Genomic DNA, 144,179 nt, shown 5'->3' with positions numbered 1-144,179 from the left:
TTAATAGAATAAACAAAGTTATGCACAAAAAATACCTTTGAGTAGAATCTCACTGAGTTTACAGGTCCGTTATCACAGCAAGTAGAATTTAAGAAAAAATGAGAGAGCAGGGATTACTCTCAAAGTTTGCAGAGCAGAAGTGAGCAGGAAGCGTGTTCACAGAGCTGAGGGAGAGAAGCCACACTCGGCTGCAGCTGATGATGTCAGAAGTGTCTCAGTAGAAGGCCTGTCAGATTTCACAGCACATCAGAGCAATAGAAGACTGAGGAATTCAAAATAACAAGCAATGACAGGAAGACACAGGTCAGTATTTATAGGGTGTCAGAATGAGCAGCCATAAGGGGTGGTAATATGACATACCCCCCCCCCCTCAAGGAACAACCTCCGGGTGAGAAGAAGAAGGTCGATCCGGGTGACGGCGGTGAAAAAGTGACACCAACCGAGGAGCATGCAAGTTCGTGGCAGGCTCCCAAGAGTCATCAGCAGGGGTAAACCCCTTCCATCTTATGAGATACTGCAGAACCCCACCAACTCTTCTAGAGTCCAAAACAGTTTGAATCTCATACTCAACCTCAGGTTGTACAATGGTCGAAGTCGATGCAGGAGAAGATGTGTCCAGACGTAATGTGGCAGGTTTCACCAATGACACGTGAAAGGTGGGATGAATTTTAAAATGTGCAGGCAAGTCCAAAGTAACTGTATTCGGGTTCTTTAATGCTGTAATAGCGTATGGACCTATAAACAGTGGACTTAGTTTTCTCGAAGGAGCGGATAAGCGTAAGTTTTGGTGGACAACCAGACCTTTTGTCCAACCTTATACACAGGTGAAGGCCTTTTTCTTAAATCATAAAAACGTTTATGAGAATTTTGAGCTACTTCAATATTATCCTTGATAATAGCAAACTTCTCCAAAATAGAATTGAGAGTATCATTCACCGCTGGACAGGTGCTAGTCATATCAGAGAATACATGAAATGAAGGATGAATGCCATAGTTAATAAAGAATGGTGTTTGTTGGGTGGAGGTATTCATAGTGTTATTGTATGAAAATTCCGCAAGAGGTAAATAAGTTGACCAATCTTGCTGTTGGGAAGAACAGAAACATCAGAGGTACTATTCGAGCCACTGGTTAGTGTGCTCCGTCTGTCCATTTGTTTGTGGGTGGTAAGAAGTACTGAGCCTCTGTTGAATATGAAGAGTAGAACATAATTCCCTCCAAAATCTGGAAGTAAATTGTGATTCCCTATCTGAAACAATAGATGTTGGTAAACCATGCAACTTGATCACTTCTTTTATCAAAAGATCACTAGTTTGTTTTGCTGTGGGTAAAGAGATGCAAGGAATGAAATGAGCCATCTTGGAAAATTGATCCACTACTACTAACATGGTAGTGTAATTGGAAGATTTGGGTAAATCCACAATATAGTCCATTGAAATGTTTGGCCATGGTTTACTGGGTACAGGGAGAGATAACAGCAATCCATAAGGTTTGCCTCTTGAGTATTTTGATGTTGCGCAGGTGGTACAAGTAGAGACGTAAGTTTTAACATCCTTATTACAAGTAGGCCACCAAAAAGATCTCTTTAGTAGAGATAATGTCTTAGTCACTCCTAAATGACCTGCTAAAGTGGAATCATGTACCATCTGGAGAACAGTGGGTCTACAAGATTTTGGAATATATATCTGGTTGTTATATAGAAGAATACCATTAGAATCTTGATGCAACAGATGCATTGGTTTCTCTGTGTCACTACGTTGTAACTGTTTTAAAGAAGTAGGTGTAAGTTGTAGAATACCTAAGAAACAATCTTCTGGAATGATATGTTGATGTGGTTGTGCGTAGCTGTGTTTATTAGGCAACCTGGATAGGGCATCTGCTTTACCATTATTTCTTCCCGGTCTATAGCAAATAACAAAGTTAAACCGTGAGAAGAAAATACTCCACCTCACCTGACGGGCAGACAGTGTTTTACAAGTTTGCAAATATTGCAAATTTCTATGATCAGAATAGATTAAAACTGGTTCAGTAATACCCTCTAGTAAATGCCTCCATTGTTCAAAGGAGGCTTTTATAGATAGGAGTTCTTTTTCGCCTACTGAATAATTAATCTCCGCAGCTGAAAGAACTATAGAAAAAAATGCCACAGGATGAAGTACTTGGGTAGTGGAATTTTTTTGTGACAATACAGCTCCTAATGCATATTCTGATGCATCTACCTCCAAAGTAAATTGCAACAATGGGTCTGGGTATTACAAAATAGGGGCAGAAGTGAAGCTAGATTTTAGGAATTCAAAAGTGCTTTGAGCTTCTGAATGCCATTTGAAAGTGTTTTGTACTTTAGTGAGATTAGTCAAAGGTTTTGCAATGTCAGCAAATTTATTAATAAACTTGCGGTAGTAATTAGCAAAACCTAGGAAACATTGTAATTGTTTCCTAGTCCGAGGTTGTGGCCAATCTTGAATAATTTTCACCTTATTCTGATCCATCTTAATACCAGATGGTGAAATTTGATAGCCTAGGAAGGTAATCTCTGATGAGTTAAAAATACATTTTTCTAATTTGGCAAACAAATGATGAGCTCTTAAACGGGATAAAACTGAACGAACATGTTTTATGTGTTCATCCAAGTTCTTAGAAAAGATCAGAATATCATCCAAATATATGATGATGTAAGTGTCTAATATATCTCTAAAAATATCATTTATGAAATTTTGAAATGTGGCTGGGGCGTTACATAGCCCGAATGGCATGACTTGATATTCAAAGAGACCGTAACGGGTCCTAAAAGCTGTCAGCCATTCATCTCCCTCTTTCATTCTGATCAGGTTATATGCACCATGTAAATCAAGCTTTGTATATATGGTGGCGCCTTGCAATCGTTCTATAATCTCTGGAATGAGAGGTAATGGGTAACGATTCTTTTTGGTACATTTATTCAGTTGACGATAATCAATTATTGGACGTAATGAATTATCCTTATTACGTACAAAAAACATTCCAGCACCTGCTGGTGAGGTAGATGGCCTAATAAAACCTTTTTTTAAGTTATCATCGATATACTCTTTAAGATGGTTTAATTCAGATTTAGATAAAGGATAAATTCTCCCTATAGGTACTGTGCTACCAGGTAATAACTCAATTGGACAGTCATACTGTCTATGCGGAGGTAATACCTGACTTTCTTTTACATCAAAAACATCACTAAAATCCGAATAGTGAGATGGTAATGAGAGTGAGGATGTATGTAGTATGTGATGATTTTGTAAACAGGTATTTTTACAATAACCAGAATCAAGTTTTATAGATAATGTTTGCCAATCAAAGATAGGGTTATGTTTTACTAACCAGTTCATACCTATGACAACTGGGAACAGAGGTGAGGGTATTATGTCAAAAGACATGTATTCAATATGTGTCTGATTGCAAGTCACCAGTAGAGGTATAGTCTCATGTGTAACTGGACCAGTACTAATTGTTTTACCATCTATGACACGTATAGAAACAGGTTTTTCTTTTGCTATATGTGGTATTTTATTTTTTTCAATTAAACTTATGTCTATATAACAACCAGTTGCCCCAGTATCCACGATGGCCTCAATATTCAGTCGTCTTTGATCCCACTGCAAAGATAGAGGTAGTTTTATAAACATCTGATCTGAAAGAGAAGTACAGACAGTAGAGTTAGTAGTGATGGTTTTACCTGACTTCTGTTTTAGAAGAATAGGGCAGTCTCTCAGAATATGTTCTTTAGAACCACAATACATGCAGAGATGATTTAATCTCCTTCTATTCTTCTCCTCTTGAGTCAGGGGTCCACGTAATACTCCTAAATCCATAGGTGTTTCAGTAGATGTGGCTGGAGCAGGGTTAGGAATACTGTTGTATCTTTTGCTAGATGACTCATAAGAAAGTTTCTCAACCCTTCTTTCCCTATATCTCCTATCTAATTTTATTGCTAAATCATATAGGGCATCTAAGGATACAGGTAAGTCTAATCTAGCAAGTTCATCTTTTAGGGATTCATTTAAGCCCAAACGAAATTGATTTCTTAAAGAAACTTCGTTCCATTCGGAATCCCTGGCATACCGTTTGAACTCAGTAATAAAGTCCTCCACAGGTCTTTTAGCTTGTTTTAAATTTCTTAGGGCTTTTTCAGCTGTTGCCTGTCTATAAGGATCCTCATACAATGCTGACAATGCATCAAAAAAGACCTGAAAATTATTTAGTATTGGATCTTGTGATTCAAAATAACTATCAGCCCACGCACGGGGATCTCCCCTTAAATAAGTTATGATAGTTAAAACCTTCTGTTTGTCAGTACTATATGTTTTTGGTTTTAGGGAAAAAAGGAGTAGACAGGCGTTTTTAAAATTCCTATACTTTGATCTATCACCATTGAAAATTTCAGGGTGTAACACCTGTGCTTCAGGTGTAGTAGCTGACATTTTAACTGCAATTTCCTGAGAAATAAAGGCTCTTAGATTTTGTATATCTAATTGAGTCTCTCTGAGACCTTGGCTTATATTTTCAACTCTTTGGGATAATGTATAAACTGCTTGAGAAAGTTCAGCTGGGTCCACTTGCATTTTTTTAGGCTTGTTATTATGTAATAATCCAAGTAGATTATTTTCTGAAAAAAGGAGATGCAGACAACTCAGCTGCTGAACAAACTCAGGCTGAAGTAAAAAAGGTGTGTAACAGCAGCTTTTAACCATTAACCACAACTTAGGTTATAGTATTTAAGCACTGTGTTTATTTTAATAAAGGATTTGCTAAACAAATGAGTAAAAGTCTTAATTCTCAATGCAATTGTTTAAACCCTTTATATAACATAACAAAACTGAGTACCCTGATATAGTAAAAATAAATATGCATAATAGAAAAAGTAAGAGCTCTAATGTGATGCAAAATAATCCTTAATAGAATAAACAAAGTTATGCACAAAAAATACCTTTGAGTAGAATCTCACTGAGTTTACAGGTCCGTTATCACAGCAAGTAGAACTTAAGAAAAAATGAGAGAGCAGGGATTACTCTCAAAATTTGCAGAGCAGAAGTGAGCAGGAAGCGTGTTCACAGAGCTGAGGGAGAGAAGCCACACTCGGCTGCAGCTGATGATGTCAGAAGTGTCTCAGTAGAAGGCCTGTCAGATTTCACAGCACATCAGAGCAATAGAAGACTGAGGAATTCAAAATAACAAGCAATGACAGGAAGACACAGGTCAGTATTTATAGGGTGTCAGAATGAGCAGCCATAAGGGGTGGTAATATGACAGGCGCAGAGTGGAGAGGCGAAGACATCCAGCGCAGGGCGTCCTCTTCATATGGTCCCCGCCATACACTAAAGCTTCAACGCAAGGTAGCCATTTCAAAATGGCGTACCTTGCATTCCTATTAGTTGATTTGATTCTTCAAATTCAAATCAGCCAATAGGATGAGAGTTTCTAAAATCCTATTGGCTGTTCAAAACAGCCAATAGGATGAGAGCTACTGGCGGAATAGGGGTTAATAATTTTTATTAGTGTTGGCGATGTTGGGAGCAGCAGATTAGGGGTTAATAAATGTATTTAATAGTCACAATGTGGGTGAGCGGCAGATTTTAGGGGTTAATAGGTAGTTTATGGGTGTTAGTGTACTTTGTAACACTTTAGTTATGAGTTTTGTGAAACATTTTTGTGGCTCATAACTACTGGTCTCAGATGGTGGTATGGATCGTGTTGGTATAGGCTGTAACACAAGCTTTTTAGTCTCACTGCACAACCTGTAATACCGGCGCTATGAAAATCCCACTCAAATTGATTTGAGTGCGTAATGGGCGGTGCATTAGAGGCTAAACTGCTTGAGATATAGCTATACCGACACGACTTGCAGTAGCTGCGTTACTGCCACTACGAGGAAATTGCCATTTTTTCAGGGTTAAAAGCAATAACACAAAACTTGTAATCTACCTGTAACTTAGTTAAAAATACATAATATAGTATTTGACAGTATAATATACAGTATCTCACAAAAGTGTGTACACCCCTCACAGTTTTGTAAATATTTCATTATATTTTTTCATGTGACAACACTGAAGAAATTACACTTTTCTACAATGTAAAGTAGTGAGTGTACAGCCTGTATAAAAGTGTAAATTTGCTGTCTACTCAAAATAACTCAACACACAGCCATTAATGTCTAAACAATTGGCAACAAAAGTGAGTACACCCCTAAGTGGAAATGTCCAAATTGGGCCCAAAGTGTCAATATTTTGTGCGGCCACCATTATTTACCAGCACTGCCTTAATCCTCTTGGGCATAGAGTTCACCAGAGCTTCATCGATAGTGATGTCGCGAATAGTTCGCCTGAGAATAGTTCCCGGCGAACATAGCATGTTCGCGTTCGCCGCGGACGGCGAACATATGCGATGTTCGGTCCGCCCCCTATTCCTCATCATTGAGTAAACTTTGACCCTGTACCTCACAGTCAGAAGACACATTACAGCCAATCAGCAGCAGACCCTCCCTCCCAGACCTTCCCACCTCCTGGACAGCATCCATTTTAGATTCATTTGGAAGCTGCATTCTTACTGAGAGGAGGGACAGTGAAGCTGCTGCTGATTTAATAGGGAAATCGATAGCTAGGCTAGTGTATTCAGTGTCCACTACAGTCCTGAAGGACTCATCTGATCTCTGCTGTAAGGACAGCACCCCAAAAAGCCCTTTTTAGGGCTAGAACATCAGTCTGCTTTTTTTTTTTTCCTGTGTAATCTAATTGCAGTTGCCTGCCTGCCAGCGTGTGTGTCAGGCTTGCAGCATATACTGTGCCCACTTGCCCAGTGCCACCACTCATATCTGGTGTAACAGTAGTGTACATTTAAAAAAAAACAACACTTTTTTGACTGTGAAATAATAGCAGACAGCTGCTAGTACCCAAGATGGCCGCCAATAAGGCAGATCGGGAGGGTTAGAGAGCTGTTTTGGGGGGGATCAGGGAGGTTGGGGGCTAATGGGGGATGCTACACCACAGCATATGTAAATATGCTTAAAAAAATAAAAAAAAATAAAAAACCTTTTATTTTAGTACTGGCAGACTTTCTGCCAGTACTTAAGATGGTGGGGACAATTGTGGGGTGGGGGAGGGAAGGGAGCTGTTTGGGAGGGATCAGGGGGTCTGATGTGTCAGGTGGGAGGCTGATCTCTACACTAAAGCTAAAATTAACCCTGCAAGCTCCCTACAAACTACCTAATTAACCCCTTTACTGCTAGCCATAATACACGTGTGATGCGCAGCAGCATTTAGCGGCCTTCTAATTACCAGAAAGCAACGCCAAAGTCATATATGTCTGCTATTTCTGAACAAAGGGGATCCCAGAGAAGCATTTACAACCATTTGTGCCATAATTGCACAAGCTGTTTGTAAATAATTTCAGTGAGAAACCTAAAATTGGGTTCGCGAACGGCTAACGCGAACTTCCACAAAAGTTTGCGAACGGGCGAACCGGGCAAACCACCATAGACTTCAATAGGAAGGCGAATTTTAAAACCCACAGGGACTCTTTCTGGCCACAATAGTGATGGAAAAGTTGTTTCAAGGGCACTAACACCTAGACTGTGGCATGCCGGATGGGGATCCATGGCAAAACTCCCATGGAATATTACATAGTTGATGCAGAGTCTGGTTTTAATCCATAAAGGGCATAAATCACCTAACATTCCTAAATTGTTTGGAATAACGTGCTTTAAAACATTAGGTATGATGTTGTATCGATCAGGTAGTGTAAGGGTTATGCCCGCTTCACAGTGCGCAGTGTAGGTGATATACCTGCCCTGACCATGCTTTGCAGACCAGGTATCAGTGGTCAGATGGACCCTTGCCCCAACACTGTGTGCCAGACATGCCATTATAGCAGACTTATATGGCTTTGGCGTTGCTTTTTGGTAATTAGAAGGCTGCTAAATGCCACTGCGCACCACACGTGTTTTATACCCAGCAGTGAAGGGGTTTATTAGGGAGCATGTAGGTAGCTTGTAGAGTTAATTTTTGCTTAAGTGTAGTGTAGTAGACAACCCAAAGTATTGATCTAGGCCTATTTTGGTATATTTCATGCCACCATTTCACCGCCAAATGCGATCAAATAAAAACATTTTTTTCACTTTTTCATAAACTTTAGGTTTCTCACAGAAATAATTTACAAACAACTTATGCAATTATGGCATAAATGGTTGTAAATGCTTCTCTGGGATCCCCTTTGTTCAGAAATAGCAGATTTATATGGCTTTGGCGTTGCTTTTTGGTAATTAGAAGGCTACTAAATGCCACTGCGCACCACACGTGTTTTATGCCCAGCAGTGAAGGGGTTAATTAGGGAGCATGTAGGCAGTCTGTAGAGTTAATTTTTGCTTAAGTGTAGTGTAGTAGATAACCCAAAGTATTGATCCAGGCCCATTTTGGTATATTGCATGCCACCATTTCACCGCCAAATGCAATCAAATAAAAAAAAATTGTTCACTTTTTCACAAACTTTAGGTTTCTCACAGAAATTATTTACAAACAACTTATGCAATTATGGCATACATGGTTGTAAATGCTTCTCTGGGATCCCCTTTGTTCAGAAATAGCAGACTTATATGGCTTTGGCGTTGCTTTTTGGTAATTAGAAGGCTGCTAAATGCCACTGCGCACCACACGTGTTTTATGCCCAGCAGTGAAGGGGTTAATTAGGCAGCATGTAAGGAGCTTGTAGAGTTAATTTTAGCTTAAGTGTAGTGTAGTTGACAACCCAAAGTATTGATCTAGGCCCATTTTGGTATATTTAATGCCACCATTTCACCTCCAAATGCGATCAAATTTAAAAAAAAACTTAAATTTTTTCGCAATTTTAGGTTTCTCACTGAAATTATTTACAAACAGCTTGTGCAATTATGGCACAAATGGTTGAAAATGCTTCTCTGGGATCCCCTTTGTTCAGAAATAGCAGACATATATGACTTTGGCGTTGCTTTCTAGTAATTAGAAGGCCGCTAAATGCTGCTGCCCATCACACATGTATTATGGCTAGCAGTGAAGGGGTTAATTAGGTAGTTTGTAGGGAGCTTGCAGGGTTAATTTTAGCTTTAGTGTAGAGATCAGCCTCCCACCTGACACATCAGACCCCCTGATCCCTCCCAAACAGCTCCCTTCCCTCCCCCACAATTGTCCCCGCCATCTTAAGTACTGGCAGAAAGTCTGCCAGTACTAAAATAAAAGGTTTTAAAATTATTATTTTTTAGCATATTTACATATGCTGTGGTGTAGCATCCCCCCTTAGCCCCCAACCTCCCTGATCCCCCATAAAAGCTCTCTAACCCTCCCCATCTGCCTTATTGGCGGCCATCTTGGGTACTGGCAGCTGTCTGCTATTATTTCACAGTCAAAAAAGTTTTTGTTTTTTTTTAAATGTACACTACTGTTACACCAGATATGAGTGGTGGCACTGGGCAAGTGGGCACAGTATTCGCTGTGAGCCTGACACACACGCTGGCAGGCAGGCAGGCAACTGCAATTAGATTACACAGGAAAAAAAAAAAGGCAGACTGATGTTCTAGCCAAAAAAAGGGCTTTTTGGGGTGCTGTCCTTACAGCAGAGATCAGATGAGTCCTTCAGGACTGTAGTGGACACTGAATACACTAGCCTAGCTATCGATTTCCATATTAAATCAGCAACAGCTACACTGTCCCTCCTCTCACTAAGAATGCAGCTTCCGAATGAATCTAAAATGGATGCTGTCCAGGAGGTGGGAGGGTCTGGGAGGGAGGGTCTGCCACTGATTGGCTGTAATGTGTCTTCTGACTGTGAGGTACAGGGTCAAAGTTTACTCAATGATGAGGAATAGGGGGCGATCCGAACATCGCATATGTTCGCCGTCCGCAGCGAACATGCTATGTTCACCGGGAACTATTCGCCGGCAAACTATTCGCGACATCACTATTCATTACTTATCAATATATTACTGTGATTGGGAGTGCACCCCGGACGCTGTCTACATAGTGAGTGCTGGTTCCTAACTGTTTGTACTTATATATATATTGCAGTTATTTTATGAAACAATAAATATGCTACTAACTTTCACCAAGATTACAAGTTTTGTGCTATACAGGGTGCATAAATAAGGCAAAAAAACTAGCAATATCGCACTTTCAATAGCGCTTCCATTACAAGTTGCTGAAAAACCTTCTCTTACTGTGCGGTATGGTGCGATAAGCTCCATACCACACAAAACCCAAGGCCTGACTTTAATTGCTCGCGCACGCTTTCTCCCATAGACATAAATGGGGAGAAAGTGTCAGAAAAAAACTAACACCTGCGATCGCCGTAACGCAAACCCATTGATGTCTATGGGGAAAAGAAACACCCTAACATAACCCCCTAGTCTAGACACCCTTAATCCGCCGCCCCCAACATTGCAGACACTAGTTAAAATTATTAACCCCTAATCCGCCTCCCCCCACATGGCTACTAATAAAATAAATATATTAACCCCTAAACTGCCACCATCCCGCATCATAAATACTATATTAAACTTATTAACCCCTAATCTGCCGCCCAACCACATAGCCAACACTATATAAAGCTGTAAACCCCTATAAACTGCCGCCCCCCCCACATCGCTACTACTATAATAAATCTATTAACCCCAAAACCGAAGGTCCCCACATTTCTAATACTAAACCTATTAACCCCTAAAACGACGGGCCTAACATCGCAAATCACTAAACTATTAACCCCTAAACTTAACACCCCCCTAACTTTAAAGTAAATTTACAATATAACTATCTTGAAATAAATAAAAACTTACCTGTAAAATAAAAAAAACACTAAGATTAAACTATAAATAAACATAGCATAACTGTTTTAATAAAATAAAATAAACTACAAATAAAAAAAACCTAGATTACAAGATTAAATAACCTAACACTACGAAAAAATAAAAAATAAAAAATTACAAATTTAAAAAAACCTAACACTACAAAAAAATCAAAAAAATCTAACATTACCAAAAAAATGAAAAAACACTGATTACAAAAAATAATAAACCAAATTATCTAAAATAATAAAATTACACCTAATCTAATATCCCTATATAAACAAAAAAAAACACCCCAAAATAAAAACACCCTCTAACCTAACAATAAACTACCAATAACCCTTAAAAGGGCCTTTTGCAGGGCATTGTCCTAAGTTAAACAGCTCTTTTACCTTTGCATTCTGTTCTTTTTAATATCAGAGTCATATGGTTGATATCTGACTTTTATTTGCCGTTAAATTGTGGTCTATTTTAACATTATTATGAGAGTCTGAGCTTGTTTATATCCACTGAGGACTTCACGGATACCGGCACTGATGCTGAGACAGTGAGCTGGGACACTGCAATTTCCCAGTACGCTTGACTTAGCACATTTGGGTGCTGCTCCACTTGTGAGTATCCATTCAGCTTTTATTCATCTCTCCATCCATATCCACAGTATCACACTAGGAGGCGCCTTTGTTTATTGTGATTGTATTCACAGAGAAAGCTTTTACATTTAAAAATTACTAAGTCCCCCCCTAAAAGTAAACCCCCCCACCCAACCAATCCCCCAAAATTAGCTTTTGATTGGAGCTCTATTTATTGCTATTTATTTAGATTTCGATTGGAGCTCTATTTATTGCTCCCGTTCGTGAATTAACTCCTCTAGAAGTCAGCTTTTTTTTGCGCATATTACAAGTTGAAAGTAAAAAGTTTTCGCACGAGCGATAACCCGACGCTCGCAAAAAACTGAACTTAGAATATGGCAACCGCTTTAACGTATTCCCCCATAGACTTTAATATAGCATGAAAAATTGAAAAACTCTAACACTCAACAAGTTGTGCTAACCTGATCACGTTTTACCAGTTGCACTAACCCAACTTTACATTCCTCTTCTTCACATAGCTGAATATGTTCTATTTATTCTTAAATACATATTTTTAAATATATATATAATGTTTTTTGGTAAAATATATATCTATACTAACACCTGATATTAATACCATATTTTTGAGCCCTTATAACATTTTTATGCAATTTATTTTCAATAATGTTTATTAGATAGTGTTATTATGATTGTAACTGTACTTTGAAATATAAATTTTATAATAGGAGTAAATTAGAAAATTGCTTAAAATTGCATGCTCCATCTGAATCATGAAAGAAAAAATTGGGTTTCATATCCTTTTAAGTAGGTGTCAGCTAACATTCAATACAAATATAAAAAAGCTCACAATAATAAATTTGTTCTGTTAAAGTATAAAAATATATTATTTTCTCAATGATTCAGTTATACATAGTATCATACACCTAGATTTAGAGTTCAGCGTTAGCCGTCAAAACCAGCGTTAGGGGCTCCTAATGCTGGTTTCGGCCGCCCGCTGGTATTTAGAGTCAGTCAGGAAAGGGTCTAACGCTCACTTTCCAGCCGCGACTTTTCCATACCGCAGATCCCCCTACGCCATTTGCGTATCCTATCTTTTCAATGGGATCTTCCTAACGCCGGTATTTAGAGTCTTGGCTGAAGTGAGCGTTAGAAATCTAACGACAAGACTCCAGCCGCAGCAAAAAGATGGAGTTAAGAGCTTTCTGGGCTAACGCCAGTTCATAAAGCTCTTAACTACTGTGCTCTAAAGTACACTAACACCTATAAACTACCTATGTACCCCTAAACCGAGGCCCCCCACATCGCCGCCACTCTAATAAAATTTTTTAACCCCTAATCTGCCGACCGCACACCGCCGCAACCTACGTTATCCCTATGTACCCCTAATCTGCTGCCCCTAACATCGCCGACACCTATATTATATTTATTAACCTCTAATCTGCCGCCCCCAACGTCGCCGCCACCTACCTACAATTATTAACCCCTAATCTGCCGACCGGACCTCACCGCTACTATAATAAATGTATTAACCCCTAATCCGCCTCACTCCCGCCTCAATAACCCTATAATAAATAGTATTAACACCTAATCTGGCCTCCCTAACATCACCGACACCTAACTTCAAGTATTAACCCCTAATCTGCTGACCGGACCTCACCGCTACTCTAATAAATGTATTAACCCCTAAAGCTAAATCTAACCCTAACACTAACACCCCCCTAAGTTAAATATAATTTAAATCTAACTAAATAAATTAACTCTTATTAAATAAATTATTCCTATTTAAAGCTAAATACTTACCTGTAAAATAAACCCTAATATAGCTACAATATAAATTATAATTATATTGTAGCTATATTAGGATTTATATTTATTTTATAGGCAACTTTGTACTTATTTTAACCAGGTACAATAGCTATTAAATAGTTAATAACTATTTAATAGCTACCTAGTTAAAATAATTACGAAATTACCTGTAAAATAAATCCTAAACAATTTAACCTAACACTACACTATCAATAAATTAATTAAATAAAATACCTACAATTATCTACAATTAAACCTAACACTACACTATCAATTAAATTAATTAAATACAAATAAATACACTAACTGAAGTACAAAAAATAAAAAAAGAACTAAGTTACAAAAAATAAAAAAAGAACTAAGTTACAAAAAATAAAAAAATAATTTACAAACATTAGAAAAATATTACAACAATTTTAAGCTAATTACACCTACTCTAAGCCCCTTAATAAAATAACAAAGCCCCCCGAAATAAAAAATGCCCTACCCTATTCTAAAATACAAATAGAAAAGCTCTTTTACCTTACCAGCCCTTAAATGGCCTTTTGCGGGGCATGCCCCAAAGAATTCTGCTCTTTTGCCTGTAAAAAAAAACATACAATACCCCCCCCAACATTACAATCCACCACCCACATACCCCTAATCTAACCGAAACCCCCCTTAAATAAACCTAACACTAAGCCCCTGAAGATCTCCCTACCTTATCTTCACCACGCCGGGTATCACCGATCGGTCCAGAGGAGGCTCCGAAGTCTTCATCCAAGCCCAAGTGGGGGCTGAAGAGATCCATCATCGGGCTGAAGAGGTCCATCATCGGGCTGAAGAGGTTAATCATCGGGCTGAAGTCTTGAACCAAGCGGCGGCTGAAGAGGTCCATCATCGGGCTGAAGTCTTGATCCAAGCGGCGGCTGAAGAGGTACATCATCGGGCTGAAGTCTTCTATCAAGCGGCATCTCCATATATATTATGTTATATGGGTAATTTGAATCTCACATATTAAGCATATTGAGGGTAACCTTACATCTTGTATCAAATGTTTATAATGTAGCACACAGTGTCCCATAGCAACATTCCACAAGTTTCTTTTGTATAAGTTGTAACATATGATTCTAATATAAGATCCTCTCTACAAATGGTTATATGGGCATATTCTGTTATGTGCTATAACAACATTCTTATTTCCTGTGGGCCCCTTATGCAGATGTGAAGTTAACTACGTTTTTTATATATTTCCTGTGACCTCATGTATGACGTATAATTCCCTATAAAGTCTTTGTGTGTTTTTCAATAAATGGGAATCTTGTGAAAACACTCAGTTGCATGTGTGTGTGATTTCAGTGGTCACCCCAGGGCCCTGAAGAAAACGTGTGCTGCACCCTTATCAGCAAGAGCAGAGCTAAGAAACAAAAGAAGTAACCCTACACCGCCGACACGGGACATCCATCTTGGCCGACGACTTCCCGACGAATGACGGTTCCTTTAAATGACATCTTCCAAGATGGCGTCCCTTGAATTCCGATTGGCTGATAGGATTCTATCAGCCAATCGGAATTAAGGTAGGAAAATTCTGATTGGCTGATGGAATCAGCCAATCAGATTGAGCTCGCATTCTATTGGCTGTTCCGATCAGCCAATAGAATGCGAGCTCAATCTGATTGGCTGATTGGATCAGCCAATCGGATTGAACTTGAATCTGATTGGCTGATTCCATCAGCCAATCAGAATTTTCCTACCTTAATTCCGATTGGCTGATACAATCCTATCAGCCAATCAGAATTTGAGGGACGCCATCTTGGATGACGTCTTTTAAAGGAACCTTCATTCGTCGGGAAGTCGTCGGCCAAGATGGATGTTCCGCATCGGCGGGATGAAGATGGATCCGGAAGAAAGAAGATTGAAGATGCCGCTTGATAGAAGACTTCAGCTCGATGATGGACCTCTTCAGCCGCCGCTTGGATCAAGACTTCAGCCCGATGATGGACCTCTTCAGCCCGATGATGGATCTCTTCAGCCCCCGCTTGGGCTTGGATGAAGACTTCGGAGCCTCCTCTGGACCGATCAGTGATACCAGGCGTAGTGAAGATAAGGTAAGGAGATCTTCAGGGGCTTAGTGTTAGGTTTATTTAAGGGGGGTTTGGGTTAGATTAGGGGTATGTGGGTGGTGGGTTGAAATGTTGGGGGGTATTGTATGTTTTTTTTTTTACAGGCAAAAGAGCAGAATTCTTTGGGGCATGCCCCGCAAAAGGCCCTTTTAAGGGCTGGTAAGGTAAAAGAGCTTTTATATTTGTATTTTAGAATAGGGTAGGGCATTTTTTTTATTTTGGGGGGCTTTGTTATTTTATTAGGGGGCTTAGAGTAGGTGTAATTAGCTTAACATTGTTGTAATATTTTTCAAATGTTTGTAAATAATTTTTTTATTTTTTGTAACTTAGTTCTTTTTTTATTTTTTGTAACTTAGTTCTTTTTTATTTTTTGTACTTTAGTTAGTGTATTTATTTGTATTTAATTAATTTATTAATAGTGTAGTGTTAGGTTTAATTGTAGATAATTGTAGGTATTTTATTTAATTAATTTATTGATAGTGTAGTGTTAGGTTTAATTGTAACTTAGGTTAGGATTTATTTTACAGGTAATTTCGTAATTATTTTAACTAGGTAGCTATTAAATAGTTATTAACTATTTAATAGCTATTGTACCTGGTTAAAATAAATACAAGTTGCCTGTAAAATAAATATAACTCCTAAATTAGCTACAATATCATTATAATTTATATTGTAGCTATATTAGGGTTTATTTTACAGGTAAGTATTTAGCTTTAAATAGGAATAATTTATTTAATAAGAGTTAATTTATTTAGTTAGATTTAAATTATATTTAACTTAGGGGGGTGTTAGTGTTAGGGTTAGATTTAGCTTTAGGGGTTAATACATTTATTAGAGTAGCGGTGAGGTCCGGTCGGCAGATTAGGGGTTAATACTTGAAGTTAGGTGTCGGTGATGTTAGGGAGGGCAGATTAGGGGTTAATACTATTTATTATAGGGTTTTTGAGGCGGGAGTGAGGCGGTTTAGGGGTTAATACATTTATTATAGTAGTGGTGAGGTCCGGTCAGTAAATTAGGGGTTAATAATTTTAGGTATGTAGCGGCGACATTGGGGGCGGCAGATTAGGGGTTAATAAATATAATATAGGGGTCGCCGGTATTAGGGGCAGCAGATTAGGGGTACATAGGGATAATGTAGGTTACGGCGTTGTACGGAGCGGCAGATTAGGGGTTAATAATAATATGCAGGGGTCAGCGATAGCGGGGGCGGTAGATTAGGGGTTAATAAGTGTAAGGTTAGCGGTGTTTAGACTCAGGGTACATGTTAGGGTGTTAGGTGCAGACTTAGGAACTGTTTCCCCATAGGAAACAATGGGGCTGCGTTAGGAGCTGAACGCTGCTTTTTTGCAGGTGTTTTTTTTTTCAGCTCAAACTGCCCCATTGTTTCCTATGGGGATATCGTGCACAAGCACATTTTTTAAGCTGGCCGCGTCCGTAAGCACCGCTGGTATTAAGAGTTGCAGTGGCGGTAAATTATGCTATACGCTCCCTTTTTGGAGCCGAACGCAGCCCTTCTGTGAACTCAAAATACCAGCGGTATTTAAAAGGTGCGGGGGAAAAAAACACGCATAGCTAACGCACCCCTTTGGCCACAGAACTCTAAATCTAGCGGATAGTAACTTATTGGATGAGGTTGAAAGAAGAACAAGTCTATCAAGTTTAACCTATACAGATTCTACTTGATTTATAATTAAAAAAATCAAATTGAGCTTAAAATAATTATATTCAAAAGCTGACCCATTTAACACAAGCAATCCTATCCCAGAATTCTATTTTTATCGAGAAATGTATCTATGTCCATTTTTAAATGTATCTAAGGTATTGACCTTCACTACCCCTATAGGCAAATAGGCAATGAGTTCCACAATTTGATTGCTCTTATAGTAAAAAAAAACCTGGAGATTAAATCTCCTTTCCTCCAGCCTCAAATTGTAATCTCTAGTCACAAACAATTTTATTTGAATAAACAGAGCTTCTTCCATCTCTGTATATGGACCTTAAATATGTTTATATAAATATCGCCTCTCAAGCGCCTTTTTTCTAGAAAAAACAGACCCAGTTTAGCTAACCTCTCCTTATAGTTTAAATTCTCCCTTCCTCTTATTAGTTTTGTCGCCCTTCTCTTAAAGGGAAAGTCTACACCAGAATTTTTATTGTTTAAAAATATAGATAATCCCTTTATTACCCATTCCCCAGTTTTGCATGACCAACACAGTTATATTATATTAATGTACTTTTTACCTCTGTGATTACCTTGTATCTAAACCTCTGCAGACTGCCCCCTTATCTCAGTGTTTTTGACAGACATGCAGTTTAGCCAACCAGTGTAGACTCCTAAATAACTTCACGGGAGTGAGCACAATGTTATCTATATGACACACATGAACTAGTACTGTCTAACTGTGAAAAACGTTAAAAATGCTGTGAGCTAGGAGGTGGTTTTCAACGGTTTAGAAATCAGTTTGAGCCTACCTAGGTTTAGCTTTTCAAAAATACCACCAAGGGAACAAAGCAAATTTGATGATAAAAGTAAATTGAAAAGTTGTTTAAAATTGCATGCCCTATCTGAATCATAAAAGTTTAATTTTGACTAGACTGTCCCTTTAACTTTTCTAAATCTGCAATGTCTTTTTTTTAAATTGGTGCCCAAAACTGCACTCCATATTTAAGGTTAGGTCTTACTAGGGATTTATATAGTGACAGAAGTATGCTTTCCTCCCTTGCATCAATGCCTTTTTTAATACATGCTAGTATCTTATTAGCCTTAGAAGCTGCTGCCCTGCATTTTGCAACCATTTTTAGCTTATCTATAAGTGTGCCCAAATCCATGTTCACCTATTTTTGCTAATTCTGGTCCCATTAAAATAAAAGGTTGCCTGCTTATTTTTTCTTCCATTAAATCACATTTTCCTTTACCAGACCATTCTTCAAATTTTGGTAAATACCTTGCAAAGCAATTTTATCCTGACTAAATGACTTTTACCCAACTTTGTATCATCAGCAAACATACGCCTAGATTTAGAGTTTGGCGTTAGCCGTCAAAAGCAGCGTTAAGGGGTCCTAACGCTGCTTTTTACCGCCTGCTGGTATTTAGAGTCAGGAAGAAAAGGGTCTACCGCTCACTTTCTTTCCGCGACTCGAGGCTACCGCAGATCCCCTTACGTCAATTGCGTATCCTATCTTTTCTATTGGATTTGCCTAACGCTGGTATTACGAGTCTTGGAAGAAGTGAGCGGTAGAGCCTCTACCGACAAGACTCCTACCGTCAAAAAAAGTCAGTAGTTAAGAGCTTTATGGGCTAACGCGGAAACATAAAGCTCTTAACTACTGTGCTATAAAGTATACTAATACCCATAAACTACCTATGAACCCCTAAACCGAGGCCCCCCCATATCGCAAACCCTATAATACATTTTTTTTTTTTTTAAAACAAGCTTTATTAGTGAACATTCATCAATCTTTTACATAAGTGCAATATAATAACTTCGCAGGGTAACAATTCACGTAGTGGCATACATGTTTTACATTTAGATCCTGATGACAAAGGACCAGCTAAAGCTAACATTGTAATGTTTAACCACATAATATTTGCTAAGTTCTATGTGAATTGTACCGCATTTATAAAGACGCCTACACAATAATTTAAGAACATTCGTGAACATTCATCAATCTTTTACATAAGTGCAATATAATAACTTAGCAGAGTAACAATTCACGAAATGGCATACACGTTTTACATTTAGATCCTGATGGCAAAGGACCAGCTAAAGCAAACATTGTAGTGTTTAACCATATAATATTTGCTAAGTTCTATGTGGATTATACCGCATTTAGAAAAACGCCTACGCAATAATTTTAAGAATTAATTTCACAAGCAGATAACTGGTATGTTCACATGCGTTGCTCTTTAGTGCATCACGTAAGGAAAAAATGGAAAAGAGAAGAAAGAAAAGCTAGAGGATATACCATAAGAGGTTATAGAGAAAGGAGGGGGGGAGAGGGAGGGGGAAGGAGAAAAAAACCCCCAAAAAAACAAAACAGATAAGTGCACCTATCAACTCACCTCCAGACAAAATCATCAGTTAGAATCAGTAATTTATATCTCTTTGCCCTCCCATAATAGTACCATATATTCATGTGTTTTGGTTTTACCTGACATTACATAGTAGTATCTTTCCAATTTCAGCAGATCCCCGACCCCAGCCCTCCACTCACCCAAAGTCGGCACCTGTTGGGATTTCCAATGCCTTGGAACAAGACTCTTTGCGCAATTTAGGAACAAAAGGAACAAATTTTTCTTATGTTCTTCAATTATTCTGGGAATTTCATGAAAGATAAGGTATTTGGGGTCCGGGGGCACAATCATTTTCAAGATCCTGCTGGCCTCCCCGAACACTGCTTCCCAAAAGGGTCTTATAAGTGGGCACCCCCACCACAGGTGCAACATTGTGCCTTCCTCCCCACAGCCTCTCCAGCACTCCCCATTCAGGTGATGATATATCCTCTGCAGCCGTTGCGGAGTCATATACCACCTACTTATGAATTTAAAATGCATTTCCTGCATTCGTATAGACACAGACGCTTTTCTTGTTTTGTTGAAAATAGATCGCCAGGACTGCGCGTCAATCTCCATTCCCAACTCTCTATGCCACGCCTCTACGTAAGTGGGTTTAATTTCCCCATCTCCCTCCATCAACAGTGTGTATAACGAAGAGATCAGGTGACGCGGGATAGTGGATGAGGTACAAAGTTCCTCAAATGGAGTTTTCTGCCTGGTCAGTTAATCTCTATTACGCGCTTTAGTGAAGAAATGTGTTAATTGTGATGTTCTAAACCATGAGGAGAACAGTGCTGGATTCCAAGCGGCTAGGTCTTCCTGTGGCTTAAGTTTATCATGCTCAATTACATTGGAAATAGCAACCTCTGAGAGAGAGTAGGAGACCCCCGAAGAGTATCTTTTATTTGCTATTCCATTATCTGGGTTTTCCAGTACAGGGGTAACCGGTGCTGCGGCTGATGAGATAAAATTTGTGATTTTAATGAGTTTGTCCCAGACTTGAAATACGTCTTGCAAGAGAGGATAGTGCGATATGCATTGTGGGCGGTGTTTAGCACTTATCCAAGCCAGCGAACCAACGTTAACCCTTTGGAGGATCTCCCTGTCCAACTCAATCCAAGCCTTGTCCAAGGAACTGTGACACCATTCAACAATTCGTTGTAGAATCATTGCTCTATGGTATTCAATGAGCAGTGGCACTCCCGCCCCCCCTCTGTCTCTAGGAAGATACATTGTCTTCTTGTTAATCCTTGGCTTTAGGTCATTCCATATATAAGATTCCATTAGTACTTGTACTTGATGAATCAGATGTTCAGCCGCTGCCAATGGGATCGTCTGCATTATATAAAGCATTCTAGGTAGCACATTCATTTTGGCTACATTTATCCTCCCCATCCATGAGATGGTTTTATTTTTCCAAGATCTCAAATCTCCTGCAATTGAATCTCTGATGCTTCTATAGTTGACGTTTACTATCTCCCCCACTGAGGGAGCAAGCAGAATGCCAAGATATTTCAGATGCTTAGTAGCAATTTTAAGGGGGCATTCCAGATTCTGAGCCACATATTCTTCGCAAGGCATAGAAACGTTCAATATTTCCGATTTGGAAAGATTGAGCAGGAAGTCCGAGACCTGACCATATTCCTTAATCTCTGCCAGTGCCGCCCGCAGGGAAGCACCATTGTCCGCAAGAGTCAGTAGGACGTCATCCGCATACATTATCAATTTATGCTCTATTTCGCTGACTCGAAATCCGCGAATAGCGGCATTAGCTCTTATTTTACAGGCCAAGGCCTCCATAACCAGGGCAAACAGCAGGGGAGAGAGCGGGCAACCCTGCCGTGTTCCATTTGAAATCGAAAAGGACGCAGAGAGCATACCATTCACCCTAACACGTGCACTTGGGCCGGAATACAAGGAGAACACCCCATTGATAAAACGTGGACCCAGACCCACCTTCACCAGAGTGTGGTGCATAAACGACCAGTTAACCCGGTCAAAGGCCTTCTCCGCGTCCGTTGATACCAGGACCAACGGCGCGGAGTTGGCCTGGGCTGCAGAAATCAGCTGGAGGACCCGAAGAGTGTTATCTCGTGCCTCTCTTGCTGGGATAAAGCCTGTCTGATCCGTGGAAATTAATTTAGGTAGGTACTTCTTAAGTCGATTCGCTATAACTTTCGCTAGTATCTTAACGTCTACATTAAGAAGGGAGATTGGTCTGTAACTACCTGTTTGTGTCACTGGTTTGTCTGGCTTAGGAATAACTGCGATGAAGGATTCTAGCATCGGTCTAGGCAATACTGGGTCGCCAGCCAACCGATTAAACAATTGGAGTAATCTGGGTATTAAAATGTTTGCAAAGGTTTTATAATATCGAGCCCCAATTCCATCAGGGCCCGGACTTTTACCAATCTGAAGACTCTTAATAGCCTCCGTGATTTCCTCCGCAACAAACGGGGCTTCTAGTTGTTCCGTTTCATCTTCCGAAAGTCGCGGAAGGTCAATATCTTCTAAGTAATCTGCGACCTCCTGTTCAGGAATCTGGTCAACATTTAGTTCTCCCCTTGCTAAGTCGCTCGGGTGAATATTATAGAGAGATTCATAGAATTTCCCAAAGGTGTTAGCAATCGCTTGTCCATCTTTGTGTATTGTCCCTTGGTCATCCAAGATTTCGAAAACATAGGAGTTTAGTCGTTTCCGTGCTAAAGCACGAGCCAAGAGCCTCCCTGCTTTATTTCCCTGTTCAAAAAACTTCTGCCTCAAAATGAGTGCTTTCTTGTGTTGCTCCTCTTGCAGGTGCTTCAACAGTGCTAACCTAGCCACAATCAGTTCCTCCTGCAGTACCTGATCAGTGGGGCTAAGTTTATGTGCTGCTTCTTTCTGAGTCACCTGTTTTAACAGGGCTGAGTATATTTCTCTTTTAGTTCGGCGCAACTTTGCACCATGTCTCATTAAAATGTCCCGAAGCACACATTTGTGAGCTTCCCAGACAGTAAAACTGTCTATTTGGTCATTTGTATTCAAACGGAAGTATTCCTCCAAGCGAGTGTGTAACTCCTGGATCAGTAATTTGTCATTTAAGAGAAACTCATCCAATCTCCAAATATAAGGAGTTATTGGTGAGTCGGGCCAGTCCACAGTGCATCTAACTGGAGCGTGATCCGACCACGTGATCGCGTCGATATTACTGCCGGTTGTGACTGCTAAACCCGCTGAATCTGCAAATAGATAATCTATCCTCGTGTATTTCCTGTGAGGATGTGAGTAAAATGTAAAGTTTTTAGTTAAAGGATGAAAAGTACGCCACACATCGTGTACCACTAGGTCTGTGAGAGATTTAGTGAGATGTTTGACTACCCTGTGGGGAGCGCTGGAGAGACCATCAGAAGTATCCAGGGCCGGGTCCAGTGACACATTAAAGTCACCGCCCAAAAAAAGAGTGCCTTTCTGTATCTCCAGGATCTTGAGCATAAGTTTTTTAAAGAATATATCTTGGGCTTTGTTTGGAAGATAGAGATTTGCCAGGGTCAAAGGTCTGCCGAATAGTGAGCCGGTTAAAATTATATATCTACCATCTGGTTCTCTAATTATTTGGTCTACCTGGAAAGGGACTGTAGGATGGAAAATTATTCCCACTCCATTTTTTTTTGATGCACCTGAGGCAAAGTATGCCACTGGGTACTGTCTATCAAACCATTTTGGTTCTCTGAGCCTAGAGAAATGGGTCTCCTGAATGAACACTATGTCACTCCCCATCCGATGTAAGTCCCGGGTGATCATAGATCTTTTCCCTGGGCTATTAAGGCCCTTGACATTTATAGTAACTAAATCAAAAGTGTGTCGCCTGACCTGTGTCTGTGATTTGGCCATCTGGGCGCAAAAAAAAAAAAAAAAAAGGGAGAGGAGAAGGGATAGTAGGTAAAAGATTAATTAGATAGGATAGCCAATGACAGTAGTAGAGCCAATAGTCTCAAACACGAGTGAGTTAGAAATCAGGTAGCTCGTTAGAGTAGGTAAGAGAAGGAAGAAGAGAAGGAGGGGATCAGAAGCCTGGTACAGACCAAGACTACCAAAGAAAAGAATACCTTTCCCAAAGATAGAAGAAAGGCAAGATAATAAGGAGAAAAGTATAGCTTCCAAGCCAGAAGGAAACTATATGACTTACTCAACAGGAGGTAGTAACCTCATTACTCTTACAAATATATTATCAACAGAAAAATAAACTTTGTAGGTAAGAAAGACCCAGAAATACAAAACATTAGAATGTAAACATTAGAACCATATATTTATGCAATAACATCCCTAAACCTCAAAGCAGTCCCCCCGCCCTCCTGAGAGACCACTAACTTATGGGGATTTCCTTTCCCAAATGCGTCTTAAGTTGCATGTGTTGCAAAGTAAATAGGGGATCAGGAGGGCTAATGTATAAATTGTTCCCTGACTTCCTAAAACCCTCCCGTTCCATCAGCTTATTCCCTTATGTGGTATACTGAGCTAGCACCTCTTCTTTACATATATTTACAATTCAAATTATGTCGGTGACTTCCAAGTGACCCCTACCTCTCAACCCCCCCCTCTTACGCACAGTGAAGGGAGAGCAAACACAGGTATCTGCCTACATATAACTAACAACTATGCGTTCACCTTGGTGTCATAATGCATTTAGAAATTAGCTGTTACCATATTTTAAGAACATCCTGTGAAAAAGATAGTTTATGCATTCATTTAACAAGCTTGCAATTGATATAGGAATGGATAGCTATATACACAAGTTAGTCTAAATGATTACCAATCTGCATGAGAGTCTACCTCCACTCTGACGAACTGCAAGACATCCTTTATAAAAACTTTCTTCAAAGGTCTAGACGGTGATACTAATAAGAGGAGGCAAATCAAAAAGGCAGGGGGCAGCTATCTCATAAGGGAAAAACAGTGAATATGAAAAAAAAAAAATTAAGCTTAAGACATTACATTAATAAATATAGCAACAACTGAAAATTTGAATGAACGGATTATGTCTCTCAAGTCCAACAGGGGGATCTCAATAATAACATGTAAACCAGTCTCGTGGATTACTAAACTATGGATCAATCCCTATCCCTCTCCACCTCCGGCCTTTGCTGGTTAGCTGCTGCAGCCATGTTTGGAGGGTTGATCTGGATGCCTAAGGCCTGGCGAAAAGCGGGAAGGTCATCCGGTGTTCTGAAGATGGCAGATGATCCGTTTTTAGAAGCTATTAAGCATGTGGGGAACCCCCATCTGTATGGGATCCGCTGCTCCTTTAACCTTAAAGTTATATAGCGAAGATCTCTCCGTTTTTGAAGAGTAGCCGGGCACAAATCATTAAAGACCTGTATATCCGCACCTTCAAAATGCAGTGGGTGCTTATTTCTTGCGTGTCTCAAGATTTCTTCTTTATCCCTGTATGATAGGAGTTTTATGATAATGTCTCTGAGTGGTGCTCTGGCTGGAGGCCTAGGGCGGAGCGCCCGATGTGCCCTTTCAACCTGAATTTCCTCTGTGTCTGGTGCATTTTTGAGAAATTTAAAGAATTCTTGTATATAATGGTTAATGTCGGGCGGGCTTACTGTTTCAGGCACACCGCGGAGTCGCAGGTTATTCCGCCTGCTCCTGTTCTCCAGGTCTTCGATTCTATCAGTTAGTGATTGGACTGAGGCCTCTTGGGATTGTATGCAGCTAGCCTGCTGCTGCAGATCTGAGCGCATAATTTCCTGTGCTTCTTCTACCTGCGCTACTTTGCGGTCCACCATCATCATGTCTTTCTTAAGCTCACCAAACATCAGCTTAACATCACCCATTGCCTCCTTAATGTCATTCTTAGAAGACAAATGTTTGATATCTTCCTTGGTAACATAGTTAGATTGATCAGAGTCTGCACTCCATGTTTGCACAGCAGTTGATTGTTTACTGCCTGTGGGCCCTTCTCTGTTTGTACTTGAGGCTGTCTCTGAGGAAATCAAGTAATGTTCCATGTTAGAGGATTGGGAGCTTTTGGTGGGCTTTGGGCCTTTCCTAGCAGCCATTCCTAGCTGTGAAAAGCTAAGGGGTCCTTGATCACTTCTATTCCAGCACCCCAGTTATTTATTACAGCAAGCTTGAGATGCTATGTGCAGTGGTGTCTGTCTAAGAAATTAAAACTTTTGCAAATGCTGACATATAGCAGCGCAGTGTCCCAGACTTGTGAGTCCCAGAACAATCAATTTGTTTCAATAGTGCAAAAAGGTATTTCTCCCTTATCACTGATAAAGCTGTGCTATAGGCATCACAAGCACAAAACTACCATCCGGTTACACCAGCACATGTGTCTGCAGGCTTTTCTATACAGGGCAAGCTGTGTATATCCAAGTCCTCTGTCCCCCACACACTCAAACATCAAATGCTTAATGCGGTTCACTCACCAACACTGTGAGCCAGGAAGCCCGGTAAAGCCGTTTCGCACCAATGGGCCAGGTCAGCAGCTGCGTCCCAAATTGCTTAAGGCCCCAAGTCAAGGCCCGTTCCAGTGCCGCTGTTCCGATCAGTGTCCTTCGTGTGCGCACAGCTTCAGACCGGCTAGCACAGTGGCAATAATCCAGCTCGATCTCTCAGGTTAGTCTCCAGCTCTTTTACCTGATGCGGTCTCACTCCCCAGGGTCTAATGTAGCAGGGAGGCACTTCTGACTTCTCCGGTCCCCTCCGGTTCACAGTTGAGGGTTTAAAGGGTCAATTACGATAGTCGCCACCTTCAGTGATATGTGGTATGTGTTTTGAGTGGTTCTTATGTGCTATGGGTCATTCTATTCCTTATGTAAGAGCTTTGAGGCTTCAGAGCTCAACTAGTGTGCAGCCATCAGCAAGCGTGGTCAGGCTCCGCCCCCTATAATACATTTTTTTAATCCCTAATCAGCCGCCACCTACATTATACCTATGAACCCCTAATCTGTTGCCCCTAACATCGCCGACACCTACATTATATTTATAACCCCCTAATCTGCCCCCCCAATGTCACCGCCACCTACCTATACTTATTAACCCCTAATCTGCCGACCGGACCTTGCCGCCACTATAATAAATGTATTAACCCCTAAACCGCCACACTCCCGCCTTGCAAACACTATAATAAATTGTATTAACCTCTAATCTGCCCTCCCTAACATCGCCACCACCTACCTACAATTATTAACCCCTAATCTCCCGCCCGCAATGTCGCCGCTACTATAATAAAGTTATTAACCCCTAAACCTAAGTCTAACCCTAACAACCCCCTAAATTAAATATAATTTAAATTAATCTAAATAAATTTACTATCATTAAATACATTTTTCCTATTTAAAACTAAATACCTATAAAATAAACCCTAATATAGCTACAATATAACTAATAGTTACATTGTAGCTATTTTAGGATTTATATTTATTTTACAGGCAACTTTGTATTTATTTTAACTAGGTACAATAGTTATTAAATAGTTAATAACTATTTAATAACTACCTAGCTAAAATAAATACAAATTTACCTGTAAAATAAATCCTAACCTAAGTTACAATTACACCTAACACTAGTTAAAATAATTACAAAATTACCTGTAAAATAAATCCTAACCTAAGTTACAAATATACCTAACACTACACTATCAATAAATTAATTAAATAAATGACCTACAATTAGCTAAACTGAAATACAATTAAATAAACTAAACTATAATACAAAAAAAATCAAACACTAAATTACAGAAAATAATTTTTTTTTACAAGAAGTTTAAACTAATTACACCAAATCTAAGCCCCCTAATAAAATAAAAAATCCAGCTCATACATACATACTACATACATATTCTAGTTTAATAGATCTTAGTCTTTTATTAATCTACCTTATAATAATAATAATAATAATAATACTAACATATTTGTACTTTTAAAACATACAGAACACAATTTATTATAATTATTATTATTATTATTTTTTTTTTGCAAGTATTTGTTTACTGGAATATATTTTTTGGGGATAGCGGACTTGAATTGTTAGAATATAGTAGCAATCAGTAAACTTGAATTAGATAATTATCTAATTATTGAATGAGATAATTATCAATAACTGCTGCATCATTTTAATAAAATGTCTAAATAAAAAGCTGACAGCAAAAATTTACTAAAAATCTTCCATTTTTAAGCTTCTTTTTCAGGACATGCTTTATTATTTTTGGTCTTTGTATTTTATACAATATTTAGTGAAGTATTGAAAGATACATTATGAAAATAATAATAGAGATAATAATTACCAATGATAATCATTACAGGTAGAAACCCTTTATCCAAACTGCTTGGGACTGGAATAGTTTTGGGTTTTGGAATAGTTTGGATATTGGAATATTTGAATCATTAAAATGTGACAGTTTGGAGAGAGGATAAAAACCAAATGTAAATAATATATCTTAAGTCATGTAGGCACTATATACATTATTATTATTATTATTATTATCAGGTATTTGTAGAGCACCAACAGATTCCGCAGCGCTGCAATCAGACTGATGTTTCACAATCCAAAAAGTTTTTATTTTTTTAAATGTACACTTACACTACTATTAAACAAGATATGAGTGGTGGCACTGGGCAAGTGGGGCCAGTATAAGCTGTGAGCCTGAAACAAAAAAGCAGACTGATGTTTCACAGTCCAAAAAGTTTTTTTTGTTTTTAAATTAACACTTACACTACTATTAAACAAGATATGAGTGGTGGCACTGGGCAAGTGGGCCCAGTATAAGCTGTGAGCCTGAAACAAAAAAGCAGACTGATGTTTCACAGTCCAAAAAGTTTTTTTTTTGTTTTTAAATGTACACTTACACTACTATTAAACAAGATATGAGTGGTGGCACTGGGCATGTGGGCACAGTATACGCTGTGAGCCTGGCACATACGCTGGCAGGCAGGCAACTGCAATTAGATTACACTAGCAGACTGATGTTTCACAGTCAAAAAAGTTTTATTTTTTTAAATTTACACTACTGTTACACCAGATATGAGTGGTGGCACTGGGCAAGTGGGCCTGGCACACACGCTGGCAGGCAACTGCAATTAGATTACACTAGCATACTGATGTTTCACAGTCAAAAAAGTTTTTTTTTTTTAATTTACACTACTGTTACACCAGATATGAGTGGGGGCACTGGGCAAGTGGGCACAGTATACGCTGTGAGCCTGGCACACACACTGGCAGGCAGGCAACTGCAATTAGATTACACTAGCAGACTGATGTTTCACAGTCGAAAAAGTTTTTTTTTTTAAATTTACACTACTGTTACAACAGATATGAGTGGTGGCACTGGGCAAGTGGGCCTGGCACACACGCTGGCAGGCAACTGCAATTAGATTACACTAGCAGACTGATGTTTCACAGTCGAAAAAGTTTTTTTTTTTAAATTTACACTACTGTTACACCAGATATGAGTGGGGGCACTGGGCAAGTGGGCACAGTATACGCTGTGAGCCTGGCACACACACTTGCAGGCAGGCAGGCAACTGCAATTAGATTACACTAGCAGACTGATGTTTCACAGTCGAAAACGTTTTTTTTTTTAAAAAATTACACTACTGTTACACCAGATATGAGTGGTGCCACTGGGCAAGTGGGCCTGACACACACGCTGGCAGGCAGGCAACTGCAATTAGATTACACTAGCAGACTGATGTTTCACAGTCAAAAAAGTGTTGTTTTTTTTAAATTTACACTACTGTTACACCAGATATGAGTGGGGGCACTGGGCAAGTGGGCACAGTATACGCTGTGAGCCTGGCACACATGCTGGCAGGCAGGCAGGCAACTGCAATTAGGTTTCACTAGCAGACTGATGTTTCACAGTCGAAAAAGTTTTTTTTTTTACACTACTGTTACACCAGATATGAGTGGTGTGGCACTGGGCAAGTGGGCCTGGCACACACGCTGGCAGGCAGGCAACTGCAATTAGATTACACTAGCAGACTGATGTTTCACAGTCAAAAAAGTGGGTTTTTTTTAAATTTACACTACTGTTACACCATGTAAGGGTTACTGTTCACATTCCTACTGACTATGTCCCTTTAAGACCTTCCCTATATAAAGCACCTTCCTCCAGCACTCAATGCTGGTTAATTGAGTTATTTTCCTAGCTTCAGACTCTCAGTCAGAGTATTCCTTTTGCTGAAGTCTTTACCTCTAGCCCGCCTGAGAAGATTGCTCATTCCTCCGAGACATCAAGTTTGCTTGCTCCTTGCAAGCTGATACCGCTTACTACTTGCTCTGCAAATCATCTTATCCGCAGAACATTCGCATACAAGTTTGCCTACCTGCCGCTTCCTCAGTAACCAGGCTCTCCTGCATCTCCGCCTGATGAGCGCTCCAATAGCGTCTACGTCTTCAGCTACTGCCGTCAAACAGGTCTCCCACTGTGTCACACGCTGCAGCTCACACCAAACAGAGTGTAAGGTTACCGCTCCAGGATTCACAGGTCAGACTTATAATTACCTTTTTTTACATTGACATTGCAGCCTCATGTGAACTATAATTACCGTTCTAAGCAGAGCATTAACATATATTTCAAATTATAACAAAAGGTATTCTTACTTAATATATCTATACTGCCTAGAAAGACGATTACAGCTTAAGCAGTTTCTAACCTGTCTCTCAATTGGGCAGATATTAAAACATTAGAGAAGCATTTATTAATCATCCATCCTGCTTCTCTAGTGTAACATTCACTATTTTAAAAGGCTTGTTCAAGTTTCCTGCTGATATAAAACTACTAGGATTCAGTACAAATCCTGCCATTACACACCAGATATGAGTGGTGTGGCACTGGGCAAGTGGGTCTGGCACACACGCTGGCAGGCAGGCAACTGCAATTAGATTACACTAGCAGACTGATGTTTCACAGTCAAAAAAGTTTTATTTTTTTAAATTTACACTACTGTTACACCAGATATGAGTGGTGTGGCACTGGGCAAGTGGGCCTGGCACACACGCTGGCAGGCAGGCAACTGCAATTAGATTACACTAGCAGACTGATGTTTCACAGTCAAAAAAGTTTTTTTTTTTTAATTTACACTACTGTTACACCAGATATGAGTGGTGTGGCACTGGGCAAGTGGGCCTGGCACACACGCTGGCAGGCAGGCAACTGCAATTAGATTACACTAGCAGACTGATGTTTCAATGTCAAAAAAGTTGTTTTTTTTAAATTTACACTACTGTTACACCAGATATGAGTGGTGTGGCACTGGGCAAGTGGGTCTGGCACACACGGTGGCAGGCAGGCAACTGCAATTAGATTACACTAGCAGACTGATGTTTCACAGTCAAAAACGTTTTTTTTTTAAATTTACACTACTGTTACACCAGATATGAGTGGTGTGGCACTGGGCAAGTGGGTCTGGCACACACGCTGGCAGGCAGGCAACTGCAATTAGATTACACTAGCAGACTGATGTTTCACAGTCAAAAAAGTTTTATTTTTTTAAATTTACACCAGATATGAGTGGTGTGGCACTGGGCAAGTGGGCCTGGCACACACGCTGGCAGACAGGCAACTGCAATTAGATTACACTAGCAGACTGATGTTTCACAGTCAAAAAAGTTTTTTTTTTAAATTTACACCAGATATTAATGGTGTGGCACTGGGCAAGTGGGCCTGACACACACGCTGGCAGACAGGCAACTGCAATTAGATTACACTAGCAGACTGATGTTTCACAGTCAAAAAAGGTTTTTTTTTTAAATTTACACTACTGTTACAACAGATATGAGTGGTGGCACTGGGCAAGTGGGCCTGGCACACACGCTGGCAGGCAGGCAACTGCAATTAGATTACACTAGCAGACTGATGTTTCACAGTCAAAAGTTTTTTTTTTAATTTACACTACTGTTACACCAGATAAGAGTGGTGTGGCACTGGGCAAGTCAGTCTGGCACACACGCTGGCAGGCAGGCAACTGCAATTAGATTACACTAGCAGACTGATGTTTCACAGTCAAAAATTTTTTTTTTTTTAAATTTACATTACTGTTACACCATATATGAGTGGTGTGGCACTGGGCTAGTGGGCCTGGCACACATTCTGGCAGGCAGGCAACTGCAATTAGAATACACTAGCAGACTGATGTTTCACAGTCAAAAAAGTTTTTTTTTTAAAATTTACACTACTGTTACACCAGATATGAGTGGTGTGGCACTGGGCAAGTGGGTCTGGCACACACGCTGGCAGGCAGGCAACTGCAATTAGATTACACTAGCAGACTGATGTTTCACAGTCAAAAAAGTTTTTTTTTTTTAAATTTACACTACTTTTACACCAGATATGAGTGGTGTGGCACTGGGCAAGTGGGCCTGGCACACACGCTGGCAGGCAGGCAGGCAACTGCAATTAGATTACACTAGCAGACTGATGTTTCACAGTCAAAAAATATATTTTTTTTTTAATTAACACTACTGTTACACCAGATATGAGTGGTGTGGCACTGGGCAAGTGGGCCTGGCACACACGCTGGCAGGCAGGCAACTGCAATTAGATTACACTAGCAGACTGATGTTTCACAGTCAAAAAAGTTTTGTTTTTTTAAAATTTACACTACTGTTACACCAGATATGAGTAGTGGCACTGGGCAAGTGGGCCTGGCACACACGCTGGCAGGCAGGCAACTGCAATTAGATTACACTAGCAGACTGATGTTTCACAGTCAAAAAAGTTTTTTTTTTTTAATTTACACTACTGTTACACCAGATATGAGTGGTGGCACTGGGCATTAAGTGGGCCTGGCACACACGCTGGCAGGCAGGCAACTGCAATTAGATTACACTAGCAGACTGATGTTTTTTTTAAATTTTTTTAAATTTACACTACTTTTACACCAGATATGAGTGGTGGCATTGAGCAAGTGGCTTGGCAGGCAGGCAACTGCAATTAGATTACACAGGAAAAAAAATAAAAAATGATGTTCTAGCCCTAAAAAGGGCTTTTTGGGGTGCTGTGCTTACAGCAGAGATCAGATGAGTCCTTCAGGACTGTAGTGGACACTTAATACACTAGCCTAGCTATCAATTTCCCTATTAAATCACCAGCAGCTACACTGTCCCTCCTCTCACTAACAATGCAGCTTCCGAATGAATCTAAAATGGCTGCTTTTCAGTAGCTAGGAGGGTCTGGGAGGGAGGGTCTGCTGCTGATTGGCTGGAATGTGTCTGCAGACTGTGAGATACAGGGTCAAAGTTTATTCAATGATGATGAATAGGGGCGGATCGAACATTGCATATGTTCGCCCGCAGCAGCGAAAGCGAACATGCTATGTTCGTCAGGAACTATTCACTTGCGAACTATTCGCGACATCACTATTAGAGATGGGAAGTTCGGTTCATCTAGATATAATGAGCTGCTTATTTTTATTAACTTTTCTCCTATATCTTTCTATTTTCTTTTCTTTTCTTTATTTCTTTATTTTTCTAAAGCTTATTTTTCCTTTACATTGTAACCTTACTGAATTCTTCTTCTGTTACTGTAGGTGCATTATTTTCCTTCACATCTGTATTTTTCCAAACTGTTCACTACTGACCTAATAAGTGATGTATCTGTGGCAACTTACTTTTAGCCTAATAAGTATGTATCAGTACATCTTAAAGTTATGGCTTTTCTCATTCATTGTTTTCTAAATATCTAAAGCTCAAGGAAAAATCCAAGGCTTCTCTGTTCAGTATTAACTTTTCAATCCAATTAGCCAACTAGCCTCTGGCCATATTCCAAGAAAGCTTATCTCCCAAATTTTTAACATAGAGATCCTGTTTTTTTTCTAGCAACCACTAATCACGTGAGATTTATTAGCCAATTATTATCAGCCAATTAGCTCTTTGCTTTGTAAGGAACTCTAGGGTATAAAATTGCATGTATATGAAAATGTGTTAGTTCTGTGTTGCTGTGTTTTTGTGTTGGGTCACTGTTGAAACAGTGAAATAAAGATCACCCCTCCTGGGGTTAGCCTTTGTTTGCTGAATACCTGGTCTGGACCTCTTTATTACTGCACCTGAGATGAGCTCTCTCACAACAGAGATGAATCGGTTCATTTCGGATGGTTCGTTTAAATGAAACGGTTCATGAACCGATTCATCAGTTCACCTAGCAGCAGATTCTAATTTTAAGGAAGCCCCGCCCACCAAATCGCTGATCCGATTCCTCCTGAATCTTTCATGACTCTTGAGTCTCAGTGTGATTCACAGTCCCACTCCTCCTGACCACACAGTGTTATTTAGATCAGTCTTTTGTTAGATATACAATTCTTAGGCAAATACTACATGCACACAACAAGCAGCATATGTTCTATGTACTGTATCTGTATTTGTCTAAAATTTGCATACCTAACAAAAAACATATTATCCATGATCATACACAGAATTAATTACAATAAATTAAAAACCCATCTTAAATTTATAATAGATCTTTGAAGACAAAAAGTGGCATTCATAAATGCATACTGATATAAAATATTTTATTGGAAAATATATATTTTTTAATTAATTTATAATTTTAGTTTTCTTAACTAGACATCTATGGGAACTGCTGTCTATTGAGAACTGCTGTTACTTTATATTTGAATCAAACAGTTCACTTCTTGAGTCAGTAGCAGCACTGGTAATATGATCCTAGAGTGAGGAAGTCTGAATCTGCTCTGTGATTCATTGCATAGGAGGAGTTAGCAGAAGCAGAACTCACTCTAGGATCGTATTACCAGTGCTGCTGCAGACCCAGGAAGTGAACTGTTTCAAACGAATCAGTTCAGTATGGTGAACTGATTCACACAGTTCACTGAAAAGAACCAGTTCAAAAGAACGATTCGTTCATGAAATGGACATCACTATTCGTCCGGTGCTTGCGCCAGGGGAAATAGGGTCTCAGCATTCTGTTGCTCCCCTTTCTATTGAATTGTATAAGGCTATAGCTTTCCAACTTCAGCTACAGTGCTAGCTAAGTTTGGAAAGAAAGACAGACAGGATTCGATTTTGTTTTCCTTTTTTGATCTGTAAATTGGATTCTATATAAAATTATATAGGACTAAAATTCTTAGTAATAATAATATTAAGGCTTCAGGAATCATCATGGCAAATTCCGAAGAGCAAAAAAGTAAAGGATGTTGTGGTAAGTAGTGAGAATACAGTAAATAACGCATGCATTGTATATTGTGTATGTAGATGTTGATAGGAAATACAGTATATCCACCATAAACAGATATACAAAAAATGAATCTGCATTGTGTGATGCGTATAGCTTTATGTTACGTTGTGCAATGCATTATTCATCATCACTGGCTTATAAATGCATTTTATTTCACAACATTACATAAACAGATGTTTCATTCCCACTGGTGCACATTGTATGATGTGATCATGAAATGTATCATTTATTGTGTTGGCAGCTGATTCCGAGCATTTTAGCAAAACTACATCACATATATATATATTTACTGGTGTAATAAGTAAACACATCATACCATTAAGTAGAACTATTTCCTTTCAAGATATGTGCAGATTACATGATGTCATGTGTGTAATATATATTTCTTCAATAAGGTACGACGAGTCCACAGATTCATCCTTTACTTGTGGGATATTATCCTCCTGCCAACAGGAAGTGGCAAAGAGCACCACAGCAGAGCTGTCTATATAGCTCCTCCCTTAGCTCCACCCCCTGTCATTCTCTTTGCCTACTCTAAGTACTAGGAAGGGTAAAGTGAAAGAGGTGATAAAATATTAGTTTTTAATTTCTTCAAGCAAGAGTTTTTTGTTTTAAATGGTACCGGTGTGTACTATTTACTCTCAGGCAGCAGATGGATGAAGACTTCTGCCTGGAGGATGATGATCTTAGCATTTGTAACTAAGATCCAGTACAGTTCCCACAGAGGCTGAGGGGTGCAGGAAACTTCAGTGTGAGGAACGTTTTCATGCTATACAGCAGTGAGGTATGTTCAGTCATTTTTTCTGGAGAGACTGTGTATTTGAATGTTTGTGGGCAAATGTTTTATGAACTGGGAGTGCTGTTAACGTTTTGTGGGCAATAACGTTTTTTGGGCAACTTTATTGAGGGTACGCTTGGCTTATTTTTGGGTCTCAGAACCCACATGGCTAGTTTAAAACCGCTCTGGTGCGGTTCTTTGAGGCTGTAGAGACATTGAGTGAGATGGGCGGGGCCTATTTTCGCGCCTCAGATGCGCAATTGTTTTCACTCAGCAAGCAGCAAGCTCCAACTCCTGAGGGCCCTTGTGGATGTTTTGGGCCAAATCGAAGCTTTAACCCCATTTTACTATCCCTGAGGGCAGGTAGGCGCCACAGCAGGGCTGTGGCAAGGTGCTGGGGGTGTTTTTTCCGGATTTAGGCCTAATTTCAATCCGGATTGCACATTAAGGGGTTAAATGTTAAATTTCCTTGTGGGGCAAACTTAACTACACATATTGAGTCTGCTTGCAAAAATTTGAAAAATTTGGTGCATTTTAAAGCAGTTTTGCCGAACGTGTATGCTTTTTTTCTCTTAAAGGCGCAGTACCGTTTTTTAAAATTATTTTTTTCACTAAATAAAGTGTTTTCATTCTTGTTTGTAGTCATTACTAGCCTGTTCAACATGTCTGACATTGAAGAAAGTCATTGTTCAATATGCTTAGAAGCCATTGTGGAACCCCCACTTAGAATGTGTCCCTCATGCACTGAAAGGTCAATAAATTGCAAAGTACATATTTTAGCTACTAAAAGTATGTCGCAGGATGATTCTCAGTCAGAAGGGAATCAGGTTATGCCATCTAATTCTCCCCAAGTGTCACAACCATTAACGCCTGCACAAGTGACGCCAAGTACTTCTAGTGCGTCTAATTCTTTCACCCTGCAAGATATGGCCGCAGTTATGAATATTACCTTCACAGAGGTTTTATCTAAGCTGCCTGGGTTGCAGGGGAAGCACAGTAGGTCTGGTGTGAGAACAAATGCTGAGCCCTCTGATGCTTTATTAGCCATATCCGATGTACCCTCACAATGTTCTGAGTTGGGGGTGAGGGATTTACTGTCTGAGGGAGAGATTTCTGATTCAGCAAAGATTTTCCCTCAGACAGACTCAGATATGACGGCTAATAAATTTAAACTAGAACACCTCCGCTTATTGCTCAGGGAGGTTTTAGCGACTCTGGATGATTGTGACCCTTTTGTAGTTCCAGACAAATTGTGTAAAATGGACAGATTTCTAGAAGTTCCTGCCTACACTGATGTTTTTCCGGTCCCTAAGAGGATTTAGGACATTGTTACTAAGGAGTGGGATAGACCAGGTATTCCATTCGCTCCCCCTCCTACTTTTAAGAAAATATTTCCCATATCAGATGCCATGCAGGATTCGTGGCAGACGATCCCTAAGGTGGAGGGAGCTATTTCTACCCTGGCTAAGCGTACAACTATACCTATTGAGGACAGTTGTGCTTTCAAAGATCCTATGGATACAAAATTAGAGGGTCTCCTAAAGAAAATATTTGTTCATCAGGGTTTTCTTCTCCAACCTATAGCGTGCATTGTTCCTGTAACTACTGCAGCTGCTTTTTGATTTGAGGCTCTGGAGGAGGCTCTTCAGGTTGAGACCCCATTAGATGATATTCTGGATAGAATTAGGGCTCTCAAGCTAGCTAATTCTTTCATTACAGATGCCGCTTTTCAACTGGCTAAATTAGCGGCAAAGAATTCAGGTTTTGCCATTTTAGCGCGTAGAGCATTATGGCTTAAGTCCTGGTCTGCTGATGTGTCATCAAAATCTAAGCTTTTAGCCATCCCTTTCAAGGGTAAGACCCTATTTGTGCCTGAACTGAAAGAAATAATTTCAGACATCACTGGAGGGAAAGGCCATGCCCTTCCTCAGGATAAGACAAATAAGATGAGGACCAAACAAAATGATTTTCGTTCCTTTCGAAACTTCAAAGGTGGTTCCTCTACCTCTTCCTCTGCTGCAAAGCAAGAGGGGAATTTTGCTCAATCCAAGTCAGTCTGGAGACTTAACCAGACTTGGAACAAGGGTAAACAGGCCAAGAAGTCTGCTGCTGCCACCAAGACAGCATGAAGGGGTAGCCCCCCGATCCGGGACCGGATCTAGTAGGGGGCTGACTTTCTCTCTTTGCTCAGGCTTGGGCAAGAGACGTTCAGGACTCCTGGGCTTTAGAAATTGTAACCCAGGGGAATCTTCTAGATTTCAAAGATTCTCCTCCAAGGGGGAGATTCCATCTTTCTCAATTGTCTGTAAACCAGACAAAAAGAGAGGCGTTCTTACACTGTGTAGAAGACCTATATACCATGGAAGTGATCTGCCCAGTTCCGAAAACAGAACAGGGGCAGGGGTTCTACTCCAATCTGTTTGTGGTTCCCAAAAAAGAGGGAACCTTCAGACCAATTTTAGATCTCAAGATCCTAAACAAATTCCTCAGAGTCCCATCCTTCAAGATCGAGACCATTCGGACTATTTTACCAATGATCCAGGAGGGTCAATATATGAAAACCGCGTACTTAAACGATGCGTATCTACACATCCCTATCCACAAAGATCATCACCAGTTCCTCAGGTTTGCCTTTCTTGACAAGCATTACCAGTTTGTGGCTCTTCCCTTCGGGTTAGCCACAGCTCCCAGAATTTTCACAAGAGTTCCATTCCTGGGAACTCTGATAGATTCGGTGGACATGAAAAATTTTCTGACGGAGGTCAGGAAATCAAGGATTTTAACCATCTGCCGAGCTCTTCATTCCATTCCTCGGCCGTCAGTGGCTCTGTGTATGGAGGTAATCGGACTAATGGTAGTGGCAATGGACATAGTTCCGTTTGCTCGCTTGCATCTCAGACCACTGCAACTATGCATGCTCAAACAGTGGAATTGGGATTATGCAGATTTATCTCCTCAGATAAATCTGGATCAAGAGACCAGAGACTGTCTTCTTTGGTGGTTGTCACAGGATCATCTGTCCCAGGGAATGTGTTTCCGCACGCCAGCATGGGTCATAGTGATGACGGACGCCAGCCTATTGGGCTGGGGTGCATTCTGGAATTCCCTGAAAGCACAGGGTTTGTGGACTCAGGAGGAGGCTCTCCTCCCGATAAATATTCTAGAACTGAGAGCGATATTCAACACGCTTCTGGTGTTGCCTTAACTGGCTTCGGCCAGATTCATAAGATTCTAGTCGGACAATATCACGACTGTAGCATATATCAATCATCAGGGGGAAACAAAGAGTTCTCTAGCGATGATAGAGGTTACCAAAATAATTCGATGGGCAGAGACTCACTCTTGCCATCTATCAGCAATCTATATCCCAGGAGTGGAGAACTGGGAAGCGGATTTTCTAAGTCATCAGACTTTTCATCCGGGGGAGTGGGAACTCCATCCGGAGGTGTTTGCACAATTGATTCAGCAATGGGGCACACCAGAATTGGATCTGACGGCGTCTCGTCAGAATGCCAAACTTCCTTTTTACGGGTCCAGGTCAAGGGATCCTCAGGCAGTACTGATAGATGCTCTAGCAGTACCCTGGTCGTTCAACCTGGCTTATGTGTTTCCACCATTTCCTCTCCTTCCTCGTTTGATTGCCAGAATCAAACAGGAGAGGTGATTTTGATAGCACCTGCGTGGCCACGCAGGACTTGGTATGCAGACCTGGTGGACATGACATCTCTTCCACCATGGACTCTGCCACTGAGACAGGACCTTCTGATTCAAGGTCCGTTTCAGCATCCAAAGCTAGTTCTCTGCGGCTGACTGCTTGGAGATTGAACACTTGATTTTATCCAGGCGGGGTTTTTCTGAGTCGGTCATAGATGCCTTAATTCAGGCTCGAAAGCCTGTCACTAGGAACATTTATCATAAGATATGGCTTAAATATCTTTATTGGTGCGAATCCAAAGGCTATTCATGGAGTAAGACCAGGATTCCTAGGATTTTGTCCTCTCTCCAAGAAGAATTGGAGAAGGGGCTATCAGCTAGTTCCTTAAAGGGACAGATATCTGCCTTATCAATTCTACTGCACAAGCGTCTGGCAGATGTTCCAGACGTTCAGTCGTTCTGTCAGGCTTTAGTTAGAATCAAGCCTGTGTTTAAACCTGTTGCTCCGCCATGGATTTTGAATTTAGTTCTTAAAATTCTTCAAGGGGTTCCGTTTAAACCTATGCATTCCATAGATATTAAGCTTCTATCTTGGAAAGTTCTGTTTTTAGTTGCTATCTCTTCAGCTCGAAGAGTTTCTGAATTATCTGCATTGCAATGCGACTCACCTTATCTTGTTTTCCATGCTGATAAGGTGGTTTTGCGTACCAAACCTGGATTCCTTCCTAAGGTTGTTACTAATAGGAATATCAATCAGGAAATTGTTGTTCCTTCTCTGTGTCCTAATCCTTCCTCTAAGAAGGAGGGTCTGTTGCACAACTTGGACATGGTTCGTGCTTTGAAGTTTTACTTGCAAGCAACCAAAGATTTGTAAGGCTGCGACTTGGTCTTCGCTTCATACCTTTTCCAAATTTTCCAAATTTGATACCTTTGCTTCTTCGGAGGCTATTTTTGGGAGAAAAGTTCTTCAAGCAGTGGTGCCTTCTGTTTAACCATCTGTTTTGTCCCTCCCGTTCATCCATGTCCTGTAGCTTTGGTATTGTATCCCACTGGTAAAGGATGAATCCGTGGACTCGTCGTACCTTATAGAAGAAAAGTAAATTTATGCTTACCTGATAAATTAATTTCTTCTATGGTACAACGAGTCCACGGCCCGCCTGTCATTTTAAGACAGATTATATTTTTTTATTTTAAACTACAGTCACCTCTGCACCTTGTAGTTTCTCCTTTTTCTTCCTGTACCTTCGGTCGAATGACTGGGGGGTGGAGCTAAGGGAGGAGCTATATAGACAGCTCTGCTGTGGTGCTCTTTGCCACTTCCTGCTGGCAGGAGGATAATATCCCACAAGTAAAGGATGAATCCGTGGACTCGTCCTACCATAGAAGAAATTAATTTATCAGGTAAGCATAAATTTACTTTTTGTGGCATTAGAATATTGACAATATATCAGAATAATGTATATCTGTTCATAGCAATAAGTAAAGGTGATCAAGTTCAAGTGCAAAATGCATATTGCCTCTCTGCTGATAATTATTTATGAACAATAAATAATATTGTGACATTTTGCAGGATCCTTTGTAAACTACTTTACATCTGCCAAGTTTCTCATGTACCTTGGACATTCTCTCTCAACCTGGGTGAGTAGATAACAACTGGGGTTTAATGCTATTTGCACCTCTCATTGCCTGTGGCTGTACATAGCTGTGTAATGGTTTATCTGGCTTTACACTTAGTAATGACTGTACACTCACACTCACTATATACTTTGAAAAATGAATACATTTTTTACTGAATATTCTGTTAATTATATATTTGCTGTGGGTAATGTAGTCTAATTAGGTGTTCTGTTCTAAACATGGATTTTACAAATAATTTTACTTAATTAGCATTAATGTCTTAAGGGAAAAAAAATATGACTCCTTTTGTAATGTTCAATTATATTTTTAAGATGGTTACTACTTTTAAAATGTGTGATCATTTAAAATACTGTCATGTTTAGAAATCAAGGCATCATTTCTCTTTCAGATACATAATATTAAAGGGACATGAAACCCCAATTTTTTCTTTCATGATTAAGATAGAGAAAACATTTTTAAACAACTATCAAATTTACTTCTATTATTTAATTTGCTTAATTTTTCAGATATCCTTTCTTGAAGAAATTGCAATGCACATGGGTTAGCCAATCACACGAGGCATCTATATGCAGCCACCAATTATCAGCTACTGAGCCTATTGAGATATGCTTTTCAACAAAGGATATCAAGAGAATTAAGCAAATTAGATAAGAGAAGTAAATTGAAAAGTTGTGTAAAATTGCAGACTCTTTCTAAATAATGAAAGAAAAAAAATAGGGTTTCGTGTCCCTTTAAGGTGGGATAACTTTCCAATATAAAAAAGAGAGAAAATAAAGATATCTCACACAAGCACTCTTGATCCAATATGTTTACTTAGTAAATAATAGTTTACACTTGTATATAAACTATCTACTGTGCACAGTTAACACAATTCCTAATCTGACATAACAGGTATAACATAAATGAACCTGTTTGATTAGCATAGAAACAGTTAAGGTTTGCAAACGAAAAATAAGGAGAAAGCTCATTGAAAAGACTGCAAACAAGGAACAAAATTTGAATGTTCATGTAAAGCAATACAGCACAGATATACTTAATCATTGGCCAACGTGAGTGCTGTTATATTGCTGTCTCTTATACATCCATATAACCCATGATCAGGTAAGTTACTTATATATGGATGTTGGCACTCACGTTGGCCAACGATAAGTATATCGTTACTTACCTGATCATGGGTTATATGGATGTATAAGAGACAGCAATTTAACAGCACTCACGTTGGCCAACGATAAGTATATCTGTGCTGTATTGCTTTACATGAACATTCAAATTTTGTTCCTTGTTTGCAGTCTTTTCAATGAGCTTTCTCCTTATTTTTCGTTTCTACTGTTTGTAAACCTTAACTGTTTCTATGCTAATCAAACAGGTTCATTTATGTTATACCTGTTATTATGTCAGATTAGGAATTGTGTTAACTGTGCACAGTAGATAGTTTATATACAAGTGTAAACTATTATTTACTAAGTAAACATATTGGATCAAGAGTGCTGGTGTGAGATATCTTTATTTTCTCTCTTTTTTATATTGTATTTGTATTATTATATCTCAGCACTGATATTATTGTATATCTAAGGTCCCATAGTATTATAAGACCTGAGCAAAGTATATTTCTGAATACCAAGGTGGATAACTTGCCCCCTGTTTAAATTCAGATTCATTGTTAAAGGGATATTAAACACAAAAATTGTCTTTCATGATTCAGATTGATCATGTAATTTTAAGCAACTTTGTAATTTACTGCTATTATCAATTTTTCTTCGTTCTCTTTGTATCTTTATTTAACAGCCGGAATGTAAGCTTAGGAGCCAGCCCATTTTTGGTTCAACACCTGGGTAGCGCTTGCTGATGGGTATCTAAATGAAGCAACCAATCAGAAAGCTCTACCTAGGGTTCTGAACCAAAAATGGGCCGGCTCCTAAACTTACATTCCTGCTTTTTCAAATAAAGATACCAAGAGAATGAAGAAAACATTATAATAGGGGTAAATTACATAGCTGCTTAAAGGGACACTGTACCCAAATTTTTTCTTTTGTAATTCAGAAAGAGCATGCAATTTTAAGCAACTTTCTAATTTACTCCTATTTTCAATTTTTCTTCGTTCTCTTGCTATCATTATTTAAAAAAGAAGGCATCTAAGCTTTTTTTGTTTGTTTCAGTACTCTGGATAGCACTTTTTTATTGATGGATGAATTTATCCCCCAATCAGCAAGGAAAACCCAGGTTGTTCACCAAAAATGGGCCGGCATCTAAACTTACATTCTTGCATTTCAAATAAAGATATCAAGAGAATGAAGAAAATTTAATAATAGGAGTAAATTAGAAAGTTGCTTAAAATTGCATGCTCTATCTGAATCACGAAAAAATGTTTTTGATTACAGTGTCCCTTTAAAATTGCATGCTCTGGTCTATCTGAATCATGAAATATGTTTAGTCCTTTTACTGTGCAAAAGCACTTGGACTATATGTAGATATGCTCTTTGCATCTGCATTTTAAACAGTATGTCTGCCCAGGAAACCAGCAGTGCCTTATGTCATGTAAACTGAGTCATGACTAAAGCAATTCTTTCTGAGCCAGTACGCTGTTTGGTGCTTGGAGCATTTTCCTGAAACAGCAATGGCTTTTAATAGAAGCATTTTTGCTATTAAAATTGTGTAGCAAAATGGTTAGATTAAAAATTCAAATGCACTAGTGTGCATTTTAGTTTTGTCTTAATTATCCCTTTAAACGTTTTTTAAAGTTATATATACTAACATTTTCTGGTTTATAGGCTAGGAAATCTCCCAGTACGTGCACAATAGCCTCACACCTTTTTCAAGTGCTCTGTGATCCACCAACGAGCAGGGTTTATCAAATTCTAGGTGACAGGAAGTTATAGATCCTAAAATCTTATTTCTGCTTTCTTACCTTTGGTTAATATACATAATTAAATCTGCATACTTCTTTATGTATGATTTTCCAGGAATAATAAACATGATTGGTTCCTCACTACTAATTTTGCCCCCTAATTCTTTTGAATATTAATTCTCCAACTTCTATAGAGTGTTACTAAGTGATTGACCTTATGCAGGGAGTGATTAAAATTACTTTAATAAATTTAGCTATATTTTACTGGTCTGCAGAGATAGACAAACAGAAATGTCACTTAAAGATGCCCAGACTATTGGCTATTATAATTTTTTTTTTATATACAATATGTTGTATTAAAATCAACAAGTATTATAATCTCTATTGTAATAAAAACTAGTGTGCTTTGTAGATTGTAGGATCTACAGTATCTATGGAATTAGATGATGGTGTTAGGTTACACAAAGTTTAAAAATTGGGTCTCAGATCTCTACATTCTTTAACCCCTTAATGACCACAGCACTTTTCCATTTTCTGTCCGTTTGGGACCAAGGCTATTTTTACATTTTTGCAGTGTTTGTGTTTAGCTGTAATTTTCCTCTTACTCATTTACTGTACCCACACATATTATATATATTTTTTCTCTCCATTAAATGGACTTTCTAAAGATATCATTATTTTCATCATATCTTATAATTTACTATACATTTTTTTATAAAATATGAGGAAAAAATTGAAAAATACACACTTTTTCAAACTTTGACCCCCAAAATCTGTTACACATCTACAACCACCAAAAACACACATGCTAAATAGTTTCTAAATTGTGTCCTGAGTTTAGAAATACCCAATGTTTAAATGCTCTTTGCTTTTTTTGCAAGTTATAGGGCAATAAATACAAGCAGCACTTTGCTATTTCCAAACCACTTTTTTTTTCAAAATTAGCGCTAGTTACATTGGAACACTGATATCTTTCAGGAATCCCTGAATATCCCTTGACATGTATATATTTTTTTAGAACACATCCCAAAGTATTGATCTAGGCCCATTTTGGTATATTTCATGCCACAATTTCACCGCCAAATGCGATCAAATACAAAAAATAGTTCACTTTTCACAAATTTTTTCACAAACTTTCAGTTTCTCACTGAAATTATTTACAAGCAGCTTGTGCAATTAAGGCATAAATGGTTGAAAATCCTTCTCTGGGATCCCTTTTGTTCAGAAATAGCAGACATATATGGCTTTGGCATTGCTTTTTGGTAATTAGAAGGCCGCTAACTGCCACTGCGCACCACACGTGCATTATGCCCAGGAGTGAAGGGGTTAATTAGGGAGCATGTAGGGAGCTTTTTGGTGTAATTTTAGCTTTAGTGTAGTGTAGTAAGCAACCCAAAGTATTGATCTAGGCCCATTTTGGTATATTTCATGCCGCCATTTCACCACCAAATGCGATCAAATAAATTAATTTTTTCACAATTCTAGGTTTCTCACTGAAATCATTTACAAACAGCTTGTGCAATTATGGCACAAATGGTTGTAAATGCTTCTCTGGGATACCCTTTGTTCAGAAATAGCAGACATATATGGCTTTGGCGTTGCTTTTTGGTAATTAGAAGGCCGCTAAATGCTGCTGCGCACCACAAGTGCGCAAAATGGTTATTACAAACAGCTAGTGCAGAATTAAATACGTGTATTAAAGTAAGATATACAGTGGATATAAAAAGTCTACACACCCCTGTTAAAATGTCAGGTTTCTGTGATGTAATAAAATGAGACAAAGATAAATAATTTCAGAACTTTTTCCACCTTTAATGTGACCTATAAACTGTACAACTCAATTGAAAAACAAACTGAAATCTTTTACTGTAGGTGGAGGGAAGAAAACAAAAAACTAAAATAACACTACAGCGGATCGTGTCTGTCCGCACTTTCATAAATCGGCCCCATGGCCTTATTTTAATTTGAAGGCTATATATATATATACAGGTAGCCCTCATTTTACGCCAGGGTTAGGTTCCAGAAGGAATGGTTGTAAATCGAAACCGTTGTAAATTGAAACCCAGTTTATAATGTAAGTCAATGGGAAGTGAGGGAGATAGGTTCCAGGCCCCTCTCAAAATTGTCATAAGTAACACCTAATACATTATTTTTAAAGCTTTGAAATTAAGACTTTAAATGCTAAACAGCATTATAAACCTAATAAAATAATCACACAACACAAAATATATAATTAAACTAAGTTAAATGAACAAAAACATTTGCTAAACAGCATTATAAACCTAATAAAATAATCACACGACACAGACTTCACTTGCATATTTCTGCAACAGTTCTTTCTATGCATTCCAATCTGGACTGATTTATAGACAGGAAGATCTTGTTCCTTTGAAATCTGCTCGATAGCTCAGGTCTGGTTAAACTGATTAATTTCAGCTTGCTTGGCTTTGCTGCAACACAAGCGGACAGCTCCACCTACTGGCTATTTTAATAAATGCTCTGTTTCTCAATGCTTTTCAATAGCAGTCACATGACTGGAAAAAAAGGTTGTTATTCTGAAGCGGTGTAAATTGAACCGTTGTAAAACGAGGGCCACCTTATATATATATATATATATAAATGGGTTGAAGAAAGTGCACTCCACAGGACTTACTTGTTGATCCACTTTATTGTACAATAAAGTGGATCAACAAGTAAGTCCTGTGGAGTGCACTTTCTTCAACCCGTTTATACATATTGTTTGTGCACCCAAGGCAGCTGATTGATAAGCTTGGAGTGCACTTTGTCTACAAATATATATATATATATATATATATATATATATATATATATATATATATAGACGAACACACACATTTGTGTATGTTTGTTTTAACACTATTTTTTAAATTTAGCTTCTAAATATGGCACCAAGATATCTTTAGGGCATTAAGGTGTGAACTGACTTTCCTGTCATTTAACTGGAGACTACTGAGGCATACAACTATGCTAAATGCTGATTAAATCATTCTATCTAAACAAATAATAAGTGGTCTGTTTAGGTTTTGTTGAGTACAACAGATTTTTTGTAGCATTTACTGGATCTTAGTTACTGGAAAACAGGAAGGGTGAAGTCACACAATTGCTATTCGAGGGAAATGCAACACTTTTGTCCACATTTAAATCCAAAAATGATAAATACAGATATGTTTATGTAAACTGTGAAAGTGTCGAAAATAATTTATAGGGATGGGAGGTAAGAACAATGCATCTTTATTTGAAAAAGCAAGAATGTAAGCTACAATTAGCAACCAATCAGCAAGCGCTACCCAGGTTTAGAACAAAGAAAAATTGATAATAGGAGTAAATTAGAAAGTTGCTTAAAATTGCATCATGAAAGAAAAAAATTGGGTTTCATATCCCTTTAAAGGGACAGTCAACACCAGAATTTTTGTTGTTTAAAACGATAGATATTAAACCATTACCCATTCCCTAGTTTTGCATAACCAACACAGTTATATTAATATACTTTTTACCTCTGTGATTACCTTGTATCTAAGCACCTTCTGACAGCCCTCTGATCACATGACTATTTATTTATTATCTATTGACTTTCATTTTAGCCAATTAGAGCAGTGTCTGCCACAGGCATGATCACAATGTTATCTATACGGCTCACATGAACTAGCTCTCCCCTGTTGTGAAAAACAAATAAAAAAGCATGTGATAAGAGGCGGCCTTCAAGGGCTTAGAAATTATCATATGAGCCTTCCTAGATTTAGCTTTCAACTAAGAACATAGAAAAATTGGTGATAAAAGTAAATTGGAAAGTTGTTTAAAATGACATGCCCTATTTGAAACATGAAGGTTTTTTTTGGACTTGACTGTCCCTTTAACTCAAGTCATATTGTAAACTTGCTTAAAAAAGGAAGATGCTCTTGTGATATAATATCATTGATAATATTAATAATGTTTTATGCCGACTTAAATCAGTTTAGTGCAAAGTTTTTCAACTCCAGTCCTAAAAGGGGCACAACATTTTTAAAATAAAATGCTCTGTTGTAGAACATTTTATGATTGTACTACTGATTGCATATGGATAAGTGCTTTACCCCTACACATAGTTGGGGCAGTAATACACTTCTGAAAGCTGGCAGAATACATCTGGTGAGCCAATGACAGGAGCCAAATATGTGCATAGACACCAATCACTAACTGGGTCACGGTAGTGCATTGCTGCTCCTATGCCTATCTAGGTATGCTTTTAACAAAAGATAACAAGAGGAGCTAATTTACACCTGGCCTCTGACTGGCGGTATCAGTAAAATGAATGGTAAAATTCATGCTTTTCTACGGTATACTACTCGGTGGATTGATTGTTTCTCATGTGAGGCTTACACTAATCTGTATGACAGTGCACATTTCATCACCAACATTTACGGGCAGGTCTGGCCATGTCACTTTTCAGGCAGAACAGTCACCTGACACTGAACAGATAGATTCAGTTGTGCTCTGTTAATAAATAACAAACATGCCCAATTTACAATACATTTTAAGTTTGAAGTATATTTATGTAAAAGAAAAAAAAGTAAATGTAAATTATTACATTTAAAAATTCAAGGGCAATACGCTTGAACTGCACATTTCTTTTGCATCCAAAATGGTTTTGGATTAAGCTAGATTTATTATTGCTACATTTCTTTAAATAAAAGTGATGAGGATAAAATGTTTTATTTTTTAAGGCAGCATACATAATCTTAAAATTACATTAAACATTCTTTAATTTGTTAGAGTGTGATTTAGTATTAGTGACCATAGATAGCTTTATGTTTAACTCGTATTTATCATAAGGAATTCATATTTTACAATATAGTAATGTAGTCTGGTTTACAAGCACTTTGTGTAAAGATATTTATTCCCCCCACAGTGCATTATCCTTGTTCTCTGTTTACTAGCCAGAAATACCCAGCTATTTTTAGTCTTTAGATTTTCAGCACCTCTTAGAAATAGATATAAATGTTGTATTGCATTCAAGAATTCGCACACAGTGATATGTCTCTTGTTTTCATCTAGAGCACTGGTTTTCATACATGTCCCTAGGCGTCCCCAACAGGCCAGGTTTTCAGAATTACCTTGGCTGAGAGCAGGTAAAATAACTAGGTTTACTAATCAGTTGAGTATTTTCACCTGTGCTCCAGTTCAGATAGCCACAAAATGTGGCCTGATAGGGAGGCCCGAGGACAGGTTTGAAAACCAGTGTTCTAGAACAATCAAACACTTCATATAGAAAAACTTATAACTAACCTCAGTATTTTTTTGCAAACAACTGTACAGCACACTTGCAGCTTTGGGAAGCGCTCAAACAATAACAGCGTGTGTGTCCGATCACGTGACGCTCTTCACGTAGTATACACACCCTCTTGCTTGACGTCCGTAGTGACGTGTACACATTCACTCACTGTACAGCACATGCACATTTGTAAGGGTGATATGATAGTGTTTATAGCTGAAACATTACTGAATGAGATACAAGTAGCAGAAATCACCAATGTGTGTCAAAAATGTTTTAAACGTTATATGTTTTCAAGACTGTTAGAATAGGTCATAATGGTTTAGCACATTGCTTAGGAAAGGGTTGGTTTTTATTTTTTTATTTATTGATTATTCTGTAGTGTCCTTGAGGAAAGAGACAGAAGCATTTAATCCTTTGTTGACAAGGGTTTAGTCAAGAGAGTTTCTAAATACTTGTTCAAAATGTTAAAAGAGTGTCTGTAATTGCTCAAACATAACAGAAACAAACACAAATACACTGTAGAAAAACAAGACTAATGTACTTCATTAGTTGTTTATGAAAATATGCACAAACAATAGAATGATTTTGTTCTTTCAAATAGGATTTCTTGACTTCACAAATGTGTCTTCAGTTTGTTTGATCAGAGGGTTTTTTAGTGAAATACACGACTAATTTTATTAATAAAATGGTTTCTGGTATTGCAGATTAAGTACCGACTCCCTTTGTACAATGAACCTCACCCTCCAGTCACTATATATTTACAAGTATCCCCATTATAATACTTCCCTACTTCCCCCTCCCCTCGCAACATGGCTCCACCTACAAAATGTTGAGAAGCTCCTATCAGCAAAGGATAACAAGAGAAGGAAGCAAATTAAAATATAGCTGCAAGCAGCAATAGAGGTGGCCATGCGCATCGACTTTGCAATGGCATACAAGCAGCTAAGTCACAATATAAAGCGTTATAGAATTTTTTTAAATTCTAACATTAGCATTTGGAAAAAAGAACATTTTCGAAAATTTTGCGTTTTTCAAGATGGCTGCCCTGCCATATGACCAATACATTGTTTTACAGCAAATTTCACAGCTTTAACATAAGCGGTTGCAAAGAAAACACATTTTTGACATTTTTGCGTAAACCAATATGGCTGCCACAGCTTGTGACCAATTCCTTTAACATGAACAACTGTGATTCTAGGTCACAATATAAGGTTACTTAGCTAGTTTCACAGTTCTAACATAATCGGTAGCAGAGAAAATAGATTTTCGAAATGTTTGCGCAAAACAAAATGGCTGCCTAATCATATGATATACAGCCTCCATATTATGCACAATAGTTCTTTCCATAGATGTCAATAAACATGGCAAAAATAAAGCATTTTTGTAAAACAGTTTTTGTTTTATTATTAATTTAAAAATATCGTTAAGCATTTTTGAACATTTCAAAATGGCTGCCAAACCACATGACCTATCAACTTCTCTTGAACAAATCCGAATGTTAGTCATAAGATAACTCTATAAACAAAATTTCAAGTCTGTGCCATAAGCGTTTTCGGAGAAGAAGATTTTTGTAGTTTTTACAAACCGTGCATACGAAACAAAATGGCTGTTAAGCTATGCATTGTAGGGATTTCAAATTGCACATACTAATGCTCACTATAGACCTCTACAATTTGCAGAAGTTTCATGAAAATTTGCAAATGTTTTGTTTCACGAAGGCGACTGCGCAGTGCAAATTTTTACTGCAATATTGCCTTTAGGGGTCATGACTATGTGTACTCATGTATCTGCTACACTGTAATATAGTTAAATAGTGTAAACATAATGCATAAAGTGCAAATATACGCAATTAAACAGCGATAAAAAGGCAAATGGCTCATAGCAGCTATGTTGATTATGGAAAATTTGCAGTTTGAACAAACTTGGTAGAGGACCTTGCAAGGAGCACATGTGCAAAATTGCGCTTCATTGCACTTAGCGGTTGCAGAGAAGAAGATGTTTAAAGATTTTCGCACATTTCAAAATGGCAGCTAGGTCATGTGACTAAATCACTTCTCTTGAACAAACTTTATTCTAGGTCAGTACAGCAGTACACCCAGCAAGTTTCACAGCAGTAACATAAGAGGTTCTGGAGAAGAACATTGTCAAGCGTTTGTCAAAATTTACCGCAAAAAGAAATATTGCTGCTAGATCACATGACCTATGAGATTTATTTTGCATAAGATTATGCACAGCATAGATCTCTAGCACTGTGCCAAGTTTCATGAGATTTTGAGTTATGCTGTGTTTATTATAAGCATTTGAAAAAAACGGCGGAAAAATAATTTTAATAATACAAGCAATAACAAATAATAATATAGCTGCAAGCAGCAATAGAGGTGGCCAAGCGCATTGCCTATGCAATGGCACACAAGCAGCTAAGTCACAATATATATCTATAAAGCAAGTTTTTGCAGTTCTAAGTTAAACAGTTGGAAATAAAACACATTTTTTAAATTATTGCGTTTTTAAAGATGGCTGCCACACTATATGGTCAATACTTTAAGCATGAACAGATGTAACACTAGGTCACATTATATGGTTATACAGCAAAAGAAAACACATTTTCAAAGTTTTTGCGTTATTCAAAATGGCGGCCATACCATGTGACCAATACTTTCAACATGAACAGATGTAATTGTATGTCACAATATAAGGTTATACATAAAGTTTCACAGTTCTAACATAAGTGGTTGCAGAAAAAATAGATTTTCAAAATTTTCGCAAAAAACAAAATGGCTGCCAGAATATATGATATACAGTCTCCATATTATGCACAATACCCATGTGACCAATACTTTCAACATGAACAGATGTCATTGTATGTCACAATATAAGGTTATACATAAAGTTTCACAGTTCTAACATAAGTGGTTGCAGAAAAAATAGATTTTCAAAATTTTCGCAAAAAACAAAATGGCTGCCATTTTTCAGGCAATAACAAATAACAATATAGCTGCAAGCAGCGATAGAGGTGGCCAAGCGAATAGCCTTTGCAATGGCATACAATATATTTCTAAGATAAGCTGCTGGAAAAAAAAAAAAAAAAATTCGAAATGCTTGCGTTTTTCAAGATGGCTGCCCTACCAAATGACCAGTACTTTCAACATGAGCAGATGTAACTCTAGGTCAAAATATATGGTTATGCAGCTAATTTCACAGCATTAACATAAGCGGTTGCAAAGAAAACACGCTTTCGAATTTATTGCGTAAACCAATATGGCTGCCACAGCTTGTGACCAATACCTTCAACATGAACAACTGTGACTCCAGGTCACAATATAAGGTTACACAGCAAGTTTAACAGTTCTAACATAAGCGGTTGCTGAGAAAATCGATTTTTGAAATTTTTGCGCAAAACAAAATGGCTGCCTAATCATATAATATACAGCCCCCATATTATGCACAATAGTTCTCACCATAGATGTCAATAAATATGGCAAAAATAAAGCATTTTTGTAAAACAGTTTTTGTTTTATTATTAATTTAAAAATATCGTTAAGCGTTTTTGAACAATTCAAAATGGCTGCCAAACCACATGACCTATCAACTTCTCTTGAACAAATCTGAATGTTAGTCATAAGATGACTCTATAAACAAAATTTCAAGTCTGTGCCATAAGCGGTTTCGGAGAAGAAGATTTTTGTAGTTTTTAAAAACAGTGGATTCGAAACAAAATGGCCGCCAAGCTATGCATTGTATGGCTTTCAAATTGCACATACTAATGCTCACTATAGACCTCTACAATTTGCAGAAGTTTCATGAAAATTTGCAAATGTTTTATTTCACGAAGGCGACTGCGCAGTGCGAATTTTGACTGCAATATTGCCTTTAGGGGTCATGACTGTGTGTACTCATGTGTCTGCTACACTGTAATATAGTTAAATAGTGTAAATATAATGCATAAAGTGCAAATTTACGCACTTAAACAACAATAAAAAGGCGAATCGCTCATAGCAGCCATGTTGATTAGGGAAAATTTGCAGTTTTAACAATCTTGGTAGATAAACACGCAAAGAGTACATGTGCAAAATTGCGCTTTATTGCACTTAGCGGTTTCAGAGAAGAAGATGTTTAAAGGTTTTCACACATTTCAAAATGGCAGCTAGATCATGTGACTAAATAACTTCTCTTGAACAAACTTTATTCTAGGTCAGCACAGCAATACACACAGCAAGTTTCACAGCTGTAACATAAGCAGTTCTGGAGAAGAAGATTTTCAAGCATTTGTCGAAATTTGTCGCAAAAAAATATGGCTGCTAGATCACATGACCTATGAGATTTATGTTGCAAAGGATTATGCACAGCATAGATCTCTAGCAATGTGCCAAGTTTCATTTGTTTTTGAGTTATGCTGTGGTTATTATAAGCATTTGAAAAAAACGGCGGAAAAATAATTTTAATAATACAAGCAATAACAAATAATAATATAGCTGCAAGCAGCAATAGAGGTGGCCAAGCGCATTGCCTATGCAATGGCATACAAGCAGCTAAGTCACAATATATAGCTATAAAGCACGTTTTTGCAGTTCTAAGATAAACAGTTGGAAAGAAAACACATTTTTGAAATTATTGAGTTTTTAAAGATGGCTGCCACACTATATGACCAATACTTTCAGCATGAACAGATGTAAATCTAGGTCACATTATATGGTTATACAGCCAATTTCAAAGCTTTAACATAAGCGGGTGCAAAGAAAACACATTTTCGAAGTTTTTGCGCTATTCAAGATGGCTGCCATACTATGTGACCAATACTTTCAACATGAACAGATGCAACTGTATGTCATAATATAAGGTTATACATAAAGTTTCACAGTTCTAACATAAGTGGTTGCAGAGAAAATAGATTTTCAAAATTTTCGCAAAAAACAAAATGGCTTCCAGAATATATGATATACAGTCTCCATATTATGCACAATAGTTGTCACCATAGATGTCAATAAGCATGGCAAAAATAAAGCATTTTGGTAAAACGGTTTTTGTTTTATTATTAATTTAAAAATATCGTTAGGCATTTTTGAACAATTCAAAATGGCTGCCAAACCACATGACCTATCAACTTCTCTTGAACAAATCTGACTGTTAGTCATAAGATAACTCTATAAACAAAATTTCAAGTCTGTGCCATAAGCAATTTCGGAGAAGAAGATTTTTGTAGTTTTTAAAAACAGCGCATTCGAAACAAAATGGCCGCCAAGCTATGCAATGTATGGCTTTCAAATTGCACATACTAATGCTCACTATAGACCTCTACAATTTGCAGAAGTTTCATGAAAATTTGCAAATGTTTTATTTCACGAAGGCGACTGCGCAGTGCGAATTTTCCCTGCAATATTGCCTTTAGGTGGCATGACTATGTGTACTCATGTGTCTGCTGCACTGTAATATAGTTAAATAGTGTAAATATAATGCATAAAGTGCAAATTTACGCAATTAAACAGCGATAAAAAGGCGAATCGCTCATAGCAGCCATGTTGATTATGGAAAATTTGCAGTTTTAACAATATTGGTAGATGACCTCGCAAACAGTATATGTGCAAAATTGCGCTTCATTGCACTTAGCGGTTTCAGAGAAGAAGATGTTTAAAGATTTTTGCACATTTCAAAATGGCAGCTAAATCATGTGACCAAATCACTTCTCTTGAACAAACTTTATTGTAGGTCAGTACAGCAGTACACACAGCAAGTTTCACAACTGTAACATAAGCGGTTCCAGAGAAGAAGATTTTCAAGCGTTTGTCAAAATTTGTCGCAAAAAACAATATGGCTGCTAGGTCACATGACCTATGAGATTTATATTGCATAGGATTATGTACAGCATAGATCTCTAGCACTGTGCCAAGTTTCATGAGTTTTTGAGTTATGCTGTTGTTATTATAAGCATTTGAAAAAAACGGCGGAAAAATAATAATAATAATAATAATAATAATAATAATAATAATAATAATAATAATAATAAAAATAATAATAATAATCTGAGCAAAAACAATAGGTGTCCAGCACTATAGTGCTTGGCCACCTAATAATTGAAGTAAACTGGAAAGTTGTTTAAAATTGTATTCTCTATCTGAATCATGAAAGAAAACGTTTGGGTTTCATGTCCCTTTAACTTAGAAATAATGCAATTTTTGAGAGATGATACATTTAGCCACCAATCAGCAAGTGCTACCCAGGTGCTGAACCTAAAATGGGCCAGCTCCTATGCTTACATTCCTGCTTTTTAAAATAAAGAGAATGAATAAAGAATAATATGAGTAAATTAGAAAGTTGCTTAAACTTGCATTCTCTATCTGAATCATGAAATAAAAAAATTGTGTTATGTGTCCTTTTAAGTGATATTGTACAGGAATGTACTCACTTCTGCTGTATACTCTCACTGCAAAAAAGTGAATACACCTATGATCAATAACACACTAGTTATCAGATAACAACTACCAAACAATTTACTTTATACTAACATTGTAACTTTAGCTAGCATTGTAGTCAGCAGATTAAAGCCCTGGTTGGCTTAAGTGAGGCAAAAGGTTGGCGGAGTTTGGTTTTTGAAAAACAAAAACAGTAAAAAGCATGTTTATTTGTTTTAATACCTTTATGCCGGGGGCAAGTGTTTAACATCAGAACAAATTTTACGATTTAAAAAACAAAATCACACAATGGTTGATGACCCTAATTCTCCTGAAAGCTACCGCACGATATCACTGCTCCCACTAACATCAAAACTCCTTGAAAAACTAGTTTACAATCACCTAACCCACTTCCTGTCTGCCAACTCCTTGAATTATCCCCTGAAATCCGGATTCTGCCTCAAACACTCAACTGAGACTGCCCTTACCAAGGTTACTAATGATCTTCTCTCTGCTAAAAATATTAGCCACTACTCCATACTCATCTTACTTGACTCTCAGCTGTCTTCAACACAGTTGACCACCCCCTCCTCTTACAGACTTAGCTCTTTTGGCCTCTGTGACACTGCTCTTTCCTGGATTCACTCTTCTCTTTCTCACAGGTCTTTTTCTGTGTCATTTGCCGGCGACTCCTCCTCTCCAATGCCTCTGTCTGTTGGAGTACCTCAAGGATCTGTTCTGGGTCCTCTACTCTTCTCCATTTATACTTCATCACCGGGTAAACTTATCAACAGTTATGGCTTCAAATATCACCTCTATGCTGATGACACCCAGATCTACCTCTCCACCCCAGCTCTCTCTCCCTTTGTCCTTTCTCATGTCAACGACTTCTTATCTGGTATTTCTTCCAGGATGGCCTCTCACCACCTAAAGATTAACCTGTCCAAGACTGAGCTCCTTCCTATCCCCCCTCAAGCTCTATGCTGACTTGTGACTTCTCTATCCCTGTTGACGGCATCACCATTTCCCCATCGCTCCAAGTCCGCTGTCTCGGAGTTACACATGACTCAAATCTATCCTTCGCCCCTCCATATCCAATTGCTTTCTACATCCTGCCGCAACTATCTACGCAACATTTCCAAGATTCAACCTTTTCTGTGCGTTAACACCACAAAGCAAATAATCCACTCCCTTGTTATTTCCCGACTTGACTACTGCAATAATCTTTCCCAACTCTCCCCCCTTCAATCCATACTAAATGCCTGTGCCAGGTTGATCCACCTTTCCTGTCACTCTGTATCTGCTGCACCTCTCTGCAAGTCCCTTCATTGGCTCCCCATACACAGCAGAATAAGATTCAAAATTCTCACCCTTGCATACAAAGCGCTCACCAACACCGCTCCCCTCTACCTATCCTCTCTAATCAACAAGTATACTCCAGCCCTCCCACTAAGATCCAACAATGGCCTGCTCCTTGCATCTGCGACTATCAACTCCTCTCATGCTAGACTGCAGAACTTCTGTCGTGCAGCACCTACCCTACCCTTCGTGCTGTCAGGCTTTGCCCTAATCTTTCTTCCTTTAAATGCTCTCTGAAGTCTTTTCTGTTCATAGAAGCCTACCACCCAACTCAATAATATTTATCTTACCTAACAACATTTCCCTCCTCTAACTCTGCATTAACATCTTTCTCAATCTTGCAGTCCTCACCTCCTGTTTCTCGACCTCCTACCCTTCTAGATTGTAAATTCCCACGGGAATAGAGCCCTTGATTCCTCCTGTATGTGTTTGTAAATTATGTACTGTCTCTTAGTCTTAGAAGTTTTATATTTTTGTTCATTTAAATTAACTGTATCCATGGACAGCGCTGCAGAATATGATGGCGCTTCATAAATAAAGTATAATTATAATAAAATGCAATCACGTGATTTCAAGGCCGGCTCGGATCATGGGGGACTGCCTTCAATGCTAGGCACGTGCCCTAGGGTGCAGGACACCATATATAGTAGGACATTCCATGCCATCCTAACGGCGTTAAAGCCCAGCACTGCTTGGACTTGTCTGATATGTTGTTCTATAGCAACACAACAGAAATGTATTGAAATTACAAGGTGTTTGCTGTCCCTTTAAATACATAATTTCTGACAAATTAGTTGTTGATGTAAGTTACACTTTCCTTCTATCGCAAAAAATTGCTAACAAGAGGTTATTTCTATCAACTTCACAATGTTTGAATTTTTCTAAGGCATATGTGAAACTATATTAACCCACTGTGTAAAATCATTTAATTTACCTATTATTGTATGTGTATTTGCAATATTAGATCAGTGCTTATTTTATTCCATTTAACAATCTGCTGAAAATTGAAGTTCTCCAAATATATATAAAATATATAAATTTTTGTCAGAATGGGGAGGGACAAGTGGAATATGTGCTTTGTAACATATACTGTATACAGTTGTATGCAAAAGTTTAGGCACTCCTGACAATTTCTATGATTTTCATTTAAAAATAATTGGGTGTTTGGATCAGCAATTTAATTTTGATCTGTCAGATAACTGAAGGACACAGTAATATTTCAGAAGTGAAATAAGGTTTATTGGATTAACAGAAAATGTGCAATATGCATCAAAACGAAATTAGACAGGTGTATAAATTTGGGTACCCTCATCATTTTGTTGATTTGAATACCTGTAACTACCTAGCACTGATTAATTGGAACACACAATTGGTTTGGTGAGCCCATTAAGTCTTGAACTTCTAATTATTTTTAACATGTGCTATGAATTCAGCCATCATTGATCTAAGTCTTAGATCAATGATGGCTGAATTCATAGCACATGTGACTGCAGAACAATATTTTAGAAGCCATAAGAGTCACATATAAATTCATGGATATTAAACAATCAAATCACATATTTCCTAAAAATGTTCAGTAGCACTAGGCCAGATCTAGGCAAGGCTGCAGGGTATTTTCTGTCTGCTGTTCTTTCCTCCAGAGGGCTCTTTTAAATTGTAGTCACCCTAAAACACATATTTCTTCTATAAGGTATGACGAGTCCACGGATTCATCCTTTACTTGTGGGATATTATCCTCCTGCTAACAGGAAGTGGCAAAGAGCACCACAGCAGAGTTGTCTATATAGCTCCTCTCTTAGCTCCACCCCCAGTCATTCTCTTTGCCTACTCTAAGTACTAGGAAGGGTAAAGTGAAAGAGGTGATAAAATGTTAGTTTTTATTTTCTTCAAGCAAGAGTTTTTTATTTTAAATGGTACCGGTGTGTACTATTTACTCTCAGGCAGCAGATGGATGAAGACTTCTGCCTGGAGGCTGATTATCTTAGCATTTGTCACTAAGATCCAGAGCAGTTCCCACAGAGGCTGAGAGGTACAAGAAACTTCAGTGTGAGGAACGTTTAATGCTATATAGCAGTGAGGTATGTTCAGTCATTTTTTCTGGAGAGACTGTGGTATTTCAGAAAGGCTGGCAGTATCCCCATGAGGGTAAGGGTAAGCAGTAATCCTAAGAGTTATAGAAGGGTATTACTAAGCTTGCATAAGGGGCTAATTAAAAAATGGTTGACACTGAGTTTTGAATGTTTGTGGGCAAACGTTTTGTGAACTGGGAGTGCTGTTAACATTTTTTGGGCAATAACGTTTTTTGGCAACTTTATTGAGGGTACACTTGGCTTATTTTTTGGGTCTCAGAACCCACATGGCTAGTTTGGAACCACTCTGGTGCGGTTCATTTAGGCTGACAAAACATTGAGTGAGATGGGCGGGGCCTATTTTCGCGCCTCAGATGCGCAGTTGTATTTACTAAGCAAGCAGCAAGCTCCAACTCCGGAGGGCCCTTGTGGAAGTATTGGGCCAAATCGAAGCTTTAACCCCATTTTTCCAATCCCTGAGGGCAGGTAGGCTCCACAGCAGGGCTGTGGCGAGGTGCTGGGGGTGTTTTTTCTGGATTTAGGCCTTATTAACGATCCGGTTTTCACAATAAAGGGTTAAATGTTTGTTTCTTTTGCAAGATGTACCGAGTCCACAGATTCATCCTAACTTGTGGGATTTTGTCCTTCCTGACAGGAAGTAGCAAAGAGAGCACCACAGCAGAGCTGTCTATATAGCTCCCCCCTTAACTCCACCCCCCAGTCATTCTCTTTGCTGGCTCTAAGCAGGAAGGGTAAAGAGAAGAGGTGTTAAACTTTTAGTTTTATTTTATCTTCAATCAAGTGTTTGTTATTTTTAAATGGTACCGGTGTTGTACTATTTACTCTCAGGCAGGACATAGATGAAGATTTCTGCCTGGAGGATGATGATGATCTTAGCATTTGTAACTAAGGTCTACTGCTGTTCCCACAGAAGCTGAGGAGTACAGGAAAACTTCAGAGTGAGGAACGGTTTCTTGCTATACAGCAATGAGGTATGTTCAGTCATATTTTCTGCAGAGACTGTGTTAACTCAGAAAGGCTTATAGTGTCCCCATAAGGGGAAGGGGAAGAAGTAATCCTAGTGTTATCAGAGGTTTTTACTAGCTTGCATAAAGGGTTAATTTTTTTGTGGGCACTCAGTTTGTTATGTGAATTTGGGACAAACGTTTTTGTGTCTGGGAGTAACATTTTCTGTTTTATGGGACATTTGCTTGAGGGTTCCTTGGGGTTGTTTATAACCCACATGGCTTTCAGGCAGGGTTTGTTAGTTTTGTGTAGGCCCCAGCAACATCGAGTGAGGTGGGCGGGGCCTACATTTACAAGCAGCAAGTAACTTCTCCTGAGGTCCTGAGAGTCTTCTGAGGGACTAATTGAAGCTTTAAACCCCATATTATCGCTTCCTAAGAGCAGGTAGGGCCACATCAGAGCTGTGGCAAGGTGCTTTACGGGGTTTTAACCGGTTTTAGACACTTATCAATCCGTTTTTTTCATTTGGGGGTCTATTGCTTTGTTACTTGTGGTGCAATCCTTCTAAAGCTTAGTGGGTGTACTGTTAAATTTTCTGAATTTTTGAAGCAATTTTAACCTGTTTTGCAGTTTGTGTATGACTTTTTTTCTTTTAAACGTTTTTGCAAATTGTGTTTTTTTCATTAAATAAAGTGTTTTCCAAGCTTGCTTGCTTCATTACTAGCCTGTTAAACATGTCTGACACTGAGGAAACTCATTGTTCAATTTGTTTAGAAGCCATTGTGGAACCCCCTCTAAGAATGTGTCCCAATTGTACTGATATGTCTATAAATTGCAAACAGCATATTTTGACTTATAAGAATTTGGCATTAAATGATTCTCAGACAGAAGTAAATCAGATTTCACCATCTAGTTCTCCCCAAGTGTCACAACCAGTTACGCCCGCACAAGCAACGCCAAGTACTTCTAGTGTGTCTAATTCTTTCACCTTGCAAGATATGGCTTCAGTTATGAATACTACCTTCACAGAGGTTTTATCTAAACTGCCAGGGTTGCAAGGTAAATGCAGTAGCTCTGGGTTAAGAACAAATGCTGAGCCTTCTGACGCTTTAGTAGCCGTATCCGATATTCCCTCACAATGTTCTGAGGTAGGGATGAGGGATTTGCTGACTGAGGGAGAGATTTCTGATTCAGGAAAGATGTTCCCTCAGACAAATTCAGATATGACGACATTTAAATTTAAGCTAGAGCACCTCCGTTTATTGCTCAGGGAGGTTTTAGCTACTCTGGATGATTGTGACCCTATTGTCGTTCCAGAGAAATTGTGTAAAATGGACAAATATTTAGAGGTTCCTGTTTACACTGATGTTTTTCCGGTCCCTAAGAGGATTTTGGACATTGTTACTAAGGAGTGGGATAGACCAGGTATTCCGTTTGCTCCCCCTCCTGTTTTTAAGAAAATGTTCCCCATTTCTGACACCATAAAGGACTCATGGCAGATGGTCCCTAAGGTGGAGGGAGCTATTTCTACTCTGGCTAAGCGTACAACTATACCTATTGAAGACAGTTGTGCTTTCATTGATCCTATGGATAAAAAGTTAGAGGGTCTCCTAAAGAAAATTTTTGTTCATCAGGGTTTTCTTCTTCAACCTATAGTGTGCATTGTTCCGGTAACCACTGCAGCTGCTTTTTTTGTTTGAGGCTCTAGAAGATGCTCTTTAGATGGAGACCCCACTAGATGATATTTTGGACAGAATTAAGGCTCTTAAGTTGGCTAATTCTTTTATTACAGACGCCGCTTTTCATCTTGCTAAGTTAGCGGCAAATAATTCAGGTTTTGCCATTTTAGCATGAAGAGCATTAAGGCTTAAGTCCTGGTCAGCTGATGTGTCATCTAAATCTAAGCTTTTGACCATCCCTTTCAAAGGTAAGACCCTATTCGGGCCTGAACTGAAAGAGATCATTTCAGCCATCACTGGAGGAAAAGGCCGTACCCTTCCTCAGGATAAGACAAATAAGATGAGAACCAAACAAAATAATTTTCGTTCCTTTCGAAATTTCAAAGGTGGTCCCTCTACCTCTTCCCCTGCTGCAAAACAAGAGGGGAATTTTGCTCAATCCAAGTCAGTCTGGAGACCTAACCAGACTTGGAACAAAGGTAAACAGGCCAAGAAGCCCACTGCTGCCACCAAGACAGCATGAAGGGGTAGCCCTCGGTCCGGGACCGGATCTAGTAGGTGGCAGACATTCTCTCTTTGCTCAGGCTTGGGCAAGATACGTTCAGGACTCTTGGTCTTTAGAAATCGTAACTCAGGGGTATCTTCTAGATTTCATAGATTCTCCTCCAAGGGGGAGATTCCATATTTCTCAATTGTCTGTAAACCAGACAAAAAGAGAGGCATTCTTACGCTGTGTAGAAGACCTATATACCATGGGAGTGATCCGCCCAGTTCTGAAAATGGAACAGGGGCAAGGTTTTACTCCAATCTGTTTGTGGTTCCCAAAAAGGAGGGAACCTTTAGACCAATTTTAGATCTCAAGATCCTAAACAAATTCCTCAGAGTCCCATCCTTCAAGATGGAGACCATTCAGACTATTTTTCCAATGATCCGGGAGGGTCAATATATGACCACCGTGGACTTAAAGGATGCATATCTACACATCCCTATCCACAAAGATCATCACCAGTTCCTCAGGTTCGCCTTTCTGGACAAGCATTACCAGTTTGTGGCTCTTCCCTTCGGGTTGGCCACAGCTACCAGAATTTTCACAAAGGTGCTAGGGTCCCTTCTGGCGGTTCTAAGGCCGTGGGGCATAGCAGTGGTGCCTTATCTGGACGATATCTTAATTCAGGCGTCAACTTACCAACTAGCCAAGTCTCACACGGACATCGTGTTGGTTTTTCCAAGATCTCACGGGTGGAAGGTGAACGTAAAAAAGAGTTCACTTATCCCTCTCACAAGAGTTCCATTCCTGGGAACTCTGATAGATTCGGTGGACGTGAAAATTTTTCTGACGGAGATCAGGAAATCAAAGATCTTTTTTTTTTTTTAAATACATTTTTATTAGGACATATGTAATACAGTCATAATGAGAAACATTGCACATCAGTATTATGTGAACAGTAACAACATCTAATAAAGCTTTTATAGTAATGAGATGGTCTCAATATAGTCCTTGTTGCATGATGTAGGCGCTTAAACCTCACAAGTCCCATCAGAGAAAACAGAAAGACAGTGTTAGTGTCCACAATAATATGCAGTTATGACAAAATAACAACCATAAAACCAATATATGATTGACATATTTCAAGGTTAACACATGATAAGCAAATATAAAGTAACAAATGAGATCAACTCAGCAAATTGTTTTATATTTGAAAGATCCTAAAGGAGTATAATATCTCCAAATAGATGTGAAGAGAAAGAGGAAGTAAGAATTTAAGTAGAAGAAGGAGAGGGGAGAGAGAGGGAAAAAAAGGGGGGGGTACATTACTAAGGGTGGGTGGATAAGGCAGAAATACCATTCCATAGAGAATGGGAATTCTGGCAATATAGCCATAAATAACTATGGTTCAGTATCCCAAACGGCTGGGGTAGAGGCCACTAAGCCTAAAGAAGACTACACAGGGCTATAATCCCAAACCAAGACATGGAGATCTTCAGAACTATGAATGTGAGAGACATATGTTTCCATTGATTTGATATATCTTAAAGTATCTGTGATTTGTTCCCAGAGTGGAGAGGTCGGTTGAAGCCACATTTTGGCAATAGATAACTTGATTGCTAGGAATAGGTAAACGCAGAACAGCTTCTGTGGAAGGGGTAATTTTCGAGGAAGGATGTGAAACAAGCCCACACTGGGTATTGCTGATATTAGGACGCCCTTTGTATTACAATATTGAACTGTTTTTTGCCATAATGGTGCAATAACCAGGCAGGAACACCAAATGTGGGCTGGGGTGCCCAGAGCATCACAACCCCTCCAACATTTGGGGGAGTTTGTGTGTGATATTTTGAATAGGCGGACCAGTGTCATGTGCCACTGCAATAGAACTTTAAGAAATAGCTCATAGAGGGTAACGCAATGGGCTGCTCTTTTAGTTAATCGAGTTGCTATGTGCCATGCTAGTGGTTCATGGGTTGTATTCAAGGAGTATTCCCATTGTTTTATCGGCGAAGATTTATAGAAAGTTGGGGGGTGTATAATATTTTGATAAGAGGATGACAGTCATTTTTTTTAATGGGATTTTTAAGTCCCATTTCATTTCCCACTTAGTTTTAGATCGTAGCGGGTCCTTGTCAAAACCCCATGATTTCAGGAAGCTCCGTAATCTCCAAAACTCGAAATGTAAGAGTAAGGGTGGATTGTACTTTTAAAGAAAAGCCTGATATGAGAGTAATTGGGTCCCCCAAATAGATCAGATACATTGATAATATCTAGGTCTGACCACAGGGATGGGTGAGTATATGGCAGTGCTAAAAGAAGCCCTTTGATCTTGTGGGACGGAGATGGATGAGGTGCAACTGTGGTTAGGTTATGAATTTTGTCCCATTTTGCGGCCTAGCGTGTTTAGAAAGCCAAATCAGGTCCTCGAGGGAAACCCCCGTTGGAAGCGAGGTCTGTTCCAGTTCTGCCCATCTACTGTTTGCTGGCACACCCCATTGTGTCACGTGGGAAAGGCGAGCAGCCTCATGGTAGTAAAGAATATTAGGGGCGGCTGCCCCTCCAGCAGACACAGGCTGCTGTAGGGTACTTGTAGCAATTCTAGGAACCTTATTATGCCAGATAAATTTATTACATTGTTGCTGAAATTTACGAATCAGGGACTTAGATATTGGAATAGGTAGAGATCTAAATAAATAGGTCAGCTTGGGCAGAGGACTGATCTTAAATACGGCTATGCGACCCATCCATGACAATGATGGTACATTCCAGGCTTCTGTGGACATTACAATTTCAGACAGTAAGGGAGAAAAATTCATGGAGAGAATATTGGGAATACTATGTGATAGAAATACACCCAGGTGTTTGATATGTGAAGTGGACCAGCGGAATTTGTACCGCCTCTTCAATTCAATTAAAGTGTTCTCAGGAATATGGAAAGCATAAGCCTCTGTTTTAGAGACGTTGAGCTTATAATAGCTGATTAGCGCAAATCTCTCTAGTAGGGAGAAGAGATGTGGTAGAGACTTAATTGGGTCAGAAAGTAACACCGTCAAGTCATCAGCAAATAGTGCTGTAGTCTGGGTTGTGTGATGTATTTCCACTCCTGTAATTTGGGGGGATGACCTAATGTCAGTGGCTAACGGCTCCATGACAAGTGTAAATATAAGTTGCGATAAGAGGCAGCCTTGTCTTTTCCCATTTGTGATCCCGAAGGGGTCAGAACAGAACCCAAGTCCTCTAACTGTAGCCGAAGGATTAGAATACAGGGCTGCTATACTTGCTATGAAAGAGGCGGGTAAGCCAAACTCTGTCAGAAGTGCGAACATATAGTCCCAGTTCACCCTGTTGAAGGCCTTTTCAGCATCCAACGACAGGGTGACACAGGGCAGACCTAATCTATTAGCCTCAAAATATATTTTTAACAATCTCCTGGTATTGTCAGGCCCCTGGCGACCTTTGACAAAACCCACCTGGTCACAATTGACTAGAGATGGCAATATAAGGTTGAGACGTGCGGCCAAAATTTTTGCATATAACTTAACGTCTAAATTCAATAATGAGATAGGTCTGTAGCTTGAACATTCAGTAGGATCTTTCTCTTGGGAGTACAATAATGGTGGCCTGCAAGAACTCAGCAGGGAAGGTGCCACAGGAACTTACCCTCGTGAAAAACTTTAGCAAATGGGGAGTAAGCACTGATTGAAATTTTTTATAGAAGAGGTCTGAGAAACCGTCAGGCCCTGGCGATTTGAGGGTCTTAAGAGAAAGGATAGCAGTTTTGATCTCGGAACTGGAAATTGGGGGCCTGTAATGCCTCAATCTAAGCTGCAGATACAGTGGGAAGATCCAGTGTAGAGAGAAAGTCGCCTATAGTATCCAAAGTCGGAGGGGGGTTGCACTATCTTTAGATAAATTATAAAGGGACGCATAGTAATCCGCGAAAGCTGTACCTATCTCTCTCGGGTGAGATATGTGTTGGCCTTTTATCTTCAAGGAATGAATGCGAGCCGCCGCTGTTCGTTGGCGTAACTGATTGGCTAGAAGCCTATCGGCTTTATTGCCTTTGTAATAAAAGATCTCCTTGAGTCTAAGAAGTCTACCTGCTGATCTCTCAGTTTCCAGTTGAACTATTTCCACCTTGAGGTTAACAAGTTGTTCGTACAAGCATGGTGTTGGGTCATTTTTATGTTCAGCGGTAAGCTTACGGAGAGTTACTATTAACTGGGCTAGCGTTTCGCCCCTACTTTTCTTTTGTGCCACTGCAATTTTAATAAGAGACCCCCTCACGTACACCTTCAATGATGCCCATAAAGTGAAATCATCTACTTCTCCATTGTCATTAATTTGAGGGAACTCAGTTATATCTGAGGTAATACGAGCTATTGTATTAGGATCCGAAAAGACATTTGGTGAGAGTCGCCACACTGCTATGCTTTGTAGTTCCAATGGTGATTTGAGAGTAATATGTACCGGGTCATGGTCAGACCAGGGACATTGGGGGATCCATGATGTGGAAATACTGTCTAGGAGTCTTGGTTCGCAAAAGAAAAAATCTATTCGCGAATAAGAGTGATGAACCGACAAAAAGTAAGTATAATCCCTCGATGTCGTATTAAGAGCTAGCCAAACATCGAACAAATTAAATTGAGATATGAGATTCTTGAATTTGTATGACAGATCAACTAAGGCTTTATCAGACTTACGGGATTTGTCAGATTTTTTATCCAAAGCAGGATCCCAAACAGTATTAAAATCCCCTGCAATAAGGAGAAAACCCTGTCGCAGGCTGTCCAGTTTATTCAAAAACTTGCGGAGCATCCTTATATGTTGTTTATTAGGGCCATAGTAAGAAGCTAACGTATAGACCACCCCATCCAACTTACAAATGAGAATTAGGTACCTACCCTGCAGATCGACTTCACTATGGATAGGTTCATACGCTATATCCTTGTGAATAAGAATAGCAAACCCTCTCGATTTTTGAGAAAAGCTCGCCGTCTCCATCACCAGGAACAACCTGGATTGCAAGGGAACCCTTGTATCTCGTAACCAATGAGTCTCTTGTAGAAATACCAAATGGGCCCTACTCTTATAGAGAGACCTCAGAAATATGCTCCGCTTGGTTGGGGAGTTCAACCTCCTAATGTTTTGGGTAACACAGTTGTATGGCATTATAGCAAATGTCTTCTGGATTTAACAAGAGAGGGGGAAAAAAAAAGACAGGAAGAAGGAAGAGAAGTAAAGGGGAGCGGAAGAGGTCAAGAAAAAGGTTTAGAAAAGAAGAGAGATCAGACATCGCTCAATGAAGATCTTGTGAAAAAAGTCTTAACCTGATAACAAGTAACAGGGTTGTGCGGTATTGAAAAGAGATAAACCACTTCGGTAGCCTCTGAAAGCAATATTAAGAGTACCTTAAGGGGGGAGGAAATGACCTAGGCCAACGTAAGTTGGCTGTCAGTTGAGAGTAAGTAGCAGGGAGCACCAGAGGAGAGATGGGGGGAACCACTTTTAACGGGAACATACACACTCAAAGGGACAGGGAAGAAAAAAAAAAAGGGGGAAGAAGGAGGGGTTTAACGCATACAATCAATTTATAGATAGTTGGTCTAATGTAGCAAGCAACAACTCAGATGAAGAATGTAGAAGAGAAAGAGTATGGTGGTCATTCGTGTAACAGTGGGTAACAATCTATCTATATTTAACTAGATATGTCTAGGACAAACTCACATAAGATATAAGCAAATTATATATGAGTATATACCCTTAACTGAGAATCTCTACACCCAGACAAGGCATATTACATCAATAAACATATAAACTCAGAATTAATAAAAATAAATTAAATGAACCTCTATTGTATAATGAGCAGAAATATATCATACGCACAACCTAACGTACCTGTAGTAGGGTATACTTACACAAGTTGCATACACTCCATGACATATAGTAATGGTATATATCCATTATATAATAATAAAAAAAAAAATGGGGGAATTTAACGCATACAATCAACTTACATGTAAATGGTGCAATATAGTGAGCATTAACTTGGATGAGGGGCGTAGGAAAGAGAGGATATGGTGATCATTCATGTAACAGTGGGTAGCAATCTGTCAACCTTTAATTAGATATATCCAGGACAACCTCATATAAAATACAGGCAAACTATAACGCATGAGTACATGCCCTTAGTTACGGCTCTCCACACTCAGACAAGGCATACTACAACAATGAACATGTAAACTCAGCAACTAATAGAGGTAAATTAAGTAAACCTCTACTTAATAATGAGCATTAGTATATCCTACGTACCAACTGACTTACATATAGTAGGGTATATTTATACACTTTGTGTACATTCCATGACATATAGTAATAGTAAGCATCCATACAAAAAAAAAGAAGGGGGGGGGGGGGAATTAAATGCACATATTACAGTTTAACCCAGCAGGAACAAAGGATAATTAGAAAAGAACATGTTTAAAACAGTAACTCATATCTTTTACTCTGTTCCTCTTTTCCCTTAGTTCTCCTAAGGGTACCTAAAATGTAAAAAAAGGTTAGCGAACATATTACATATTACCCTTATAAACAATCTATGTTCAATCACCACCAGCTTCTTGTGCAGAACTAGAAGGGTTTGAGTTATCGGAAGCTCCCTGCAAAGAGGAAACCCAGAGTGGAGCTGATGGGTCCAAGGAAGTCTTTGGAGGACAATTTGTTTGAGTGAGTTTGAGAGTCCCAAAGTTTCATTAGCCTTTGTCTTTGGTCCAGAGTAGTGATGGTATGTTGTTGATTGTCTCTGTGAACTATAAGCCTGGTGGGATGTCCCCACCTGTATTTGATGTTATGGGTCCTCAATAGTGATGTCGCAAATTGTTCCCGGCGAACATAGCATGTTCGTGTTCGCCGCGGCAGGCGAACATAAGCGATGTTCGATCCGCCCCCTATTCGTCATCATTGAGTAATACTTTGACCCTGTACCTCACAGTCAGCAGGCACATTCCAGCCAATCAGCAGCAGACCCTCCCTCCCAGACCCTCCTACCTCCTGGACAGCATCCATTTTAGATTCATTCGGAAGCTGCATTCTTAGTGGGAGGTGGGACAGTGTAGCTGCTGCTGATTTAGTAGGGAAATCTATAGCTAGGCTAGTGTATTCAGTGTCCACTACAGTCCTGAAGGACTCATCTGATCTCTGCCCTTTTTAGGGCTGCTTTTTTTTTTCCTGTGTAATCTAATTGCAGTTGCCTGCCTGACAGCGTGTGTCTCAGGCTCACAGCGTATACTGTGCCCACTTGCTCAGTGCCACCACTCATATCTGGTGTAACAGTAGTGTAAATTTAAAAAAAAAAAACTTTTTTGACTGTGAAACATCAGTCTGCTTGTGTAATCTAATTGCAGTTGCCTGCCTGCCAGTGTGTGTGCCAGGCTCACAGCGTATACTGTGCCCACTTTCCCAGTGCCACCACTCATCTCTGGTTTAACAGTAAGTGTAAATTTTTAAAAAACTAACTTTTTTGACTGTGAAACATCAGTCTGCTTGTGTAATCTAATTGCAGTTGCCTGCCAGCGTGTGTGTCAGGCTCACAGCGTATACTGTGCCCACTTACCCAGTGCCACCACTCATATCTTGTTTAATAGTAGTGTACATTTAAAAAAAAATAACTTTTTTACTGTGAAACATCAGTCTGCTTTTTTTGTATCAGGCTCACAGCGTATACTGTGCCCACTTGCCCAGTGGCACCACTCATATCTTGTTTAATAGTAGTGTAAGTGTACATTTAAAAAAAAAAAAACTTTTTGGACTGTGAAACATCAGTCTGCTTTTTTGTGTCAGGCTCACAGCGTATACTGTGCCCACTTGCCCAGTGCCACCACTCATATCTTGTTTAATAGTAGTTTAAGTGTACATTTAAAAAAAAAAAAAACTTTTTTGACTGTGAAACATCAGTCTGCTTTTTTGTGTCAGGCTCACAGCGTATACTGTGCCCACTTGCCCAGTGCCACCACTCATATCTTGTTTAATAGTAGTTTAAGTGTACATTTAAAAAAAACAAAAACTTTTTTGACTGTGAAACATCAGTCTGCTTTTTTGTGTCAGGCTCACAGCGTATACTGTGCCCACTTGCCCAGTGCCACCACTCATATCTTGTTTAATAGTAGTTTAAGTGTACATTTAAAAAAAAAAAACTTTTTTGACTGTGAAACATCAGTCTGCTTTTTTGTGTCAGGCTCACAGCGTATACTGTGCCCACTTGCCCAGTGGCACCACTAATATCTTGTTTAATAGTAGTGTAAGTGTACATTTTAAAAAAAAACTTTTAAGACTGTGAAACATCAGTCTGCTTTTTTGTGTCAGGCTCACAGCGTATACTGTGCCCACTTGCCCAGTGGCACCACTCATATCTTGTTTAATAGTAGTGTAAGTGTACATTTAAAAATTAAAACTTTTTGGACTGTGAAACGTCAGTCTGCTTTTTTGTGTCAGGCTCACAGCGTATACTGTGCCCATTTGCCCAGTGCTACCACTCATATCTTGTTTAATAGTAGTGTAAGTGTACATTTTTAAAAAAAAAAACTTTTTGGACTGTGAAACATCAGTCTGCTTTTTTGAGTTGCACTTCTCAAGTTACCACTCGCCCGCCTGCCGCCACCACCAACACTAGCACCACAGCCGCTTCACTTGATCTGTCAGAGGAGTTATTTACACATCAGTTGGAAGAAATGAGTGATGCGCAACCATCATTGACAGAAGATGTAGATAACAGTGATATGTCTCAAACAGGCAGCATTACAGACATGGATGTATGGTGTGATGATGATGATGTTGTACCCACTGCTGCTTCCTTTGTTGAGTTGTCAGATACAAGTGAAACGGTTGATGATGACGATGCATCCGTGGATGTCACGTGGGTGCCCGCTAGAAGAGAAGAACAACAGGGGGAAAGTTCAGATGGGGAGACAGAGAGGAGGAGAAGGAGACGAGTTGGAAGCAGGGGGAGGTCATCGCAAGGAGCTAGTGGCACAGTCAGACAGCATGCATCGGCACCCGGGGTCAGCCAGACAGAATGCCAATCAACGCATGCTGTTGCCACCACCAGAATGCCGTCATCACAGAGCTCAACAGTGTGGCATTTTTTTGTGTTCTGCCTCTGACAACAGCGATGCCATTTGCAACCTGTGCCAAAAGAAACTGAGTCATGGGAAGTCCAACACCCACCTAGGTACAACTGCTTTGCGAAGGCACATGATCGCACATCACAAACGCCTATGGGATCAACACATGAGTACAAGCAGCACACAAACTCAAAGCCGCCATCCTCCTCCTGGTCAAGCATCTTCAGCGACGTCAACCACTGCTGTCCTCCTTGCCCCCTTTCAACCATCCGCCACTCTGTCTCTCGCCTTGAGCAGTTCCTGCTCATCAGCCCACAGTCAGGTGTCTGTCAAGGACATGTTTGGGCTTAAGAAGCCAATGTTACAAAGTCACCCCCTTGCCCGGCGTCTGACAGCTGGCTTGTCTGAACTCTTAGCCCGCCAGCTTTTACCATACAAGCTGGTGGAGTCTGAGGCGTTCAAAAAATTTGTATCTATTGGGACACCGCAGTGGAAGGTACCCGGCCGAAATTTCTTTGCACAAAAGGCAATCCCCAACCTGTACTCGATTGTGCAAAAGGAAGAAATGGCATGTCTGGCACACAGTGTTGGGGCAAGGGTCCATCTGACCACTGATACCTGGTCTGCAAAGCATGGTCAGGGCAGGTATATCACCTACACTGTGCAGTGGGTAAACCTGCTGACGGCTGCCAAGCATGGAATGCATGGCTCTGCAGAGGAGTTGGTGACACCGCCACGACTTGCAGGCAGGCCTGCTGCCACCTCCTCTACTCCTCCTACTCCATCCTCTTCCATAACCTCCTTGCTGAGTCCTCTTCTGCTGCTGCGTCTTGCTCCACATCGACGGCACCCCCCCAGTTCCCCAGGTACTTTTCCACATACCGGATACGGCAGTGTCACGCCGTCTTGGGGTTGACTTACCTGAAAACAGAGAGTCACACCGGACCAGCACTCCTGTCTGCCCTGAACACACAGGTGGATCAGTGGCTGACTCCGCACCAACTGGAGATCGGCAAGTGGTTTCTGACAACGGAAGAAATTTGGTGGCGGCATTGAATTTGGGCAAGTTGACACATGTGCCGTGCATGGCACATGTGTGTAATCTGATCGTACAACGCTTTGTGCATAAGTACCCAGGCTTACAGGACGTCCTGAAGCAGACCAGGAAGGTGTGTGGCCATTTCAGGCGTTCCTACACGGCCATGGCGCACTTTTCAGATATCCAGCGGCAAAACAACATGTCAGTGAGGCGCTTGATTTGCGACAGCCCGACACGTTGGAATTCAACACTCCTAATGTTCGACCGCCTGATCCAACAAGAAAAACCCGTTAACGACTATTTGTATGACCGGGGTGCTAGGACAGCCTCTGCGGAGCTGGGAATTTTTTTGCCACGTTACTGGACGCTCATGCGCAATGCCTGTAGGCTCATGCGTCCTTTTAAGGAGGTGACAAACCTAGTCAGTCGCACCGATGGCACCATCAGCGACATCATACCATTTGTTTTCTTCCTGGAGCGTGCCCTGCGAAGAGTGCTGGATCAGGCCATTGATGAGCGTGAAGAGGAAGAGGAAGAGTTGTGGTCACCATCACCACCAGAAACAGCCTTATCAGCATCGCTTGCTGGACCTGCGGCAATGCTGGAAGAGGATTGTGAGGAAGAGGAGTCAGAGGAGGAATGTGGCTTTGAGGAGGAGGAGGAAGACCAACCACAACAGGCATCCCAGGGTGCTCATTGTCACCTATCTGGTACCCGTGGTGTTGTACGTGGCTGGGGGGGAAGAAGATACCTGAGGATGAGGAACGGGACATGAGTAGCTTGGCATCCAACCTTGTGCAAATGGGGTCTTTCATGCTGTCGTACCTGTTGAGGGACCCTCGTATAAAAAAGCTGAAGAAGAACGACCTGTACTGGGTGTCCACGCTACTAGACCCCCGGTATAAGCATAAAGTGCCTGAAATGTTACCGAATTACCGCAAGTCGGAAAGGATGCAGCAGATCCAAAAGATATTAAAAAGTATGCTTTACACAGTATATAAGGGTGATGTCACAGCACAACGGGAATCTAACAGGGGAAGAGATGAAAGTAATCCTCCCTCCCATGACCATGCCAGCAAGGACAGGACGCTTTACAGACGTGTTGTTGATGGAGGACATGCAGAGCTTTTTAAGTCCTATGCATCGCCACAGCCATTCGGGGTCCACCCTCAGAGAACGACTCGACTGACAGGTAGCAGACTACCTCGCCTTAACTGCAGATCTCGACACTCTGAGGAGCGATGAACCCTTTGACTACTGGGTGTGCAGGCTTGACCTGTGGCCTGGGCTATCCCAATTTGCGATAGAACTTCTGGCCTGCCCTGCTTCAAGTGTCCTGTCAGAAATGACCTTCAGTGCATCAGGAGGTATTGTCACTGAGAAGAGAAGTCGTCTAGGTCAAAAAAGTCTAGATTACCTCACCTTTATTAAGATGAATGAGGGATGGATCCTGAAGGAACTGACATTGGGCGATACATTTGACTAAAAAAGGCCTGATGAGATGAGCTGCCTTGGGCTAAATATGGTCCACACGCTGCTGTATTTTATCTCTGAATGCCGGATGACTTGCGTGACTTATCCGCCACCAACTAGGGTTCAAGCCGCAATGTTTTAGGGCACTTTCTACCTGGGAAACAAACATCAATTTTTCTGGCTGCTGCTACAGCAGCGGCTGCAACAATACCTAATTTTTCAGGCTTGTGTACATGCCTAATTTTTCTGGCCTCTGGTGCAGCACTGTGGCTTCAAAAACCAAACCAATAAAAAAGGCACATAACAGGGATTAAACTGATAGGAATAGTACTACTTAACACACCACTCCTATCTGGTGGCACATTAGATTGCACGCGCAGTGCCCAAAATTTGAAGTAGGAGGACCGACCAAGCATCTTTTTCCATCTCCCGGTTCCTAAAATCCATGCCCTATACACGTCACCTGATAGGGGACATAACAGGGATTAAACTGATAAGAATAGTACTACTTAACACACCACTCATATCTGGTGGCACAGTAGATTGCACGTGCAGTGCCCCAAATTTGAAGTAGGAGGACCGACCAAGCATCTTTTTCCATCTCCCGGTTCCTAAAATCCACGCCATATACACGTCCCCTGATAGGGGACATAACAGGGATTAAACTGATAATAATAGTACTACTTAACACACCACTCATATCTGGTGGCACAGTAGATTGCACGAGCAGTGTCCCAAATTTGAATTAGGAGGACCGACCAATCATCTTTTTCCATCTCCCAGTTCCTAAAATCCATGCCATATACACGTCCCCTGATAAGGGACGTAACAAGGATTAAACTGATAAGAATAGTACTACTTAACACACTACTCATATCTGGTGGCACAGTAGATTGCACGCGCAGTGCCCCAAATTTGAAGTAGGAGGACCGACCAAGAATCTTTTTCCATCTCCCGGTTCCTAAAATCCATGCCATATACACGTCCCCTGATAGGGGACGTAACAGGGATTAGACTGATAGGAATAGTACTACTTAACACACCACTCATATCTGGTGGCACAGTAGATATCACGCGCAGTGCCCCAAATTTGAAGTAGGAGGACCGACCAAGCATCTTTTTCCATCTCCCAGTTCCTAAAATCCTTGCCATATACACGTCCCCTGACAGTTCCTAAAATCCTTGCCATATACACGTCCCCTGATAGGGGACATAACAGGTATTAAAATGATAGGAATAGTACTACTTAACACACCTTATAATAACGCAGAGAGAGACAACGCAGAGAGAGGAGTCTGAAGAAGAGGAGTCAGAGGAGGAAGGTGGCTTTGAGGAGGTGGAAGACCAAACACAGCAGGCGTCCCAGGGGGCTTGTTGTCACCTTTCAGGGACCCTTGGTGTTGTACGTGGCTGGGTGGAGGAAGAGACCTTCAATGACATCAGTGAGGACAAGGAACGGGACATGGCTAGCTTGGTATCCAACCTTGTGCAAATGGGGAGTTTGCGGTGGTGCAAATGGACTGTTTGCGGTTGTTTGCGGTGCGTTAAACTGGGAGTTTTGTCTGTCACTGTGAAGTGGGCATAACCCTTACACTACCTGATCGATACAACATCATACCTGATGTTTTAAAGCACGTTATTACAAACAATTTAGGAATGTTAGGTGCTTTATGCCCTTTATGGATTAAAACCAGACTCTGCATCAACTATGTAATTTTCCGTGGGAGTTTTGCCATGGATCCCCCTCCGGCATGCCACAGCCCAGGTGTTAGTCCCCTTGAAACAACTTTTCCATCACTATTGTGGCCAGAAAGAGTCCCTGTGGGTTTTAAAATTCGCCTGCCTATTGAAGTGAATGGCGGTTCGCCGGTTCGCCCGTTCACAAACTTTTGAGAAAGTTCGCGTTCGCGGTTCACTAGTCCTCAAGAACTTGGTAAAGTCTCCATACAGTTTCCTCTGTTGAAGTGTGTGGTATGAAAGATCTGCAAACACATTAATGTCCTGAAATTGAGCCGGGAGAATAGGCTTAGCAAAGAGAAGCTCGCACCAGCCGTTCTTTGTATGTGTAAAAGTGTATGTGTAAAAGCCAGATACCCAAATTACTCAGTCAGAAATGAGATTAGATCCCCAGGGGCCATATTCTCTGGAATGCCTCGCAACCGCAAATTGTTTCAGCGAGAGCGGTCCTCCATGTCCGCTAGCTTATCTTCCAAGTTGGTTAGTTGCTCTGCTAGGCTTTGAGCATAGGATAAAATGTTGGCTTGATCTACAACCATGTCCTCCTGTTTCCTCTCCACTGTATCAACCCGTTCCAAGGTGGAGGTAAGATCCCTCCGCAAGTCGGCTAAAGGTGCTGTGATTTGAGTTTGGAAAGCAGAGTGATGGGCAGCCAGCAAGGATTTGAGGGAATCCAGAATGAAATTAGGAGTCACTGTGGCTGGAGCTGCCTCTTGTAGGGCTTGAAAAGTAGAGGCAACGGCATCAGATTCAGTTTGAGACATATTTGGAATCTCTTGTTGATCTTCTGGAGATGAGGGAGAAATAGTATTAAAGTGGTCTGCCACTGTCCTTTTAGGCCCAGTAGCTGGAGTTTTGGGCTTCCGTTTGTTGAGATGTGCCATGGGTGCAGAATTTTTTCGCATAACAAAGTCCACAATGGAGGCTTACCATCAGAAATTATTGGCTCTGTAACAAAGCTGGGTTGCTATGGAGAATGAAATTATATGCAAAACGTAAAAAAAACAGAAAGGGAAAAAAGCAAAAAGGGAGCTTAGTGGTTCATAGCCCCCCCCCCCCAAGCATTAGTGCTCTAGCACCCCATTTGCAGATGATATGCAATCAAACAGTTCAGGAATAAACAATTTCTCCCACAGAAGGGGAGTGTAGGACCGGTGGGTAGTGATGTCGTGAACCTAAAATTTTGCGTTCGCGAACAGCGAACGCGAGCTTCCGCAAAGGTTTGCGAACCGGCAAACCGGGCGAACCACCATAGACTTCAATAGGCAGGCGAATTTTAAAACCCACAGGGACTCCTTCTGGCCACAAAAGTGATGGAAAAGATGTTTCAAGGGGACTAACACCTGGACTGTGGTATGCCGGAGGGGAATCCATGGCAAACTCCCATGGAAAATTACATAGTTGATGCAGAGTCTAGTTTTAATCCATAAAAGGGCATAAATCACCTAACATTCCTAAATTGTTTGGAATAACGTGCTTTAAAACATCAGGTATGATGTTGTATCGTTCAGGTAGTGTAAGGGTTTTTTTTTTATTTTAAATGTTCACTACTGTTTTAGCAGATATGACTTGCACTGGTGTGACACTGTGCCCTGGCAGGACCTGGAACGCACACGTGTGAGGGAAACTGACTGCTATTATTTCACAGTAAAAAAAGTTTTTTTGTTTTTTTAAATGTATGTACACTACTGTTTTAGTAGATATGACTTGCACTGGTGTGACACTGTACCCTGGCTGGACCTGGAGCGCACACGTGTGAGGTAAACTGACTGCTATTATTTCACAATAAAAAAGGTTTTGTTTTTTTTTAAATGTATGTACACTACTGTTTTAGCAGATATGACTTGCACTGGTCTGACACTGTGCCCTGGCAGGACCTGGAACGCACAGTTTTAAGGGAAACTGACTGCTATTATTTCACAGTAAAAAAAGTTTTTTTTTTTTTTTTTTTAAATGTATGTACACTACTGTTTTAGTAGATATGACTTGCACTGGTGTGACACTGTGCCCTGGCCGGACCTGGAGCGCACACGTGTGAGGGAAACTAACTGCTATTATTTCACAATAAAAAAGGTTGTTTTTTTTAAATGTATGTACACTACTGTTTTCGCAGATATGACTTGCACTGGTGTGACACTGTGCCCTGGCAGGACCTGGAACGCACACGTGTGAAGGAAACTGCTATTATTTCACAGTAAAAAAAGGTTTGTTTGTTTTTTAAATGTACACTACTGTTTTAGCAGATATGACTTGCACTGGTGTCACACTGTGCCCTGGCAGGACCTGAAACGCACACATGTGAAGGAAACTGACTGCTATTATTTCAAATTAAAAAAAGGTTGTTTTTTTGTTTTTTTTAAATGTACACTACTGTTTTAGCAGATATGACTTGCACTGGTGTCACACTGTGCCCTGGCAGGACCTGAAACGCACACGTGTGAAGGAAACTGACTGCTATTATTTCAAATTATAAAAAGGTTTTGTTTTTTTAAATGTACACTACTATTTTAGCAGATATGACTTGCACTGGTGTCACACTGTGCCCTGGCAGGACCTCAAACGCACACGTGTGAAGGAAAATGATTGCTATTATTTCAAATTAAAAAAGGTTTTTTTTTATTTTAAATGTACACTACTTTTTTTTTAGCAGAAATGACTTGCACTGGTTTCACACTGTGCCCTGGCAGGACCTCAAATGCACACGTGTGAAGGAAAATGACTGCTATTATTTCAAATTAAAAAAAGTTTTTTTTTTTTTTTTTAAATGTACACTACTGTTACACCAGATATGAGTTGTGGCACTGGGCAAGTGGGCACAGTATACGGTGTAAGCCTGACACACACGCTGGCAGGCAGGCAACTGCAATTAGATTACACAGGGGGAAAAAAAAGCAGACTGATGTTCTAGCCCTAAAAAGGGCTTTTTGGGGTGCTGTCCTTACAGCAGAGATCAGATGAGTCCTTCAGGACTGTAGTGGACACTGAATACACTAGCCTAGCTATCGATTTCCCTATTAAATCAGCAGCAGCTACACTGTCCCTCCTCTCACTAAGAATGGATGCTGTCCAGGAGGTGGGAGGGTCTGGGAGGGAGTGTCTGCTGCTGATTGGCTGGAATGTGTCTTGTGACTGTGAGCTACAGGGTCAAAGTTTACTCAATGATGACGAATAGGGGTCGGATCGAACATCGCATATGTTCGCCGTCCGCTGCAACCGCGAACATGCTATGTTCGCTGCAAACTATTCGCGGCAGAACTGTTCGCGACATCACTACCGGTGGGTTGCTATGCATGGAAATCAATTTAGAGGAACTCCTTGTGTAAAAAATATCTCAGATGCTGATGAGGCTGCTTCTGAGCAGAAGTAGTACTTGAATACAGATCTCTCTGATATGACAAGCTGAGGTCTCTCTCCTGGGGAGGTGTTCCTTCTGAACCATTTAGGGAAAAAGGAGGGTGGGTATGACCTGTGGGCACGTGGGCCAACAGGAAAGGGAGAAGAGAGCCTTGTTGCTGACAGAGGGTAATATTATATCAGTAAATTTAGCAGATAACACAGGAAATATGATCTACTATTGCCTTTATTAGTGTGCTCTCTAGATCTCAGTACTCATAAGGAGCTCCCTTTGGAAACAAGCTTGATTGTAGATCTTTATTTAATATACAATGTGTTTCTGTGGTTTTATCTGTAGTGCAATTTTGGAAAATAATTCTGGAAACATACAGCGCTGCAGTTAGAATGTTCAAGACAATTTTTTTTTTTTTTGGTATATAGAGCAATCGTGGCGACCTATACCACTAACAAGACAATATTTCTTATGCCCTTTCTGGTATATCTCACAGTCCTAGGGCTATTCCAGAGTCTCACAAAAAGGCTGATAAACTGTGCAGCAGACACCTCCTCAGACTGCTTACACTTTCTGTTCCTCAGTTTATTATCCAACTGATGCGACTAAGCACTGACAGTCCCTTATGGTCCACAGAATATTAAGACCTTAAGCTGCTATATTTTAGCGATAAACTTAGGTCCCTCTTGTATGTTCCTTTATCAGTAAGAGAAACAGCCGTCTCCGTCTAACACTTATAGGCCTCAAAGTCTAATGAGAGGGCACACTGAGCCTAGCAGGAGAGTATTTATTATGTCTAGCAAACAATGGTTATATATCGATCTTACCCTCCGTGCAGAGCTAAGGACCAGCAGAGGTAATCTTCTTGGTGCTGTGCCGGTGGTGTATTTCTCCTTTTTCCTCCTCCAAACAGCCTGAGATGCAAAAAATCGTGGATGTTCGCGCCAAAACTGTGATGTCGCGCTTGCAGGCTATCAGGCTGTTACTTGCAACTGACCTATGTCTCCCCTTGACAGCAAGCTCGGTTCAAGTCACCGGTCCACGGCTAACACTGGGGCCTGTGGGTTGAGCCGGAAAGTCTCGGCCAAAGTTGCGGGTGAGCGTCTAAGTATTTGGCAGCTATGGTACCTCCAGTTCTGGCGATCACAGCACCGGTTCTTTATGGATGTTGCCCTAACACTCCGGAGCGGAGCCCCGACCCTCCAGAGTGAAGATAAGCCACAAAATTAGCTCCCAGTGGTGTGGAGATCTCACCTAGGCCAGTCGCTCCTCTCAGCAAAATAAAATGTGCACACGCCAGCTCCGTTCACAGGCCAAATAAAGTTTTGTAGAATCCTCAGTTTGGTCTTACTGATGTCTCAGAATGTTCTGTGTATATAATATCTACTATTTAGCACTTAGATATGGGGTTTTCTTTTAAATTTTAAGTACCTTTAGGTAAAAATAGAGAGGAGTTCCCATACAGCACCTCCTCTCACTCTGGCAGTTAACTCCGCCCCCCGAAATCAAAGATTTTAACCACCTGCCGAGCTCTTCATTCCATTCCTCGGCCATCAGTGGCTCAGTGTATGGAGGTAATCGGACTAATGGTAGAGGCAATGGACATACTTCCGTTTGCTCGCTTGCATCTCAGACTACTGCAACTATGCATGCTCAAACAGTGGAATGGGGATTATGCAGATTTATCTCCTCAGATAAATCTGGATCAAGAGACCAGAGACTGTCTTCTTTGGTGGTTGTCACAGGATCATCTGTCCCAGGGAATATGTTTCTGCAGGCCAGCGTGGGTCATAGTGATGACGGACGCCAGCCTTTTGGGCTGGGGTGCAGTCTGGAATTCCCTGAAAGCACAGGGTTTGTGGACTCTCCTCCCGATAAATATTCTAGAACTGAGAGCGATATTCAATGCACTTCAGGCGTGGCCTCAGCTGGCTTCGGCCAGATTCATAAGATTCCAGTCGGACAATATCACGACTGTAGCATATATCAATCATCAGGGGGGAACAAAGAGTTCTCTAGCGATGATAGAGGTTACCAAAATAATTAGATGGGCAGAGACTCATTCTTGCCATCTATCAGCAATCTATATCCCAGGAGTGGAGAACTGGGAAGCGGATTTTCTAAGTCATCAGACTTTTCATCCGGGGGGAGTTGGAACTCCATCCAGAGGTGTTTGCACAATTGATTCAGCAATGGGGCACACCAGAATTGGATCTGATGGCGTCTCGTCAGAATGCCAAACTTCCTTGTTATGGTTCCAGGTCAAGGGATCCTCAGGCAGTACTGATAGATGATCTAGCAGTACCCTGGTCGGTCACCCTGGCTTATGTGTTTCCACCATTACCTCTCCTTCCTCGTTTGATTGCCAGAATCAAACAGGAGAGAGCTTCGGTGATTTTGATAGCACCTGCGTGGCCACGCAGGACTTGGTTTGCAGACCTGGTGGACATTTCATCTCTTCCACCATGAACTCTGCCACTGAGACAGGACTTTCTGATTCAAGGTCCGTTCCAGCATCCAAATCTAGTTTCCCTGCGGCTGACTGCCTGGAGATTGAACGCTTGATTTTATCCAAGCGGGGATTCTCTGAGTCGGTCATAGATACCTTGATTCAGGCTCGAAAGCCTGTCACTAGGAAAATTTATCATAAGATATGGCGTAAATATCTTTATTGGTGCAAATCCAAAGGCTACTCATGGAGTAAGTCAAACCAGGAACCCCGAGGGGAACCTGAGAGCGTGGTGCGCTAAGTGGATCAAACTAACGAGATTAATGAAATTGACCACAAACCATATGGCTCCTGTAAAGTTGGGCTAAATGGCTCCTATGAAGTCGGCCAAATTTTGGCAAAATTGTGAAACCAAGCGGTGTAAGCGGCTAAGCTCCTCTGGTTCTTGGAGTGAAGATTTCTGAAAATTAGGAAAAAAGAGGGCACCACATAGCGTGATACTGTTGTTACAGGCTCAGAGAGACAGAGTATTCAGAAAGGCTTACCGAAAAGCTCTGCACCGTTCTGTGACCGGTGCTATCAGGCAGACTAACACTCTCAGTGGTTAGCACACTGGGTGGCCTCAGGTGTAATGCAGGCAAGTGGATCTCAGCGTTGCTTGATTGAAGTGACTCCACGGCTGTGCAGCACGTATACTGCAGATTCCAGTGGGTATTTAGAATAAAAAACCTCTCCAGGTTAGATAAATGAAAGTATGGGACAACTTCCGTATAATAAAGTTAAAATCTTTAATCCATACAAGATTTGCTAATCCATACAAGATTTGCTACGCGTTTCTAGACCAATGGTCTTTTCCTCAGGCATAAAAACAAAGGGATCCCTCTTGGAGTGAAGATTTCTGAAAATTAGGAAAAAAGAGGGCGCCAACAGTATCACGCTATGTGACGCCCTCCTTTTTCCTAATACTCATGGAGTAAGATCAGGATTCCTAGGATTTTGTCCTTTCTCCAAGAAGGATTGGAGAAGGGGCTAGTTCCTTAAAGGGACAGATATCTGCTTTATCAATTTTATTGCACAAGCATCTGGCAGATGTTCCAGACGTTCAGTTGTTCTGTCAGGCTTTAGTTAGAATCAAGCCTGTGTTTAAACCTGTTGCTCCGCCATGGAGTTTGAATTTAGTTCTTAAAGTTCTTCAAGGGGTTCCGTTTGAACCTATGCATTCCATAGATATTAAGCTTCTATCTCGGAAAGTTCTGTTTTTAGTTGCTATCTCTTCGGCTCGAAGAGTTTATGAACTATCTGCATTGCAATGCGACTCACCTTATCTTGTTTTCCATGCTGATAAGGTGGTTTTGTGTACCAAACCTGGATTCCTTCCTAAGGTTGTTACTAATAGGAATATTAATCAGGAAATTGTTGTTCTTTCTCTGTGTCCTAATCCTTCCTCTAAGAAGGAGCGTCTGTTGCACAACTTGGACCTGGTTTGTGCTTTGAAGTTTTACTTGCAAGCGACCAAAGATTTTCGTCAAACATCTTCTTTGTTTGTTGTCTATTCTGGAAAAAGTAGAGGTCAAAAAGCTATGGCTACCTCTCTTTCTTTTTGGCTGAAAAGCATCATCCGTGTGGCATACGAGACTGCTGGACAGCAGCCTCCTGAAAGAATTACAGCTCACTCTACTAGAGCGGTGGCTTCCACATGGGCTTTTAAAAATGATGCTTCTGTTGAACAGATTTGTAAGGCTGCGATTTGGTCTTCGCTTCATACCTTTTCCAAATTTTCCAAATTTGATACTTTTGCTTTTTCAGAGTCTATTTTTGGGAGAAAAGTTCTTCAAGCATTGGTGCCTTCTGTTTAGCCATCTGTCTTGTCCCTCCCGTTCATCCGTGTCCTGTAGCTTTGGTATTGTATCCCACAAGTAAAGGATGAATCCGTGGACTTGTCGTACCTTATAGAAGAAAAGTAAATTTATGCTTACCTGATAAATTAATTTCTTCTATGGTACGACGAGTCCACGGCCCGCCCTGTCATTTTAAGATTATATTTTTTGATTTTAAACTTCAGTCACCTCTGCACCTTTTATTTTCTCCTTTCTCTTCCTGTACCTTCGGTCGAATGACTGGGGGGTGGATCTAAGGGAGGAGCTATATAGACAGCTCTGCTGTGGTGCTCTTTGCCACTTCCTGTTAGCAGGAGGATAATATCCCGCAAGTAAAGGATGAATCCGTGGACTCGTCGTACCATTGAAGAAATTAATTTATCAGGTAAGCATAAATTTACTTTTATAGCTCCACTTTTCCTAGGTCCACAAAAAACGATGGCACACGTTGTAAGGTCTGCTTTTCCCAGAGCTGCAGAAACTAGTGATAAGGGTCGCATGTAGCACTCGGGCCACAAGTTGGCTAGTATCTATTTTTGACCATAGCAGTGTTTAGAATATAAATCTATCAATAATAAAATGATCTAGATTCTTACATAAGATAGCAAAGATTCATGTCTATCCTGCAGTGTCTGATTGAGACTAGCGGCAATGCTGGACAAATCTGCCTCACTTTTTCTAGTTTCAGAGCTGCGTGCTAATTGAGAAGCCTGTGCTTTTGATAAAAAGTCTGCTTTAGCTGACCTTCATTTTTAGAGAATCTTATCTACATGTCACATGTGTACCTAGGACTTGTGGGTAGAGACAGATCAATTACGTAAGGTTGTTTTATCTTTTTTTTTTTTAATCTGATCAAACTGACCAGCACCTGATGCCAGTTAAGTAATATCAAGACAATATTTTTAAATGGACTGTAAACGCTTCACATTTTCATATACAATGTTTAATTATACATAGTAAAACAACTTTGCAGCACACTTTCATTATTTATTTTGCCCCATTTTCATGTGTTAGCTCTGAAAACTGTTTTAGTTTTTTTAATTCTCAGACCAGTAAATGCACCCTGCTGACTTCTCAAGGCTAACCCTGCCACATATATATTTCCCTAATTGGCTTTAACAGATAACAACTACAAAACAATGCATTTTATACTAGCAATATGACCATGGCTAACATTATTTGTTATAAATATGCCTCTTGTTAGTTATTGACTAACCAGATGTGTTCAACTAAATCCCAGTAGGGTATTGCTCATATGGAGCTCACTTTTATTATGTGTTTGACTACTTTAAACACATATGCAAGCAATGATGCAAAGATTAAATGCATTATTATTTGTGTCCCTTTAAATACTATAATAACCTCTATGCTTGATAGAACACATGTAACTGCCAATGTCTTTGAATCAAGGTGTTTATAAGTGATTAATGACAGATTAATATGTTCTTTGTTACAGGGTGATCGTATGTGGCATTTTGCAGTATCTCTATTTCTGGTTGAATTGTATGGGAACAGCTTACTGCTGACCGCAGTCTATGGGCTAGTAGTGGCCGGCTCTGTCCTTCTGTTGGGAGCAATTATTGGAGACTGGGTGGACAAGAACCCAAGGTTGAAAGGTAATTTGTGTGTCATGGAAGATAAAGTGCTCATGTTTACTGTATTACTCAATATGTATTCATTCTTTTCTAGTTAAATTAGGGTAGAACTTTGAAATACATTTAAAAATATAGGGCCAGATTACAAGTGGAGCACAAATGTTTTTGCGTTATTGTGCAAAAAAATCCACCAGATATATGTAGAAATGTTTATTTATGAATAAATAGAACATATTCTGTTATGTGAAGAACATTGGAATGTGAAATATTCATATTTTCATGTCTGGTTAGCACACATTAGAATATTCGATCACGTCTGCGTGAGAGTGGGGTGTTAGTTTTTTTCCCCCACTTATTTTTCTCCATTGACTTCTATGGGGGAATACGTGAACGCGCACACGATATTGTAAGTTCGGCTTTTTGCACTAGCCGGGTTAACATGCAAGCAAAAACACTTTACTTTCCTCTCATAATACGAGCACAATCGGACTTGCTTACTTCTAGCGCAATTAACTCTCCCGTGGGAGCATTAATTAGCACTCTACTTGTAATCTGACCCATAGCAAGTAAATATTTTGACATTTTTGTTTTTAACATTTTTGTTTAGGATCTTTTTTTTTTTTTTTTAAATCCAGATTGACATACCTTTTAGCTTGATAAGGATCAAACACAAGGAAAGAGGCGCCGTATGTGTGAATCTGAAACAGCCAACATCAGATAGAAAACATGTGCAGGGTACTCACAATATGAAAAGGCACTCCAATGTGCCAATAGGAGCAGGCTGGTATTCACAGCAAACCAGCTGGCTGAACAGGCAATCCAGGATAACCAAAGTGAGAGACTCAGAATCTGGATCCCACGATATGGAGATTGATAAGGAGACAGGTTTTTTTTGTTGTTGCACTTTATGCAGTTTAGTTGTAGAATTGTGACACAATTAATAGAATATATTTTCATTATTTATTTTCTCCACATTTTAAGCAATTTCTAATTCTCAGAATTTGAAATGCACCTTGCTGACTTTTGAAGAATAACTCTGCTACATATATGTCCTTAATTGACTTTATCAGATAACAGCTGCAAAATAATGCAGCTTATACAAATTTTACGATCCTGGCTAACCTTTTTGTTTGTGGACTAAAGCCCAGATTGGCCCCTCCAAGAGCTAGATTACAAATGGAGCGCAAACCCGATCGCATTTTCTCAAGTGTGCTTACCCGACATGAAATATAAATATTTCACATTCCAATGTTCTTCACATAGCGGAAGATGTTCTATTTATTCTTAAATACATATATATATATATATATATATATATATATATATATATATATATATATATATATATATATATATAAATTATGTGTTTTTTTTTAGTTAATATATATACTGTATATATATGAATATCTATTTATAAATACTTATAACATATTCCCCTATGTGAAGAACATTGTAATGAGAAATATTTACACTAAAAACAAATAATAAATATTGCATTAATATGCTTTTACATGTCTTCAGCTACTTGACTGTAAAGGGCTCCAATGCACTTATTTATATATATATATATATATATATATATATATATATATATATATATATATATATATATATATATATATACATACATATGTATTTATATGTTTATATGTGCATATATGTCTGTAAATAAATATATACACATATAAATACATATGTACACCCATATAAATATATATATATATATATATACAGTATATACACATTTACATATTTAGACATGTATATATCTCTAGGTTAAAGCCCTGAGACCTCATATCTTTGAGCCCACTTGTAATATACACACTACTTCCGATGCACGCAAACAGCCATGAAAAACCCAATATCGCTTGTACACAACAATTAGCGCGACACTCGTAATCTGACCCCTAATAAGGCAATTGGTGGGTGGAGTTTGCATATTGAAAAATAATTGCAGTAAAAAGGCTGTTTTAAAAATGTTAAGACTTGGTTGAAATGTTATTTTATTGCAACATAACATAAATTACAAGGCGTTTACTGTCCCTTTAAGTGATTGTGTGTGTATACTGTATCTATATCACACAACTTCATGCTTTTAGGATCATGTTGACTTATAAATACATTAAGATGGGTGTTTCTCACAGCCCTGGTCATAGCTTGCGTGCAGGGAGCCAGTCTCTCTCTGCCTCATTCTTTGCTACCCTCAAACAATCAGGGAGCTTGTAACATAACTCTACAGACTTTTTAGTTCTCATTAAACATAGTAGGCCATATTTTAACATTTAATTATGACCAGCCAGATGCCTAAATATCTGTAAAAATAAATATATATAATATGTCTGGCCAACAATTAATTCTATTTCCTTAATCTATACAGTGGCACAGACTTCACTGATCGTACAGAATGCCTCAGTCATCGTCTGTGGTATCCTCTTGATGTTGGTTTTTCTGTTTAAGACACAACTTTTGAGCATGTACCAAGGATGGCTGCTGGTAAGTCTTTATTTGAATACATGATATGTGCTTTAAAATATTTGACAATAGTATTAAATACACCAATAGGCCTTTGGTTGTTATACAAGTGCAGATGACCTTATGTGAGTTGCTTTACCCATATACTTTTGCTATTGACTTACATTTTGATTGGCGCAGGCTAAATCTTTCTCAGTGATAGGGGCCTATTTAACAAAGGTCTGTCGGACTTGATCCTACAGTGCGGATCAGGTCCGACAGACCTCGCTGAATGCAGAGAGCAATACACTCTACGTATTCAGCATTGCCCCAGTAGCTCTTGTGAGCTGCTGGTGCAATGCCGTCCCCTGGAGATTCGCTACCAAGGGGGGGTGTCAATCAACCCGATCGTACTCAATCGGGTTGAATTGCGGCGATGTCTGTCCGCCTGCTCAGAGCAGGCGAACAGGTTATAGAGCATCGGTCTTTAGACCGCTGCTTCATAACTGATGTTTCTGGCGAGTCTGCAGGCTCCCCAGAAGCACGGGCCCTCAAGCTTCATCCGGAGCTTGATAAATGGGCCACATAGTATCTACTTTTGAGGGTTCATAGGGAAGTAAAATGGGAATTAATTTCAGTGTGATTGTTTATGTATCCATTGATGTTACATAGTTCTGCTCCTTTAAGATAATATTTGGTTTACTTATTCATCCAATTTTCCCTCCCCCTGTATCATGTGACAGCCAATCGCAAAATGTATAAAGGTATATACTGTGCACTTTTGCACATGCTCAGTTGGAGCTGTAGCCTCAGAAAATATGCTTATAAAAAGAATGTGCACGTTTTGATAACTGAAGTATATTGGAAAGTTTTTGTTTTTTTTAATTTGTACTTTATCTGAATCATGAAGATTTAACTTTTGATTTTAGTGTCTCTTTAATGTTGTGTAGGTAGCAAATATCTTTTTTCTATTCACTGACCAACTTTTGTGTAGCTTTCCATACTGATGCGTTATTTCTGTTTGTTGGTAGACTACTTGCTACATTTTTGTCATTATGATAGCAAACATTGCTAATCTGGGCGGCACAGCTACTGCCATTACCATCCAGAGGGACTGGATTGTTGTGGTGGCGGGGGAAGACCGGAGCAAACTAGCAGGTAAAATGTGTTTTTTATTACCATTCACTATAAGTGTCTTGGTAAGTAATTGGCCTTTGGACATACAACCATGAAAAGAAATTGATCTATTGTGTGTTAATTTTGCAGTATTTCTTGCACATGAATGTGTATAACCCTTATACAATAGTTAAACACATACAGTAGATAAAAATCAGCTCAAGAGCTGCAATGCACTACTGGGACCTAACTGAATCAATGTAAGATTATTTTTGATTATCATTTCCTTTTAACTTCAGACGTCAATGTAGTATTTGTTTCCTACAATCTAGTGTGATTCAACAATTAATATATAGCTGCCGATTTTCTTTAAAAAAAAAGAAAAAGGATTTGCCTTTCATTCATTACACCCAACCACAGCTCTGTGATACGCTGCTTGATATACTCCTGTGTGTTAGATAATTCCTAGAGTTACTGGATCAATAAAGATAATTATCTTCCAGCTGTAATGGTACAAGGAAGCTTACCAAAAGTAGTAGCACTGTACTATGACCAGTGCTAGTAAACAAACTGACACTCTCAGCAGCCAGCACACTGATCCCAGGTATCGTCCACCGTGACTGCTCCCAGGTGCAACGTCTCAGGGTAAGAAAACCAACCAGCGAAATAGTGCTAGCAACGGCTAGCAGACTTGTACCCAAGGATTTTTCCGGGAACAGTTTCTTGTGATTTGCGGCGTCTCAATATGGATAACCGGGCAACACCGGCAGCAATAAAAACTGTCTGACAACTTCGATAATATTAAAACAGATAAAAGTAAACGCTTTATTGTTAAACACAACGCGTTTCTCAACCACACACTGGTCGTTTCATCAGGTGATTTTTGGAAAAGCGGATACAATACATGGTAATCTATGCGGTTAAATACATTCAACAAGAAAAAACGGAAGTTGTCAGACATAAAAAAGACCAATAGGCATAGCTAATACAAAAGCATAGGTGTTCAAGGTGAAGACTCTTTAATCAGTGACGTAAAAAAGTGGTGTTCAAAAGCAAAATTTGATATGTAATTCATGTGTGTCGATCCTCATTTCATCGTATAACACAAATAACAACAATAGTATAATCGTATAAAAGTCTCTTTGCAATAATGTATTTGAGAGGAAGATATATACACTTGAAAATAAAAAATTAAACTAAAAATAAAGAGTTATTTATCTATCTCTCACTTGTGATATTGATTTAATACTTGTACCTTTTCTTTGAAAGTTCAATGTGTTTTTACGCTATTTCTACACAAGTGCTATTTTAGTGTAATATTAAATCAACATTTGACTGTATTTTTCACGTTGAGATACATGGATTTTACTAAGTTATATCCAATATCAAAAATTGCTATTTTTTATTTGTGACATCGATCTAAAATTTGATATCAGCTTTAAAGGGTTAGTAGGTTGCTTTTTTAATCGTGATATTGATTCAATGTTTGATCCTATTCTCATGTTGAGACATTTAGATCTTATCAGTTATATTCTACATTTGCCGCAGTTGTAAAATAGGGTAAAATGTATTTACTATTTTTAGATGAATTAGTTTCCGATTGAGGTCGATACTTTATTCTATTTATTAGTTTCAGAACACTGTTCATACATTTAGCTGCAAGGTTTCTGATTTGGGATATTTATATACACTTACATTATTTTCATTTACCCGCCGGGGTTTTTAAATAACTCTTTATTTTTAGTTTCATTTTTTATTTTGAAGTGTATATATCTTCCTCTCAAATACATTATTGCAAAGAGACTTTTATATGATTATACTATTGTTGGTATTTGTGTTATACGATGAAATGAGGGTCGACACACATGAATTACATATCAAATTTTGCTTTTGAACACCACTTTTTTACGTCACTGATTACAGAGTCTTCACCTTGAACACCTATGCTTTTGTATTAGCTATGCCTATTGGTCTTTTTTATGTCTGACAACTTCCGTTTTTTCTTGTTGAATGTATTTAACCGCATAGATTACCATGTATTGTATCCGCTTTTCAAAAAATCACCTGATAAAACGACCAGTGTGTGGTCGAGAAACACGTTGTGTTTAACAATAAAGCGTTTACTTTTATCTGTTTTAATATTACCGAAGTTGTCAGACAGTTTTTATTGCTGCCGGTGTTGCCCGGTTATCCATATTGAGACGCCGCAAATCACAAGAAACTGTTCCCGGAAAAATCCTTGGGTACAAGTCTGCTAGCCGTTGCTAGCACTATTTCGCTGGTTGGTTTTCTTACCCTGAGACGTTGCACCTGGGAGCAGTCACGGTGGACGATACCTGGGATCAGTGTGCTGGCCGCTGAGAGTGTCAGTCTGTTTACTAGCACTGGTCATAGTACAGTGCTACTACTTTTGGTAAGCTTCCTTGTACCATTACACCTACTATATTGTTAAGGTCATACCACACTATGAGGTGCCCTCTTCTGTTTCCATCTTTTTAGAATTTCCTTGCACCGGGTCAAGAGGAGCTGCCTGATTTCAACCGCCATTATCCGATAGGTCTGCTCAAACACCCATTGTTTTACATTAACCATTGGGATATCATCCTTTTTTTGGACCAGCAAACAAGCAAGTCTTTTTCTCAACACAAAGAACTTTAATTTGACATTTATTTGATATTATTAGCTTGGTTCATATATTGCATTTATTGTTTGATCATTTGCATTCATATGATATGATATTTTAATATTGTCATATTTTGTTTTCATTTTGTCTTTATTTTTGCCATTATCATTTTCCCATCATATATTTTTTAGTTTATATTTTTTATTCATAGGTCCTTTTTCCATTTTTTCTTTTTTCTTCTTTTTTTTCTACCAAACACTTCCTAGAGAGCGCTCCTCTATCAGATCATTTTTGGGATCTGCAGTATCTTCCAGCTGTGTTTGTACAAGGGAAGTCATCAGTGCATATGCAAATGTGCAGAATCTAACAGAAGGAAAGCATACTTAGGGTAAATGTACCATGCCTGCTGGCGGACAGGCGATTTTTTATCGCTCAGAGAAATGTATCATTGCACAAGAGGTTTCCTGTGCAATGCCGCCTTCTGCTTCAGCGCAACCAATTGCGCTACAGCAGAGAATGTCAATCACCATGAACAAGCGAGTTTCAGGGTGATTGATCTTGCCATTTCTTAGGTTGCGGAGTGGAAAAATAATCAGTTTTTGTTTCTTAAATATATGCAACAGGCTTGCTTGAGCAAACCTGCTCCACATAGCTGGACAAGCTGCAAACGCAGCTTAATAAATTTGCCCCTTATCAGTCATTAACAACACTAAATTCCACAGAGGTTGGATTTTTTAGTGTCAGTGAAAATAATACGAGGTCAGAGTAGTTATCTATTCGCTATGCTTTAGCTGTAAAGTAAAGTACAAAGCATCATAATATCTAGGCGTGGATTTAACTCATTGTAAACTCACACATTTCTGTAACAAAACAAGCAATATACAAAGTTATTGTCAAATTGGCATATTGCGTATTATTAAACCAGTCATAAACTTATATAATGTTAAATACAAATAGCCAATCTCAGCATATATTTTTCTGTGTAATTTTCAAAATTATTTTTTTCTTTCAAACTTGTAATTGATAATATAATTGTAAATGCAGATTCTGGAGATTACAATAAAATGTTAGGCACAGCAGGCAGGTTAGAGACTGTTAATGAATGTAATATGTGATATTCTTCTACTCATGGACATGAATGAGATTTTTGTATTTAGCGGCTAGTGATGTCGCGAATAGTTCGCCGGCGAATAGTTCCCGGCAAACATAGCATGTTCGCGTTCGCCGCGGACGGCGAACATATGCGATGTTTGGTCCGCCCCCTATTCCTCATCATTGAGTAAACTTTGACCCTGTACCTCACAGTCAGAAGACACATTCCAGCCCAACAGCAGCACACCCTCCCTCCCAGACCCTCCCACCTCCTGGACAGCATCCATTTTAGATTCATTCAGAAGCTGCATTCTTAGTGAGAGGAGGGACAGTGTAGCTGCTGCTGATTTAATAGGGAAATCGATAGCTAGGCTAGTGTATTCAGTGTCCACTACAGTCCTGAAGGACTCATGTGATCACTGCTGTAAGGACAGCACCCCAAAAAGCCCTTTTTAGGGCTAGAACATCAGTCTGCTTTTTTTTTTTTCCTGTGTAATCTAATTGCAGTTGCCTGCCTGCCAGCGTGTGTGTCAGGCTCACAGTGTATACTGTGCCCACTTGCCCAGTGCCACCACTCATATCTGGTGTAACAGTAGTGTACATTTAAAAAAAAACAACACTTTTTTGACTGTGAAATAATAGCAGACAGCTGCCAGTACCCAAGATGGCCGCCAATAAGGCAGATGGGGAGGGTTAGAGAGCTGTTTTGGGGGGGATCAGGGAGGTTGGGGGCTAAGGGGGGATGCTACACCACAGCATATGTAAATATGCTAAAAAATGTAAAAACCTTTTATTTTAGTACTGGCAGACTTTCTGCCAGTAATTAAGATGGCGGGGACAATTGTGGGGTGGGGGAGGGAAGGGAGCTGTTTGGGAGGGATCAGGGGGTCTGATGTGTCAGGTGGGAGGCTGATCTCTACACTAAAGCTAAAATTAACCCTGCAATCTCCCTACAAACTACCTAATTAACCCCTTCACTGCTAGCCATAATACACGTGTGATGCGCAGCAGCATTTAGCGGCCTTCTAATTACCAGAAAGCAACGCCAAAGTCATTTATTTCTGCTATTTCTGAACAAAGGGGATCCCAGAGAAGCATTTACAACCATTTGTGCCATAATTGCACAAGCTGTTTGTAAATAATTTCAGTGAGAAACATAAAGTTTGTGAAAAAGTGAACAATTTTTTTTTTTATTTGATCGCATTTGGCAGTGAAATGGTGTCATTAAATATACCAAAATGGGCCTAGATCAATACTTTGGGTTGTCTACTACACTACACTTAAGCTAAAATTAACTCTACAAGCTCCCTACATGCTCCCTAATTAACCCCTTCACTGCTGGGCATAAAACACGTGTGGTGCGCAGTGGCATTTAGCAGCCTTCTAATTACCAAAAAGCAACTCCAAAGCCATATAAGTCTGCTATAATGGCATGTCTGGCACACAGTGTTGGGGCAAGGGTCCATCTGACCACTGATACCTGGTCTGCAAACCATGTTCAGGGCAGGTATATCACCTACACTGCGCACTGTGAAGTGGGTTTAACCCTTACACTACCTGATCGATACAACATCATACCTGATGTTTTAAAGCACGTTATCCCAAACAATTTAGGAATGTTAGGTGATTTATGCCCTTTATGGATTAAAACCAGACTCTGCATCAACTATGTAATTTTCCATGGGAGTTTTGCCATTGATCCCCCTCCAGCATGCCACAGTCCAGGTGTTAGTCCCCTTGAAACAACTTTTCCATCACTATTGTGGCCAGAAAGAGTCCCTGTGGGTTTTAAAATTCACCTGCCTATTGAAGTCTATGGCGGTTCGCCCTGTTCGCCGGTTCGCAAACTTTTGCGGAAGTTCGCGTTCACCGTTCGCGAACCCAAAATTTTATGTTCGCGACATCACTATTTAGCGCTAAATGCTTCACTTGATATAACTGATTCCATTTCTCGCTTTACTTTTGCAGTGGTAGTATATGCTTTTGAAAAATGTTATAATTGGGATTATCTAAACAAATTTCCAAGATAAATGACAATAAAATGAAAATCATGGATATATATTAATATTATGTATGGGCTAAAATAATATATGCTACAGAAAGTTTCTTAAAGGGACATTGTTCTAATGTCTCTGTTCTATCTAATGTAGGGTATTTAAAAAAGAAAGCTATGATTATTAATATTATGAAAATCCAGCTTTTGCCATGTTGGGGCTGAGCAAGTCAGTTTGCATTGCTTATTTAAATTTACAGGGCCAGATTAAATACTACATTTTCACATATGCAACTATTTTCAGGAAAAGCAGGCAAAATAAGTTATTACTGTAATGATACTTTTTAGTGTGCTTAATTAAACTACATATATTATGACTTTAATAGTTGATATTATGAATATTTAAAACAATACCATACTTTTATTTGAAATTCACAATATAAATTTTAATTCTTCTGACAGACATGAATGCCACAGTAAGAAGAATTGATCAGTTGAACAATATTCTGGCACCAATGGCTGTTGGGCAGATAATGACCTTTGGCTCGCCTGTCATTGGCTGTGGATTTATAGCTGGTTGGAATCTAGTGTCAATGGGTGTAGAATACTTGCTGTTGTGGAAAGTATACCAGAAAACACCAGCACTGGCTATGAAATTTATTAAGCAAGATGATGACCAAGAGCTGAAGCAGTTGAACATCCAAGGTAAAATATTAAATTATTTCCAAATATGCATTGTAGACTTTTATTTTTATTTCAAATTTAAAGAATTTTCATTAAGAAAAAGTAGCTGAGGGTATTTGCATATCTCCCAGAACTTGGTGTAAAGAAGTCATGTTGTGGTCTAGGACTCTGCTAAAGGCACATTACACAGTGAAAAAATAATGTTGCATGAAGGCAGTATTATTATTTGTTGTGTGTATTTAATTGTACCTGATTAATAAGGCATGTTTATGCAGGTGAGTATTGTAAGTTAGCATGAGCACTGTCAGTTCACACTGTTACTGTCTACTGAGCACAATGCTTTAAACAACAGTAAAGTTATGCATTATATTGTCAAAAAGCTACTTAACATGCACCTCTGTAAAATAATATGTCAATTATAGCTAAATCATTTGAAAACTGCAAACTATGTTCATCACATCATTGTGTTGAAGGCACTTCACGATTGTATGACTCAATTTACAGAAATTTAGATTCTGCATGTAATGCCCTTTAAACATTCTATTTAGAATTGTGCAATGATATGTTTTGTTGGGTGCACATCCCTTGTCCTGGGCAGCATAATCAGAATAAACTGCGTACAAATGTATTCAGTAATAGCTATTTAAGAGAGTATTGAGATTTATTTATTTTTTACAGTTATTGACACCTCCTCAAATAACAATGAGAAGCCACCAGAAGATGCTTTTCCTATGGGAGATAAGGCTATTGCTGTCATAGAACCGCCTAAGGAGTCTAGCTGTGGAGAGAAGTTTTCAGAGCCATTTCGCACTTTCAGGGATGGATGGATTGCATATTACAACCAATCTATATTTTGGGCCGGGATGGGTCTTGCTTTTATGTACATGACCGTCCTTGGCTTTGATTCTATCACAACTGGATATGCCTACACACAAGGCCTTAGTGGTTCAGTTCTCAGTATTCTGATGGGAGCTTCTGCTATTTCTGGTATTATGGGAACCGTGGCCTTCACCTGGCTAAGAAAGAAATGTGGCTTGATTCGTACAGGATTCATCTCAGGAATAGCTCAACTGAGCAGCCTTATTTTCTGCGTAGTCTCAGTCTTCATGCCTGGAAGTCCATTGGATTTGACAGTTTCCCCATTTGATGATATTAGCACACGTTTCCTGGCAGGAGAACCTTTACCCACCATGTCTCCTGAAGTGTACTTGACCACCAACATGCAAAATTTGACAGTTAACTCCACCTCACTATTAAATGATTCTGATGTTTCCACTTCTGTTCCTTTGATATCTGTCAGTTTTTTATTTGCTGGGGTCATCGCAGCCAAGGTTGGTAAGTGACATCTCACATTTTGGCGATCAGAATTTTAGCCATATTTCAGGGTCAATGTATTAGTTATATAATTATTTATGTTTGTAATTTGTGCATGAATAAGGGTTTGACATAGCCATGTCACCATATTGTAGTGACAACACAAGAAGTCACTTTTTAAAGATGCATTTGCCCCATGTGGCTACTTAAATTGTCATTCTAATGTCGCCTGTGAATTCCCAGCATCTAACCACCTCACATTGCAGATTAGTGTGTAGTTGAAACTGCATGCTTGGTATTGTTGTTCCCAGGTGCTATTAATTTTAATGCTAGATGCCACAATGCACAGCACGGCTTTGAAACAAATGCTAACTTGTGGATTAAAAGGCTGTAAGGTGGTACAACTTTGGGGCAATAACCAGTTATCAGAATTGGGAAACTTTAAATTTCCAGTCATATAGGAAAAGCTGGCAAAATAAGTAATACATTAGTAATAAAAGTTAATTGTAAATTTGTTTTTACTACCCATAATTCAACATTTTATATTACAATCTCAAAGTGTTTTTATTTTAGCATGGTAATTGCTGCTATTTCATATACACTATAGCATGTACAGTAGCTTTCAGTATAAACCGCTTAAAGCTCTGTGGTGTCTCCAAAATGTTTTGAATTAAAATGTATAACATGCCATGGCTAAATGAATAGGTCAGAGGTAATGAGGTGTCATCTTTTCAAAGATGTAACATGCACCTCTTATTAAATTATCTTTTTTTCTGTATTCTCAAAAAAAGTCCATAGCATAGCAGCACTTTCCATTCCCTGCTAAAGCTCACTTCTGATATCAGCATCCTATTAGCTGTGGATACACACATTGTTATTATTATTTAATATTTCTTATTCTTTATTTGTACATCACTCTCATATTTCACCGCATTTTGACAATAGGTGCACGAGTAATATTTAGAAATAAGAAAATTGCTCAGACTATACAGGTGTAGAAGATCCTGCCAGATAGTTATGGTATAATATAAACCACCTGTGCTCCAGGTGTCCTACAGCAGTGTTTTTATCCTTTTTACAGCAAGTGCTGCTACAGACATACATTTTTTTCCCTTAGTACCCCAAATCACAACACTTAAATACAATGAGGCCTATTTAACAAATGTCTGTCGGACCTGATCCGACAGTGCGGATCAGGTCCGACAGACATCGCTGAATGCGAAAAGCAATAGGCTCTCCGTATTCAGCATTGCACCAGCAGCTCACAAGAGCTGCTGGTGCAACGCCGCCCCCTGCAGACTCGCGGCCAATGGGCTGCCAGCAGGGGGTGTCAATAAACCCGAATGTACTCGATCGAGTTGAATTGTGGCGATTCCTGTCCGCCTCATCAGACCGCTGCTTCATAACTGGTGTTTATGGCGAGCCTGGAGGCTCGCCAGAAACACGGGTCCTCAAGCTCCGTACGGAGCTTGATAGATAAGCCCCAATATGTCTACCACAGAATAAGGTTAAAAAAATAACAAAAGGGCTGGCTACTGAGTACCACTTACTAAATCTCCTGGTACCCCCAAGGTCTATGTAACCACACACAAGTTGAGAAACTAGGTCCTATCTTACAAGTGTGTTTGCAAGCCTACATACTATTACAAGCTTACCTGCAAGAATCCAATGCATGTACCTTAGTAAGTGTCTGGTGCAAGTGTTTAAACTGAGACAAAAGAGCTTCTATAGCATTTGCTATTTAAAAAGTAGGGTTTATTTATAGTCATTTTTATGTCACTATTAAAATAAATTAATTGTATAATTCATTCAAAATGTACTATTTTATATGAATTGTGTTTCTCTTTTTTAAGGTCTTTGGTCGTTTGATCTGACAATTACGCAGCTCATCCAAGAAAATGTGATTGAATCGGAGAGAGGCATTATAAATGGCGTTCAGAACTCTATGAACTATCTACTTGATCTCCTGCATTTTATTATGGTTATCTTAGGTCCTAACCCAGAGGCCTTTGGTTTGCTTGTGATTATTTCTGTTTCCTTTGTTGCCATTGGTCATGTAATGTATTTTCGATATGCTTACACTCATCTCGGAAAAAAACTCTTTGCTTGTTGTTCTCCTGAACACAAAACGGTGCCCACTGAGCCCCCACATGGAGACTCCTCTGTTGTTTGAGTCTTACTTTTAGTTATCATTTAATACTTTTATGTTTTGCAAAAGTGTTTTGCTAGAGTTGTTACAATGTACAAGAGTAAAACAAAAAGAGAAACCTTTGAAAAATTTGCAATTCATAGAATAGATCATCTGCAACCATAAAAGCCACAGTTCTTACGAGATCATTGTTGCCCATTTTATGGAACAATAGTTATTCTAATTAGATTTTTTTCCATTATATTGTTAATCAAGTAATGGAAAATCATGCTGCATAGTCTTAATTATGGGTCTATGATCAAGGCTTGCAGAGTTCAATTTATTCGCATATAAAACAAAAATTCTTGAACATTGAAAAAAAGAGTGATATTGTTTGATAACTAATGTAACGGACACTATTCTTTTCTGGAAAAATAACATGGGTTTAAAGCGTTCGACTGGATCTAGACGTAGTCTTAAAGGTCATATGATGCCATTTGTTTTAAGTAGCAATAGATTCTGTGATCAAGACTTGATAAACAATCAGATATTGATATCAGATACCAATTAGTGATCCGAAATAGTTTTATTTAAAACAAAAAACAACAAACAATTAGTAATTGAGTAAGCCCATATAATAAGGTTTCACATAAATGTAATTCCAGTTTGTTTTGGGGTTAGTTCTCTAGGTAAGATAATTTTTTGTATTATTAAAATATTCAAAGCCTTATCTATTGTAGTGCTAAGTATTATGATAGTTTCAAGTAGAAAAAAACTGTATAATGCATGTACCATGTAGAAGTGAATGTATTAAGCTATAATCATGGCACAAAGACTGGTAATCATTTACCTTTAGAACAATGAGACATATTTTTCATTTCATCGCCAAGACACATGTTCAAAGTTGCTTGCTACAATTTGGGACTTTATTCCAGATACTTGAGTTTGTGAATTGTGCATCATGCACTGTATTCCGATTCATTAATATAAAGCCAGATAAAATAAAGTATTTTAACAGGAAAAGCAACATATGATTAATAGATTTAAAATAAAGCTTAAGAAATAAACTGAAAACAATTTAAACCTACACATATGATCTAATAAAAATATATGCCATATATATAAATATATTGTTACATCTATCGCGAGGTGCTAGCACCTTTATAAAGTAACTTTTATGACAAGCACTTGTACGTGCAGCCTCCTGGGTGAGTGAATACACGGTGCTCACTTATAAGCTCAGTTATAGACAGAGGTAACAGCTATGTACACACTGTTAATCAGCTTTATTTATCTGGACTATTTCAAAGATTCTAGTCATATCTACCTGGTAATGCTTTACAAATTTCTGTAATTAGTAGATTTCAAACACGACAACATATTTAAAAAAAGAAAAAAGCTAAGGTCTATTTTATCTTGAACTGTTTGTACAGTTTTATATTACAGAATGTTTAATTTTACTTAATGTCAGAATATACCCAGAACTTTATAGGGGTGAAAAAGTCCAATGCACATGGAAATATCAGGACTACACACAATTCTTTGAAAATAAAATTCTATGCACTTTCTCTGGGTTAACTGCAGTAATGATTGTACAAGCACTTTTTTACTGGTATACTTTCTATATATTTGTATGTTTTCTATCCTGTGTGTTATAATACCAAATATTCTCATCCTTTCTGTTTACAATGTTTAATAAAAATCACATGCCGTCATCCATTTGCCTGATATTTAATTATGTCATTCTCTACAAAGCTGATAATGTAGGAATTAAAGGAACCTCGCAACACCTGCCAATTGCAAGGCATTTTTGTTGTCACAGAATAACATTTCAACTATGTCAAATTAACATCTTGTGGGGGGCGGAGTCAGCAACGCATGAGAATGGCTGCACTTTTCTTAGAGCTCCAGCTATTGCCGCTCTAAAACTGATTTAAGATGCTTCTTAACACAATTTATACCTTCTAAATGTAATGGGATATATTACAGTTCTCAGCTTAATACCCGACAAAGGTCATATCTTAGTACTGATGCATCTAATGTGAGTTGAAACCGGAGGCCTTTTTAGACACTGATCGGGCGGCGGCCATTTCTGCATGGTGGGGGAAAAAGAGAATCGCTTTACAAATCAGCCCACTCCTTCCTACATGATCAGAGACTTTCCTTCCTGTCACTGTAAACCTATATATTTATGATGGTGGATGCCTACTGGATCTTAGCCGAATTGAATAAACTCCTAGCGACTTACAGATCTACCATTGCTTCAGTCTAGGACAGAGCCAGAGGCCCTGTGGATATCGGCGGGTTACAAGAAGAGGCATGCTTAAGCCCAGCCAACAACAGAAGTAACAGCGGTGATGCTTTGGGGCCCCAGCATCTACTGCATACTTCAGAGCCGTTACTAAAATTGGCTGGGTATGTGGCATCTCAGAAAATTGAACAGTCGGTTAGGAAGCTTTTGTCAACTAACGCTGCTTCGTTAACCCACCTTGGAGACACCGCTCCCCAAAATGTTAACTTGATTAAGCTGGTGTGCCCCATAGCCAACTGATTTGGCTATTTGGCACACCAGAATTGGATCTGATGGCGTCTCAACAGAACGCCAAGCTTCCTTGTTACGGGTCCAGGTCAAGGGATCCCCAGGCAGTGCTGATAGATGCTTACTGGATCTTAGCCAAATTGAATAAACTTCTAGCGACTTACAGATCTACCATCGCTTCAGTCTCGGACAGAGCCAGAGGCCCTGCGGATATCGGCGGGTTACAAGAAGAGGCATGCTTAAGCCCAGCCGACAACAGAAGTAACAGCAGTGATGCTTTGGGGCCCCAGCATCTACTGCATACTTCAGAGCCGTTACTAAAATTGGCTGGGTATGTGGCATCTCAGAAAATTGAACAGCCGGTTAGGAAGCTTTTGTCAACTAACGCTGCTTTGTTAACCCACCTCGGAGACACCGCTCACCAAAATGTTAACTTGATTAAGCTGGTGTGCCCCATAGCCAACTGATTTGGCTATGGGGCACACCAGAATTAGATCTGATGGCATCTCGACAGAACGCCAAGCTTCCTTGTTACGGGTCCAGGTCAAGGGATCCCCAGGCAGTGCTGATAGATGCTCTAGCAGGGCCCTGGTCCTTCAACCTGGCCTATGTGTTTCCACCATTCCCTCTCCTTCCTCGTCTGATTGTCAGAATCAAGCAGGAGAGAGCTTCCGTGATTTTGATAGCACCTGCTTGGCCACACAGGACTTAGTATGCAGACCTGGTGGACATGCCATCCGTCCCACCATGGACTCTGCTGCTGAGGCAGGACCTTCTGATTCAAGGTCCATTCAAGCATCGAAACCTACTCTCTTTGTGTCTGACTGCTTGGAGATTGAAAGCTTGATTTTAGCAAAGCGTGGTTTCTCTGAATCGGTCATTGATACCTTGATTCAGGCTCAAAAGCCTGTCACCAGGAAAATCTATCATAAGATATGGCATAAATATCTTTACTGGTGTGATTCCAAGGGTTACTCATGGAGTAAGATCAGGATTCCTAGGCTATTATCTTTTCTCCAAGAAGGATTGGAGAAGGGATTATCAGCTAGTTCCTTAAAGGGACAAATATCTGCTTTGTCTATCTTTTAACACAAGTGTCTGGCGGATGTTCCAGACGTTCAGGCGTGTTGTCAGACTTTAGTTAGACTCAAGCCTGTGTTTAAACCTGTTGCTCCGCCATGGAGTTTAAATTTGGTTCTTAAAGTTCTTCAAGGGGTTCCGTTTGAACCTATGCATTCCATAGATATTAAGCTCTTATCTTGGAAAGTTCTGTTTTTAGTAGCTATCTCTTCGGCTCGAAGAGTTTCTGAGTTATCTGCTTTACAGTGTGACTCACCTTATATTGTTTTCCATGCGGATAAGGTGGTTTTGCGTACCAAACCTGGATTTCTTCCTAAGGTTGTTTCTAATAGGAATATCAATCAGGAAATTGTTGTTCCTTCTCTGTGTCCTAATCCTTCTTCCAAGAAGGAGCGTCTGTTGCACAACCTAGATGTGGTTCATGCTTTAAAGGTCTACTTACAAGCAACTAAAGATTTCCGTCAAACATCTTCATTGTTGTCTATTCTGGACAGCGGAGAGGTCAAAAGGCTATGGCAACCTCTCTTTCTTTTTGGCTGTTTTTGGGAGAAAGGTTCTGCAAGCAGTGATGCCTTCCGTTTAGGTATCTGTCTTGTCCCTCCCTTCATCCGTGTCCTAAAGCTTTGGTATTGCTATCCCACAAGTATTGGATGAATCCGTGGACTCAATACATCTTGCAAGAGAAAACAAAATTTATGCTTACCTGATAAATTTCTTTCTCTTGCGATGTATCGAGTCCACGGCCCGCCCTGTCTATTTAAGACAGGTAGTATTTTTTATTATAAAACTTCAGTCACCTCTGCACCCTATAGTTTCTCCTTTTTCTTCCTAGCCTTCGGTCGAATGACTGGGGGTGGAGTTAGGGGAGGACTTATATAGACAGCTCTGCTGTGGGTGCTCTCTTTGCCACTTCCTGTTGGGAAGGAGAATATCCCACAAGTATTGGATGAATCCGTGGACTCGATACATCGCAAGAGAAAGAAATTTATCGGGTAAGCATAAATTTAGTTTTTTCAAAATTAGCGATAGTTACATTGGGACACTGATATCTGTCAGGAATCCCTGAATATCCTTGACATGTATATATATTTTTTAGTAGACAACCCAAAGTATTGATCTAGCCCCATTTTGGTATATTGCATGCCACCATTTCACCGCTAAATGCTGCTGCGCACCACATTTGTATTATTCCCAGCAGTGAAGGGGTTAATTAGGTAGCTTGTAGGGTTAATTTTAGTGCAGTGCAGTAGACAACCCAAAGTTTTGATCTCGGCCCATTTTGGTATATTTCATGCCACCATTTCACTGCCAAATGCGATCAAATAAGAAAAATAGTTAACTTTTTCACTAACTTTAGGTTTCTCACTGAAATGATTTACAAACAGCTTGTGCAATTATGGTACAAATGGTTGTAAATGCTTCTATGGGATCCCCTTTGTTCAGAAATAGCAGACATATATAGCTTTAGCATTGCTTTTTGGTAATTAGAAGGCCGTTAAAATGCGCTGCGCACCACACTTGTATTATGCCAAGCAGTGACGGGGTTAATTAGGTAGCTTGTAGGGAGCTTGAAGGGTTAATTTTAGCTTTATTGTAGAGATCAGCCTCCCACCGGACACATCCCACCCCCTGATCCCTCCCAAAAAGCTCTCTTCCCTCCCCCCATCCCACAAATGTCCCCGCCATCTTAAGTACTGACAGAAAGTCTGCCAGTATATAAAAAAAAGTTTGTGTTTGTTTTTTTAACATTTTATTTTTAAATTATATTTTTTCTGCAGTGTAGGATCCCCTCTTACCACCAAACCTCCCTGATCCCCCCCAAACAGCTCTCTAACCCTCCCCCCTCTCACTATTGGGTGCCATTTTGTGTACTGGCAGCTGCCTGCCAGTACCCACTTTTCAAAATAATGTGCATTTTTTAATATAAAAATTATTTTTCTGTAGTGTAGCTGCCCCCTCAATACTCCCCTCTCCCAGATCCCTTTTTGAAAAGATAATTTTCCCCCCTCTCCCACCCCCACCACCCGCTACCACCAAGACCCCAATCAATGCACATATTAGTACGCACATATTGGCACGCACCGGGGACTGATCTGATACTGCTGTCCAGAAGTGATCCAGCGATGGGCGCCCACCCGCCTCCCTGCAGCTGCTCCCACCAGCGATCGGCACCATCGCTGGACGATGCAGAGAGGGCCACAGAGTGGCTCTCTCTGCATCAGTGTTTGAAAAATACAATATTGAAAAATATTGAATATTGAAAAATACAATATTGAGGCATCACGGCAATACCTTTAACCCCTTAGCGACACACGTCGTACAGGGTACGTCAAACATAAACTGGTCTTTAAAGACAAACAAGTCCATGTAACTCCTCCTGCGTAGAAATTAGCAACAAGCTCCACATTTTTTTTTTTGTTGATAATTTTGTCTCGAGGGACCAACTTATCAACTTGTTATATATGACAATAAATACGCCTCTTAACAAATAATAACTTATCAACAAGATTAAAGGCTCTAGCAGCCGAAAAATAAGTACTTCCACTCCTTCAACACTGGAAGATCAATCTGCATTGGTTGTTCAGTGTGTGATGTGTCAAAATATCAGTTTGTTATATAATGTTTGATTACTATTTTAAAACCCGGTATCTATATAATACTGAGGAGGAAGGAAAAAAAAAAAAATACTACACAAATATAAGGGGAGGGGGAAGTGAGAGGAAGAAGTGAGAAGGGATTACGAGAGGGAGGGATGGGAGGGAACATCTGTGGTTCAGTAGGGCACAGGTTGGGGATGGGTGGTCCAACGTCAGAACACCTGATTCAGCTCGCAGCAAGCAGCTGTTTCTCATATGATTTTATCTTTCATCTAGGGCCTCCCCACAACTGAAGGAGAAGCTTGTATGTATCTAGTTTGGAAATTCGGGCGTAATGGAATCTCTCAAGTGTAAGTAAAGTCTGAGTTTTTTGCTTCCTATAGTGGGGACCTGTGGAGATTTCCAATGTAGTGGAATCAGATTTTTTGCTCCAGTTATCATTAAAAGCAAAAGGGTTTTCTTGACCGGGTCATGTATTTGGAGTGGCAAGTGAAAAAGCAGAGTCCAGGGACCTCTCGGGATTTCAAGGCCCAGGACCTCGCTCATCTCATCCAAAACTGAGGACCAAAAATTGTCTAATAGAGGGTAGCTCCACCATATGTGAACCATGGTTCCCTGTTCCCTGCAGCCTCTCCAGCATCTGTCAAAGGCGCCCGTGTATATTGCTCTCAGACGTGCAGGTGTCAGATACCAGCGGCTTAAGTGTTTATACTGTATCTCCAGTGTGTGCGCAGAGACCGAAACGGCCTTGATGGTTCGAAATATTCCAAACCAGTCATCGGCCGAGAGCTCTACGCCTAGCTCCCTGTGACACATTCTAGTATAGCTCGGCAGTGAACTTCCCTCCGGCACAAGAAGGAGTTTGTATATCAGTGAGATCAGATGTCAGACAGCTGATTTTTGAGAACATAGCTGCTCAAATGGTGTGAGTATTCTCATGAATTGGTGTTTATGCCGGTGTAGAAATGTAATGGCATATTTGTAAATAGATATACCAGGGGATATACCGGGTGGGCTTCCCTGACTCCTTCGCGAGTCTTAATCTTGCCGTTGGACACAAAACAGTGCACGTGGTTGCTCTCTCTTAGGCCTTGGGTAGCAGTCTGTTTAAGATGTACAGTAAGTCCTGGGTTATCGTATATGGGCAACAGCGGAGAGTAAACTGTTGAGATATGTGTGTCAGTCTGTCTTGTCCTGTCCCATTCTATAAGCATTTCGTTTATTAAAGGAAAGTGTGTGAGGTCAGCATGCCTAAACTGTTTCTCAGACCACAGGAGGGAGGACAGATGCTTGGTGTGCAAAGCACTCCTGTCCAAGGATATCCACACTTTCTATTCGCTATCTTGACACCATTCCACCACTCTCTGGAGCAGCGTGGCCCTACGATATAGGAGTAGGTTTGGGAGACCAAAGCCACCATACTGTCTGGGCAAGTACATGGTTCTCCTATTGACCCTAGGCCTGATGCCCTGCCAGACATAGTCCTCCAGCAGACCCTGCAATGAGGGAAGAAATGCATGAGGCAAGGGGATCGGGGTAGTTTGAAGCAAGTACAGCACAGGAAATAGGCTTTCACCTCCACAAGGAAAGGTCTGCTGAGATCTGAGCCTTAAGTTTCACATAGTTTTCTATGAAGATGTCAGCTTCAGAAGTAGATAAGTTAACACCCAGGTAGGTGAGACACTTTTTTTAGCGTGAATGGGCTACAAGATTTGAGCCATTCCATTGCGGAGCTGGGTAAAGAAATGTTCAAAAGCTGTTTAGATGAAAGTAAGAAGCTTCCCCGTATCTTCTAAACTCCTCTAATAAAGCTGGTACCGTTCCCTCTACTTCCGTGATCGTAAACAACAGGTCGTCCGCATACATCGCAATTTTGTTAACCTTACTTCCTATTTCTAGTCCCCTTATGGCTGGATTAGCTCTTATGTTACTCGCCAGTGCCTCTATCGAGATGGCAAACAGCAGGGGCGAAAGCGGTCACCCCTGTCTGGTCCCATTGGTGATCGTAAAGGCGTTTGATAGGACACTGTTCACCTTAACACGTGCGTTAGGTGAAGAATACAAGGCAAAGACTGTCTTAAGGAATCTCAAGCTGCACCCCATCCTGGACAGGGTCCTACGCAGGAAGTGCCAGTGGCATATTTACCGCCACTGCAACTCTCAATACCAGCGGTGCTTATGGACGCGGCCAGCTTCAAAAACGTGCTTGTGCATGATTCCCCCATAGGAAACAATGGGGCTGTTTGAGCTGAAAAAAATCCAGCGTTCAGCTCCTAACGCAGCCCCATTGTTTCCTATGGGGAAACACTTCCTAAGTCTGCACCTAACACCCTAACATGTACCCCGAGTCTAAACACCCCTAACCTTACACTTATTAACCCCTAATCTGTCGCCCCTGACCCCTGCATATTAATCTGCCCTCCCTAACATCACCGACACCTAACTTCAAGTATTAACCCCTAATCTGCCGACCGGACCTCACCGCTACTTTAAATGTATTAACCCCTAAAGCTAAGTCTAACCCTAACACTAACACCCCCATAAGTTAAATATAATTATTATCTAACGAAATAAATTATTTCTTATTAAATAAATTAATCCTAATTAAAGCTAAATACTTACCTGTAAAATAAACCCTAATATAGCTACAATATAAATAATAATTATATTGTAGCTATTTTAGGATTAATATTTATTTTACAGGCAACTTTGTATTTATTTTAACCAGGTACAATAGCTATTAAATAGTTAATAACTATTTAATAGCTACCTAGTTAAAATAATTAAAAAAATTACCTGTAAAATAAATCCTAACCTAAGTTACAATTAAACCTAAGGGCTGCGTTCGGCTCCAAAAAGGGAGCGTATAGCATATACTAACAAAGCCCCATTGTTTCCTATGGGGAAACACTTCCTAAGTCTGCACCTAACACCCTAAAATGTACCCAGAGTCTAAACACCCCTAACCTTACACTTATTAACCCCTAATCTGCCGCCCCCGCTAGCGCTGAACCCTACATATTATTATTAACCTCTAATCTGCCGCTCCGTACACCGCCGCAACCTACGTTATCCCTATGTACCCCTAATCTGCTACCCCTAACACCGCCGACCCTTATATTATATTTATTAACCCCTAATCTGCCGCCCCCAATGTCGCCGCTACCTACCTACAATTATTAACCCCTAATCTGCCGACCGGACCTCGCCGCTACTATAATAAATTTATTAACCCCTAATCCACCTCACTAACCCTATAATACATAGTATTAACCCCTAATCTGCCCTCCCTAACATCACCGACACCTAACTTCAAGTATTAACCCCTAATCTGCCGACCGGACCTCACCGCTACTATAATAAATGTATTAACCCCTAAAGCTAAGTCTAACCCTAACACTAACCCCCCCCCTAAGTTAAATATAATTATTATCTAACAAAATAAATTATTTCTTATTAAATAAATGAATCCTAATTAAAGCTAAATACTTACCTGTAAAATAAACCCTAATATAGCTACAATATAAATAATAATTATATTGTAGCTATTTTAGGATTAATATTTATTTTACAGGCAACTTTGTATTTATTTTAACCAGGTACAATAGCTATTAAATAGTTAATAACTATTTAATAGCTACCTAGTCTAAATAATGACAAAATTAAATGTAAAATAAATCCTAACCTAAGTTACAATTAAACCTAACACTACACTATCAATAAATTAATTAAATAAACTACCTACAATTATCTACAATTAAACCTAACACTACACTATCAATAAATAAATTAAATACAAATAAATACACTAACTAAAGTACAAAAAATAAAAAAAGAACTAAGTTACAAAAAATAAAAAAAGAACTAAGTTACAAAAAATAAAACAATATTTACAAAGATTATAAAAATATTACAACAATTTTAAGCTAATTACACCTACTCTAAGCCCCCTAATAAAATAACAAAGCCCCCCCAAAATAAAAAAATGCCCTACCCTATTCTAAAATAAAAATAGAAAAGCTCTTTTACCTTACCAGCCCTTAAAAGGGCCTTTTGCGGGGCATGCCCCAAAGAATTCAGCTCTTTTGCCTGGAAAAAAAACATACAATACCCCCTCCCAACATTACAACCCACCACCCACATACCCCTAATCTAACCCAAACCCCCTTTAAATAAACCTAACACTAAGCCCCTGAAGATCTCCCTACCTTGTCTTCACCACGCCGGGTATCACCGATCGGTCCAGAGGAGGCTCCGAAGTTTTCATCCAAGCCCAAGTGGGGACTGAAGAGATCAATCATCGGGCTGAAGAGATCCATCATCGGGCTGAAGTCTTGATCCAAGCGGCGGCTGAAGAGGTCCATCATCGGGCTGAAGTCTTGATCCAAGCGGCGGCTGAAGAGGTCCATCATCGGGCTGAAGTCTTCTATCATCTTCAATCTTCTTTCTTCCGGATCCATCTTCATCCCACCGACGCGGAACATCCATCCTGCCCAACGACTTCCCGACGAATGACGGTTCCTTTAAATGATGTCATCCAAGATTGCATCCCTCGAATTCTGATTGGCTGATAGGATTCTATCAGCCAATCGGAATTAAGGTAGGAAAATTCTGATTGGCTGATAGGATTCTATCAGCCAATTGGAATTAAGGTAGGAAAATTCTGATTGGCTGATGGAATCAGCCAATCAGATTGAGCTCGCATTCTATTGGCTGTTCTGATCAGCCAATAGAATGCAAGCTCAATCTGATTGGCTGATATGATCAGCCAATTGGATTGAACTTGAATTTCCTACCTTAATTCCGATTGGCTGATAGAATCCTATCAGCCAATCAGAATTCGAGGGACGCCATCTTGGATGACGTCATTTAAAGGAACTGTCATTCGTCGGGAAGTCATCGGGCCGGATGGATGTTCCACGTCGGCGGGATGAAGATGGATCAGGAAGAAAGAAGATTGAAGATGCCGCTTGATAGAAGACTTCAGCCCGATGATGGACCTCTTCAGCCGCCGCTTGGATCAAGACTTCAGCCAGATGATGGACCTCTTCAGCCGCCCGCTTGGATCAAGACTTCAGCCCGATGATGGACCTCTTCAGCCCGCTGATGGACCTCTTCAGCCCCCGCTTGGGCTTGGATGAAGACTTTGGAGCCTCCTCTGGACCGATCGGTGATACCCGGCGTGGTGAAGACAAGGTAGGAAAATCTTCAGGGGCTTAGTGTTAGGTTTATTTAAGGGGGGTTTGGGTTAGATTAGGGGTTAAAAATTTTTATTAGAGTGGCAGAGATGTGGGGGGAGGCCTCGGTTTAGGGGTACATAGGTAGTTTATGGGTGTTAGTGTACTTTAGAGCACAGTAGTTAAGAGCTTTATGAACCGGCGTTAGCCCAGAAAGCTCCTAACTCCTGGCTTTTTGCTGCGGCTGGAGTCTTGTCGTTAGATTTCTAACGCTCACTTCAGCCAAGACTCTAAATACCGGTGTTAGAAAGATCCCATTGAAAAGATAGGATACGCAAATGGCATAGGGGGATCTGCGGTATGGAAAAGTCGCAGCTGGAAAGTGAGCGTTAGACCCTTTCCTGACTGACTCTAAATACCAGCGGTAGCCCAAAACCATCGTTAGGAGCCCCTAACGCTGGTTTTGACGGCTAACGCCAAACTCTAAATCTAGGCGAAAATTTGCCAGTCCTATAAGGGGCTGGATATGTGGTGTGGTAAGGAGAGGAGAACAAAGGTGTAAAGGGGTAAAAGGGATACAACAAAACACTAGAAAACAGAAGGTGTTCCGCAGTAAACTCTTACTCTTGAAGGGTCTGTTTAGAGAGGTATGTGCCAAAAGTCGGCCCATGTTTAGATGTTAAGATATGGCTAAACTAATACACATTTTAAAACATTCAAATCATGTAAAAACAACTGAATCTGGTAAATTAAAGACATTTGTGTAACAGATTAATATAATATTAAAACAGCAAAAACCGAGGGGTAACATGTCATGTTCTGGAGAGAACAGAAAACAGCTCAGCTTTCATTCCCAGTCGGTTATATTAAAGTGTGGTCATAGAGAGCAAGTGTCAAACAGTTCTCAAAGATGTAAACATACATACAGACCTGCTCAGCGCACCAGACTAACCATCTTTCCTTCTTGTTAAGGGAATGAGTCATACTTGAGCATGGATAGTTCGTATTGTGAGGGAGTCTTACAAACTAGATACTTCTTATGGTTGGGACAGGTCATCATTCCTCAATGAGGCCTGTCAGCAGTCGGGGCATCAGCAGTCGGGGCCGCAACCCCTAAGGTGACACAGAAATGATCCATGTCAGGTAGTGATCTATATGTAGCCATCTTGTCTCCTTTGGTGGCAGTGAGGCAAGTGGGGAAACCCCACCTGTAGGGAATTTGATTTTCTTGAAGTGACGTGGTGAGGAATCTCAAGTCACAGCATTTTTGCAGAGTCGCCGGGCTGAGATCCGAAAAAATTTGCAGGGTGATACCGGCATGTTGTACCGGGTGCTTGTTTCTACTATGCCTAATTATCTCCTCTTTGTCCTTGTAGTTGAGGAGCCTAAGGATTACATCCCTCGGCGGCGCTTTACTCTAAGGTTTTGGGCGGAGCGCCCTGTGTGCCCTTTCTATCATCACTTCAGGGGCCATAGGGGTGCCCTTAATCAGTCTGAATAGGTCTTGTAGATAGCCTTGCAGAGTGCCAGGGTTGACCGATTCAGGAACTCCTCTGATACGGAGGTTATTCCACCGACTGCGGTTGTCTAAATCCTCTATGCGGTCTTGTAAGCTCTGTATCATGTTGGTATTTTGGAGTGCTTGTGAGGTGGTTTCCCTTAGCTTCTCCTGCATATCACTTTGCTTTTGCTCTACAACCGGTACTTTTTGCGTAACTTCTGTCAGGTCCCTGCGCAGTTCGCTAAATAAAGTTTTAATTTCAGTGACTACCTCTTTTATGTCCTCCTTAGAGGAAAGGGTTTTCAAATCATCTTTTGTGACATATTGATGTGATGTATTAGACTGTGAGGGAAGCTGGGCTGTCTTATTCATGTTTATATGCTGTAACGCCACATTGTCATCATCTGGCTGTACCTCAGCACTTTTAAGGTAGTGATTCATGTTTCTTGTTTTGGATCCCTTGTCCTGTGGGCCACTTTTTTTCTGCGCCATTTTGTGTATGGTTATTGATAAGATAAGGTAAAGAACAATAAAGGCTCTACCTCAGAACAAACTGGTCAGGCTGGCAACGTGTAGCACGCAGCTTTGCTCTAGTGGCTGAGATATAAAAGTCAGTGGAGTTTTAACTATAATGTGCACCAGTTAAGATACAGTCAGTAAGAGCACACACCGGTTGCGTCCCACCAGCTCTCCCCTGAATAAAGTCCAGCAGCGAGTCAGTAGTTAATGGTGTGCAGCAAGCTATTCTATCCACCCCTTATAATACAATTTGCTTGGAGTGGTGAGAGCGGTCTCATATACGTGGCTATTCAGGCACAGTGCTATTGTGTATAGAAAAGTATAAAGTAGTTTACCCACTTCTTTGCTTATTTTTAGACCTCTGTGGTGCACAGCTGCACTGTGAAGTGCCTGTTCGGTTTTGCCGGAATCTCCTTGAGATGTAGTGCGCCTGTTGCAGCTGTGTCTGTAAGGATCTGCCGCCCGGTACGTCCACTATGCTTGTTAAAAGTCTTTAAACAGGGCAGGAGCAGTTCGCCTCTGAGTGAGTCCTGAAGCAAATGCCGAGCACTGCAAACATTAGTTTGGTTGCGGCCTGTGCGGGTGGTGCTCCGTTCCTCCGCCACAGTCCCCGGGGCTCTCTCCAGTGGTGTATAGCAAGGCAGGTTGGTACCCCTCGGTTAAGGGTTGATAGTGTGTGTCAGGTTCAGCCTGGTAGCTGGGTATACATAGTTTGGGCCGACTTTAGCTCCGGAGCTCTAGGCAAGTGCGACCATTCTCCAGCACGGTCAGACTCCGTCCCCTATGATATTGTTTTTTTAAGGTTTATTTGTGTATTTGAAATAGTTTGAAGCCACAACATAATCAAATGGATTGAGCTTGTAGGTGCTTTATCACGTTGTGGACATATACTTGCTTATTTAATTTAAATTTCTTCTCAAAACAATCAACAATACTTGGAGGAGAGAACAATGGGAAATCATAATTGTATTACCTTCATCTCTTTAGAACCCACTGGAGTGTAATTTATTCTAATGCTAACACAGCTTGGGATTGATGCCAAAATATATAAAGGGACAGTCCAGTCCAAAGAAAACCTTCTTGTTTTAATAGGGCATGTTATTTCAAACTACTTTCAAATTTAATTCTAACACTTGCTTTGTTCTCTTGGTATTCTTAGTTGAAAGCAAAACCTAGGATGGCTCATATGCTAATTTCTAAGACCTTCTTGAAGGCTGCCTCTTTGCAATTGTGTCAAAACAATCACAGACACCACAACCTCTCACCTGCAGACTTAAAACACCTGATAATGCCCACCCTATCAGTAACATCACTACTATATATACCAATGTCTCAATTTATATTGGATGTGAGATACATTGATTTACATCTTAGAAGTGAATATTACTATATATACCCTTCATAAACAACTATTGTGGATGTGAGTTATAGTACAAACATGATACTATTACCTTTTTTTTTCCATTTCCACACAGGTCTTATTATATGTTTTAACAATATTAGTGTACTAAAACACACCTCACATGGATGTGGATGACAATTATATGGTAAATAACAGAGGACAAGATTTATGGTGAACTATTATAATATTTATTTCTTTTTTGGCTTCTTGGATGAGGGAGCTGAGGTGACTGTAGTGGATTGCCTTGTTCTCCTGGTTTGAGAAGATTCTGATGTTTCTGCCGGGGTGCTGGCCACAGATGAAAGGCTGGAGGCAGTGTCCTGCTGGTGTGTAAAGTGCTCAACCAACACACCCAAGAGTTGATTTTGTTCTCTCCATCTATTGTCCATTTTCATCTGCATATCAGACAGAATTTGCATCATCTGTGATTGGTTATGAACACTTGCACTTAACGATGCTGACATGTCCCTCTGTAGCTCTATGCTACATTGTTGTCTCCTCTCTTGGCTCCTGCTGAACCTTTCATGGTTCCTGAAGAACCTCTCTTGGCCTCTTTGTATGTTTTTTCCGTGCTTGTTATGAACTTCCTCTGGAGTGCAATGTATTCCTCACCCAGGGGTGAATACAATGCATCCACAGGCTCTTGAGCAGGTGCTTGTGGGGCAGGGTCACCTGCATCTGCTGTTGCTTGAGGTGCATGGCCAGCTTCAACTGCTGGTTTATGTGGTGGTGGGCCAGCTTCAACTGCTGGTTCATGTGGTGGTGGGCCAGCTTCAACTGCTGGTTCATGTGGTGGTGGGCCAGCTTCAACTGCTGGTTCATGTGGTGGTGGGCCAGCTTCAACTGCTGGTTCATGTGGGGCAGCTGTAGAATCTGATCTATTTTCATCTGCCAATGGTGGAGCTCGTCCAATTGCTGAGGATGGTGGAGCTCGTATGGTTGGTTGATAGTCCCAATGATGACGAGTGTGTGACCACTCTGCCTGTCCAATTGGAACTTCCTGTGACATTGTGTGTGGATACAATCCCTGACTGCCATGAGATTGTGTTGGGGGGGTAAATACATGGACCCTTTGTGGCTGTCTTGGCTCCCCCTCAAAGCCAAAGGAAGGATATTCCTCTGGCCAGGAATCTTGCCAGGGGTCATATAGCAATGGTGGTGGCATCACTCCCGGGTCCTCAACTGAAGCCATCCAACCATGCTCATGACTGGGAGCATACTGTTCTTGCGGTTGCTTGAAGGGTGGTGGTGGTGGTGGCATGGATGTTTGCATCCTTGTGACAGGAGGTTCTGTGAAGGAGTCAAAGGATGAGATGGATTAGTAAAGTCAGATATATGTCCACGTGGGCATACAATATACTGATTCTCATGTCAAACTCTATAACATGTGTCCTGTGTTAATCTGAGACATGTTAGTATTGTACTATTCCACCTAATATCATGAATTGCATTGTGTTAAGTAACATTAATGTCAACTATAATTGTAGATGTTTTTGTTAGTAGGCCAAATACCATGCTCCTCATTGTGTACATGAATGTGCGATATTAAAGGATGTTATATCTCAAATACATATAATACTGGTGTGTGGGATGTTACTCACCAGCATGATGTACTGTGGTTGCAGCCCCTGAGTCACGAGCCCCTGGAAGTCCACAGACTGCTGTGATACTCAAGGACCTGCGTATCATCTCCTGCCAGGTGTTATACGCAATATTGTCAGTATATGGCAGGGTTATAACACAATATATTTAATAATTATCCTTTAAACTGAAACCCAAACATATGCATATACCAAAAACCATAAAATGAATATAAATTCCTGAATTCTTTATTATTAGTTAATATCTATGAACACATTGAAATATATTTGTAGGAACCAGAGTATGAGTTAATGTTATACACGTTTAAAACTATTAAAATATGCTATGTAAAGTTCATAAAAGTTTACCTTTAAAACTAGCCTTATTCACAATAGAATTTCATTCAGTTAACACAATGAGATTCCAAGATATTTAGCTGCTAACATTCAAGCAATGCAATTTTAACAGTGCTTAGTTAAACAATATGACTATATATATATATATATATATATATATATATATATATATATATATATATATATATATATTCTAATTGAAACATCAGATATTGTAAATATTATTTGTGCCAATAACCAAACTCTGAATTATAACTCTATATTTGCACAGATAAAACAACTTAGCATTAAGGATATATGTTTAACAATACACAGACTATGAATATAAACTAAAATACAAACTGCTCTTTTAAATCTCTTAACTATAATTTGAATATGGTTTTACCAATAACCTTTGTATACTTTACCCAGATAAAACAAATCGCTATCCAATATTTCTCAACAGGTTCAATCTCACCTCAGAATACCAAAATTGGGGTATTGTCGCATATGGAGAATAAAAAGTAGCTGTTTGCTTATAATAACTGCAGCAGTTATTGCTTCAGGGTTTAGCAAAATGGTTTACCAGTCAAAGTTAGCCAGCAACAGCAGCCTCTTTTTCTTTCTATGCTTGGAGTTAAATCATCTGATCTCACCCCTCCCCTTTTTTGATCAGTACCATCATTGGTGAGATTGGAAACGCCCAACGGAAGCTTGTCTCGGATTGGCCCTTTGAAACTGAACATGGATTGGTTCATCTGGGAAGTATCTTTTAACAGTCAAGTTTTTTTTTTTGGCTGTAATACTGAATTTTGTCCATCAGGGGCAACATGACAAACAAAACAGATTCATTCTTAACATTTATCTTTGCTATATCTGAAATATCTCCCATATAATGATCATTTAAAATCATCATAATTTCTTGCATTAATTACTTACACTCCGATTTCCAGACAGGATAGCATCATGTGAAATTTCTGATTATTTTAATATGAAACATCAAATTCTTTTTAATATCATATTACATCAAAATAATTTATAATTTTCTAACTGTTCCAAAATTAATAGCATTTAAAATCCATTTAAAAATAGCAATTGCATTGCATTTCAACAGGAATAAAATATATTTCATATTTGTAATAAATCCTGAATGCATGAATCTTGTCTATGGTTCATATACATAGGACATCTTGTTATCATAAGTCTGAAAAATACAGAGACACAGAGGTTATTATTTCACACAGACCAATACTTCATATCTGTATATCTCTCTTTGAGAGGATAAAATACACAGGATATCATTTAAAATATCAATTAAATATGTACTTCTTAGATGCCTGGAATGAAAGAGACAATTTCCAGAATGCTCATTTTAAAATCCTAAAACATTCTATGCTTCCAAAATATATATATATATACATACACACATTCATTTCTATGCAGTGTTCAAAATTATACAAAATCCAGCAAATTATAGATTGTTATATAGTTATTTAAATTTTCAGGCTGTATAAAAAAATTTTTGAATTCAAGTAGTCACACTATAACACGTGTCTTTGCTGGTCAAATTTTTACTGCCTCAATACACAGGCAGGAACTAATTAACAAGTCTATGCTAATCACTATGTAGTCATAATTTAACTTGTTTAACTGAATTTAGGCCCAGAATGTTGTCTCCATCACAGTAGGATGTGTTTGACCATCAGTCCTTGTTTGCTAATTTGGTTTTTACCCCTTACAGGGCTGTGGGCTTCAAAAACTTTATCTTTTAATTAGGATAAACATGTCTTCACCCAGCCAAAACCATTTGGCAGGGGGGGGGGGTGATTTATAGTGAAATAGCATTGTTGTAAATAGCCTCATATTTAATTAATTCTGTGGTCTCACCAACTATATATATATATATATATATATATATATATATATATATATATATATGAAAATTATATATATATATATATATATATATATATATATATATATATATATATAAAAATTCATTTATAATATTCATACACCCTGACATAAATCTCCCTTCCAACTTCAAATAGATGTAGGACACATGTATTTGAATTGGCTTAAAGTCAGTGGTACTTGGTGAGGGTATTTACCGTATGCATCATAGACAGTCTTCTATGGAGAGATTCCGTCATTTTTGGGCCTTCATGCTTATCAGCTAGGCATCTTTAAACTACAGTATGTCTTTAGTGCATTTGGGGATATGACACTTCATTTTCCCTATATGACTTGTAGTTGGGACCTAGGATGGCACGCTCGCAGCTGATTGATATGGACCCATTTATCTATGAAACTTTCATTTTTGGGGATCCGTATTTTATAGGCAACTGGAGATATTTTGTCAGTAATGACAAAAGGACCTTTCCATGATGGAAGAAATTTCTTCTCCCTAACCTGATCTATTTTAAAGTTATAAAGATAAACTTTATCATTTATTTCATATTCCTTTTTGGATGTCTTGAGATCATAATAGGTTTTAGTGGCAGTTGCAGCTTTCTCTAATTTCCTTTGAGCAAATGCAAAGGCATATTGCAGATGCTTTCTTAGGTTCTCCACATATTGATGTGTATTGGCAGCGTTTATCAAATTTTGGTCTGATGAACGGTACAGTAAATGTTGAGGTAGAACCATTCTTCTACCAGTCATCAGTTCAAAAGGTGACATCTTGGTAGCACTACTTGAAGTTGCTCTTAATGCAATTAAGACTAGAGGTAGTTTTACATCCCAGTCTTTACCCATTTCACTCACAAACTTTTTGAGGATTTTCACAATGGACTGGTTGTAACGTTCTACACCACCACTTGAGGCAGCTCTATAAGCAATATGGAGCTTTCTTTTTACCCCTAGTATTTTCCACATTTTGGTCATCACTTTGCTAGTGAAGTGGGTTCCCCCATCTGTTTCGATTCTTTGGGGCAAAACAAATTTGGAAAACCCGTGGTTGATGAGCAATTGAGCAATGCTGCGCATGTTTCAGCACTATTGTTAGGTGCACTGATGCACTCTACCCATTTAGTGAACAGGCATGTCACTGTTAACATGTATTTGTTACCTCTTGATGACCATGTTACTGGACCAATAAAATCTATTTTTATATCTGACCATGGCATTACCATCCCAATATTTCATACGTGAGTTTGGCACCATGATGACCAGATGTGGGAGCATCATGGGCATGTTGAAGCATTAGACCTCTGAACTTGGTGGGTACTACCCATTGTTGGATGCCAGTTTTGGAGGTTCTAATTAACAAAACATCCTGTAACTTGAATTGTGTTCTAGATTTTATTAAGATTCTAAGATCTTCTTTGCCAATACAATCATCTTTTGAGATGGGGTTACTTTCAGGATCTTCTATGTGTTTATAGAAGATGCCTACATCAGGTCCTCACTAGGAAAATCCTGACTCCATTGCACCAGGTTAGGCTCACTCTGTTGTTTAGCCTGGTTTCTGGTAATGGCTTCTACTTGAATTGCACCCATTAAGTGGTCAATATTAAGGAGTTCTCCAGTTATGGCTCCTTGTTTGGCTAATGAATACGCAAGGTCATTGCCTTCCTTATCAGGACCTAGAACCCTGGAATGACCCTTGGTCTTCTTCCAGTGTATGGTTAAATCATTGGATACCACCAGATTATCAATCAAAGAACAACTTGCCATGCTTGACTGGTTTGTTGTTGCTTTTATGCATGCCATTTCTTTTCCAAGTTGGCAAGTATTAAACAAAACTGTCACGCACATAATTTGAGTCAGTTATGATCACAAATTCATGTATGCCATGTTCAATAGCCATCTCAATGGTTTTAGAACAGCAGTGAGTTCTGCAACTTGACTGGATCTTGGTCCAATGTTGAAACCTATAGATATATTTGGGAATCCATTTGCCCTATTTATTCCAATGCCAGCGACTAATCTGCGCTCATTATCAATAGTGGCATGGTAAGAACAACCATCAACATATACCCAAGGTAATGTTTGACAATGGTCCTCATTGTACATTGTATATGGGGAAAGCAATTGTTCCTCCAGAAAATCATCTTCTGATAATTCTTCCCCAGGATCTTTAGCAGTACAGTTGTGGAGCTCAGCAAGCCCCTAAGCGACTGGATTCTGTTTATTTTGCTTGTAGCGAATTTCTAAAGGCCAGCCTTGTAAGGAAAGAGTCCATGCTGTTATGCGGCTATTAGACAAATTCCCATCTCTTATTCTCTCACTTTGCAAATATAGCAAAGGCTGGTGGGCTGTTTCTACAATAATTTTCTCGCCCTGTAGAGCCCATACAGTAGATAAGAGGGCTTTTTCGCAATCGCTAAATTTTATTTCTACTGGGGATAGAGTTTTGCTTGCATAAGCAATGACTTTGCTTAAATTATCATGCTTTTGGTATAAAACAGCACTCATGCTTACATCTGTGTAACCTGTTTCTAAGAAGAAAGGTTTACCACCTTCAGGGAACGCTAAGCAAGGTGCTTGAGTGAGTTTTCTCTTCAGCTCTCTGATGGCTGTCTCTTGAGACTCACTCCAGTGACATTCCACATCCTTCTTTAGAAGAAGTTGTAGTGGTTTAGCCAATTCTGCATAATTATTAATTAATTTGCGAGAATAATTTTTCATACCCAGGAATGATCTCAGTTCCTTTAAGTTAGTTGGGTTTTTAGAATTTACTATAGCTTCCACCTTTTTCTTCTGAGGATTTAGCCCTTCAGAAGTAACTTCATGTCCCAAGAAGTTTACACGAGTGCGGCACCATTGAGCTTTTTGTAGGGATAATTTGACATCTGCCCTTTTAAGTTGGCTGAGGACGTGTTTAAGCTCTGTGATGTGTTTTTCAAGCCTGTGCTTTTGATTAAAACATCATCAACATAAGATAAGGTCCCCCTTTCCAGTGCATCAGGCATAGCCTTATGCATGAATACAGCAAATTCATGTCCAGAATTTATGTATCCAAAAGGGAGTCTCTGAAATGCATACTGGACCTTTTGGAATGAGAATGCAAGCTTATACTGGTCCTCCTCATGTACCTTTATGGTCCAATATCCCTGTGCACAATCAATGGCAGTGAATATTTTGGATCCCTGCATTTGCGCTAGGCACTGGTCAATATATGGCACAGGCCAACCAGACATGTACACTCGTTTGTTTAGCTGTCTTAAGTCCGCACACAAACGCCATTGTCCATTGGGCTTAAGAACACCTAGAATAGGATTCTTATAAGAGCTCTGCACCTGTCGTATAGTACCCCTTTCTTCCAGGTTCCTTATGATTTCTGCAAGAGAATCATATGAGGCTAAAGGAAGTCTCTATTGTTTAACAAAAACAGGTGGCGCATTGGGATCTGTTTGTATTCTTGCAATGTGCAAGTCTGTAGTACCACAGTCATAAGAATCCCTAGAAAAAATATCCTTGCACTCCATCAGCAGTTCTCGCAGCAGTTGGCGTTCATCATCGCTGGAACAGCCATTAGCTAAGGATATTTGCTCTCCGACTATTTGCTGAAATCCTGGAAAGATTTCAGGCTGTCCTATTTCATAGGCTTCTTCCAATCTAGAGGTGAGATCCCCTTGATTATAATTTACATTGCCCCCATGACTCTGGGTATTGGTGGCGTAATCTTGCTGTTTGATCGGCTGATCAAATACTAGATAGGCTTCTTCAATTTTACAGATGCCTTCCTCTGAGCTGAATGGATAAATAGACTGAATAGTAAATAGACCCTCTGGCATAGAGGCAAAGGATTGTTCTATTAATTGTTCTTCAGTTAAGTATCCTTCAGGTATTAGCCCAATTACATTATTCTGGAATCCAAAAGTGTAATAACTTGATTCCAGCGGATATCCAATTGTAGTCCCCTTGGATAAGTTTATATCCTGTGGGGTCATGTTATGCACAATAGTTATAATAATAGTTCCAATATTTACCATAGGAGTATAGGTCATTGTGATACCCAGATTTTGTATTCTATGGGAGAGGCAAATTAGTGTTTCAGAAGTTTTTAATTTCTGACCTCTCTTTACCTGTAAGGGTAAAAGAAATTTATCAGCCCTGCAGGAATTATAACATCGCTAGACACCTGCATATTCACAGCATATGGCAATTGCTGGTTTGATTTCAGGGCTGCATTTTCATCCTGAAATACTTCAGGTTCCCCCTTTAACCTGCTCCAGAGGCAAGAGTTAATCAAATCTATTTGTATGGCATATCTATGTAAGATATCATTGCCAATGTATATTTGATTATGGGGGGTATTTAAAACTAAAAACAGGTGCTTCACTGACTTATTACCTATAGATACAGATAATAAGCACTTAGCTGTGATGTTATCAAACCTGTTATCCAGGCCGTGGACACAGTGATCTTGGGGAGAAAGATATTTAATCACTTTAGGTTCAGCTATCTGTGATAACAAGCCTTCGCTTATGTAGCTAGCTTCCTGTTTTAAGCTCAATTTGGCATATTTTGTTGTACCAAGGTCATGCACTTTTATAGTGATAAATAGATCCTCTTTAACTCTCTCAATCCCTGCGAGGTATTGAGCGTGCCCCCCCTTAGGGATTTTATGATCCCCCTTGTGCAGATATATGGTTAATACATCGCCGTCTAAGGAAATATTCGCTATCTTTCCAGGCAAAATTTTAAAAGTATTACCATCAGAACCCCTTAAAGGAGTCTGATCATCTCTTTGTAAAATAGTGATTTCAGGTACAGTGTTATTCCTGAAATGAATCTCCACAGCATCTGGTTTCTCTTCCACCACATGACAGTTATGTCGGGGGCAAGATATACCGGATTGCTCATAATTAATTGGCCGTTTTACTTGTGACCAAATTACATTATTTATGCAATCAATTATGGTGCTTAATCGCTTCAGGAGATCACTACCAATAATTAAACGATCAGTTGGCAGATCCACTATAATGACAGGGTGTCTTATGACCCTTTTCCCCATTTTAAATTTTAACCATGCAGTACCGTAGACTTTTAGAGAGTCACCCCCAACACCTATTAGTGAACCATCAAATTCTTTTATTTTAGGTTTGTGGGGTGTTAGCCCATTTAGCTGTGTGTAGTACCTGTGGGATAAAATAGTTGCCTGAGATCCAGTATCAATTAATCCCATGATAGGGTTGGAGACTGAATCTTGCAGCTCAGCTAATACATAATATCTCCCTGCAGTTTCTACCATTTCACACATAAAATTGGTGTGATTGCACACTTGTGGGCTTCGCCACGTGTTACCTGAATCCGCCGTGTTACCCGATGCAGAGGAAACTTCATACCTACCGCTCCCCTCTATAATAGGGTCGACTGGGTTCTTATGTACTGCATCTGTGGAAATAAGGTTAAGAGAATGCTGCAAAGGAAGACATTTTTTAATTTTTCCTGGCTGAGGTTGCTTGTCATCACAGCTAAATCGTCTGTTTCCGGTCTGTGAGGAGAGAATATGATTAGTACCATTACTGACATTTATCATTACATTTTGTATATCTCTCCCCTCCCTTTCAGGTGATACTGCAGTATTTATGACTGTGCCTGTGGCCTACTGCTGACCACTGGCTGTACCCCTAAAAAAGTTTTGTTCGGTTGCTGAGTCGTAAAAGGTTGACTCATATTAGCGAATTGTTCGCTCAACCGATTTAACTGGGTATAAAGCTGATCTACTTGATCGTACAAGTTACCTCTACCCTTGGGCCTATCTCTTGATGCCCCATAATAATGATTCCTGGACCATTGGTTCCCCTCAGAATCAGGGCCACTGTTTCTATCCTGGTGTGGTTGCCCCTGGGGTTCAACTTGTTCAGCATTAGTATTTTGGGGAGCATTATTTACTTGGGGTGTCTGGTTACCCTGAGAATATCTTCGCCACTTATTGTATCTACCCTTGCGTGGATACCAATTATTTTGTGAGTATTCTCTTTGGGAGTAATTATTTACCTGAATATGCCCCCCACTTTGGTTATAGTCTCTCTGTGCCTCAGCCCGTGTTGGGGGAGGGGCAGAGTTAAATCTCTGTGGAGATGGCCTGTTTTGTCCGGCCACCTCCGTATAGGTTTTCTTTTTAGACTCCAAATTTAGGGGGCTAGGTGACACCCAAGTTTCTTCCACAAATTTGGGTTTTGATTCCTTTTTAAACCCCTGTTCACTTGACTGCTGAATAGAGTATTACTTTGTACTCTCTTTGATCAGCCACTCTAATGAACAGTTCTCATCAAAATCTCTAGCTAAATTAATTTTGATGGGTGCAGGCAGTGCTTCAAAAAACAAATTTACAAATTCTGAGCATTCAAATATGGGATTATCTTGAGCCATACTGTACGCATTTTTCAGTACGGAAAGGAAGTCTATGGGGCTCTGATTTGCACTACATTTTAAACCATATACAGCTATTTTTCTGCAGTTTTAGTGCGATGTTGCCCAAATTCCTTTCTGCACTGTCGTTTTGTTTCACTCCAGGAATGAATATTCAAATCCTTTAGTGAAGCAAAGAATTTTTGATTTTCCAAAACTTCAGCCGCTGCAAACGCGGAAGTGGTAGTTAGATCCGGGGAGTTGGCAGGGCAAACCAACATACACAGGCTGCAGGGGAGCAAGCTGCCAAAAACGGCCGGTGCAACCGCAAATATGCACAGAACAAAAGGAATAGGCAGCTGCTCAATAAGGAGTGTAAAAAACAAGGGCTTCCAAAAAAATGGTAAAAGAATTAGACCTTTATTGACTCATTTAAAATGCAGGCAGTACAGGGCAAACAAACTCCCTGACTAGTTTCGTGCTCTGTTGAGCACTTAATCATAGGGTGAGTTTGTTAGGTGTTCATAGCCTATTTAAAGGCACAGAACACCTGAAAACAATTACATATAAAAAAAACTGCAAAAATGTTAAAAATACATAGCAAAATCCGCATTCTACAAACACTATATATGGCTTATGTTAGAAGGAACAAATACATTAATAAACAAGTAAATGAGCAAGCAACTCAAGTGGGACCCAAGTAAATAACATTGTCCACTCATTATTAAAGAGCAAACAGTATTCACATATAATCTTATAAACTTACAACACACATTGAATTACTGTAGACTATGTTAGAAAATATTTGCCAATCCCTAATAGGTTAAATAATACATCTTTTAATACCCCTGTTGGATAACAAAATTACAAGAAAACTTGATATTATTATGCTTGTATTAAATTAATGTATATTAATATATATGAAACCGACAAAAGACATGGGTGATACATTATTATGCTTGTTTTAAATTAGTATATATTAATATATATTAACATATATTAAACCCCCAAAGGGACAAGGGTGATACATGTTAGTAAGTATATATCTATATCAAATACAAAATATAAAACCTATATATAATCTAATCCAAAAGCCCATATAGGGGATAGATACAAAAAGCCCATTTAGGGGATAGATAAAAGTATAGATATAAAAATAACAATCCATATAGGTGATAGATTAAGTACTAAATGAACTAACATGATAATAGAACAATATACCAAATTAATTATTCTACAAAATAACTCATATCCCATTCATTTAAACCTAGGGGGGTTATAGTTCTTAATTTGTATATCCAATACAATTCTTGCTTTAGCAAAAGCTTATTCCTATCACCACCCCTAGGTGGAAACATGACACGGTCTATTACCTGGACCCTCATATCAAAGACATTTGTCATGTGTACCAGATTGAAATGCCTAGCTATCGCTGATTCTTTTACATACTCCTTGGTGTCCCTAACATGTTCCCTGACTCGGGACCTCAGTTCCCTACTGGTTTGACCTGTTTATTGCAGGTTACAATGTTTGCATTCCAGGAGATAAACCACAAAGGTAGTTCTACAATTGGCATAGCATTTATGTTTAAATTCTTCTCCTGTCTGGCTGCTTCTGAATCCATTACCAACATGCACAAAACCACAGGTTATACAGGAACCATGGCCACATCTATAGGTTCCTTTCCTCCTAATCCAGTCACTCCTATCAGAGTTTTTGGAACAGATTAGACTAGGGGACAACTTGGATGACAATGTAGGTGCCCTTTTTGGCACAAATTTACATGAGCCAATAATTGGTCTTAAAACGTCATCATTTTCTAATAAATGTAAGTTCCTCCTTAAAATAGAACATACCTGGTAGTATTGTTTGGAGTATTCGGTTGAGAACACTACAGTGTCATGTTTTATAATGTTTTGTTTCCTGGTCCCTCTGATCAATTCCTGCTGGGTTTTTTGTCTCACCTCATTGTAGGCTTGATCCAAGAGGTTTTCATCATAACCCCTAGTTTTAAGACGTTCCATGAGGGTTTTGGCTTGTTTGTCAAAAAGACTGTCTGAATTAGTGTTTCTTCGTAATCTCATAAATTGACCCCTGGGAATAGACCTACCAAATGCGGTGGGTGACATGATCCAGCATGCAGGATTGTATTCCCAGCTGTCAACTTACGGTAAGTGTCACTAATCACCCTGCCAGTGTCAGCGTTTCCATGTAAAGTAAGATCCAAGAAATTCACTACTGTCTCATACACATCTCCCACAAACTTTAGATTGAACTCATTCTGACAAGCATAAGCAAGGAAGTCCTCGTACACAAATGGTTCCTTGACTATGAATATCAAATTGTCAATAAAACGCATATAGAAAACTATGTTTTCTTTAAAAGGATTGTTCTCAGTGTACAGGTAAAGATCTTCCCACAAACCCACATACAGGTTTGCGAAAGAGGGGGCAAATTTAGCCCCCATTGCAGTTCCGCAAACCTGTATGTGGAATTCCCTGTCAAACATAAAAAAATTATGTTTCAATAGAAACTCAATGACTTCACACAATACAAGCTTCACTTCCTCAGTGAATCTTGTATGGTTGTCAAAAAAGTACCTAATAGCCCGTATCCCCATATGATGGGGTATACTCGAGTAAAGTGCAGTGGCGTCCACCACTATCCACTTATACTCCTTTTCCCATTTAAGGTTCTTTAGCAATTGTAGGAGATGTGTAGAATCTCACAAATAACTCTTAAGGCCCCTCACCAGGGGCTGCAAGATAGAATCTATCCACTCTGAGGTGGGCTCAAGCAAAGACCCAATCCCCGAGACAATAGGTCATCCCGTGGGTTGGGTCAAGCTTTTGTGTGTCTTGGGTAAGTAATGGAAAATCGGAATCCGTGGATTCTCAGGAATCAAGCTTTCCAACTGCTCCCTGGTGAGGAGTCCAATGGAAACAGTCTGTTCCAGTAGTCTGACCAATTTGGCCTTAAATAAATGCATTGGATTGGAATCCAACCTCCTATAAGTAGAAGGGTCATTGAGTTGCCTGATACTCTCTTGCACATATTCCTTCTTGTTAAGACTGACTGCGTTACCACCCTTGTCCGAATTCCGGATAACCAGGTTGGTGTTATTCTCAAGTAATGCAAAGGCAACCTTCTCTTTTCTGGTTAAATTAGACCCTACTGTCTTCCTTTGTTTCACAGTGTCTTCAAAGGCCAAAATTTCTCTTTCTACCCTCTTCTGGTAAAGGTTTAAAGCAGGACCCCTAAACTGAATGGGGTAAAAACTGGAAGATTGTTTTACGGGAATGGGGATATCACTGTTTTCAGGGCCATATTCACTTTCCATGTCCCTCAATCCCTCTAACAAAATATTATCCACAAAATCAAGAGGTTGATTGTCTTCTATGTCAGACCCATATACATTATCACTTATGCCATCTTGGGAGATAACCTCCCTGGACTGCAAATTCATACTTTGGATCCCACTTGATTGAATGTTGGTATTTCGCACCGAAAAAAAAACCTCCTCAATGTCAACTTTCTAATGAATTTGTTGACGTCCAACAGTGTTTTAAACGTAGAGAAGGTATTGGTTGGTGCGAAACCCAATCCCCTAGACAACAATGTGATTTGTTCTGTTGTTAATTCAATGTCCAAAAGATTGAGAACAGTTAGTCCTTCTTGTTCCGCTTGATCTTTCTTCCCGATTTTCTTTGTTCTTTTCCCTGCTCTTCTTGTCTTTTTCCACCTAAAGGGATATCCATAATGTCCCTTTCTTTGGTACGCATCTCCATTTCGTCATCCTCAGAGCTCTCCCCGGCACCACCATCCGGTACCTGCAATGACATGGATGAACCAGAAGAAACAGAAGAGGAAGAGAGTAAGGAAGAGGAAGAAGAGGAAGAAGAGAGAGAAACAGAAATAAGTGCTGATGCTCCACTATCATCAGACATGTTGGATTCCATTTCTGAATTCTCTGTAGAAGAAAACACCACACAACGCTTATTCTACTTTTTCTTTAATATGGATTTTGGCACCCAATTGGATTTTTCATCTGTGTCAGCATCCTGCTTGGCCTTGTTCTGATTATTGCCAGCTTGATTTTTCTGGCCTTTACCAAAGTCCCTCTTGGTGTGTTTGCCTTTAGGCCTTCGCTGAAATTGTGACCAGTTGTATACCCTCTTATTGGTATAATCCTCCAGGTCCCGACTGAACTTGTTGCCTTTTCTTTCAGCTAGCTCCTCATCTGATTTCTTTATTTTGGATTTCAACACTGATTTAAATTCTTTATATTTCTCATCAGACTTTAGGGCTTTTAGATCTTTTTTTAACCGTAATGATCTGTTCCTTGAGCTTAGTCCTCTTGTGGTTCTTGCTTCTGTTAGCAATGTCCATTAATTTTAAGGAACATGTAGTAAGAGCTTCATTCTATTCCTCTAATAATTCTGGAACCTCAAGATCAAATGACGGGTATTTCTTAATGCGCAACCCACGTGGGATTCTCTTTGCTTCAATATAGTGCTCAAAAGACACCACATCCCACATAAGCCTCAAGTCATTCAATAACAATTTTTCCAATTTGAAAAATGAGTTCTTGAGAGAACTGACAGTCACTCCCGCAACTTCATGTTTCATGAAAATTTTCTCAAAGAAACTCCTTCTGTGCTCCATATTAAAGATAGATTTATTAAAACTTGCTCCTTCCTCCTCCATAGTGTTTGCAAAAAGAAGGTATGGCTTAGCCCAAAGTGTATTGCCAGGAAAAAATGTACTTGCAAGCCCTTATAAAATCTGTGACCTCACTTTATAATGACACAGAATAATAAATTGCTAATCATGCAAAATTCTAATAAACACTCCTTAACCCTGTAATAACCTGTGTAAAAAACCTTTGTTGTTGCTCTTCATGTATATTTCGTTTTAAACAGACATTACTCCAACCATCATGAAAAATGACAAATGAAAGTAGACTTAGTTCATATCAGACAACATTCAAATCGTTGGTTATAGCAAATGTGCACTCATTAGCAACAGGAATAACACAAATCCCCTTGCAACAATAGCGTGTCACTAGCGTGTTAAACCAATTTGTCTAACTGATCACACAAGTCCGTTCATATTGCTTCCACTGCTGACATAACCGCAATAGCAAACAAGGAAAATGGCATAATGTATCCAAATCATAAGTAGTAAAGTCTCACCCCTTCAAAACTGTCAACATCCACCTCGAGCAGGCCGACAACACCACAGACACGACTTTCCTAAACCTCAGCCGCTGCAAACGCGGAAGTGGTAGTTAGATCCGGGGAGTTGGCAGGGCAAACCAACATACACAGGCTGCAGGGGAGCAAGCTGCCAAAAACGGCCGGTGCAGCCGCAAATATGCACAGAACAAAAGGAATAGGCAGCTGCTCAATAAGGAGTGTAAAAACAAGGGCTTCCAAAAAAAAGGTAAAAGAATTAGACCTTTATTGACTCATTTAAAATGCAGGCAGTACAGGGCAAACAAACTCCCTGACTAGTTTTGTGCTCTGTTGAGCACTTAATCATAGGGTGAGTTTGTTAGGTGTTCATAGCCTATTTAAAGGCACAGAACACCTGAAAACAAATACATATAAAAAAACTGCAAAAACGTTAAAAAATACATAGCAAAATCCGCATTCTACAAACACTATATATGGCTTATGTTAGAAGGAACAAATACATTAATAAACAAGTAAATGAGCAAGCAACTCAAGTGGGACCCAAGTAAATAACATTGTCCACTCATTATTAGAAAATGATGATGTTTTAAGACCAATTATTGGCTCATGTAAATTTGTGCCAAAAAGGGCACCTACATTGTCATCCAAGTTGTCCCCTAGTCTAATCTGTTCCAAAAACTCTGATAGGAGTGATTGGATTAGGAGGAAAGGAACCTATAGATGTGGCCATGGTTCCTGTATAACCTGTGGTTTTGTGCATGTTGGTAATGGATTCAGAAGCAGCCAGACAGGAGAAGAATTTAAACATAAATTCTATGCCAATTGTAGAACTACCTTTGTGGTTTATCTCCTGGAATGCAAACATTGTAACCTGAAATACACAGGTCAAACTAGTAGGGAACTGAGGTTCCGAGTCAGGGAACATGTTAGGGACACCAAGGAGTATGTAAAAGAATCAGCGATAGCTAGGCATTTCAATCTGGTACACATGACAAATGTCTTTGATATGAGGGTCCAGGTAATAGACCGTGTCATGTTTCCACCTAGGGGTGGTAATAGGAATAAGCTTTTGCTAAAGCAAGAATTGTATTGGATATACAAATTAAGAACTATAACCCCCCTAGGTTTAAATGAATGTGATATGAGTTATTTTGTAGAATAATTAATTTGGTATATTGTTCTATTATCATGTTAGTTAATTTAGTAATTAATCTATCACCTATATGGATTGTTATTTTTATATCTATACTTTTATCTATCCCCTAAATGGGCTTTTTGTATCTATCCCCTATATGGGCTTTTGGTTTAGATTATATATAGGTTTATATTTTGTATTTGATATAGATATATACTTACTAACATGTATCACCCTTGTCCCTTTGGGGGTTTAATATATGTTAATATATATTAATATATACTAATTTAAAACAAGCATAATAATGTATCACCCATGTCTTTTGGGGGTTTCATATATATTAATATACATTAATTTAATACAAGCATAATAATATCAAGTTTTCTTGTAATTTTGTTATCCAACAGGGGGTATTAAAAGATGTATTATTTAACCTATTAGGGATTGGCAAATATTTTCTAACATAGTCTACAGTAATTCAATGTGTGTTGTAAGTTTATAAGATTATATGTGAATACTGTTTGCTCTTTAATAATGAGTGGACAATGTTATTTACTTGGGTCCCACTTGAGTTGCTTGCTCATTTACTTGTTTATTAATGTATTTGTTCCTTCTAACATAAGCCATATATAGTGTTTGTAGAATGCGGATTTTGCTATGTATTTTTAACATTTTTGCAGTTTTTTTATATGTAATTGTTTTCAGGTGTTCTGTGCCTTTAAATAGGCTATGAACACCTAACAAACTCACCCTATGATTAAGTGCTCAACAGAGCACGAAACTAGTCAGGGAGTTTGTTTGCCCTGTACTGCCTGCATTTTAAATGAGTCAATAAAGGTCTAATTCTTTTACCTTTTTTTTGGAAGCCCTTGTTTTTTACACTCCTTATTGAGCAGCTGCCTATTCCTTTTGTTCTGTAAAGAATGTTTGATGTTTACCTTCAAATACCCAGGGCAGAAATTTAATTTTTAATTGCTCACTTGTAACATTATATATCAGCCAATCGGAATTAAGGTAGGAATATTCTGATTGGCTGATGGAATTAGCCAATCAGAATCACTTGTAACATTATATATCAGCCAATCGGAATTAAGGTAGGAATATTCTGATTGGCTGATGGAATTAGCCAATCAGAATCAAGTTCAATCCGATTGGCTGATCCAATCAGCCAATCAGATTGAGCTCGCATTCTATTGGCTGTTCCGATCAGCCAATAGAATGCGAGCTCAATCTGATTGGCTGATTGGATCAGCCAATCGGATTGAACTTGATTCTGATTGGCTGATTCCATCAGCCAATCAGAATATTCCTACCTTAATTCCGATTGGCTGATAGAATCCTATCAGCCAATCGGAATTCGAGGGACGCCATCTTGGATGACGTCCCTTAAAGGAACCATCATTCGTCGGGAGACGGCGGAAGAAGAGGATGGATCCGCGTCGGATGCTTCAACATGGACCCGATCCGCACCGGATGGAAGAAGATCGAAGATGCCGCTTGGATGAAGATGTTTGCCGGTCCGGATGTCCTCTTCTTGCCGGATAGGAGGAAGACTTTGGAGCCTCTTCTGGACCTCTTCAGCACCGGATGCCAGGACAGATCGGTGATACCTGTTGAGGTGAAGACAAGGTAGGAAGATCTTCAGGGGCTTAGTGTTAGGTTTATTTAAGGGGGGTTTGGGTTAGATTAGGGGTATGTGGGTGGTGGGTTGTAATGTTGGGGGGGGGTATTGTATGTTTTTTTTTTACAGGCAAAAGAGCTGATTTTCTTGGGGCATGCCCGCAAAGGGCCCTGTTCAGGGCTGGTAAGGTAAAAGAGCTTTTAAATTAATTTAGAATAGGGTAGGGAATTTTTTTATTTTGGGGGTCTTTGTTATTTTATTAGGGGGCTTAGAGTAGGTGTAATTAGTTTAAAATTGTTGTAATATTTTTCTTATGTTTGTAAATATTTTTTATTTTTTGTAACTTAGTTCTTTTTTATTTTTTGTACTTTAGTTAGTTTATGTAATTGTAGTTATTTGTAGAAATTGTATTTAATTTATTTATTAATAGTGTAATGTTAGGTTTTATTGTAGGTAATTGTAGGTATTTTATTTAATTAATTTATTGATAGGGTAGTGTTAGGTTTAATTATAACTTAGGTTAGGATTTATTTTACAGGTAATTTTGTAATTATTTTAACTAGGTAACTATTAAATAGTTCTCAACTATTTAATAGCTATTGTACCTGGTTAAAATAATTACAAAGTTGCCTGTAAAATAAATATTAATCCTAAAATAGCTACAATGTAATTATAATTTATATTGTAGCTATATTAGGGTTTATTTTACAGGTAAGTATTTAGCTTTAAATAGGAATAATTTATTTAATAAGAGTTAATTTATTTCGTTAGATTTAAATTATATTTAACTTAGGGGGGTGTTAGTATTAGGGTTAGACTTAGCTTTAGGGGTTAATACATTTATTAGAATAGCGGCGAGATTCGGTCGTCAGATTAGGGGTTAATAATTGAAGTTAGGTGTCGGCAATGTTAGGGAGGGCAGATTAGAGGTTAATACTATTTATGATAGGGTTAGTGAGGCGGATTAGGGGTTAATAACTTTATTATAGTAGCGCTCAGGTCCGCTTGGCAGATTAGGGGTTAATAAGTGTAGGCAGGTGTCGGCGACGTTGAGGGGGGCAGATTAGGGGTTAATAAATATAATATAGGGGTCGGCGGTGTTAGGGGCAGCAGATTAGGGGTACATAAGGATAACGTAGGTGGCGGCCCTTTGCGGTCGGCAGATTAAAGTTTAATTATTGTAAGTAGCTGGCGGCGACGTTGTGGGGGGCAGGTTAGGGGTTAATAAATATAATACAGGGGTCGGCGGGGTTAGGGGCAGCAGATTAGGGGTACATAAGTATAACGTAGGTGGCGGTCGGCAGATTAGGGGTTAAAAAAAATTAATCGAGTTGCGGCGATGTGGGGGGACCTCAGTTTAGGGGTACATAGGTAGTTTATGGGTGTTAGTGTACTTTAGGGTACAGTAGTTAAGAGCTTTATGAACCGGCGTTAGCCCAGAAAGCTCTTAACTCCTGCTTTTTTCCTGCGGCTGGAGTTTTGTCGTTAGAGCTCTAACGCTCACTTCAGAAACGACTCTAAATACCGGAGTTAGGAAGATCCCATTGAAAAGATAGGATACGCAATTGACGTAAGGGGATCTGCGGTATGGAAAAGTCGCGGCTGAAAAGTGAGCGTTAGACCCTATTTTGACTTACTCCAAATACCGGCGGTAGCCTAAAACCAGCGTTAGGAGCCTCTAACGCTGGTTTTCACGGCTAACGCCGAACTCTAAATCTAGGCCAAAGTTAGCCAGCAGCAGCTGTAATACCGGATTTTGTCCATCGGGGGCAACATGACAAACAAAACAGATTCATTCTTAACATTTATCTTTAATATATCTGAAATATCTCCCATATAATGATCATTTAAAATCATCATAATTTCTTGCATTAATTACTTACACTCCGAATTCCAGACAGGATAACATCATGTGAAATGTCTGATTATTTTAATATGAAACATCAAAGTCTTTTTAATATCATATTACATCAAAATAATTTATATTTCTAACTGTTCCAAAATTAATAGCATTTAAAATCCATTTAAAAATAGCATTCAGTATCCTCACATTGCATTGCATTTCAACAGGAATATAATATATTTCATATTTCTAATAAATCCTGAATGCAGGAATCTTGTCTATGGTTCATATTCATAGGACATCTTGTTATCATATGTCTGAAAAATACAGAGACACAGAGGTTATTATTTCACACAGACCAATACTTCATATCTGTATATCTCTCTTTGAGAGGATAAAATACACAGGATATCATTTAAAATATCAATTAGATATGTACTTCTTAGATGCCTGGAATGAAAGAGACAATTTCCAGAATGCTCATTTTAAAATCCTAAAACATTCTATGCTTCCAAAATATATATATACATACACACATTCATTTCTATGCAGTGTTCAAAATTATACAAAATCCAGCAAATTATAGATTGTTATATAGTTATTAAAATGTTCAGGCTGTATAAATTATTATTTTTTAATTCAATTAGTTACACTATAACATGTGTCTTTGCTGGTCAAATTTGTACTGCCTCAATACACAGGCAGGAACTAATTAACAAGTCTATGCTAATCACTATGTAGTCATAATTTAACTTGTTTAACTGATTTTAGGCCCAGAATGTTGTCTCTATCACAGTAGGATGTGTTTGACCATCGGTCCTTGTTTGCTAATTTGGTTTTACCCCCTACAGGGCTGTGGGCTTCAAAAACTATGTTATCTTTTAATTAGGATAAACATGTCTTCACCCAGCCAAAACCATTTGGTGGGGGGGGGTGATTTATAGTGAAATAGCATTGTTGTAAATAGCCTCATATTTAATTTATTTTGTGGTCTCACCAACTATATATATATATATATATATATATATATATATATTATATATATATATATATATAGATATATATAATTTTCATTTATAATATTCATATACCCTGACAATATCCAGGGATGGACCACCGCCTGTTCCCCTCTAGTGCATAGCTTCCTTCCCCATCTTCTCTTTGACCTGCCTCTTGCAGTCATTCCACCGCTTTTTCAGGCCCTCAACAGTCCTCCTCTGTAGGGCCACACTGTTGACGGCATCCTCTACCACCAACCATGCCGTTTTTCACCTTTTGGCACTGCCTTTGCCCTTCTCCTGCCAGAAGAGGGAACTGTAATTGTCCATGATGGCCTGGACTAGGGCAACATTTTCCTCAAATGAGAAGTTGGGACCTCTCAGCCTCTCATCCTCCATGTACACCTGGCTTGCTCCCTGTGATGTCCCTGGTGTGGGTTCCTCTCTATCCTCTACCTCCTCCCCCTTCTGTCCACATGTGCACTCTTTGTCCCTCTCCTAGATGTGCCTGGTCTCTGGGGCTCTCGGGCATCTCCCCTCCCATCATCCCTTCTAGCTCTCCCTCTCCCCACTCCACTTACTCCCTGACGGGGACCCCACTGCTCCTCCTGTCCTCTCCAATACTCCTCTCCCTGCCACTCCTCTCCCCTCCTCCCCTCCGCCCTACCTCTCCCTGCCATCCTCACACTAAATCACACTACACACACTCACTCTCACTCCCAGTTCAATCACACACAGTCACAACCAAACACTCAGCCTATGACACTGTGAAATTCAAATAAAATATGTGAGGTGTTAGAAAAAAAAGTGTGGTGTATTTGTATATGTATGTATGCAATACGTGTGCAATATGTAAAAAATATGTATAAGTGTACAAGCTTAATCAAACAACAATGCAACCTAACTAACTCCTCTGTTTGCGCCTCTCTCTCTACTCTAACTAATCCTCCAAGTGTGCTGTAACTCAAAGAACAATCCAAACACACTGAAGAAAATGGCGGCTGCGCATGGGTTTATATATAAATTTTGAATAGCGTAATTACGTGTCGCATTTATATTTGAAATCGCGGTTCATTTTTATGAGTGTTAGCCTAATTTGCATAAACTACTCTTTATTGACACTTTCCGTGGACAAAATACTGGCGTAAGTTACCTGCAACAACTAAAATGTGTATTTGCGCACATTTCAGAAGATCGCCAGTTTGTCCTACGTATGCCAGTTTAGAATCTAATGGCGCAGTATATGTAATACCCCGATGTGCGAGGTGAAATTACGGGCGGCGCGGGTTCCCATGCTTGCGCCAAAACCTGCGCAGTATATTTGATCGCGCCCTAAGTTTCTCCAAGTCATTACACAATATGCAATCAATCCACTATGTGGATTTCTTAAAGTGACATTTATATTTTATTTATGCATCAGAAATACATAACCCCATTAAACAAAATGTATATGGAAAATAAAAATGCTTTTTTAATCTGTCATTTTTTTTTAGTAAAATATGCAGGCCCAGAACAAACCCATTGAAAAACCTTTGGAATGTAATTTATATTAATTCTTATTTTTCTTTGGCTACTTAGGGACTATATTTTTTTTTTCAAACTCTGAAATGGGGAAGATATTCCAGATTTGAAATAGGTTAAACAATTTACATTAATAAACAAATAATATCAAATTTTTATTTACCCATGAACTGAGAACAAAATGTTTTGTAAATACATACACAATTGTATTAAAATATAAAATAGAATTAAATATTTTAAAGGGATTTTACACAGAATCACATTGTAATATAAAATGTTTAATTTATGAGTAGTTCAAAACTTTGCAATATACGTTCATTATTTCTTCTTCCCCTTTTCCTGTGACTTAACTATGAAAATTGTTGGTTTTCTAAATTTCACAATGTTTCTGTAAAGTAATGGGTGCTGTCATGTTTTCACCTTATCTCACTGTCCCTGTCCTGCTTCAAACAACAATTAGGGACAAATACAAAACTGGCAATAAAACAGACTATCCAAACAAGGTTGTGTGGGTTTCCTTGTTTATTCCAACTCTACTTTCTTGCCTAGTTTATATATCTTTGCCTAATTTTTCTCAGCAGAAGACAGAGATTAATAGAAAGCTAGTTCAAAATGGTGGCACCCATTACTTTATAAAATCTAGAGCACTTTATAAAAACTAAACTTTAATACTTATATCTTTAATACTTAAACAACTAACAGAATGGTAAAAATACATCTACATATTATTCTAACGCTAATCTTTGCTTTTAATGCATCATTATGTCTAACATGTCTTTACTGTTTAACATCATTTTAAATGTAATGAAACACTGGATATTATTTGAAGTAAAAATAGAAAAAAAAAACATTTGTTAATATAACACAACTCTTGTTTCATGTAGTGCTATATGGTACTGTTCTGGTCATATCCAGAAACCCTTTTGAGAGATCTAGAAAAATGTGCCTTTCTAGGTTCCTGTAAGGAACCTTGTAATGCTGATGGATCTTTTTAGATAATCTTACTTGAACAGGTACTTAGAACTGTTTACAATATATTCTTGGATTTACTTGCAAATTTGGTTAACATATTTATCTTCTAACTACATGCATAAGATAATGTATTCAGATTCTCAATAGATCAATAATAATATGTCATTATTTAAATTTTACATAACTATTAGTTATGTATTCACAATATTTTAACATTCTCTCTTATTTGCTATTATAACTTTCTATGTGCTAAATTACGAGAAAATCACTGCTCCCACTCACATGTAGACAGAGACTTTTTTCGCGTGTTGGGTTACTCTTGTATTATAAGTTTTGAAAGTAAAAAGTTTGCACCAGAGCATTAACCCGACGCACATAAAAAGAGAAGCTTAGAATATCGAGACTGCATTAAAGTATTGCACTATAGACTTCAACTGAGCGTGAAAAGTGGGAAAAAAACTAACACCCATACTTACACGCATAGTCGATCACGTTTAACCAAGTGGGCTAACCTAACATGAAATATAAATTTTTCCCATTCCAATGTTCTTCACATAGCAGAATATGTTCTATTTATTCTTAAATAAATATTTCTATAAAAAAAATCTGATATTTTTTTGGTAAAATAAATAATTTGTTATTATGAGTGTAACTGTACTGTACAATGTATTTTCGATGTTTTTTGTGCAACTTTTTAGTCGAGCATAACAGTTAACCACAGATCTTAAGTCCCACTAACCAAACTCGCGTTAAATTAAATTGTGCTAAAGTGAACACGTTAACTTTCAACACGTAATACGTGCACTACTTCTGCCGAGCACAAAGAGCATTGATATACCCCTTACTGCTTGCGTGCAACAGTTACCACTACACTTATATTCTAGCCGTTGTAAGGAACACTTAAATAAACACTGCAACTCTGTTTTTACCCCACTGTAAAGGGGTTGAACACATAGTTAAATCTTCCCTTAGAGGTACAAGCACAGTGTAGTTGCTGAGCTAAACAGGTTATAGGTTGGGTTGTGTGACTGCCACTGGCAACTGGCTCACTGGCTGTTTCCTGCCTGGGACCGTCAGCTCTTTAGCAACTTCAGAGCAGGACTTTTTATGTGTTTAACCCCTTTGCTAGGTGTAGCACATAGAGTTGCAAAGTTGATAATGAACAATTTATTTATTTGTCTGCAGACCTGCTGATATGGACTTTGCAAAAGCATTACATCCACAAATGTTCCTTTAAGCATTTTAGCCTTTGGGTTAGGGTAGTGGAGTATCAGTTCCAGTAGGGATGCATCAACATTTGTATATAAAACATTTATAAATGTCATGGTCATTTGGTCTTCCTGAGGCTTCATATTCAGTTCTTTCCTCTCTATTACAGATTTACTAAATATAGAGTTGAGCTTGAAGGGAAGAAACACCCTGGAGGAGGATGAGCTAAAAAAATGTGTTCTACCTATAAGTATGGGCATGACCTCAATAACTCATTGGTAATAACTTAATGCATTTTTTGGTCAAATATATTATGCTATTTACTATACATATATTAATTAATTCATAATTTGGATACATTCTTCAGCATGACATAGGCAGGAACAGGCAGTGAATATCAAGAAAATGAGGAAAAGGTGAAAATCTTAGTAGACAGGGGTAAGAAAGATTTTTGAGATAAGAAAAGAGATGTTAAATAAAGAGAATAATATAACTCCCTGTATTTTCTAATCAGTTACCCTCTTTTTCTGATCACTTCCAGCATCTTCTTGCCAACCAAATAAAGCCAACCATATTAAGAACTATGGATAAAAACAACAGATAACTTAAAAAAATCTTTTATCTTAAAATAGTGAATTGTATCACTCAGTAATGTCAAAAATATTATGTTATTATTAATATTTTTTTTTAATATTTTATATGTAGTATTTCAATAACACACATTGAGGTTAGTAGTTCTTCGTATGTGCTAAACCGACACTGCGTTAGACCTAAATTGCAAAACACGAATCACAATACGCATATTTTACATTCCTATGTTCTTAACATAATTTTTTTTTTCATTTGTATTATACTTTTTTCTAACCTTTTTTTTCCAAGAAGGTTCTAGTCACGCTAACCCAATGAGTGTAAAATGAGATTGTGCTCTCACAATCGTGTTTACTTTCAACTTTTAACACACACGCTTATTCTGGCCTTATATCACTTGTGTGCAACAGATAGCACACCACTTGTAATATAGCCTAACATGAGTTTCCAAGAGGCCATGGGGCCGATTTACCAAGCGATCAATCGGCCCTAATGCAGCTGTTTCCGCACGAGCCTTCAGGCTCACCAGAAACAGCAGTTAAGAAGCAGCAGTCTTAAGACCGCTGCTCCTTAACTGGCCCGTATCTCTGAGGTGGCTTACAGCAATTAGCCTGATCGAATACGATCAGGTTGATTGACCCCCCCTGCTAGCGGACGATTGGCCGCAAATCTGCAGGAGGCGGCATTGCACAAGAAGTTCACCAGAACTGCTTGTGCAATGTTAAATGCCGACAGTGTATGCTGTCGGCATTCAGCGATGTCGGGCGAACATGATTCGCTCAGTGGATCATGTCTGCCCGACTGTAACGTTGTGAAAGGTTTGGATAAGAAATTGGACCCAACTGCAGATATGTGACTAAATAGTATATATGTATCACCCCACTGTATGGTATCACTATGGTAGATAAGTGATATTAATATCCAGGAAGAGGAGTGGATTTAATTGCAGGTTAGACCTTGAGATAGGTATGTCAGAGGTAAGGTAATTTGGTTCACAAGCTATGCAGATTCCAGGTCAGTAAAGGTTTAGTTGATATCAGATTTATTTTACAGTAACTTAAACCACACTGAAGGAACAACAATGGAAGAGTGTGACTGCTACCAATACCGTAAGGAAAATAACAACTTGTTCCCAAACAGTTCAGTGTTGTGTGAAAGGTGTTATACGGTAGTCCGGTATACAGAGGGGAGAAATTGGTAAGCAGTGACTTCCAAACACTTACGGCTTCAGCCGATGCTGCGATGCAGTGATGAGACAGTCCTGAGAATAAAGGTAGAAAGGGGGCGGAGTTTTACTCAGTGAGCCGGGTGGTTGTTTGGCGGCTCAGAATCTCCTTGCTCAGCTGGCAATTTAGTTATGCGGTAGACTGCTGACTTGAAGGCAGAGTAATAGCTTTACCATGGTTGAGTCCGGAGGAGGAGGATCAGTAGAGTGGTAGGTTTGAACTGCTAGGCAGAGTATGAATGATAAAGTATACTTCAGGCAAACAGTTGATCGTTCCGATGAGGCTGTTAGCTGTGAGCAGATGATTCAAACAGAATGCCAAATAGTTGCAGGAACAAACGTTAGCTGGGAACTAGAGAAATTAAACTTCTCTAGGAGCTCAGTAGGAGTAGATGCAATACACAACTACAACAGAATACTAAGCACCGTTGGTTGGGAAACAGGTGCACTTAAAGAATCTGTGGGCAGGGCAGGATGAGTCATAGACCTGAGAATTAAAGGTACATACACATAGTGCAAAACCCTGACACCGACATATGAGAAATCTGCCCCATTGTCTGTAGAATTAGGGGAAAATAATCTGTTTAATAAATGTTTTCTTATAATATAGATATAACTGTTGAATTCCATCAATGAAAAATACTGATGAATACAATGTAGTAGTTGCAGAATAGTAGCATTAAGAATAGAAGACACTGGGTTTTCTAATGGTTGGAATTATTTTTGTAATCCATAGACTACACTTACTAAGAAAGACAAATGATCACAGAATAATGCTTTAAATTAAATAAGAATAAAGACAGGCTTCATAGACTATTTGCTAGTTAACGGGACTGAAAAATTGAAAAACATTTTACATTCAGACAACCATGGAAGGACAGAAAAAGACTATCGCCTAGATTTGGAGTTTTGCGTTAGATGGGGTGCGTCAGCTACGCTTGCTTTTTTTCTCCCGCACCTTTTAAATACCGCTGGTATTTAGAGTTCACAGAATGGCTGCGTTAGGCTCCAAAAAGGGAGCGTAGAGCATAATTTACCGACACTGCAACTCTAAATACCAGCGGTGCTTACGGGCGCGGCCAGCTTAAAAAACGTGCACGTGCACGATTCCCCCATAGGAAACAATGGGACAGTTTGAGCTGAAAAAAAACCTAACACCTGCAAAAAAGCAGCGTTCAGCTCCTAACGCGGCCCCATTGTTTCCTATATGGAAACACTTCCTAAGTCTACACCTAACACCCTAACATGTACCCCGAGTCTAAACACCCCTAACCTTACACTTATTAACCCCTAATCTGCCGCCCCCGCTATCGCTGACCCCTGCAAATTATTAATAACCCCTAATCTGCCACTCCGTACACCGCCGCAACCTACATTATAGCTATGTACCCCTAATCTGCTGCCCCTAACACCGCCGACCCCTATATTATATTTATTAACCACTAATCTGCCCCCCTCAACGTCGCCAACACCTACCTACACTTATTAACCCCTAATCTGCCGACCGGACCTCGCCGCTACTATAATAGAGTTATTAACCCCTAATCCGCCTCACTCCCGCCTCAATAACCCTATAATAAATAGTATTAACCCCTAATCTGCCCTCCCTAACATCACCGACACCTAACTTCAAGTATTAACCCCTAATCTGCCGACCGGACCTCACCGCTACTCTAATAAATGTATTAACCCCTAAAGCTAAGTCTAACCCTAACACTAACAACCCCCTAAGTTAAATAGAATTTTATTCTAACGAAATAAATTAAATCTTATTAAATAAATTATTCCTATTTAAAGCTAAATACTTACCTGTAAAATAAACCCTAATATAGCTACAATATAATGAATAATTATATTGTAGCTATTTTAGGATTAATATTTATTTTACAGGCAACTTTGTATTTATTTTAACCATTAACAATAGCTATTAAATAGTTAATAACTATTTAATAGCTACCTAGTTAAAATAATTACAAAATTACCTGTAAAATAAATCCTAACCTAAGTTACAATTAAACCTAACACTACGCTATCAATAAATTAATTAAATACAATACCTACAATTATCTACAATTAAACCTAACACTACACTATAAATAAATTAATTAAATACAATACCTACAAATAAATACAATTAAATAAACTAACTAAAGTACAAAAAATAAAAAAGAACTAAGTTACAAAAAATAAAAAAATATTTACAAACATTATAAAAATATTACAACAATTTTAAACTAATTACACCTACTCTAAGCCCCCTAATAAAATAACAAAGCCCCCCAAAATAAAAAAATGCCCTACCCTATTCTAAAATTAAAATAGAAAAGCTCTTTTACCTTACCAGCCCTTAAAAGGGCCTTTTGTGGGGCATGCCCCAAAGAATTCAGCTCTTTTGCCTGGAAAAAAAACCATACAATACCCCCCCAACATTACAACCCATCACCCACATACCCCTAATCTAACCCAAACCCCCCTTAAATAAACCTAACACTAAGCCCCTGAAGATCTTCCTACCTTATCTTCACCACACCGGGTATCACCGATCCGTCCAGGCTCCGATGTCTTGATCCAAGCCCAAGCGGGGGGCTGAAGACGTCCATCCTCCGGCTGAAGTCCTGATCCAAGCGGCGGCTGAAGAAGTCCATCTTCGGGCAGAAGTATTCATCCTATCCGGGCAGAAGAGAACATCTGGACCGGCAAACATTTTCATCCAAGCTGCATCTTCTATGTTCTTCCATCCGATGACGAGCGGCTCCATCTTCAAGACCTCCGGCGTGGATCCATCCTCTTCTTCCGACGACTAGACGACGAATGAAGGTTCCTTTAAGGGACATCATCCAAGATGGCGTCCCTCGAACTCCGATTGGCTGATAGGATTCTATCAGCCAATCGGAATTAAGGTAGGAAAAATCTGATTGGCTGATTGAATCAGCGAATCAGATTCAAGTTCAATCCGATTGGCTGATCCAATCAGCCAATCAGATTGAGCTCGCATTCTATTGACTGTTCTGATCAGCCAATAGAATGCACTGATAGTGTAGTGTTAGGTTTAATTGTAACTTAGGTTAGGATTTATTTTACAGGTAATTTTGTAATTATTTTAACTAGGTAACTATTAAATAGTTATTAACTATTTAATAGCTATTGTACCTGGTTAAAATAATTACAAAGTTGCCTGTAAAATAAATATAAATCCTAAAATAGCTACAATGTAATTATTCGTTATATTGTAGCTATATTAGGGTTTATTTTACAGGTAAGTATTTAGCTTTAAATAGGAATAATTTATTTAATAAGAGTTAATTTATTTCATTAGATTTAAATTATATTTAACTAAGGGGGGTATTAGGGTTAGGGTTAGAGTTAGCTTTAGGGGTTAATACATTTATTAGAGTAGCGGTGAGGTCCGGTCGGTAGATTAGGGGTTAATACTTGAAGTTAGGTGTCGGCGATGTTAGGGAGGACAGATTAGAGGTTAATACTATTTATTATAGGGTTATTGAGGCGGCAGTGAGGCGGATTAGGGGTTAATAACTTTATTATAGTAGCAGTGAGGTCCGGTCGGCAGATTAGGGGTTAATAATTGTAGGTAAGGTAGCAGCGACGTTGGAGGGGGGCAGATTAGGGGTTAATAAATATAATATAGGGGTCGGCGGTGTTAGGGGCAGCAGATTAGGGGTACATAGGGATAATGTAGGTGGCGGCGGTGTGCGGTCGGCAGATTAGGGGTTAAAAAATTTTAATACAGTGGCGGCGATGTGGGGGGACCTTGGTTTAGGGGTACATAGGTAGTTTGTGGGTGTTAGTGTACTGTAGAGCACAGTAGTTAAGAGCTTTAAGAACCGGCATTAGCCCAGAAAGCTCTTAACTCCTGGTTTTTTTCTGCGGCTGGAGTTTTGTCGTTAGATTTCTAACGCTCACGTCAGCCAAGACTCTAAATACCGGCGTTAGAAAGATCCCATTGAAAAGATAGGATACGCAATTGGCATAGGGGGATCTGCGGTATGGAAAAGTCGCGGCTGCAAAGTGAGCGTTAGACCCTTTAATGACTGACTCTAAATACCAGCGGGCGGTAAAAACCAGCGTTAGGACCCCCTAACCCTGATTTTGACGGCTAACGCAGAACTCTAAATCTAGGCGTATGTTTAAAGCAATGATGAAGAAAAATATTTTAATGCTGATTTACTTGAACTATTACTAGATGTTGAAATTACTAGTTCAATACATAAAAGATTATACCGATTAGAAACTCTTTGACTTTCTCATTGTTAGGGGTCCTTTAAGGTGCATGAATGCACCTTGTCACTGATCAGTATTCTGCACTTCACCTGGAGCAGAGTATTTCACCTGACAAGATATCTCGGAGAACATAATTCAGACAAACACTAGATAAGTCCAAGAAGGGTTTTGTTTATTGACAGCTTGTACTGCTGTTATATAGTATACATCACATACATTTTAAATTGACACAGAGGGTCTTCATACATGACCCTTTGTTGAAACATAATCAGTGGAAAGTTTCCGACATAAGATTCCTTAAGTGAAGAGCTAGGAACTGTGAAGCTACGACCTTGGTACAAAGATAAGACAGTATGTGGTGAGACCATGTTATATGCTAGCAGGTGCTTAACTACATGTAGACAATAGTGATGTCCCGAACTGTTCGCCCGCGAACGGTTCACAGCGAACATAGGTTGTTCGCGTTCGCGTTTGTAGGCGAACACATGGCAATGTTCGATCCGCCCCTATGTGTCATCATTGTGGAAACTTTGACCCTTTATGTCACAGCCGCCTGACACATTAGAGCCAATCAACATCAGACACTCCCTCACAGACGCTCCCAGCTACTCGGAATCCGCCATTTTAGACTCATAACGACCTTGCTTTTTTAATGAGAGGACGTGTTATGTCTTTGCTCCTGAAATTAATAGGAAAAACATAGCTAGGCTAGTGTATTTACAGTCCAGAAGGACTCCACTAATCTCTGCTGCAAGCACAGCATTTTATTAGCATTTGCCTGGCTTTCAGTTGTGTGTTTAAGGCTCACAGCATATGCTGTGACTACTGCCACCACTGATATCTCCCTAACAACATTAG

At 39.4% G+C, this 144,179-nt stretch overlaps 2 protein-coding genes across 2 annotated transcripts; one reads left to right on the top strand and one right to left on the bottom strand.

Annotated features, from left to right (window-relative positions):
- Positions 1 to 34,150: 34,150 nt before the first annotated feature.
- On the top strand, positions 34,151 to 99,452 carry LOC128652421 (solute carrier family 40 member 1-like). Its single transcript, XM_053705359.1, has 8 exons — positions 34,151 to 34,529; positions 40,568 to 40,635; positions 84,198 to 84,357; positions 86,714 to 86,829; positions 87,819 to 87,945; positions 94,074 to 94,316; positions 94,974 to 95,630; positions 97,463 to 99,452. The coding sequence occupies exons 1-8, from the start codon at positions 34,490 to 34,492 to the stop codon at positions 97,780 to 97,782; spliced, it is 1,731 nt and encodes a 576-aa protein (XP_053561334.1). The 5' UTR covers positions 34,151 to 34,489; the 3' UTR covers positions 97,783 to 99,452.
- A 13,489-nt stretch (positions 99,453 to 112,941) lies between these two features.
- Positions 112,942 to 114,265, bottom strand: LOC128652422 (uncharacterized). The gene is made up of 2 exons (XM_053705363.1): positions 114,154 to 114,265; positions 112,942 to 113,842 (listed from the first exon to the last, which is right to left on the bottom strand). Exons 1-2 carry the CDS (start codon positions 114,239 to 114,241, stop codon positions 113,031 to 113,033), a joined length of 900 nt encoding a protein of 299 aa, XP_053561338.1. The 5' UTR covers positions 114,242 to 114,265; the 3' UTR covers positions 112,942 to 113,030.
- Between the last annotated feature and the right edge of the window lie 29,914 nt (positions 114,266 to 144,179).

This window comes from Bombina bombina, chromosome 1, assembly GCF_027579735.1.
Source record: "Bombina bombina isolate aBomBom1 chromosome 1, aBomBom1.pri, whole genome shotgun sequence".
Lineage (NCBI taxonomy): Eukaryota > Metazoa > Chordata > Amphibia > Anura > Bombinatoridae > Bombina > Bombina bombina.
Note: the sequence above shows the minus strand (reverse complement) of the source record. Positions and strands in the feature narration are given on the sequence as shown.

Bases quoted from the DNA above. Each gene is read 5' to 3' on its own strand.
- LOC128652421 (XM_053705359.1), top strand. From the start codon at position 34,490: ATGGCAAATTCCGAAGAGCAAAAAAGTAAAGGATGTTGTG. The intron at 34,530-40,567 runs GTAAGTAGTGAG...GACATTTTGCAG, and splicing joins AAAAAGTAAAGGATGTTGTG to GATCCTTTGTAAACTACTTT. The intron at 87,946-94,073 runs GTAAAATGTGTT...TTCTTCTGACAG, and splicing joins AGACCGGAGCAAACTAGCAG to ACATGAATGCCACAGTAAGA.
- LOC128652422 (XM_053705363.1), bottom strand. From the start codon at position 114,241: ATGATACGCAGGTCCTTGAGTATCACAGCAGTCTGTGGACTTCCAGGG. The intron at 113,843-114,153 runs GTGAGTAACATC...ACTCCTTCACAG, and splicing joins AACCACAGTACATCATGCTG to AACCTCCTGTCACAAGGATG.